We start from the raw sequence: 144,179 nt of genomic DNA, 5'->3' as shown, positions 1-144,179 counted from the left end.
CCCGCGCGCCACAACTACTGAAGCCCGTGCGCCTAGAGCCCGTGCTCCGCAGCAAGAGAAGCCACCACAATGAGAAGCCCGCACACCTCAACGAAGAGTAGCCCCCGCTCAGCACAACTAGAGAGAAAGCCAGCGCACAGCAACAAAGACCCAATGCGGCCAAAAATAAATAAATAAAAATTTAAAGATAAATACATAAATTTAAAAAAAATTTTTAAATAAATAATTCCTTTCCTCAGGCGCACTAGCCACATTTCAAGTGCTCAGTTGCCACCTGAGGCTAGTGACTGCCATATTGGATGGTACAGATACAGAGCATTTCCAGCGTCACAGAATGTTCTATTTTATAGCACTGCTCTGGACCAGGCTCTGGAATCCCCTGGTCCAAAGGCTACCAGCCCCAATCTCCCAATTTATCCCTCCCGCCTTGCCCCCCTGGTAATCATAAGTTTGTTTTCTACATCTGTAACTCCATTTCTGTTTTGTAAATAAGTCCTTTGTACCATTTTTTAGATTCCACATAAAAGCGGTATCATATGATATTTGTCTTTCTCTGTCTGACATACTTCACTCAGTATGGCAATCTCTAGGTCCACACTACTATACATAAAATAAGTAACTAATAAGAACCTACTGTATAGCACAGGGAACTCTACTCAATACTCTGTAATGGCGTATAGGGGAAAACAATCTAAAAAAGAGTAGATATAAGTATATGTATAGCTGATTCACTTTGCTGTGCACCTGAAACTAACACAACATTGTGAATCAAATATTCTGTAATAAAAATTAAAAAAAAAAAAAAAGGCCACCAGCCAACCTGGGCATGTGATGACGTCTTCCCTGGGTCTGGCCTCCCTAGAGCAGATGCCACCACCAGTGTGCACACCCCTAACTGCAAGGGTGGCTGACAAGGGACTGTGGATGGAGCTGGAACTTGTGAGCTGAAGAGTCACCTGCGTGCTCATGAAGGCTCTCAAGGTGCAGGAAGAGCTGAGGTCGGACGAGGGGGTGGGGGGAGACGTGAGGGCCAGACTGGCTCTCCCTGTGTGGCCACATTCCCACGCAGGATCCAAGGATGCCAGGAACTCTAACTTCAAAGCTGGCCTTCTGGGTCTGGTTGTTTATGAAGGAATACCTTTCCAGGTAGAAAGATAAAGCACATTTTATTTAACTGTTAAACTTTTAAAATCTTAACTTGAGAGGTAATTCCCATACTATACAAATCACCCATTGAAAGTGTAAAATTCAGTGGTTTTTAGTAGCTTCACAGACGTGTGCAGCCTTCACCACAATCATTTTTAGACATTTTCATTATCTCAAAAAGAAACTTTGTATCTTTTAGGTACCCACCCCCTCCCCCAACTGTTAAATGTTTAATATGTAGGCATATGGCAGGTGCCCTCCACTGGCCTGCAAACGTGAGGGGAGGTTATCTCTTTCTCACCTCTATGGTCAGCTCCCTGAGGACAGAGGCCAGATGTGATACCTGTGTGCCCCACCTCCGCACCATACCTGCCACAAAACAGGGCCAGAAATATTTGCTGTCTTCCTTGTTATTGTTACGATGCTTTTCTGTGGGCATGAGAGAAGTCCAGTGATCACAGGCAGGATGGAGAGGGGTCTGGAAATCATGTTATGTGAGGAACCAGGAGGGTGTTGAGCCTGGAGAAGCTGTGGGGATGGAGTGGGTAGAATAACTGCTCAAACCAACCATCACACAGAAGAGAGACTAGGAGCACTGGGTCAAAATTCCAGAAGCCACATTTCCAGCCAGCGGCGGGCTGAGCCACGGCGTGTGCAGGTGGAAAGGGAGTGAGCGCTCTGTCACAGAGCACATTCACGCAGGGCCTGGAAGACCACCTGCCTGAGGTGCCATAGTGCGGCCTCCTGCTTCAGATAAGTCAAGAGCGGGCCCAGAAGAGTTCTACGGTCTCTTCCGTTTCTGGGATGCTGGGCCTAGAACTATCACAGGGCGGAGGGATTTCTGAGAGACACAGAAGCCGGACCTGCAGATCTTTGCTGTTTTTGTTTTCAACTTCCCAGCAGCAGCAGGATTCAGGCTCCTTCTCTTCTGAATTTAGGTTCTAGTCCCTGTCCCACTGGCCTCCCTCCACCGGCTCCAGGGTTGCGACTGGGGCCTGGGGCTGAGCTTCCCTGTCAGGGCCCAGGGGTGTGTCCGCATGGGAAAGGTGACTGGGTTGGCACGCAGAGTTGAGAGTCTAGCAAGTGAGCTGAGACTAATAAACCCAAGAGACAACAGGTACAAACAGGTCTCAGGGAGGTTTCGGGAGCTGGGGCCCAGGCTGAAGAACTGAACAAAGCACCCTGTGTCGAGCTGGGCAGGAGACCACACTGTCCTGACCTGGGAGCAGGGACTTCGGCCCAAGACTGGGCTTGCACCTGTTGTGGTGGGGATGTGGGAGACCAGACTCCCTATATCTGGGCCGGGGGTTCACATATGGAGACTCCAGTGACCAAGAGAAAGAGTCACTAGTCACTGGCTCAACAGAGAAAAGGGAGGGCTTGGTTCCTCCAGATTTATCATGAGTTGATACAGGGTGGACTGAAGAGCACGGCCAAGGTCCTGTGCACCCCCAGACGGAGGCACAGCCCGGGGTCCCTGTGGGTGTGCGAGGAGGAAGGAGCTGCTCCCATGTATTAAATGCCGGGCACCGGGTCCAGCGTTTTCACCAGCTTGCACTTACCTGGTGCTTACTATGTGCCAGGTACTGTCAAGCACCACATGGGTCCTAACGACCCACAAAGAGAGGAAACTGAGTCACAGAGAGGGCAGTCACCTGTCAGAGGTCACACACCTTGCAAGGGTGGAGCCAGAATTCCAACCCAGGTGCTCTGGCTCTGGGGCTAGGTTTCACCCACTCTGCTGGCTGCTGCCCAAGTGCCTTTTTTCCATTCCCATGACAACCATGGGGAGAACTAACATGACCTCTATTTTCACAAACATAAAAGCTGAGGTGCAGAGCAGTTAAGTGGCTTGTCCTAAGTCATGCCGTGAATGAACCCCAGATCCAAGCTTCAACCTAGGCTCAAAAAGCCCACACTCTATCACCCCCACTGTCTCTGGGAGGAAACAAGGTGAGGGTTATATGGCTGGGTTTTTTTGGTTTTTTTTTTAAACCATAAAATTCAGACTCTGTTTTTAAAGAAATAAAGCAAAACAAAAAAAAACAAACAAAAAAACCCCTGTGATGATGGTAGTGTAATCAGGCTAGATAAATTGTCTGGGCCTCAAACAAATCAGTAGTGAACAAGTGAGGATTGTATTTAAATTTCTTCCACAGCATTGTTATTGTAACCTCAGGTGCCAGCCGCTTATTCTGATATTATGTACATTGCTCCAACTGCACAGGTGAGAGTAACAAGGGTTTTACAAAAACCCTTTGTGGGATTGACCCCTTTTCTTGCTCGAGAATAGGTTATACCAGGCCCTGAGTTAATTTTTTGCTTCTGCTGTCTTCTCACCAACCCCTGCCCACAGCCTGCTGTGTCTAGAGGCCCGGCAAAATTGTAAGGAAATTTAGTTCTCAGATTCAAAGGACCAGGTCTGGTTATGTTATCAGTGAGCTGTGTGAGGTCAACCTGGTGACTTAACCTCTCTGAGAATCATCTGGAAAATGCAAACATTGAACCTAGTGACCTTCAAGGTCTCTTCCCACTCCAGGGCTGATGCTCAGTGTTATTCATTCATTCAACTAGCTTGAGCCAGACACCATGCTACATACCGGAGAAATAAAGATTACTATAACCCATCACTGGCCCCAAGGAGTTCACAGCCTAGCGCTGTGATACAATTCTGTGTGGCAAGTGTCCTAAGAGAGGCAAGTTGGTACCATGATGACTGAAAGCATAGAGTTCTTGCTTGGGGGAACCAGAAAGTCTTCAAGGAGAAGGAAATCTTTGAGCTGAATGTTGCATGATAAGGAGGTGGGAAGAGACATTCCTGCCAGAGGGAACAGCATGTGCAAAGTCACACAGGTGACTAGCACGGCATAGCCAGTCCACTTCAAGCTGTTTGGTGTGGCTGGAACAGAGGTTGTGTACTTAACAGAAGGAGATGAGTCTTGAGAGATGGGCAGGGGCCACGTGATATAGGAATGGGGAACCACAGAAGTGTTTTAAGTGGAGGCATGACAGGTCTGATATGTATTGGGAAAGCTCATGCCAGTGGCAAGAAGGAGGGGTAGAGGAAAGCAAGTAAACCATTCTGGGCATAGAAAGATCGATCAGAATCCTTCCAACAACACAGAAACACAAGGGCCTGAACGTCAGCAGTGGCGGTGGGGATGGGAGAGAGGACAGAAACAGCCATTCTTCCAGTTGAAGGAGGAAAAAGGTACAGGGATAGACTGGATGTGAAACAAAGGGTCTAAGAGTCTCAATCTCCGACTTGGGTGTCTGGGTAGATTAGAAACACAGAGGAGGAACAGGCTTGGGGGAAAACAGAAGGAGATGACTTTGGGAAAGATAACTGTGTGTTGTTTATCTGAGTGGATGAGAATTCCCCCATTTTTAGAAAACGTGTATCATTTAAAACACCAACCCTTGGGACATCCCTGGTGGTCCAGTGGTTAAGAATGCGGCTTCCAAGGCAGGGGACATGGGCTCGATCCCTAGTGGGGGAAATAAGATCCCACATGCCATGGGGCAACTAAGCCTGCGTGCTCTGGAGCACGTGCGCCACAACTAGAGAGAAGCCCACACGCTGCAATGAAGATCCCGCGTGCTGCAACTAAGACCCAACACGACCAAATAAATAAATATTAACTGATTAATTAATTAAAAAAAAAAAAGCACTGTCCCTTAACATGCCGGCAAAAACACTCCCTTGGTGGGAATTCCCTGGCGGTCCAGTGGTTATGACTCAGCTCTTTCACTGCGAAGGGCATAGGTTCAATCCCTGGTTAGGGAACTAAGATCCCGAAAGATGTGCATCACGGCTAAGAAAAACATCCTCCCTTGGAAATGACTACCTTGTTCCTAAAATCCTACAGTAATGGAGGTACTGTTTTTGAAACATTTTCCCAGGTACCTTCCTTATGAGTGAGCAAAATTCTCTCACTGCACCACAGGGCTTATGGTCGTAGGCAAGGAGAAAGGTGGATACCGTCTAGAACAAAACCCAGAGGGCAGGGAAGAAGGAAGATACAACGAAAAGGAAGTGAAAAACAGAAGGAGGAAGTACAAAGCCTTCTGGCGCTTGGAGGGGAAGCAGGAGGGATGGGAGAGCAGAAGCCCGTGCTCTTCGACCCTCATCACACCTTGGTGCCGGCGTAGAGAACAGTAGAAAACCTCCACAGAGGTTGAGAACAGGCCAGAAACACACAAGATTTATGCCCCGCTCCTTCACTGGAGCCCTGGGGCAGTCACCCACGTCACATAGGGTGTGGCCCTATGTCCACCTAGGGCAGCTCCAGTGTAGCAGAGACGACTGCATGACATGTTTAGTCTGGGAGAGGGACTTTAGATGTCCCCTGCCCCCCGCCCTGCCTTACCCCAATCCCCCTGCTAGGGAATGCAGAGGAGCTTGAGAGTTGGGATCCTGTGGACCTGCCTTGGGAAATGGAAAACATGCAGAGACATCGAACAGGTGCAGGTTTGTATGCACAGAACCTGCAGAACTGAGACAGGACTCATGAGCCGGGTGAAGCAGCAGCCCCGCCAGCCAGGACCTCAACCATGGATGTCAGCAGACCTGGTGGGTGAAGGGCATCTCTGTAGAGGTCACTGAGGACCAGAGCACAACACAGGGTCCAGCACCCAGACCAGTCACCCTCTCCATCGTCCCAGAGTTACACACAGAGTGGGGACAGACGGGGGAGGGGCAGGAGGGGGTTACACCTGGAGAGCCGGTAATAGTCCAGGCAGGGACTGGACTGAATATTTATCCAAAATTGGCTGCACTAATTTAATAAAATGATTTTAAAATGGAAGAGGGGGTTTCCCTGGTGGCACAGTGGTTAAGAATCCGCCTGCCAATGCAGGGGACATGGATTCCAGCCCTGGCCCAGGAAGATCCCACATGCCGCGGAGCAACTAAGCCTGTGTGCCACAACTACTGAGCCTGCGCTCTAGAGCCCGCGAGCCACAACTACTGAGCCCACGTGCCACAACTACTGAAGCCCGTGTGCCTAGGGCCTGTGCTCCAGAACAAGAGAAGCCACCGCAATGAGAAGCCTGTGCACCGCAACAAAGAGTAGCCCCTGCTCGCCGCAACTAGAGAAAGCCCACACGCAACAACGAAGACCCAATGCAGCCAAAAATAAATAAATAAATAAGAAATTTTGAAAAAACCCAACACACATACCCTTTCTTTTTTTTTTAAATAGTGATCTTGGGGTCTTCGTATTTATTTATTTTATTTATTTTTGGCTGTGTTGGGTCTTCCTTTCTGTGCGAGGGCTTTCTCTAGTTGTGGCAAGTGGGGGCCACTTTTCATCGCGGTGCGCGGGCCTCTCACTATCACAGCCTCTCTTGTTGCGGAGCACAGGCTCCAGATGCGCAGGCTCAGTAGTTGTGGCTCACGGGCCTAGTTGCTCTGCGGCATGTGGGATCTTCCCAGACCAGGGCTCGCACCCGTGTCCCCTGCATTAGCAGGCAGATTCTCAACCACTGCGCCACCAAGGAAGCCCCACACATACCCTCTTTAAAAAATAAAATAAATAAATAAAGTGGAAGAGACTCGTTTTCCTTTAACTGGCAAGTTTAAATTCTCCCACCTAATATTAATGGGAATAAGAGTTTGTGAAGAAGCTTATATAAATAAGCTTGTATAAATAAAGAACCTAAATTGTTCTCTTTTTTAATGTGGCTGAGTTGTAGTATATAATTTTTGACACCTTCCCCAGCTTATTTTTAAGTCAGGTTTATGAGGCACAATTTATATACATACAGTTCTGTCAGAGGGAATGGATATTTAATGTCCTAATCCTGTTGGTTCTCTGGAACCTTTGCTTTTCTTTCCAAGGTCTTCCTCTTTGCCTGTTGGGTCACAGAAGTCCTCTTTTCTGATCCCTCCCCACCCACCATTTTTCTTTCCTCCTCACTGGCTGGCCCTGCCTGCCCTAGCAGCCTGGGTACCTGGGGAATCTACACACCCTGGCCTCACTCCCTTTGAGTTGCAAGCAGCCCCCTTCTCAAGCTTTCTCCTCTTCTTTTCATCCTCTGTCCTTTGTCACCTTGGTTTCTGTGACCAGGCCATCTCGTGATCTTTTTTGCCACAGACACAGCCCTGCTGCTCAGCAACCTCTGAGCATCATTTGGTTGATTGGTTTGGGGTTTGTTGACAGTTGGGGTTTTTCTCTCTCAGTGAGGAAGAAGCAAGAAACCTCAACACTGCAATTTCCTTCTCACCTCATAGCGATGGCAACAGATTCTGAGCCTCCAGGGCAGGGACGGTGTCTTTACATGCCCTGGTGAGTGTTGCCTTCACAGTGGTGAAAAAATAGGGAGGTGAAAAGGTAAGACAGGAGGAAACAGCATCTGTGCTTAGGCCCAGGGCTCAGTTTGCCTGACAAGGGAGGACCTCAGAGGTGTTTCTCTTCCTGCCTGTGTCAGACATTTGCAAGCTGACTGCACCTCAAAGGAGCTACACACACTTTCTTCCCCCTCTATGAGCCTTTGCAAAGTGTCATGGAATTGAATGTCTCCCAGGGTCTCAAGCAGGGAGGGAATTTGCTGTTGGGGGTGGGTGAGGGAAGTATATGGGAGAGTATGTGCCAGAAGAGAGTATGGCTGTGGGATGCTGGCTCTCTCCCTGCAGGACAACTCTTCCTTGATGTCACTGACACCTTGACCTGACTCAGGGGCCAGCCAGAGGGAGCCCAGGCTGCAGTCAAACTTTCTGATGAAACTGGTGTCATCAGGGGTGGGGACGCAGTGTCTGTGTTTATTCAATTCCCTTCATGGTCAAGTGACTTGGAATTCAGCTCTGTAGTCAGACTACCCAAGAGGCTTTGAGATGGGCAGAAGACCTAAATAGACATTTCTCCAAAGAAGAAATACAGATGGCCAATAGGCACATGAAAATATGCTCAACATTGCTAATTATTAGAGATATGCAAATCAAAACTATAATGAGATATCACCTCACACCAGTCAGAATAGCCATCGTCAAAAAGTCTACAAGTAACAAATGTGGGAGAGGGTGTGGAGAAAAAGGAACCCCCCTACCCTGTTGGTAGTAATATAAATTGGTGCAGCCACTATAGAAAATAGTATGGAGGTTCCTTAAAAAACTAAAAACAGAGTTACCGTGTGATCCAGCAATCCCATGCCTCGGCATATATCCAGAGAAAACTCTAATTCAAAAAGATACATGCACCCCAATGTTCATAGCAGCACTATTTACAATAGCCAAGACATGGAAGCAACTTAAATGTCCATCAACAGATGAATGGATAAAGAAGATGTGGTACATATATGCAATGGAATATTACTCAGCCATAAAAAAGAATGAAATGATGCCATATGCAGCAACATGGATGGACCTAGAGATTATCATACTAAGTGAAGTAAGTCAGACAGAGAAAGACAAATATCATATGATATCACTTATATGTGGAATCTAAAAAAAATGATACAAATGAACTTATTTACGAAACAGAAATAGATTCACAGACATAGAAAACAAACTTATGGTATCAAAGGGGAAAGAAGTGAGAGAGAGATAAATTAGGAGCTTGAGATTAACAGATATACACTACTATATATAAAATAGATAAGCAACAAGATCATACTGTATAGCACAGGGAACTATATTCAATTTTTTTTTTTAAAGATGTTGGGGGTAGGAGTTTATTCATTTATTTATTTTTGCTGTGTTGCATCTTCGTTTCTGTGTGAGGGCTTTCTCTAGTTGTGGCAAGTGGGGGCCACTCTTCATCGCAGTATGCGGACCTCTGACTATCGTGGCCTCTCTTGTTGCGGAGCACAGGCTCCAGACGTGCAGGCTCAGTAGTTGTGGCTCACAGGCCTAGTTGCTCCGCGGCATGTGGGATTCTCCCAGACCAGGGCTCGAACCGGTGTCCCCTGCATTAGCAGGCAGATTCTCAACCCCTGCGCCACCAGGGAAGCCCCCTATTCAATATTTTATAATAACCTATAATGGAAAAGAACCTGAAAAATAATATATACATAAAAGGGAATCACTTTGCTGTACACCTGAAACAAACACAACATTGTAAATCAACTACACTTCAATTAAAAAAGAAAAAAAGGGGACTTCCCTGGTGTTTCAGTGGTTAAGACTCCACATTCCCAATTCAGGGAGTCCGGGTTCGATCCCTGGTCAGGGAACTAGGTCTTGCATGCCGCAACCAAAAGATCCCACATGCCACAACTAAAAGATCCCACATGCCGCAACGAAGATCTTGCACGCGGTAAGGAAGATCTCACATGCCGCAACTAAGACCCAGCGCAGCCAAGTACATAAATAAATATTTTAAAAAAGAAAAGAAAAAAAGAGGATTTGAGGAAGTTACCTAATGTCCCAGTACCTCAGTTTCTCCATTTGTAAAATGCGGTGGTCACAGGAACTAACCCCCCTGGGCTGAAGCAGAACGAGAGAATCCATATGCACTTGACACATAAAATGGTAGCTGCTATGATCATTATTATTGTTATTTCCAATTAGGCACTAAGGATCCTGAAATCTCAGGATGAAGCTAAAAAGGAGAGAATCCCCAAGTCTCAGGGTAAAGAAACTTACTGACACTCTCAATAAAATCAAACTCAGATCCACTAAGGTGGGTGGTAGAGGCAAAATTCTCACGGGGGTGGAGAAGGGGTGCAGCTTTCCTTGCTCGTGGTGGGCCCCAGTGAGATCAGGGAGAAATCTCTGGGGGAAGGTGAATCTTGGGGGACAGCAACAAGAGAGCCAGCCACCCTTCCTATGCAGACAGTGTCCATGTCCCCGCTTGGAGGAAGCGGGTTTGATTTTATTGAGGAAGCCAACACGTTTCCTTCTGTCCAGTGTGGCCTCTGTGTTGTTCATATTATTGGTTTCCAGGATGTGAAAATGTCATCCTACGACAGAGCCTGGAAAAGAATGGGCTGAAGGCCTCCTTAGAGAGCTTTAGCCAACTACTGAAGAAAGTGGGTTTCACCTTCCCTTCAGACTTAAAAATCATATGCTGGTAAGAAAGCAGAAGTAACAGTTGAGGTAATAATGAAAGCAAACTTTTTTTAGCAATTGCGATATAAAGCTCACAACAATCCTATTAAGAGGGTATTATTATTCTTCCTATTTTACAAAACAGGAAACTGAGGCTTGATGAAATTAAATAGGCTGCTGTGGTTACAAAGACAGTAGATGGCTGACCATTGGATGTAAACTTGGGTCTGGTTTTGTGTTTTTTCTTCTTTTTTTTGTGCTTTAGTGAGATATAATTGACAAATAACACTGGAAATTTAAGGTGTTCAATGAATTATTTGATATTCATATATATCATGAAATAATTACCACAATAAGGTTAGTTAATGCATCCATCACCTCACATAGTTCCCGTCTGTGTGTGTGTGTGTGTGTGTGTGTGTGTGTGTGTGTGTGTTGAGAACATTTAAGATCTACTCTCTTGGGCTTCCCTGGTGGCACAGTGGTTGAGAGTCCGCCTGCCAATGCAGGGGACACGGGTTCGTGCCCCGGTCCGGGAAGATCCCACATGCCGCAGAGCGGCTAGGCCCGTGAGCCATGGCCACTGAGCCTGCGTGTCTGGAGCCTGTGCTCCGCAACGGGAGAGGCCACAACAGTGAGAGGCCCGCGTACCGCAAAAAAAAAAAAAAAAAAAAAAAAAAAATCTACTCTCTTGGCAAATTTCAAATACACAGTACAGTATTGTGAATTGTAGTCATGGTGTAGTAGATCCATGAACTTGAGTCTGTTTGAATCCATGAACTTGAGATCCATGAACTTGAGTCTGTTTGAATTCAGAGCCTGAGTTCCTGCCAGTATTCTGTCTCTTAGAGGGCTCTAGAACACACTTCAATCTAGTGAGAAAAGCATGTGTACGATCTACTTCCTTTCTAAACACCTTTGGGTATTTTTACTTTCTCAAAGTTCTGAGACATCTCTAGGCTCAGCCCCAAAGAACAAGTGGCTCATTTCTGCCCCCTAGAGGACACAGCCTACACCATAGAAAATAAAGGCAAGAAGGCAGTGGGTAAAAAGTGTGCTCAAAATCCAGACAGGTCCGGACCTGCAGGAAACATATCTAAAAAGAGCACCATTTCGTCCATGAAAAGTTGGTGATAATAGACTGGAAACTTTCTGGATCAGCAGTGAGAACAGTATATCAAGGGCAAGACCTGCCGTCAGATTGGAGTCATTTTTAACATGTGCCCCCAGATAATTCTTATTCTCACAAAAATGCATATGATTCATTCATCCTAAAAGGGGTTGAAGACCTCCCCCCATCCACAGTCCACTGTTACTTTAGCAGGTGGCAGACCTCAAGGGGCTCGAGGCTGGGTCCCTGTCATGGTCAATTACATCACCTCTCAGGCCCTGGGCTTCCTAATGTAGAAAGTGGCCCATCTTCTAAATGGTGTGGGAGCCAGGAGACCCAGGTTGTGCTTGCAGGAAGGGTGTGCTTTACTTAATCTTCCAGACCTGTTTCCCTCTGAGGAACAGGAGAGGGTGAATACTCATCAAGCTTCCTTCCTGATGCAAGACTCCTGAATCTCTTTCTGTCTCTGTTGAGAAGAAACCTCGGGTGACCTGCTTAGGAGGCTGGTCTCCACAGGGCGCAGACACCTCTTCCTGCTCACAACTCTTCCCAGAGAGGCTTGTGGTCTCCCTCCTCCCGAGGTTTAGAGCTTTGTGTGTCCTTGTTGTTTGAATTCACAGCCACACTGCAGGATCCTCCTTTTCACTGCCCTGTGGGGTATAAAGTTGGCTCTCTGTTCACACAAAGGCCCTGGAGAACATAAAGTTGGTTTGGAAAAGGAAAGTTCTCTAGAAACCTGGAAATAGAGCTTCTGAGATCCTGACCTCTGGAGTGAGACGGACCAGTCTTCATACCCTAGCTCTGCTACTCATTAGCTGTGTGATTTGGGGCAAGCTGCTTAGCCATTCTACCCTTGGTTTCCTCATCTGTAAAATGGGCATGAGAATAGTACCGATATCATTGGATTGTGGTGAAGATAAAAAGAGATGATGCCATGACAAGTGTTTGATTCATACCTGGTACGTGATAGGTGTTCTGGAATGTTCGCTGACTGCCACAACTGGGGAATGGCAAGGTAGTTCACAACTGGTACCCCACACAGAGATTTAGTATCCAAGCGACTCCTTCAGGGAGCTTGTCCTCTACAATGATCCGAAATGCCATGTGTCCCCTCACTCTTTTTTGGGGGGGGTGGCGGGCATGCCACATGGCTTGTGGGATCTTAGTTACCTGACCAGAGATCAAATCCGGGCCCCAGCAGTGAAAGCGCCGAGTCCTAACCACTGGATCAACAGGGAATTCCAACCCCCGCCCCGCCACCCTGTTTAAAAGTGTTCTAATGAAGCCAAATTCCCTTTCCCAAATTTCTCCAGGTGAGTCCCCAGTGGGTCCTTAGGCTCACAATGCCACTACCAAGTCACTGGTGGCTGTGGCCATCTGGGTTTGAGGCTTCAGGAAAAGAGATGCATGAGGGGTCCAGAGCAGACTGAGACCTCAAAGATGTCCTTCACAGGAGCCAGGTCAACAAGTGAGACGTAGGGGGGCTGAAGTGTGACCCTGCTTGACACTTGGTTGTTTATAGTTGGAAAATGAATAATTATTGCCTTTGCCCTTGTAATAAGCTATTGCTTTTGACTAAAATTAAACAAAAATAAAATCCACAAAATCCCAGGCACTGCGGGGCAGCAGCAAACAAGCATATAGAATTGGCCAGAAAGAATACTAAGGTCTCAAGAGCAAACTGCTTATTGACTGAAGAGAAAGGTCTTAGTAAGAACTGGCTTCAGCACAGACACAGCTTTTGAGTATGCGCCATCTCACTCCAACCCAAGTGAACTGCAGTAGCTGCTGGGACCCACGGGGCCCATTTAAGGGTGAGGGTGGGGTATAGAGGGCACCGGGCTGTGGTCTCACGATTCACAAAGGGCCCCCTACTCTGGCTTTGGATGTTATCTCTAGATGACAGGGTTGAGAGAAGTTGACGTTCGGGGTAAAACTCTAAATCCGAGTTCCTTCACTGCCTATAGAGCACTTCGTGTCATATATTTAAAATATGTCCTGGCATTATCTTGCAAAAGCATAATTACTTTTATTCTGTTTTTCTGCGGTAAAAGTATTAATCTGTCAAATGTAAACATTTAAAATATACTGCAGTTCTCAGCAACCTCTTGAAGGGGGCATTTCTTCACATTTTAATATACTAGGAACCTTTAAAAAAGCACATAACTGCAGGTCAGTCTTGACCTCTAAGAGGCCCTGGCCAGGGCCTGTTGAGAGCAAAGAATGGTTTTTCCCTTTTCCACATTGATTTTTCTCAGGATGTTTTTGCTTCTCGATAAGAAGGAATAACCTGGTAGAGGATCCGTCCCCCCTTCTCATTCAGAGGAAATCCATCTGCAAGAACAAACCCTGAAAATTTCCCTTGTTCATCCAAACTGAAGGGCCCCTGAGTATATTCACACGTGGAATGTCTGTCCCCCTCCTTACACCCACTCCATCAGGGTTTGAACTACAGACATAGCACATTTCTCTGGATTCGTGACAGCTCTAAACCATGACCCCACATGGCACCAACTGGTTTTCTCTCACCTCTTACGTAAACTTCCAAAGCCTGCAATAAAATACATCCAAAGTCTAACTGGAGTATTTGCCACCTGCCCCTGTCCCCCTGTGTTGAAGCTGATGTACTTGGCCTCGATATCGAGGATGTTTTTGTTCATCTGACACACCTAGGAAATCAGTTACAAGAAAAAAGGGTGGAAGCCTCCCTCTCCAACTTCCTCTCTTGAAGTTAATAAAAATGTCAGTGATGGACCATCTCCAACAAGAGTGCTGGCAGCCAATGCACACAGATAAACCATAGCCACACCCTTTTCTCACGCAGAGTGCCAACATCTCACCCCTTAGAGACCAACTTTTCTTAGGAACCACAGCCAGCAGGAAAGTCCAGAAAAGCTTACAGTTGATCCAGAGCCCCTTGAGTTTGTTTCAGGGATGAATTGTTCACTCAATACATATGTATATTGGGACTTCCCTGGCGGTGCAATGGTTAGGACTCCGCACTTCCCTTGCAGGGGGCATGGGTTCCCCTGGTTGGGGAACTAAGGTCCCTCAAGGTGTGGCCAAAATAAATAAATAAATAAATATGTTTATTTTAAGGCAGTATTTTTAAAAATTGGGATATAATTCACACAACATAAAAAGCATGAAATTCACCACTTTAAAGTTTACAATTCAATGTTTTTTAGTATATTTCCTGGACTGTGCAACTATCACCCTAATTCCAAAGGATTTCCATCATGACAAAAAGAAACCTCATGCGAAGTCTCTGCCCGTTACCTCCTCCCCGTCGCCCCTAGCAGCCATTAATCTACCTTCTGTCTTTATGGATTTGCCTATTCTGGACATTTCATACAAGTGAATTCATATAATATGTGGCCTTTTGTGTTTGGCTTATTTCACTTAGCATAATGTTTTCAAGGTTGTAACAGTACTTCATTGCTTTTAACGGTTGGATGATATTCCACGGTACGGATGGACCACGTTCTATTCATGTGTGCATGATGGACATTTGGGTATTTCCATGTTTGGGCTATTATGAATATCGCCTTTATGAACACTTGTATACAAGTTTCTGTGTGGACACGTGTTTTCAGTTCTCTTGGGTAAATACCTAGGAGTGGAACTGCTGCATCGTATGGCAACTCTGTGTTTAACTTTTTGAGGAACTGCCAGATTCTTTCCCCACTCAATGCGTATTAACCGAGCCCCACTACGCTCTGTGCCAGGAACCAACAGCACAGTGGTGGACCTGAAAGTCCTGGCCACTTGCCCTCATGGGACATGCAGCTCAGCAGGAGAAGGAGGCATTAAACAGATCATTAAAAAACAGAGTTTTTAGCACACTTGTACAAATGCTAAGAAGGGGAAGTTCAGGCTGCTATGAGACTGTAATGCAGGGAGGCCTGAACTGAGGATTGAATGAGGTCACAGGACAAGAACACCGACACTCTAGAAACAGCAAATCCAGAACCTGTGATACCAAAAAACCTCCCAATCAACTGAAAACTAAAATGAAGAAGTTCTTGTAATTCAGTGGGTTTCTGAAAATTCTCACCGTTTGGGGGCAGAGAAGCTCCATACAGGGGCTCCGGGAGTGTCTGAAATGACTTACAGGACTATTTAGTCATGAAGTGTGACAAGAGAACAGGTCATAAAGTTTGAGGAGGATGATTGAAGAGACTCTCACGCTGCCTTCCCTCATTGAGAGGGATTCAGGGCCACACCTCTTAAAGGTCAAGGACAATTTACTCCCTTCCTCAGCTGCCCCTGCCTTCCCGACTCAGACCTTTGGAGCTTTCCCTTCCCTGCAGCCCTTCTCAACAGCCACTTAAACAAAATCAATGCCCTATTGTTTCAAGTAGCCGTTAAAGTTCAGCCTCACAGGAAGATGGGAAGCTCTGAAAATGTCAGCAATTAATTCCCAGGGATGTGAAAGTTTAGTTTGGCCTCAGGAGGTTAAAGCCACCATATTTCAAGTGGCAGGATTTATAAAGTTTCATTCCTGTTGAATTAGTCTAAAATATTTGTACTTTGATCAAGGCACTGGGTTAGGTGCTCTGGGGAGATACAAAGAAACAGGGGCATCAGCCTCAGTCCTGTCCTTAAGAAAGTATCCAGTGAGAGAGAAGAGCCTAATGAAAGATGCATGGAGCACATGTGAGTCCCGTGAGTCTGACAGGTCCATAAGAGACAGAGTGGTGTTGGGGAGGACAAGAGGTCTCCTTGGGTTGGGTTGGGAACCCCAGGCTTCATGAAGGAAGTGAGACTGAGGATAAACAGGCTTTACATCGGCTTCCAGAAGGGAAGATGACTTTGCAACAGGGCACGTGAGAGGTGCAAAGGCCCAGGGGTAGGAATTTAAAAGATACACTAGGTATAACATAGGGGTTCCTGAATGATGCTTTGTTTGTTTTAAAAAAAAATGAGGGCACCTTGAAGTTTCTTGTTTTTATCAAATAGTCCCAGCAAGGCTTAAGGTTTCTCTTTCATCCCTAACCAAGGAGAGACCCAACTATTGGGGTGTAGTGATCAAAAAGAGAACACTGTTGGCCATTCAGTTCCTTTTTCCCTTGCTTCACTCCAAGTGTGGGAAACGTCCTACAAGCTTAGGGTCCCTTGATGCAGATGACAGTGGACATGTAGAAAAGGACTCTCTTCTGGCTGAACCTGGCTGGTGCTGGATCCCTGGAGGAGCAGAGTGGGGCCTCTACTGTGGTCTCTGGGATGGGTTGGGATCCTTCTACCCACCCACACTCACATACACACACACAGGGTAGTCTTACCTATCAGATGTGGCATGAGGCTTTTTGCCTTCCATCCTCCATTTTGTCACTGGTTGATTCATTTCTAACTCCCCAGACTTTCTCCACAGGAATCTTTGGAATTTCTCTGTCCCTTCCTTTATAGCACTGCTTCTCAATAGGGTTGCTCCTGCCCTCCAGGAGGAGTTTTAAAAAGGCATAGCGGCTGTTTTTGGTGGTCTCAGTGCTGGAGAGGGCACTATTGGCTTTTAGTAGGGAAAGATCAGGGAGGCCAGAAGTCCTCCTGCAATGTGCTGGAAAGTTCTACTGGAATTGTCTTATATCCCCCATGATGTCTGAGTGTTCCCTGACACATTCCTATAGGCAAAACAATCTATTTATAGTGCTTTGAGCCTTGAAACCTAACCCCACTCTACATATAGACACAATGTGATTTTTGCAAACTTTTATATGCCTAAATTTCCCACCACCCACCCCCCTGCCCCAGGAATACAACTACCATGTAAACAGAGGGAAAATTGCATTTTGCCTTGTGTAGAATTTTAGAGCATTTGTCATTTTGGAAAATCACACCACCCACAGCATCTCCACTCATGTTTTTTGAGTTTCCGTGGGACATACCTGTAGCAGTCTGTAACTGTGGTGCTCACATTCAAAGTGATGCTGTGTACAGGTGCAGGACACCTGACTTCTCCATTATAACTCTGAGTACAGCCACAACTGAGCATTTACATTTTGAAAGACATAATATTTTATTATAAATTGATTTCCTTTTCCCTTACATCACAGTTGGGCATTTGTTACATTGTATTTTCCAAAGATGCCAAACCAATGTATACCACATGCCACATACATATGCTTTTTAGAGCATGACATTGATATTACTCTATTGAGTTGGCAGCAGGGGGCATTCGGTGTTCCCTTCCCTTGTATTTGGCTAGACCTTTGTAACTGCTTTGACCAACAGAACGTGGTAGAAGTATGCTATGTGAGTTCTGGAACTAAGTGTAATGGTTAATTCTATGTGTCAGATTGGCTGGGCAACAGTGCCCAGATATTTGGTCAAACACTATTATGGATGTTTCTGTGAGGATTTTGGGGGGATGAGATTAACATTTAAGTCTGTAGACTTTGAGTAAAGCAGATTGCCCTCCATGGGTGGGCCTCATCCAATCAGTTGACGGCTTGAATAGAACAAAAGGCTGACCTCCTCCAAGCAAGGGGGAATTCTGCAGCAGAAGACTTTTAGCCTTGAACCGTGGCATTGGCTCTTCTCTGGGTCTCCAGTCTACTGGCCCATTTTGCAGATTTGGACTTGCAGGCTCCATAATCACATGAACCTATTCCTAAAAATAAATATATATATACAGTTGACCCTTGAACAATGCATGGATTAGCGGTGCTGATCCTCCACATAGTTGAAAATCTGCAGTTCCTCTGTATCCACGGTTCCACATCCAAGGATTCAATCAACTGAGGATGGTGTAGTACTGTAGTATTTACTCTTGAAAAAAAATCCTGGTATAAATCCTTGGACCCTTGCAGTTCAAACCCATGTTGTTCAGGGGTCAATTGTATATATATCTCTCCTACTGTTTTGTTTTGTTTTTTCTCTCAAGTACTCTGACTAACACACCAGGTCATAAAAGGCAATGCAGCCTTCACCTTGCTCTCCCTTTTTCTCTGGGTACCTGCCTTTGGAAAGGAGCCACCATGTTGTGAGGAAGCCCACCAATAGCCTCAGTGAGGTTCCCAGCTGGCAACCAGTGTCAATCATCAGACATGTGAGTGGAGGCGCCTTTGAATGACCCCAACCCCCATCCTTCATCAACATCTGCCATCTGAAGCCCCTGATATCATGGGGCAGAGAATAGTCATCCTCACTGTGTTTGGTCTGAATTCCTAACCATCAGAAATCTTGAGATAATAAATAAATATATTTGCTTCCAGGGAGATCAGCTTGGTGCTTTGTGACCGCCTGGAGGGGTGGGATAGGGAGGGTGGGAGGGAGACGCAAGAGGGAGGGGATATGGGAACATGTGTATATGTATAACTGATTCACTTTGTTATAAAGCAGAAACTAACACACCATTGTTAAGCAATTATACTCCAATAAAGATGTAAAAATATATATATATATGTTTGCTTCAAGACTTAGTTCAAAATTTTAATCTAAACAATTCAATACTTGAAAGACCAAGATGGATAGGGTCTCTAAAGAGGGTGAAGATTAAAATTGCAAGGAAGGCTTTGCTATCAAGTCTGTGAAAGCTGAGCACACCCTCCCTAATCGATGGACACCCCCACCCCCAGTGACTTCCTGAACAGGTGCTTTAAGCGATGAGGCAGAGTAGGGCCCAAACCACACCCTCCAATGTCCGGCTTAGAGAGAAGCCACTTCCCCTCCCAGCAGCTACACACCTGACCCTCAGGGTCTGGCCACCCACATGCACCTTCAATCCCCACCTGCCTACATTTAAGGGACACTGGCCGGATTACCTGGCTGCTTTCCAGAACTTCTGAAATGAGGAGATTTAGATGGGCCACCTCCGGATCCAGAGTCATGCCCTCTGGAGGCCGAGAGGAAATTCAATCAAGCCCCAGGCTGTTCAGGAAGAGATAGAAGCTCGCCCCAGCATGCTGCCGCAAGGAACAGGAAACCCTGATTGTGAAGCAAGGGCTCTGTGCCAGAGCTTTCCTTCAGACTGCAACACTTTAACTTGGGAAACTGAATTCAGGCCTAAGAAAATAATTCCAACTAGTGGCTGGTCCCAAAGACAACAATGCCTATGATGACGGTGACATGGTCTCAAAGCAGAGCAGCCAGGAGGGAACCCGGGAGAGTCCCAGCCACAAAGCTGGAAAGCCAGTGTTTACTGCAATGACAGTTCATCATCCCCTTGAAACATGTGCAGGCAATAAAGATAGCTAGAGGTTATGGAGGGCTTCCTAGTGCCAGGGATTAGGGTAAGCTCTTTTTTTTTTTTTTTGGCGATACGCGGGCCTCTCACTGTTGTGGCCTCTTCCGTTGAGGGGCACAGGTTCCGGACGTGCAGGCTCAGCGGCCATGGCTCACGGGCCCAGCCGCTCCGCGGCATGTGGGATCTTCCCGGACCGGGGCACGAACCCATGTCCCCTGCATCAGCAGGCGGACTCTCAACCACTGCGCCACCAGGGAAGACCCAGGGTAAGCTCTTTACCAACATTATCTCATCAAATTCTTAAAATATGCTCTAAAGTAAGTATAGTATTAGTTGCATCTTACAAATGAAGAAACTGAGACTTGGCCTGCGATGGAGGTCAGGTACGTTGGATTTTAAAACCCATCCTCCCACCCACTTTGCTGTTATCCTGCTTTCAGAGGCAGAGCGACTGTTCTCCACTTAATTACTTGAGTATGTGTTTCCCAAGTTCAAGGACACACTCCAACATAACCACAGTACAACCATGACAATCAGGAAATTGACACTGATTCAAGAATACCATCTAGGGCTTCCCTGGTGGCGCAGTGGTTGAGAGTCCGCCTGCCAATGCAGGGGACACGGGTTCGAGCCCTGGTCCGGGAAGATCCCACATGCCACAGAGCAGCAGGGTCCGTGAGCCACAGCTGTTGAGCCTGCGCTCTGGAGCCTGTGAGCCACAACTGCTGAAGCCTGCACGCCTGGAGCCTGGGCACCGCAGAGAGAGAGGCCACCCCAATGAGAGGCCCACGCACCCAACGAGGAGTGGTCCCCGCTCCCTGAAACTGGAGAGGGCCCACGCACAGCAATGAAGACCCAGCACAGCCAAGGACAGCTCTTCAAGCTTTCCATGTCTTTCACGACCTTGACATTTTTGAAGAGCACAGGCCAGTCTCATTAGGGCATGCCCCTCAATTTGGGTTTGTCTGATGCTTCCTCATGATTTATGTATTTGAGTCAGGAATACCACAAAAAGGATGCTGTACTCTTTTCAGAGCATTATATTAGGAGGTACATGACATCAGTTTCTCCTGTTACTGATAAACACACAGGGATTTTTACTAAGGACTTGGAGTCCTATATGAGAAGAAAGAGCCTGGAATTCTGCCCCACACAACAAATGCTTTAATTACTCTGACCAGTGGGCCAGCAGGGCAGAGACCAGACCTGGTCTCTAAGGGGAGCAGCAGAATTGCTGGGAAGCTATTAGGACAGAGCAGGTTGTGTTGGCCAGGACTCCACTCCTCCTAGGACAGGAACGTGAGTGGTTGGAAGGAATTCTCCAACAAGCCATTTGGAGAGGAGGGTAAGGCCCCACGAGGTATTCTCACACAGTTGGAAGGGCCAAGAGCTGGATGCTGGGTAAGAATAAGAATGAAGCTGATATAATAGGGGGAAGCAAAACAGGAAGCAAGGAAAAATGGGAGGGAGGAGAATAATGGGAGAAAACAGCATCATCCAAAGGGTTCAAAGTATTTGCTTCATGCACCTTCATGAGCATTTAAAAATATATATTTAGGAGAAAACCATAATTCAAAAAGATACATGCACTCCAATGTTCATAGCAGCACTATTTACAATAGCCAAGACACAGAAGCAGCCTGAATGTTCATTGACAGATGAATGGATAAAGAAGATGTGAGATATATATATACATCCACACACATATATATTTATAAAACAGGATACTACTCAGCCATAAAAAGGAATGAAATTATGCCATTTGCAGCAACATGGAGGGACTTAGAAATTATCATACTAAGTGAAGTAAGGCAGAGAAAGACAAATATCATATGATATTGCTTATATGTGGAATCTAAAAAAAAATTGATACCCACATGCTGCAGAGCAACTAAGCCTGTGTGCCACAACTACTGAGCCTGTGCTCTAGAGCCCGTGAGCCACAACTACTGAAGCTGGGCACCTACAGCCCGTGCTCCACAACAAAGAGAAGCCACCGCAATTAGAAGCCCGCGCACCACAAGGAAGAGTAGCACCCACTTGCCGCAACTAGAGAAAGCCCGCGCACAGCGACAAAGACCCAACACAGCCCTCCCCCCCCAAAAAAATGATACAAGTAAACGTACATACAAAACAGAAATAGACCCATAGACATAGAAAACGAACTTATGGTTACCAAAGGGGAAAGGGGTAGGGAGGGATAAATTAGGAGTTTGGGATTAACATATACACGCCACTGTATATAAAATAGACAACCAACAAGGACCTACTGTATAGCACAGGGAACTCTACTCACCATTTTGTAATAAACTGTAAGGGAAAAGGATCTGAAAAGAATATATATACATATATGAATGTATAACTGAGCCACTTTGCTGTACACCTGAAACTAATACAACGTTGTAAATCAACTATACTTCAATTTAAAAAATTAAAAATAAATAAATAAAAACATACATTTATTTTGATGTACTTCTTATTCACTAGACTTGGAGCCAAAAAACCTGTGTGAATCCAAGATCGTTGGGTCAGCTACTCAGTCTTGCTGTTTCTCAGTTGTCTCATCTGGAGAAAATACCTCCCAGCATTGCCCTGAGACCCTCCCTCATCACATATTCAGGCACTGTTGATGGTGCATCTGCTGTGTGATCCCACTGTTTCTTGGGCTGGGAATGCAGCAGAGAACAAAACACAAAAGAGGGCTTCCCTGGTGGCGCAGTGGTTGAGAGTCCGCCTGCTGATGCAGGGGACACGGGTTCATGCCCCGGTCCGGGAGGATCCCACATGCCGCGGAACGGCTGGGCCCGTGAGCCATGGCCGCTGAGCCTGCATGTCCGGAGCCTGTGCTCCGCAACGGGAGAAGCCACAACAGTGAGAGGCCCGCGTACCACAAAAACAAAAACAAAAAAACCAGAAAAGAATGCGTGCCTCCAAGAAGCTGACGTTCTCGGCGGCAGGCTTCCAGAGTGTTCTCTAAACTATCGAGCACTATGCACAGTTAAGGAATTCCTGCTCTTGAAGGTAATAGTGAGTGTGAGCTGTGTATTACAGAGTGGGAACTAAGTCACAGAGCATAGGTGAGCAATGATGGCCCTAAGCAGAGAAGGAGGTCACCTCCCAATTCTGTTCAGACTCTGTTACCTATGGAAGGAAATGTGCCCATCTGAAAACCTGACTTAGCTGATAAAAGCAGAAGAGCTCTGGAAGAATAGTCATGAAGCTTCCCTTGGAGAAGAATTACAGACAAACTTTTACTCAGCCACAGCTGCTGAGTCAGGAGCAAACTGGGCTTCTGTGTGATTTGGGAAGTCTGGAGATAGCAATCCTGTTGGGGGAACTTTCTGACTTTCTCTTAAATCCATGTCTTTCTTTTTTTTTGCGGTACACGGGCCTCTCACCGCTGTGGCCTCTCCCGTTGCAGAGCACAGGCTCCGGACGCGCAGGCTCAGCGGCCATGGATCACGGGCCCAGCCGCTCCGCGGCATGTGGGATCTTCCCGGACCGGGGCACGAACCCGCGTCCTCTGCATCGGCAGGCGGACTCTCAACCACTGTGCCACCAGGAAAGCCCCTCCATGCCTTTCTTAAATCTGGTTCCTCCTCACATCTTCCCAAGCCCACACGGGCGCTGGCACACACATAGACATTTCAGTCATCACACTTTCCAGTCGGATTACGATACTAAGCAGCTACCACCCTTTCCATTTTCTCACCTTTCTCTTGCACTTTACAGAGAGCCAATTTACATGCAAAAAAATGTTTTTAACAGAAGCACACAGAGCACTCACTTAAAACATTTATTTTTATTGTGGTAAAATATATTGGGTTGGCCAAAAAGTTCGTTGGGTTTTCCCTACCATCTTACGGAAAAATCCGAACGAACTTTTTGGCCAACCTAATACACAACACAGTATTTATCTTTTTAAACATTTGTGGGGCTTTTTTGGTTTTGCTTTTGTTTCTTTGTTGTTTTTTATTTGTTTGGCTGAGCCGGGTCTTAGTTGCCACACGTGAACTCTTAGTTGCAGTATGCGAACTCTCAGTTCCTGCATGTGAAATCTAGTTCCCTGACTAGGGATCAAACCCGGGCCCCCTGCATTGGGAGCATGGAGTCTTAGCCACTGGACCACCAGGGAAGTCCCTCTTTTAAAACGTTTGTAAGCATACAATTCAGTAGCATTAAATACATTCCCAAGGTTGTGTAACCATCATCACTATATATATCTAAAACTTTTTCTTTTTTTACTACGCGGGCCTCTCACTGTTGTGGCCTCTCCCGTTGCGGAGCACAGGCTCTGGACGTGCAGGCTCAGCGGCCATGGCTCACGGGCCCAGCCGCTCCGTGGCACGTGGGATCTTCCCGGACCAGGGCACGAACCCGTGTCCCCTGCATCGGCAGGCGGACTCTCAACCACTGCGCCACCAGGGAAGCCCCCTGGGATAGCTTTTGGAACGTTTTCTTTTTCTTGGAGCTGCTGCCCTTGCTGCCAGCTGCCTCTTCAGCAGCTGAGTGGTTCCTCCCTGGAAGAGAATGTCCTCTTTTTCTTGGAGACACTCTTGTTTCCTGACTCTTCAGGGTCGGTCGCTAACTGGTTCCTTTTGGGGGAAAGATTTCTTCCTCTTGGGAAGGCTTCCACTGCCAGCTGTCTCTTCAAGATCACTCCTGAGCAGCTCCTCCTTGAAAAAAGATTTCTTTTTCTTGGGTTTGGAGAAAGAGACAGATGGATGTTCCATCTCATCCTCCTGTGGAGCCTTCTGGGCTTTTACTTTGTCTTCTTTTTGTGTCTTCACTTGTCCCCTCACACTCCCCCTGGATACCACTACTGTTTTCTGAAGATGCCAGGGCCATGGCAGCCAGTCGTCCCTGCCTTCTTCAAGCATTTCTTCTCCTGACTATAGCTTCCTAGTCAGCAGCTGCTGCTCCCTCTGCCTGAACCATTGCCTCCTTCACGGTATCCAGTTTCTTTCGTGGACTCTCTCCAGTCTCATAGAAAGGCAGCTGCTCCTCCACTTGTTCTTGAAGCTCTTCCCCAAATACACTCGTGGGCACCAATTCATGAGGCAATACCGTATTTCTTTGCCAGGTATCAGGAGATGTGGCCTTTGTTCTCGGCAGCTGCTTGGCCAGTGAAGATAGAGTGGAAAATGAGACCATATTTTGGGGTGTTACCCTTTGTCTTCAAGGCTCCAGAAAGTAGGTCCCTTTGCTGGGCCCAGGGAGTCACTCAGACATCAGGACTGGCCATACCTACAACTTTTCATTGTCTCCAACAAAAACTCTATATCTATTAAACAATAAATCCCACTTCTTTCTTCCCCCCAGCCCCTGGTAGCCTCTACTCTACTTTCTGTCTATGAATTAGCCTGTCTTCGGTACCTCATATAAGTGGAATCATACAATATTTGCCCTTTTGTGTCTGGATTATTTTTTCTGGTGTAATGCCTTCGTCTCATCTGAGTTTTAGCATATATCAAAATTTCATTCCTTTTTATGGCTGAATCACATATATATATGTCAGTGTATATATATATATATATATATATATATGGTCACATTTTGTTTCTCCATTCATCTGTTGATGGATATTTTGGTTGCTTCCACTTTTTCGCCATTATGAATAATGCTGCTATGAACATGGGTGTGCAAATATCTGCTCGAACCTCTGCCTGCAGTTCTTTGGGATATATACCCAGAAGTGGCATGCTGTGGAGCACATCAAAAGGCCACTTCCTTTGCAGATGATTCCATGTCGCTGAGTGTGCAAGCTGCCTCTCCAAACTGAACACTTCATGTGGGCTTCACTATGTATATGAACCACATGGAAACTAATGCCATGACCTTCACTGCACCATGTTTCTTGTGGATTCAGACTTCTGGCTGGGCAGGTCCTTAAGGATTATCTAGGGCAACCCTCTCAACTTCCAGATGAGGAAAGTGAGACTCAGTGAGGTTAAGTGCCCTGTGGAAAGACACTGAGTGAGTAAATAGCAGAACCGAAATTCAAACCCATGTGTCCTGATGCCAGCCTAGCCCCTCCCTGGTGCCACACCGCCTCTCATTTCCATAAGTCTGCTTCCTTTTGCTTCAGCTGTGCAAAGTCTTTACTTATTTGGGAAATCATTATGTTCTCATTCTTTTTAAACTTCTCCAATAGTTATGCAGTTTCCAATTCTGAAGGCTAAAATTATTATGTGGTACCAGATGAGGTGGACATTAACTGTGTAACATGGGAGACATGCCACAAATCCCACTGCTAAGCATAAGCTTCTTTCTTATTTTTTAAAACTTTCCATTAGCTGGTTTCCCAAATAGAGAGTTGCTTCCTGGTTTCTGTGGTGATTTCTAAAATTTTGCTCAAACATTAATATCTGTATGAGACCGAACACAAATTCAAAAAACCAGAGGTTTGTGATGACCACAGCTATTACAGCTTGTGATGGACCCTGCGTCCGCCAAATACTTGCCCAGCTCTCCATCACAGCTGACCAGGGCCACCAATCAAAAGACTCCTGCCCCACCTGGGTTTCCATTTTGGTGTTAACATGAACGCAGCTGCTTGGCTTTATTCGTATTCATTGATTTTTTTCTGCTGACCATGTTTTATTTTATTTTATTTTTAAGGGCAGTTTTAGGTTCACAGCCAAATTGAAAGGATGGTACAGAGAGTTCCCATATACCTCCTGCCCCCACAAATGCATAGCCTCCCCCATTATCAACAGCTCTCCACCAGAGTGGTGTATTTGTTGCAAGTGATGAACCCACATTGACACAACATAATTACACAAAGTCCGTTGATGTTGCACATCCTATGGGTTTGGACAAATGTATAATAACATGTATCCATCATTATAGTATCATGCAGAGTATCTTCATGGATACTAAAGTATCTTCAGAGTATCATCAGAGTATCTTCATGGCCCTAAAAAATCCTCTGTGTGTTCATTGCTTTTTTTGTTTTGTTTTGGGGGTTTTTTTTGGACATATTTCATCCCTTCTCTAAACCACTCACCATCAGAGGCATTGCAACTTCCTCTCTTCCATCCATAAGTCACCTTAAAGCACACTAGTGGTTTCCAGGCCTTCCTCAGTGTTTTTCTAGATGTGTCTGATGAAAATGTACAGGCTTTCCTGGAAGAGGTCTGACTGATCTCTTCACTCAACTTTAATAATTCCACCAACCCTGTAGATGTGGTAGGGAGGGTGGTCGCAGACTCTAGAACGAGACTGCCCTGGGCCACATCCCAGCTCTTGCCTTTGTCCTCCAGCAAGTTACATAACTTCTTTGTATCTCATTTTTCTCATCTGAAAAATGGGGATGATAATAATATAACCTACCTCATTGGGTAACTATGAGAATTAATTGAGTTAATACATGTATTGGTTCTGGAAAAATGTCTGGTATACATTGTAAGTGTTAAACAAATTATTGACAAAACTCCTGACAACCCCAAGCCAGGCATTGCCAGGTTTGGGGGACATAAAGATGAATAAAACACAGATTCTGATTTCAAGAGGATTATTCAGAGGAGAACCCAAAAAAATACATACATAGAAAAATATCAATATCAACATTTCATATCCTTATCATGAACATTTTTTAAAATTTATTTATTTATTTTTATTTTTGGCTGCTTTGGGTTTTTGTTGCTGTGCGCAGGCTTTCTCTAGTTGCAGCGAACGGGGGCTACTATTCATTGCGGTGCACGGGCTTCTCATTGAGGTGGCTTCTCTTATTGCAGAGCACGGTCTCTAAGCGGGCTTCAGTAGTTGTGGCGCACGGGCTTAGTTGCTCTGCAGCATGTAGGATCTTCCTGGACCAGGGCTCGAACTCATGTCCCCTGCATTGGCAGGTGGATTCCTAACCACTGCACCACCAGGAAGTGCTATCATGAACATTTTTACACAAGGTAATACTATGTAATTTTTGTGTTCCATATGGAAATTTGTTGCTATAGCATTAGCTTTGAATATCACTGAATAAATACTTTTCATTTAGAATTTTTAAATGCCACCATCTTTTAATTCATCTGCACATTGAGCATCTACTATGTTCTAAGCACTGTATTAGGCACTTAGGATATAAATGTGATACAGACACAAACTGTTAACGTATCATTCTTCCCAGCCTTCCCTCTTCCTCCACTCTCTGGGCCCCACTCAAGAGACTTTGTGGCTGCCTACCTGGTTCCTGGGGCTTCAAGGTAAAGAGGAGAGCTGAGAATTGAGAGAAGTTGACTTAAGCTACATAGTTGAGGTGGCGAAGGGGAGACAGGAGAGATGTGAGGCTTTGAGTGAGTTTGGAAGAAGAGAGAGTTTGGTGTGATGAGTGATAACTATGGGGAAATAGATGAGTGAAGAGGAATTTTAGAACTTTTGCTGGGCACTAGGCAATGTAAGTCCTTCTTCCTTGCCTCTTCTAGAGACTTCAGTCAAGACTCCAGTTGCTTTTCAGTGCTTTTGGTTGTGAAACTGGTACTTCTTTTGAATATGATACTGTACTGAGACTGGCTGCACTAGCCAGCTTCTAAGAAGGCTCCCAGTGAGCCTTGTCTCCTGGTATTCATACTCTTGTGTCATTACCTCCCACATTGAATAGGGGTAAACTGTGTAACAGTAGGATATTGTAGAAAGCAAAGAGTGGACCATATGAGGTTATATCCTAAAAGACATTGTAGCTTCTACTTCACTCTGTGGATCACTTACCCTCAGGTAAGTCAGCTGCCATGTTGTGAGGATGCTCAAGCAGTCCTATGGGGAAGTCCATGTGGGCAAGAACCAGCTCCCACCCCCACCCCACCAAGAGCCCACCCCACCAAGACTTCCTAGAAGTGCATCCCCCAGCCACTGTCAAGAAGTGGAGCCTATAGCCTTGGCTGACAGCTTGCAGCAACCTCATGAGAGATCCCCAGGCCAGAACCACTCAGCTAAGCCACTCCCAAATTCTTGACCTGTGTGAGATAGTAAACATTTACTGTTATTTTTAAATTTCTAAGTTCTGGGGTAATTTGTTTTGCAGCAATAGATAACTAAAACACTGAGGGTGAGGTGACCCAGCTTTATTGAAGTTACGCAGGTATACCTGAGTTTCCCACCTCAGCCCATGAGTACAAAAGGGAACACAGCAAGAGGGATACTTGGATTTCGCTGCTCTCTTGCCTCTTCTGTCGAAGATCTGGACTTGCAGTTCTGTACATTAGCTGTTCCCCCCTCCCATAGGAAAATAAAGAGTATGTTTGTGAATTGGGAGAAGAGGGATAGTTCTCGCATGTGTTTAAGAACTTCCCTATGTGCTGTTTGGCTGTCTTTCACTGGGTACTGCTTATGGATGTTAAGATACCATGTCTCCTGCTAGGTACCACTATGTCACCAGGGGTCAGTGCCCCTGGCCAAGCACCAAAGTCTCCCACAGGGCATCATCCCTACTTTCCAAGTACTGCTTCTGAAGAACTCACTGGACCAAAGCTGGGAGATGCTCTGTGATGAAGTGGCAGGAAGATGATTCTCTCCTCTTCACTGTGCTGCCCTTGAGCTACAGTTTTACAGAGATTTTACTAAAATAATTCCATTTTTACTCCCAACCCTCTCTCTCCTTAGGCCTCAGACATGTGTCCATGGGTTGGGTGGGGACAGAATCAAGTGACTGCTGTTATCAGGACCCTCAGCCTCCTTTAGTGATTCAGACTTTGTTACTAGGCCAGGCTCAGCATGGCTACGGGTAGCTCTAGGCTGAGATCATGCCAGTTTGGCAATGCTAAGGAAGAAAAGAACTTCCCAGGAAAGGGCTCTAATTGGCTGGGCGGGGTCTCATGACCACCTTTTGGGCTGTAGTGAGGGGGAAGCCAGGGAGTTGTGACAGGCAGCTGCTATGGTCTGAATGTTTGTGTCTCTTCAAAATTCATATGTTCCCATCCTAACCCCCAAAGATGATGGTATTAGGAAGTGGGGCCTTTGGGAGGTGTTTAAGTCATGAATAAGGAGCCCTCATAAATGGGATTAGTGCCTTATAAAAGCTATCCCACAGAGATCCCTTGCCTGCTTCCACCACGTGAGGACACAGCAAGAAGGCATCAGATACGAACAAGGAAGAGGGCTCTCACCCAAACACGACCATGGTGGCACCCTGATCCTGGACTTCCAGCCTCCAGAAGTATGAGAAATAAATTTCTGTTGTTTATAATCCACCTAGTCTGTGGGTTTTGTGTGTGTGTGTGTGTGTGTGTGTGTGTGTGTGTTTTTACCAACCAGCACCATCTGATGATGGTGTTAATATTTTCTTTTCTTAACATCTTTATTGGAGTATAATTGCTTTACAATGGTGTATTAGTTTCTGCTGTATAACAAAGTGAATCAGCTATACATATACATATAGCAGCCCAAATGGACTAAAACAGCAGCTTCACCAGGAACACATGGAGTTTGCCGAAGCAAGGAGGCACACTCTTACCCTCAAAGCAGTGGTTCCGCTGCTGGAGGTCAGACCGGGATGCCTAGACAGGTCTGGAAACCAGAGGATGGCCAAAAGCTCTACTACCTCATGTAGCCTGACACAAAAATGTACTGTGGTCATATTACCCAGCCATGAAAAATAATGAAATAATGCCATTTGCAGCAACATGAATGGACCTAGGGATTATCATACTAAGTGAAGTAAGTCACACAGAAAAAGACAAATATCATATGATATCACTTATATGTGGAATCTAAAAAAATGATACAAATGAACTCATTTACAAAACAGAAACAGTGGTTAAGAATTGCCTGCCAATGCAGGGAACATGAGTTTGAGCCCTGGTCTAGGAAGATCCCACATGCCACAGAGCAACTAAGCCCATGCGCCACAACTACTGAGCCTGCGTACTAGAGCCCACGAGCCACAACTACTGAGCCCACGTGCCACAACTACTGAAGCCCGTGTGCCTAGAGCCAGTGCTCAGCATCAAGAGAAGCCACCACAATGAGAAGCCCGCCTGTGCACCACAACAAAGAGTAGACCCTGGGGCTTCCCTGGTGGCGCAGTGGTTGAGAGGCCGCCTGCCGATGTAGGGGACACGGGTTCGGGCCCCGGTCCGGGAAGATCCCACATGCCGCGGAGAGGCTAGGCCCGTGAGCCATGGCCGCTGAGCCTCTGCGTCTGGAGCCTGTGCTCCGTAACGGGACAGGCCACAAGTGAGAGGCCCGCGTACCACAAAAAAAAAAAAAAAAGAGTAGACCCCACTCGCTGCAAAATAGCGAAAGCCCGCGAACAGCAACGAAGACCCAACACAGCCAAAAATAAATAAATAAATAAATAATTTTTTAAAAAAACAAAAAAATAGAAATAGATTCACAGGCATGGAAAACAAACTTATGATTACCAAAGGGGAAAGTGTGGGGAGGCATAAATTAGGAGTTTGGGATTAACAGACACATACTACTATATATAAAATAGATAAACAACAAGGACCTACTGTATAGCACAGGGAACTATATTCAATATTTTGTAATAACCTGCAAGGGAAAAGAATCTGAGAAAGGATATATATATATAACTGAATCACTTAGCTGTATACCTGAAACTAATGCAACATTGTAATTCAACTATATTTCAATTTTTGTTTTTAAAAAGGCCTTCCCTATTTAAAAAACTGCACTGTGTTCATGTTAAATGATGCATTGAGGATAACCAGCCATATTCGGAAAGTGAAGATTTTATAGGACAAATGGTCTGGTTTCTTCAACAAATAAATGTGAAGAAGACAAGGGAGGGGTATAAGGGAAAACTGACAATGGATTAAAAGATACTTAAGAGACATAGTAACCAAATGCAGTGTGTGAACTTATTTAGATTATGATGTGGAAAATCCAACTGTAAAAAGCCTTTTTTTTTAAGATAACAGAGGAACTTTAAACACAGATTGGGTATTACGTGAAATTATGGAGTTATTAATTTTGTTAGATATGATAATTCTATTATAGATATGACTTTAATAAAGCTCTTATCTGTTAGAGGTTCACATTGAAGCATTTACAGATGAAATGATATGCTGACTAGTATTTGCTTTAAAATACTTTACCATAGGGTCAGCAAATTTATTCTGTGAAAGGCCAGATAGCAAATATTTTAAGCATGTGGCCCACATGATTTCTGTCACAACTACTCGCCCTTGCTGGTGTGATGCAAAAGCAGGTATAGACAATACAGAAACTAATGGGCATGGCTGTGTTCCAATAAAACTTTTTTTACAAAAAGAGGAGGCAAGTTGGATTTGGCCCATGGTTTTGGCCAATCCCAGCTCTAGTGCAAGGAAAAGAGAGGAACAGATAAATGAAAAAGATTAACAAAATGTTGATAATTGTTGAAGTTGGATGAGGGGTACCTGGTGGTTTATTACGCTATTTTCTCTATTTTTGAATATTTTGAATATTTCCATAATAAAAAATTCAATCACCCTGAAGAGATCTTTTTGGAAGGAAAGAGAAGTGTTTGCCTTTGACCTCTCTACTTATCTCCTCCACTTTATTTTTGCCTGTCTTCTTCTCAGATCTGTTTCACATGCCCATGCACACACACACTCCCACTCTGATATATTTTTTAATCAAAATGAACTTCTTAGACAGCCCTGTCCTGATGAGGAATGCAGTGGAATTCTATGGCAAATCCTCATGATGGGGTCTCATATTCTTTCCCAGGAGAATCACAGGCCGTTTCCTTTCAGAGCTTTTATACCCTTGTAAACATTTTTCCTAAAATGGAGATTCCAGGCCTCAGGGCCGAAGCACACCACCCTTAGGGAAGCATTGTTGTTTTCTTATTTCTCAGCAGGAAATAGGAATGTCCCGGGGAGGATTAGAAAATTACCAGACAGATCTGGTGAATGGCTGGGAACAGGGACTGGAGGGTGGAATCTGGTCAGAACATCTGGGAGTTCAAAGAAAGAAGTGTTCAGCTATTCCTCAGGCTCCATAATTATGAAACAGACAGAACACAGTGAAGCATGTTGTCAGAGGAAAGGAATTACATACATCTCATTTGTAACTGCTTTGAATGTGTAGGCTGAGCACATAACGTCATTTCAAATCAGGGGCTGGCGATCTACTGAGGAAAGAGGAGCCCTTGACCCTTCTGTTCCCAGATCCTTCAGCGGATGACAGGGGCACCTGCAAAAGCTGGTCCTATCTTCCACCTGCAGGAACAGAATGCTCTCCATCTGTCCTCCGTCAGCAGGAGCCGCTGAGCCTCTGCCCCTACCCAGAATGATTTCTCCCTTGATTTACCCAAGCCCCACCCTCCATCTGACTTGCAGCTCTTGTAGATGGGAAAAGGTCTTTCCTGACAGCACCAGCTCCTGGTGGCCTCTCCTAACGAGCTTCTCCAGCACATTCTGATGGTACCACCTATTACCACTTAATTGTATTGCTCTGTGTACCACGGAGGATAAGTAATGCTGGCTGCTGAACTGGATGAACCCCAAATTCTCAGTGACTTAACACAAAAAGTAATTTTCACTCACAATACAAAGTGGGTGTTCCTGACCAGGTAAGCTTTCACATGATCATTCAGAGTTCCCCAAGCCCTCTCTATTGTGTGGCTCCACCCTCTTCTGGTCCTTGGAGTCTTTGCTATTGACTTGGCAGATGAGGAAGGACAGCATAGGGAAGTTCCACTTACTTCTTTTGTACAGTATCATGTTTGTGAGATTCATCCACATTGCGGCTTGAAGCAGTAGTTCGTTCTCTTTTGTTGCTATATAATATTCCATTCATGAATATACCACAATTTATACATTCTACTGCTGATGGGCATTTGGATTGTTTTCAGTTTTGGACTATTATCAACAAGCTATTATGAATTGTCTTTTGGTGTACATAGTACATATCTATACATTTCTTTTTTATTATTTATTTATTTATTTGGCTGTGCCAGGTCTTAGTTGTGGCATGCAGGATCTTCACGGAAGCATGCAAAATCTTAGTTGCAGCATGCATGTGGGATCTAGTTCCCTGACCAGGGATCGAACCCAGGCCCCCAACATTGGGAGTGTGGAGTCTTAGCTACTGGACCACCAAGGAAGTCCCTCTCTATATGTTTCTGTTGGGTATATACCTAGCAGTAAATTTGCTGGGTCAGAAAGCATGCACACATTAAACTTTAGTAGATATTGCCAGTTTTCCAAAGTGGTTATACAAATTTACATGCCCATCAGCATTTCATGAGACTTCCAGCTGCTCCATATACCTGTCACCACTTGATACTACTGTCTTATCTTTCTCATTTAGCCATTCTGGTGTGAGTGCAGCGGTATCTCATTGTGGTTTTAATTTGCATTTTCCTAAAAACTAATGGTATTGAACACCTTTTAAAGGCTCATTGGCCACTTCAGTACTCTCTTTTGAGAATTTCCTGTTCAAGTCTTTGGTCAACTTTTCTTTTGGGTATTCTGTCTTTTTCTTTTTCTGGATATGAATTCTTTGTCAGTTATATGGATTGCAATTATATTCTCACACTCTGTGGCTTGCCTTTTCACTCCCTTCATGGTTTTTTTTTTAACATCTTTATTGGAGTATAATTGCTTTACAATGTTGTGTTAGTTTCTGCTGTATAACAAAGTGAATCAGCTATATGTATACATATATCCCCATATCCCCTCCCTCTTACGTCTCCCTCCCACCCTCCCTACCCCACCCTTCTAGGTGGTCACAAAGCATGGAGTTGATCTCCCTGTGCTATGCGGCTGCTTCCCACTAGCCATCTATTTTACATTTGGTAGTGTATATATGCCAGTGCCGCTCTCTCACTTCGTCCCAGCTTACCCTTCCCCCTCCCCGTGTCCTCAAGTCCATTCTCTACATCTGCGTCTTTATTCCTGTCCTGCCCCTAGTTTCATCAGAACCATTTTTTTTAAAATTTAGATTCCATATGTATGTATTAACATATGGTATTTGTTTTTTTCTTAATAAAAAAATGTAATGAAATATGGAGTACAGTCTTTTCTTTAATGGGAGGGACTTTTTGTGTCCTGTTAAAGAAATCATTGCCTATCCCAGGGTCACAAAAATATTCTTCCATGTTTCCTTTGTTATCTTTTGGAAACTTTATTGTTTTACTTTTCACATTTATGTCTATAATTTAGCTGTACTTTATTTCTGTGTTTGGTATGATGTAGGAGTCAAAGTTTTTCCCATTTGAATACCCAAGGGGTCAGCATCATTTACTGAAAAGACCATCATTCCCCTGCTGTATTACAGTGTATCTTTGTTGCAAATCAGTTGATTACACATGTGTGGGTCAATTTGGGGGACTCTATTTTAATATTTTAGTCCCTTTGTCTATCCTTTTACTGATACCACATAGTTTTATTTTTTATTTTTTTAATTTTTTAATTTAATTTTATTTATTTTCTTATACAGCAGGTTCTTACTAGTCATCGATTTTATACACATCAGTGTATACATGTCAATCCCAATCGCCCAATTCATCACACATAGTTTTAATTATGATGTGATAGTTTATGAATCAGTAATTTATATCCTCTAACTTTGTTCTTACTCTGTTCCTCACTCCCACTGTCCTAGCAGGTGTTTAGCTAAGAGTTTCCTACAGAAGGTCTTCTCACCTCTCATACTCCTACCCCCAAGACAGAGGGCTTTTCCCTTAGATGGCCTTCCTATTCTTCGTTTTGTTTTGCTTCAATATGTTTAAAAGGTGTTTCCCCCCCATGTGTTGCTGAATCACATCTGAGCTTTAATCAGTGGCTTAAATTAAAATTCTAAGGCCAGAAATAGGGGATGGAAGTGCTGAAGACAAAGTAGCCTCCAAAGACACCCACCTCCCCCCAAAAATCCTTGTAGGCTTTCTCCTCCTCTGCTGTGTCAACTGAAATTCTTCTGGGCACATTCTGGTCAGAATTCTTGGTGTGCATGTGTGTTGCGGAGTGTTTGTTTTGTTTTGTTTTTCAGGAAAACCAGGATGGTGGGGCAGGGTAACCTTGGAATAACAGAGAAGGTAGGACTAGGACACAATACTCCCATGATCCTTGTCTCACTTAGGGCTGGACCCAGCTGAAGGGAGCAAAGTGGCTTATCTAAGACACATGCTCTGACAAAAGTATTGGGCTAATAATGGGTTAATAAATATGTTACCACTTTTCTAGATTTCATAGAATTTTGGAACCAAATTAAGAATAGTAAGAGTGGGCCTCCCTGGTGGCGCAGTGGTTGAGAGTCCGCCTGCCGATGCAGGGGATACGGGTTCGTGCCCCGGTCTGGGAGGATCCCATATACCGCGGAGCGGCTGGGCCCGTGAGCCATGGCTGCTGAGCCTGTGCATCCGGAGCCTGTGCTCCGCAACGGGAGAGGCCACAACAGTGAGAGGCCCGCGTACCACAAAAAAAAAAAAAAAAAAAAAAAAAAGAATAGTAAGAGTCACCATTTATTGAGCATTTACTACATGCCAGGATTTTTTCATCCTTATAACAACCTTATGGGGTAGGGTAGATATTACTATTGAATTGAGGCTTTCCCCCATGTGCCATAGCCGGTTAAGGGTGAAGCGAGGGAAGAGGACAGTTCTGCCCATCTACTCCAATGCTATTTGATTGTTATCATTTCCATGGAGGTAACATAATCGCAGGGCAAATGGGATCTTTTCAGGAGGCAAGTATTGGAATTTACTTTAATACAGTCCTCTTAAAGGTTAAAAACAAGGTCTAACTAATTATCTCTATATTCTGGCCAGTTGAGTAATTCCTCCCTGGAGCCCCTCGAAAAGGCAGCCACAGGTCTTGGGTCCTGGGTGCCCCTGCTGAGGTGCCCAAGTTCCGGCACCAGTAAAGTTTGGGACTGAGTTCGAAGGGCAGGGCCCACTGACATTCTCAAATGGTCCAGCAGGTGGCAGTGTTTCCCTCACCAGCAGAGCCGACCGGGGTCTACTCTGAGAGCTCAGGAAGAGACCGGAAGACAAATTTGTACGGGCAGACCATACCACCCACCTGGATTTTTTTTTTTAATTTGTCTTTTTCTACATTTTACTTTTGAAACATTTTAGTAAAAATAAGCAAGGTAGGCTTTCGTGAAGATGGCAGAAGTAAGAGCAGGTGCCTCCTTTCTCATGTTACCAGATGCCCTTGGCTGTCTAAGCCCCTCACTGTGATGTTCCCAGTGGAGCTGTCCTGCTAGAAAGTATTGGAAGATTATTTCAAATCCTCAACTTCCTTCTCCTGTCCTGCCACCCCAGCTCCTACTGCCAGTTTGCTGCCCCACTTCCTTGAAAGCCAGCTCCCACAATTCAGCACTGTCCTTCTTAGCTGCGAGTCTCCTGGGAGAACCAAGCACACTTCCTGGGGGAGGCTGTGAGGGAGACCAAGCTGTCTGAGAAAAATCCTGGGACCCAAAGGAGTAACTAATGGCCACAGCTGTTGGCTGTAAGGAAGACCCGTCAGGACTGATGGAGACTTTGCCAGGTCCGTGCCTGCACGGCCCTCTGGCAGCTACTGGAAGTCCAACTACAAGCAACAGTGGGCAGTGTCTCCTCTCCTGCCCACAGCCTCCATATAAATATTTCTTTCTACCATCTGTCACACAGCCTGAAGTCTCAGTACTGGAGACATACTTTTGATTTTGACAATGGTCAGGTTTTCAAGAGCTTCCTATTAAAAATGTAAATGTAGCAGGGAGGGCATCAAACTGGGGTATAAATGCTATGGCAGTGGAGAGGGGCTGCCTCATGGGAATTGGTAATTGACAAGAGTGTAGATAAAGATGGCAAGAAACTCTGGTAATTTTCCTAATGACAATGTAGAACTTTTTTTTTTTTTTTTTTTTTTTTTTTTGCGGTACGCGGGCCTCTCACTGTTGTGGCCTCTCCCGTTGCGGAGCACAGGCTCCGGACGTGCAGGCTCAGCGGCCATGGCTCACGGGCCCAGCCGCTCCACGGCATGTGGGATCTTCCCAGACCGGGGCACGAACCCGTGTCCCCCACATCGGCAGGTGGACTCTCAACCACTGCGCCACCAGGGAAGCCCCTGTAGAACATTTTTATATGCAAAAGCTGAATTAATTTTAAAGTTAATTAGAAAGCTAAACAGCCCAAGAAATTTTGCTTTTAAATAACAGGCCACTTTAAATAATGCTTCAGAGGCCAAAGATTTTTTAAAAAAATCGTTGTACAAATTCTTATGTTAAACTATCTAAGCTTTGCTATAATACTGTCTTCAATATGTGATGGTTAAAGAATGAGGTTAAATGAAGGTGTAGTATTGCAGGGGAGCATTTTAAATCACAGAAGTAAAAAATTATAATATTTATAATTATGATGAGTTTAAGTTTATTTTTATGGGGAAGATTTTTCTTCCCTAAAATTGTTTCTGAAACAGCAAGTTGTTTCCATTATTAAAAGTTGAAGTTTTTAGGAAAGAAAGAAAGAAGGAATGAAGGAAAGAAAGAAAGAAAGAGAGAAAGGAGGGAGGGAGGGAGGGAGGAGGGAATAAAGAAAACCTCAGAGTTTTGGTTGGAGGGACAGGCATCAGCCAGGCAGAAGATGCTAGGAAATTTGGGGGGAAAACTTTTCATGTCTAGCCTTTACCTATTATCAGCTAACTGTTATCTAGATTGTTAAATGCCTACTGTATGCCATGTGGTATAATAGAAACTTTGTATACATCATTTTGTTTAGTACTGGACCATTTTATGGATAGGAAACTGAGGCTTCACAAAGTTAACTTGTCCAAGGTCACCACACTTATAAACACTAGCCAGGATTCAAACTATAATTCAAGCCCAAATTCAAGACCTTTCTGCCCTTCCTACCTGACCCCTCTGCAGTTATGCCAGCATAACCCAACATCACAGACCGTGGAGAAGTGACCAGTGACTAGAAATCTCCAAAAGTCCCCATAATATTTGTCTCAGGTTTTTATTGAAATGCAAGGACACCATTCTTATAATCCATTCCCCTGACTTCCTGAGTTGTCAAACGGTCCCCGTGAGAAATGCTATATTTGGAAGGATTGTATGTTTCTGTTCCTACAATCAGGACTAGTATTCTGACTTGGAGACTTCCACGCAATGCAATACATTATTCAAAAGGGTGATTTGGCCAGCCTCTGAGACACATAGTCATCACTAAGCTCTGATTCAGATTCCACGCACTTTTTTTGTTCTCAGCACATGCAACTTAGCACTCCTGGCAGCTCCCATCCCCCGACATACATATACAGGTTTGGGTGCCCACACACTTGCTGACAGGCACTTGGCTGTCCAGTGGCTCCAGGGAGGGTGGGAGACATTAACTCGTACATCTTCGAGTGATAACAAAGCGAATGTTGTTGTATGCAACAAAGAGGCAGTTTGTTTGGCTCTCAGGCATTGGTGATCAGCGCCAGTCCATGGTTCCATGTAATGGGAATGATACTTATGAATATATATTAAACTGGTATGTTTTTCTTTCCACTTAAATCATGATGTTCTGTGGCTCTCCACCCATTTAATCAACGGGTTTCCATGCTTCAGGGAAAGAGATGCCAGTGAAGATAACCAGGTCATTGCTCAGCTTTGGCTGCCAAATTCTTGTTTGTTTGTTTTTTAATCCCTTGCAAGGCAACATTGGTGAACAGTGGCTTCCAAAGTGGGGTGTGGCCAGGGTGCAGAAAGAATATTAGTGCTTACTTCTATTTTCATTTTTATCTTATCTCTTAAAATGTCTGTTTTTGGATGGATGCTTTATAAAGCATGTAATGTATTAATTAATACAGTATTAAATGTATATAATTCTAAGACATACACATATGACACACATATATCAAATATATATATATATATGTACATATTAGGGTTTTTTTTACTGCTATGGGGGGGAATGCATGATCAAAAAACTGAGGCCAGGACTTCCCTGGTGGCGCAGTGGTTAAGAATCCGCCTGCTTCGGGCTTCCCTGGTGGTGCAGTGGTTAAGAATCCTCCTGCCAATGCAGGGGACATGGGTTCCAGCCCTGGTCCAGGAAGATCCCACATGCCACGGAGAAACTAAGCCCGTGAGCCACAACTACTGAGCCTGCATGCCTATAGCCCATGCTCCACAACAAAAGCCACCGCAGTGAGAAGCTCGTGCACCGCAACGAAGAGTAGCCCCCGCTCCCCGCATCTAGAGAGAGCCCGCGTGCAGCAACAAAGACCCAACACAGCCAAAAATGAAAAAAAGTAAATAAGTAATTAAAAAAAGAATCCACCTGCCAATGCAGGGGACACAGGTTCGAGGTGTCTTCCTGGTTCTTCCTGGTCCAGGAAGATCCCACATGCCGTGGAGCAACTAAGCCCGTGAGCCACAATTACTGAGGCTATGCTCTAGAGCCCATGCTCTAGAGCCCGCATGCCACAACTACTGAGCCCATGCGCCACAACTACTGAAGCCCACGCGCCTAGAGCCTGTGCTCCGCAACAAGAAGCCACTGCAATGAGAAGCCCACGCACCGCAACAGAGTAGCCCTTGCTCGCCGCAACTAGAGAAAAGCCCGTGTGCAGCAACAAAGACCCAACACAGCCAATAGATTAATTGATTAATTAATTTTTTAAAAAACTGAGGCCACTGATTTTGAAAGACTTTGTTTTAGGAGATCATCTTTCCACTAAATTTTAAAAGCTGCCTTTAACTGTCAAAAGTAGTGGTTGGAGTTCTCTACATTGACTTTTACTACAAAATGTAAGAAAAGAATACTTAAGTACCAGCTCATCTAGGGGAAAAGTAGATAGCACCTTCAGTGTGGGAAAGTGGTAGTAAGAGGAGGAAGAAAGGCAAATAGGGTGTGTGTGGGGGCATGTCCCACTCCCCACTTGGGCCTGAAACCCTGTTGGGTAAATCTAGGAGGCTCCCAGGGCAATGGGGCTACCCCTCCTTTCTTCAGGCACCTTAGGAAAGGTCCACGTCCAACATGGGCCTCCCAGGCTGAAGATGGTGGTGAGGTGGGTGGGCTGCAAGGTGGTCCCACAGAGCCCTAAGCCTTACAGTGGGAATACAGAGGCAGCCAAGGGTCCCTATCCCCCAAGGGGGTTGAGTAAGGACCCAGGCTATTGGATTACAGAAAGTTGAGGGACGAGAGGCCACAAAATGTGAGAACCAAGTGAGTAGAGAAACTATAGACACAGGAGCCAAAAGAACCCAGTGAGACCAGCTTCACCTGAATGAGCACTTGGGAGGCACTGGATGTTCAGAAACCACACCCAACCACCCACTCTGCAGTGAAGACCAAGAAGGACATGGAGGACCGCTTCCAGACCCTCCACCCCCATGAGGCCATGTGCATCTCCCCTTCCACTCAGATGCTTCTACAGCCAAACACCATTTGTTATGGGTTGAATTGTCTACCCCCACCCATTCATACATTGAATTCCTAACCCCTAGTACCTCAGAATGTGACCTTATTTGGAAACAGGGTGGTTGCAGATATAATTAGTTAGGATGAGGTCATACTGGGGTAGAGTGAGCCACTAGCCCGTATGACTTGGATCCTTATAAACAGGGGACATTTGGAGACAGATGCACACAGGGAAAACACCACGTGAAGAGACACGGGGAAAACGTGGCCTTTTACTAGTCAAGGAGAGAGGCCTGGAACAGATCATTCCCTCCCAGCCTTTGAAAGGAACCAACTTTGCTGACACCTGACATGGTACTTCTAGCCTCCAGAACTGTGAGACAAGAAATTTCTGCTGTTTAAGCCACCCAGTCTGTGGTATTTTGTTAGAGCAGCACTAGCAAACTAATACCATCTTTGCTAAAGATGCAAGGTAGATGGGGAGAAATCTGAAAGACTAGACCTTAAATTCAAGAGGGGCTGGGAGAACCTGGAAGGGACTGTTCTAAACTAAAAGAATGTGAGTTCTCTTGAGTGACCTTTCATGGACCAGTGGAAGTCCTCTACCCGCAGCAGAGAAAACAGAGGCCTTCGAGGAAGATAAGCATAGTCACAGACATAGAAGCCTGGCCTTTTTTGCACGTCGGAGTATACTGAATATCAGCCCAACTAGTCTCAAGTCTCTGAGATTTCAGCCTACCCTGGTCTCTCTCTCCGTGTGACCAGAGCCCACCTCCCAGGTATTTTATGGTTTCCAAGCTGGTCACGTATGATATCATAGTCTTATAATAGGTCCCAGCCTCCTCACTCCTTGCTTTAGTCCAGGGAGCAGGCTCCCAAGCTGTGTGAGGGGCAGTGTCGTGCTGGAGCTGGTTTGTACCAGCTCACAAGAGCCGGCTGTTGAATTTTCAGGAATTTTGTGAGCCAGTCATTAAACATAGCCATTATTAAAAATTAAATTTAAAAACTTACAACCAAGTCGATTATATGTTTTCAAAAGTAATACTCAAAAATCCTCACTTCCTAATATGTTATTATATTTTACTATTATGTATGCTTCTGAGGTTACTTGTATCTATTACACCGCTAAGGACGTACTTTGAATGGCTACTGTGCATCTTTTTCCAACTCCATGTTCAGTGAAATCACATTGAAATCAACCATGGTGTGAGTGTTTACACCACAGAAATTGGCTACATATCAGTGTCCCCTCCCCACCCCCAGGAGAGCCAGTTGTTAGGCGTTTACCAGCACACACACCATTGCGTAGATGCTGACATGGGCCTCGGGCTCTTTGTTCTGATAAAGTAGTGCATCAACCGAGATACCTGAAGCAATAACTATTATCAGGTGTGCCCAGATCTACTTTGTGCTTTAAACTATCCGGGAGCAAGGAGAACAAATCCAGCCTTCCACAGTGCAACAGAGAGAGACACTCAAATAAGTGTGACCCCATTGAGACCACCCATGTGTTCCCAGATTTCGGGTGGGACACTAAACAAATAGCTACTGACCTCAATACCTGTTGAAGAACAGTGTTGAACCGGGAACCTCGGAGCTGGCTTCTATCCCTATCACTGTAAAATATCAGGACTAACTCTTCTAATCCTGCTTCCCTGAAGCAAGAGAACAAGGGAACTCAAAGGGCCCCAGATCTTCAGGACTGAATCACTGGACTCTGCAATCTTCTCTATAAACACCTCTCCTCCAGTAGCTAATACTGTATTTTAACTAGCCAGCGAGCTGAGTCCTTGGGGATTCAGCTCTCTTTGCATAGTAATAGGTGTAAAAATAGCAGGTGACCCCACTTCAGTGACTGGTGCCAGGCAAAAGTGTTTCTGGGACCACAGTACCATAGCCAGGCATGGGGGCTGACCTGGGCTTGTACTTAGCTCCTCTGCTTACAAACTGTGTGGCCTTGGGTAAGTGATGATCCTCTCAAGCCTCCATTTTCTTTTTCTTTTTTTAACATCTTTATTGGAGTATAATTGCTTTACAGTGTTGTGTTAGTTTCTGCTGTATAACAAAGTGAATCAGCTGTATGTATACATATATCCCTATATCTCCCCCCCCCTTACATCTCCCTCCCTCCCTCCCTATTCCACCCCTCTAGGTGGTCACAAAGCACCGAGCTGATCTCCCTGTGCTATGCAGCTGCTTCCCACTAGCTATCTATTTTACATTTGGTAGTGTGTATGTGTCCATGCTACTCTTTCACTTTGTCCCAGCTTACCCTTCCCCCTCCCCGTGTCCTCAAGTCCATGCTCTACGTCTGCGTCTTCATTCCTGTCCTGCTCCTAGGTTCATCAGAACCATTTTATTTTTCCTTTTTTTTAGATTCCATATATATGTGTTAGCATACGGTATTTGTTTTTCTCTTTCTGACTTACTTCACTCTGTATGACAGACTCTAGGTCCATCCACCTCACCACAAATAACTCAATTTCATTTCTTTTTATGGCTGAGTAACATTCCATTGTATATAGGTGCCACATCTTCTTTATCCATTCACCTGTAGATGGACACTTAGGTTGCTTCCATGTCCTGGCTATTGTAAATAGAGCTGCAATGAACATTGTGGTACATGTCTCTTTTTGAATTATGATTTTCTCAGGGTATATGCCCAGTAGTGGGATTGCTGGGTCGTATGGTAGTTCTATTTGTAGTTCTTTAAGGAACCTCCATACTGTGCTCCATAGTGGCTGTATCAATTTACATTCCCACCAACAGTGCAAGAGTGTTCCCTTTTCTCCACACCCTCTCCAGCATTTATTGTTTGTAGATTTTTTGATGATGGCCATTCTGAGGGGTGTAAGGTGATACCTCACTGTAGTTTTGATTTGCATTTTTCTAATGATTAGTGATGTTGAGCATCCTTTCATGTGTTTGTTGGCAATCTGTATATCTTCTTTGGAGAAATGTCTATTTAGGTCTTCTGCCCATTTTTGGACTGGGTTATTTGTTTTTTTGATATTGAGCTGCATGAGCTGCTTGTATATTTTGGAGATTAATCCCTTGTCAGTTGTTTTGTTTGCAAATATTTTCTCCCATTCTGAGGGTTGTCTTTTCGTCTTGCTTATGGTTTCCTTTGCTGCGCAAAAGTTGTTTGGGTTTTTTTTGGTTTTTTTTTTTTTGCAGTACGTGGGCCTCTCACCGCTGTGGCCTCTCCCGTTGCGGAGCATAGGCTCCGGACATGCAGGCTCAGCGGCCATGGCTCACAGGCCCAGCCGCTCTGTGGCATGTGGGATCTTCCCGGACCGGGGCACGAACCCGTGTCCCCCACATCGGCAGGTGGACTCTCAACCACTGCGCCACCAGGGAAGCCCTGTGCAAAAGCTTTTAAGTTTCATTTGTTCCCATTTGTTTATTTTTGCTTTTATTTCCATTTCTCTAGGAGGTGGGTCAAAAAGGATCTTGCTGTGATTTATGTCATAGAGTGTTCTGCCTATGTTTTCCTCTAAGAGTTTTAAAGTGTCTGGCCTTACATTTAGGTCTTTAATCCATTTTGAGTTAACTTTTGTGTATGGTTTTAGGGAGTGTTCTAATTTCATTCTTTTACATGTAGCTGTCCAGTTTTCCCAGCACCACTTGTTGAAGAGGCTGTCTTTTCTCCATTGTATATTCTTGCCTCCTTTATCAAAGGTAAGGTGACAATATGTGTGTGGGTTTATCTCTGGGCTTTCTATCCTGTTCCATTGATCTATATTTCTGTTTTTGTCCAAGCCTCCATTTTCTCATCTGTAAAACAGGGGAACAAGGGAGATGTCAGAATTTGAATGATCAAGAGATAGAGATTTAAGTATATATTTGTCAAAGTTACAATGTTAACTAATGCAATACGGGGGAAAATAGTAATTTAACTATAAAGACATGGGAGGAGTGTCATAGAAGTGGTGACATAATCTAAATCCTTGCTATGACAGCAGAACATCAGATGTCAAGCACATAATTTAGAGATCAAGAAGTAGCCCCCAGAGGCAGTAAAAACATAACAAGTAAAAGTACTTACCTTTAGGGTTTGGGATTCAAGATGGGGAGAGATGTAGCTGTAGCTTTTCATTGCCAGATTTGCCAAAGGTTTTGCTTTTTATTTATTTTTTTATTTTTATTTTTTGGCTGTGCTGGGTCTTCGTTGCTGCGCACGGGCTTTGTCAAGTTGTAGTGAGCAGGGGCTACTCTTTGTTGTGGCTCATGGCCCTCTCACTACAGTGGCTCCTCTTGTTGTGGAGCACGGGCTCTAGGCCTGCAGGCTTCCGTAGTTGTGGCACACGGGCTCAGTAGTTGTGGCACACAGGCTTAGTTGCTCTGCGGCATGTGGGATCCTCCCCTACCAGGGCTCGAACTCATGTCCCCTGCATTGGCAGGTGGATTTTTAACCACTGCACCACGTGGGAACTCCCGGTTTTGCTTTTTAATCCTGGTCATGTATTACCTTGATTTAATTTTTTAAAGAAGAAAATAACTATGCATTCTATTAGCTAGATTTATAATGTCTTGAAAAGTGAATTGATTTCATCTGTTCTTTTCTCTGGAGTTGAATTTATATGTCCTATGAGGACATTGGAAGTAGTTTACTTTTATAGCTCCTGAAACTAAGTTTCTGTAATGCCTTGAAGTCTGTTTTGTTTGTCTCTTGATTTATAATACATTGGCAAATCATTCCAAATAAAGTCTCTTTTCTTGCAAAAATATGCAAAGAAATATCACCGGATGACTCAGAGTTTGAAGTGGGTGCTTCCATCCCCAAAGCACTGAGCAGGGCAGCAGGCAGTCACGGTGGCCTGAGCAGCCTGTGGCCCTGCTCAGCTGAGTCTGCCCCCGACCTCTGAACAAAAACCTTGATCCCATTCTGCAAACCCACCTCCCACACCCATCCCCACCTCCAGGCCAAATTGGTAAATTTCGACCCATTAACCTCAAGTTCACAGGCCTGATGGGTCTATGGATAGGCTTCTGGGGACCCAAAAAACCCCAGGACTACATTTGCAACTGTGTGTTTTTCTAGAAAGAGTGTCCAGACAGTCTTCAGATTTTCAAAGTCTTCAGGACCCTGGAACTGAAAAGGTTTTGCTGTCTGTAAGTTTCTACTACTCCTGACGAAGCAAACTTCTGGGGTTTTTATAAACAGTAAAGATGGGGATTCTCTACCCTTCCATATGTTTCTAACATAGAGTGGTAGCTAAGAACTCCAACTCTGGACCAGAATGCCTAGGTTCGAAGCCTACCTTGACCACTTCCTAGCTGTGTGATCTCAGGCAAATTACTTAACCTCTCTGTGCCCCTGTTTTCTCAATTACAAAATGGGGCAAATAATAGTACCGACCTCATTGGCTTGTTGTGAGGTTAAATTCCAGCGGCATTTGGGGCCTGTAAGTCTCTTGTGACCCTCTTGAAGACAGAGGTCATATATGATTCATTTCTGTATCTCAAACACCTGTCATTGTGCCTGGCATACAGTAGTGCTCAATAAGAGAATGAATGGATCTTGAATTCAGGCTTTGCCTAATTTCTACCCCAATTACAACCTTCTAAAAAGCCTTCCTGCCTTGATCGGGTGATTCTTTTTTTTTTTTTGGTACGCGGGCCTCTCACTGTTGTGGCCTCTCCCGTTGCGGAGCACAGGCTCTGGATGCGCAGGCTTAGCGGCCATGGCTCACGGGCCCAGCCGCTCCGCGGCATGTGGGATCTTCCCGGGCTGGGGCACAAACCCGTGTCCCCTGCATCGGCAGGCAGACTCTCAACCACTGCGCCACCAGGGAAGCCCAATCGGGTGATTCTTAAACGCCCAATTCATCCATTCACTCATCATCCACTCAGTAAACAAATATTTATTTAGTGCTTACCTTGTGACAAGCACCGAGGATAAAGCAGTAAACAAAACAGCAAAGCCTCTTGAACTCATGGAGTTTATATGCTCTTTTCATTGATGAAACTTTTGTGGGGACCTCCCCCTGGCAGTGCTGTTCTGATGCCTCTTGCTGGGAAGATAGTGGTGAAGGGCACAGACAAGAACTTTTAGATTTACAATCCTGCTGAATAAATCCATGGCTATCAATAAAAGCTACTCCCACACTCAAACCAAAATACTCGCAGCTCCCAGGCAGGCTGACAGCCCCCGAGGCCCTGTCTCAGGCACAGGAGCCCTCCTGGCCTCCTCCTCTGGGCTCAGCGTTCCCATGCGCTGGGCTGCTTCTCCCCCTCCCTTTCCGCCTCCCTGGTCCTGACCCAGGGGAAAAGCCTGAGCAGGCTTGAGACACTCCTGTCCTGCCTGGGCTGTTGTTAGCGGGGGAGTCAGGGAGAGAAAGTACTGCCAGGGCATGCAGTGTGAGGCAGGAGAGGCTGACTCTGGGTTGGCAGCGACTGGGACACCCCAGGTCAAGTGCAGGGAGATACTGCAGAGGCTCTGAGACGGACCAGGGACCCGAGGTCACAGAGCTCACCACACACATCCTTCCAGGTATTTTCTCTCCAGGAACAAATTTTTGACTGTAAAATCCTTTGTAGCAGTGCAAGAGAGGAAAGATATAGTCTGTTACCTCAAATAAAATCTTGTTACTGGATTATGAAGGCTCCACACAGAACCCAGAGGCTGGGGCCAATCAGCCCTTGACTCTTTTTTCCAGTTGCCTCTGCCCACACCTACAAGACAAACAGAGCTGTCTGGCCACCTGATCTCCCATGACACAGCAGAGTCCCAGCACCGACCTTCACCTTCTTCCGCAGCATCTCTGGCGTCTCCCTGACCCTTTCATCTTCCACCCCACCTGGCCTGGGCACCCAGTGCTATTTCCCTCGGCCTTCCCCTCCCCCCACCCTCTGCCTAGCTTCTGTAATTAGCTACTGTTCCTTCAGTGACTATGCGTGCACTGGGTTCCTTGGGACTGGCATGGGGGAACTGCGATTTAGGAGCTGCTTCACCTTCGGGGGTCTGGGTTATCTCTTGATTTAATTGGTCTTCTCCTACTCAGTTAAAGCAGTTGAAGGAGAGAGTCTGCAAGAACTTCAAAGTAAAGGAGGAGGTCACAGCTGGGGTCCCTGGGAGTGCCGGGGTTCACCCTCACTTTTTTTTTTTTTTTTTTTTTTTTGCTGTACGTGGGCCTCTCACTGCTGTGGCCTCTCCCGTTGCGGAGCACAGGCTCCGAACGCGCAGGCTCAGCGGCCATGGCTCAAGGGCCCAGCCGCTCCGCGGCATGTGGGATCTTCCCGGATCGGGGCACGAACCTGCGTCCCCTGCATCGGCAGGCGGACTCTCAACCATTGCGCCACCAGGGAAGCCCCACCCTCACTTTTATGCAGAGTGGAGCGCCCTTAATTTCTTCCCTCCCTTTCCGCCCAGATAACTCTTCCTTGGTTTTTAAGATTCAGTTCCAACAGCTCCTCTTCTAGGTCACAGTCTCAGAGCCCTCCAGTCCACAGCGACCTCCAGTTGCTCTGAGTTTGTAGAGCTGTCACTGCATATGCAACAAATACAATCACTGTTGCTGTGTGTCTTCTCCTGGGTTGAGAAGTGGCCCTGTTGGTTATTGGCCATACGGGTCTCTGTGGAGAGTTCGTTTGATTGCAGAGTCTACGTTGGCAAACTCCTTGGGGACAGAAGCCATGCCGCTACCTCTGGAAACTGCTCTCGCCCCTTGGCGTCTTGATAGTAGTGGTAGGTACGGACTTCCTTGCTGATGGATGGCTGATTAAAGATGGAAACTTGCTTCGTCATTTGATTTCACTCCTGGTAAGACAGGAAGGTAGCTGGCCCTTTGGGGAGGAGCCCAGACCTTGATTATTCTTTGCATCATATACTGTTCCAGCAAAAAACTGAGGCTCAACAGGAATCCAAAGGAGTGGAAATTACAGGGAACGTGGTGCTTTTCTAGGCTCGTGTTCCAAAGTGATGATAAAACATCCAAGTACATTTCCATTCCTAGCTCAGAAACCACAACAGATGGGAGCAAGTGTGGGCAGTAATTAGAGGCCAAGGTGAGGGAACAGAGTCATCCATCGGGCCCTGGAAAACCTCATCAAAGGAAATCAACACAGAAAATAAAGCCTCCCTAGGTTTGTTTTGGAAGAAAGTTCAGGGTTTTATGTCCTGGCTCCTACAAGTACAAGAGACCTGGCACTGGCTTGGGCCATCCAAATATGAAACCTGGTGATTACGTGCTGTGGGCAGCACCAGCCTGGTTTCTCAATGCCACATCCATTTCCTGTGGTGGGTGTCAGGTCTACAAGACACCGTGGTGCCAAGTTTTCTCAGCTCCCTTCTCAGTGTGGGGAAGTTAGAACACAGCCAAAGAGCATGGTCTGGAAGCACACAGCGAGCCACTGTGAAGATGGGTTGAACAAGATGGGCCAGGTTTCAGCCAGAACGGCTAGTTCTTTTTTTTTTTCCTTATAAATTTATTTATTTATTTATTTTTGGCTGTGTTAGGTGCTCATTGCTGCGCAAGGGCTTTCTCTCATCGCGGAGAATGGGGGCTACTCTTCGTTGCGGTGCACGGGCTTCTCATTGCGGTGGCTTGTCTTTGTTGCAGAGCACGGGCTCCAGGCATGCGGGCTTCAGTAGTTGTGGCTCACGGGCTCTAGAGCACAGGCTCAGTAGTTGTGGCGCATGGGCTTAGTTGCTCTGTGGCATGTGGGATCTTCCCGGACCAGGGCTCTAACCCGTGTTCCCTGCATTGGCAGACAGATTCTTTACCACTGTGCCAACAGGGAAATTCCAGAACAGCTAGTTCTTTATGAACAGAAGCAAAGCCATGGAACACGTTCTGGTGGAAAAACCAGTCTGGGGGGAAATGGATCTCCTGGATGAAGAGGTACCAAAGGCAGGAAGAGAGTAAGGAAGCACCTTCTCTGATCTGGACTAGTGAATGGTTTGGCCAACTTCATTGTCTTTCCCAAAGACTGCGTGGAAGCATCCAGGGATTTTGTTTGTTTATTTGTTTTGTTTTGTTTTAATATTTATTTATTATTTATTTAGGCTGCACCAGGTCTTAGTTGAGGCATGTAGGGTCTTTAGTTTTGGCATGCAAACTTTTAATTGCGGCATGCATGCGGCATCTAGTTCCCCAACCAGGTATTGAACCCTGGCCCCCTGCATTGGGAGTGCAGAGTCTTACTCACTGGACCACCAGGGAAGTCCCTCCAGGGATTTTTGAATCCTGTGAGAGGTTTAGGGTCACAGTCCCTGCTCTCTCCCTTGGCCTTAGCATTGGCACACTCTGTTAAGAGATATGGCTCCTTTCCCTTTGTCCCACCAAATCAACTAAATAAAAATGACCTAATTTGGCAAAAATAGTCATTGGATACCTTCACATACAGGAGCTATGGGAGTGGGAGGTACCCAAGAAAAATAACTTGTGGTCCCCGCCATTTTGGAGCTCAAGGAAGGAGATGGCCACTGGGGATGCCAGCGCTGGGAGGGTCCCTCCAAAAAGGAGTCCTTTCCAATGTTATGCACCCCCATGGAGCAACACTCCAGGGTGTCTGTCCCCTTATGCCCATGTGACTGGGAGGCACAGCTCCTGGGGTGAGGACCACCCACAGAGCTTCTTTGAAGTCAGGGTCTCCAAAAGACCGGCCCAGAAGTCCTGTTAGCTCTGCCCTCTGAAGGTTCAAGGATAGGGCCTTGCCCATAGCGAGTGCTCAATGATCTCAGTAGGCGATGAGTGCAAATCTGCTTACCTCATGTAAACCCTCTACATTTTTTAGGAGGCACCCACTACTGATGTGTGTTCCTCAGCATTATGGGAGTTACATTCTTTCATGCTGTGGTTGGCATGCAGTTTACTGCCTTGGTGGAGAGAGATAGCCAGTGGGCAGGAGAACAGTGTGCTGCTGCCTCTTTTTTTACCCCACTATGGACATGTGCCACCAAACCTTTTTTCCCGGCTTTATTGAGATATAACTGCTTGAATTTTTTTTAAGATGCAAAAAATTTTTAACGGTTTAACTTAAAGAATAATTTAAACTATTACTTTAAGATTGCATTTGCTGGGACTTCCCTGGTGGTGCAGTGGTAAAGACTCCACACTCCCAATGCAGGGGGCACGGGTTTAATCCCTGGTGGGGAACTAAGATCCCACATGCCGCACAGTGCGGCCAAAAAAAAAAGAAAAAAAGATTGCATTTGGTAACATTTATATTAATATTTGTTTATGGGAGCAAATCTGGAAGAAAACCAGAAAATTATTCAAATAATTTTTAATCTCTTGTAACAGCATAGACTAGAGTTAGTCACTGCTTTCTCTTTTTTATATATTTATATATTTTTATTGAAGTACAGTTGATTTACAATGCTGTGGCTACTTTTCTATAAGGTATGAATGCTTCTAGAAGAATGCTTCCAGGATTCTTTCTCTGCCCCCTCTTTTATTTTTAAAATTGAGATCCTATCGGGGGTGTGTGTGTATATATGTGTGTGTGTGTGTGTGTGTGTATTTATATAATGACTTTTATTTAGTCACGTTGTAATTAATGGCAACACATATTTCTTCATACATTCCTAAAAACCACTACCACAAGCAAGATATAGAATATTTCCGGTACCCCAAAAAGTTCTCTGTGCCCTCTCTTGGTCATTCTCTCAATCCCCAGCTCCAGGCAACCACCGAGGGACTATCTCTCACCATAGATTAGATTTGGTTTTTTTAGTGTTTCATATAAATGGAAACACACGGTATGTATTCTTTCGTGTCTGGCTTCTTTCATTCAGCATAGTGTTTTTGAGGTTCATCCACATTGTTGCAGGTACAAGTAATTCATTCCTCTTGATTACTGAGTAGTATTCCATTGTATGGATACACTACAGTTTATCTATTCAACTCTTGATAGACATTTGGATTGTTTCCAGTTTGGGGCTATTATGAATAAAGCTGCTATGCACAGGTCTTTGTGTGGACATATGCTTCTTGAGTAGACATCCAGGATAGACTTGCTGGATCATAAGGTAGGTATATGTTTAAATTTGCATATTTTTCAAAAGTCAAAGTGTTTTCCTAAGCATTTGTGCCATTTTACAGTCCCACAAGTTGTGTACGAGTGTTCCAGTTCCTTCCCATCTTCACTAACACTTGGTATGGTCAGTATTTTTAATTCTAGTCATTCTATTGAGTGTGTTATTATATACAGTGTTTTTTATTTAACATTATATCATGAGTATTCCCCATGATATTAAATATTCTTTGGAAATACCATTTTGTGTAGATGCATTATATATCATTATATGGGTGAACCATACTTCAGATAAGTAATTCCCTATTGGTGAACATTTAGCTTATTTGTTGTCTTCTCCATAAATAATGCTGTTAAAACATCTTTGGCAGAGTAAGTGGTTATTTCCTTAGGATAAATTACTCAAGTAATTCTTTCTTATGGTAGAAAAATACAGAAGCAAAAAGAAAAAAATCATCCAAAATTTTACCACTGTGAGAAAACTATCTTCAACAATTTGGGGTATAGTTTTCCCACAACTAGCTAACCAGCTAGCCATCTACATTTTTTAGAGTCCATTTTTTTGTTCACTGCGCTACACTGCATCTCAAAATAAGGTCAATTTTCTTTAAAGCTATGTCCATTTTAAAAAATTAAAAAGGACCATAGTAGAGAATGAACTTTTTTAGGGCTCTTGATACATATTGCCAAGAGCTCATTTCTAGCATTTTGGTGCAAGGAAAAGGGATTCTAGCATTTCATCTATCCAATGGGCAGCTTTGGATGTTCCCAGTGGAAGGGGTCTGAACCTTAAGGATAATCCCCTACCTTTAGGGCAATCCCCTGCAAATCTCTGGGCAGACTCTAGAGACGTTATCTCTAAAAATCTCAAATGGAGCCTTAACCCTCTCCAGAAGAAGCAGAATGTACAAAACTAGGAAGCAAAAAACAAGCTTCTTTTTACAGGCACTCTTGTCCCCATAGAATATACATGCATAGTCTATGAAGCATTCTGATGGAATTCTCCCATTTCCGAACTTTGCAATGAATGTACTGCTCCAATATAAAATAAAAATTAAAAATTTTTTTAATTAAAAAAAAAAGATTAAACAAACAAAAAATGTATTGTTGGACACACCCTCTCTGAACCCAGGGAGGAATTTCCTAAATGGTGGGTGTGTACTAAAAGCAGAGAGAGGCTCTGAACTGGACTGTGGGAACAGGCCCTGACAGGCAAATGTCTCATAGCTCCCAGGCTGGTGAGCACCTGGGGAAGTCACAAGGGTAAAAACCACCACTCTCAAGAGGGGGAGAAGGGAAGAGAAAAACTCATTTATTTGTTTGTTTGTTTTCATCCAGAAGTTATAGTTATAGGAGTGTACACACAAGCAATCACTTCTTAGAAGCAACACTTAGAAAATGTGCCAATGTTGCCTTTGTACTTCCTGTGTGCCAGGCAATGGATTAGATGATTTATGTGCTTTGACCACTTTAATAGTCACAGTGACCCCATGAAACCGTTAGTATTTTTACCCTATTTTTTAAGACAAGGAAATAGAGGCTCAGAGAAGTTAAGTAACTTTCTTGAGGTCACACAGCTCATGTGTGTGACCTGAGACTCTCTGACCAGATCCATATTAGATGGACCCACATAGCCCCATAATCCCCAGTCCTTTCCCTCTCCCCCATACTTGGCAGCTCTCTGAACTGTGCCCCAGTAATACCGCCTCTGCTCTGTCCATCATATTCATACATGCATCTACAGCTGGTCACACTAGTGCTTGGGAAAGTATATACACCAAGATGTAAGAAATATGAGTGATTCTCCCAGGGCTCCCAGGTGAGGGACGCAGCATTGTATGATGCAAAGGGCACTGGCCTGGGGAGTAGAAGGGCTGAGTCCTATCTCGAGATCTGCCATAACAGCCTAAGGACCACAGGTAAGTGATTTAACCTCTCTGGGTCTCTGTCAGTTCCTCCAGCATCATTTCCCCATTTAATCACAAGGCCTCCCTCAGGGGTCCTTGTGGGGACTAGTTGAGACTATGTATTTCATTATGAAGGCTCTTGAGCCACTCAGCTGCCAGAGCAAACTGCTAGAATGGAATCCAAGGTCTGTCCACTTGCTGGTTGTGGAACTCTAAGTAATTTATCTAAATTGCTGTGCCTCAGTCTCTCCTCTGCAGAATGCACCTACCTCATAGGGTTACTGTAAGGTTCAAAGAGATAATTCCTGGGACAGAGTAAGTAGTAGATACATGTTATGATTACTATTCATAACATGTAATCTATACATCCCCATACTTGGGTTGGTTTTTCCTGTTGTGTAAGCCCCGTTCTGCCTGTCTCACCCACGATGATGGCATGAATTTCACACAGGCCTCTGATGCTCTTCAGAGATTTGCAACAGGGCAAGACATACTTGGTGTTATCTGAAAGTGTTTAAACCCAGAGCCAGGAAGACAGGTGACTACTGCCCCCTGAGGTGAGAGTTTCCCAGCTCTTGGTTCACTGCGCAGTGATTGTACCATGGGCAAGGTGTTCTCCCAGAAATACTCAACACTAGGATGGTGTCTGGAGTGCAGTTCCACTGCGTATGTGTTCCTTTGTGACCTGAAACCAGGGAAGAGCCAGGGCTGCAGGAAGAGTGGGAACAGGGGGGGAGGGTGCTGTACAGACATTACTCGTCTGCTCTTCATTTAAAGACTGAGGAGGGCATGGTATCCTTGCTCCTGTAGTTTAATAAAATTGCCCCAATGGCACATTGCCTGAAAACCTGCAAGTGAATCACACTAATTCAGACCAGGTGGACTTTGTAAAATGTCAGCATTTTCGACTATTTCATTCAATTCAAAATATTTTCTAATTTCCCTTGTGATCTCTTCTTTGACCCACTGGATATTTCCAGAAATCTTTCTTTTATTGATTTCTAGTTTAATTTCACTGTGGTTAGAAAACATACTTTGATTTCAAATCTTTTTTGTTTGCTAAGGTTTACTTTATGGTCCAGATTATAGTGGGGCATATTTCACGTGCACTTGAAGAGAATAGGTATCCACTGTTGGGTAGAATATCCTATAAAGGTCAATTAGGTGAACTTGGTTAATAGTTTTGTTTTGGTCTTCTCTATCTTCACTATTTTTCTGTCTGCTTTGTCTGCTTATTCTATCTTGCTACTGAGAGAAGAGTCTTGAAATCTCCACCTATAAGTATAGATTTCTCTATTTCTTCTATCAGTTTTTATTTTAGATGTGTTGAAGCTCTGTTATTGGGTACGACACATTTAGAATTGTTATGTCTTCTCAATAAAATTATTTCTTACCATTATGTAATGTACCTCCTTATCCCTGGCAATATTTCTTATTTTTGAATCTACCTTAGCATTCTTTTGATTTATCCTTCTCTATCCTTTTACTTTTAAACTATTTGCACCTTTATGTTTAAAGTGTGTTTCCTATAGGCAGCATGTAGTTGGATCTAGCTTTTTCATTCAATCTGATCATCTCTGCCTTTTACTAGGGGTGGCCTAGACTATTTATGTATCTAATTATTGCTATGTTGGATTTAAATCTACCATCTTGCTAATTGTTTTCCATTTGTCACATCTTGTCTTTGTTCCCTTTCTCTCTTTTTCTTCTTTTGAATTACTAGTTTTTAATTATTCCATTTTCCCTCCACTTAAACTATTTTATTTTATTTATTTTTATTTTTATTTTTTTCACTTAAACTATTTTAATTGAAAGTGTTCCCATACATACTGAAGCCTTTTAACATACAGATTCATTTAATGCATTGTCAACTAGAAGTCCTTTTTATTTTAATTGAAAGAACAGTGGACTTTGGAATCAGCCAAACCTGAGTTTGAAATCTGACACTGCTGCCAACTGGCCATCTGGCCTTTGTCACCTTAATCTCTATAGGATTCAATTTCCCCATTTGTAAAATGGGATGATCATTACTACTTTTCAGAGTACAAAGAGAATCAAATGAAAAAATTAATTACAGTATCTAGCATAGGCCTAGAACACAATAAATGCTTAATTAATGTTCTTTGCTTTCGTTTCATTTGTTTGTTTTCTCCACAGCTCTGTTTCTAAAAGAGGTTTGAGCACTATTAAGGAAGCAAACACCTGGCCTATTTACTACCACTCCTGTATTTCCTTTGAGCCCAGCGCAGACATTGCTAATCAATCACAGTGTTGTTTTAAATATATATAATAAAAGATTACATTATAAATAAATATAATCTTTCTTTCTTTTCCTTCTCTCCTTTTTTTAAAAGGCATAATCTTTCTCAACATTGTGCCAATCAATTGGAGATGGGCCAAAATATAAAACCTATCCACCACCAGAGGACTAGCACATCAACCCTACTTAAAATCTTTTCAATACATTCATAATTTTAATTGGGTTAAATCCCCTCTTCCTCTAACAACTTTTTATCTCTGTTTATTTATTAAGCCCTTTGCTAAGGTATATTGCAAAGGAAAACTTTAGTTAGTTCAGCTCCAGTGATTTCAAATGCTGAATCAATGAGGTTTTTACTTGGCATCTGTGAAACCAGACACCAGAGAAGAGAAGGGGGAGAAAGTAGAGTTGTTGGCCAGAGGTCAGGGGCAGGGCGGCAGGCCAGCTCATCAGACTCCTTTTAGAGCCTGACACAAGCATGTGATGAGGGCGTGGCGTCCCGTGATGGGCACCAACTATTTCTCCTGGGGCCTCGGGTGTCACTTAGCTACAGATGGACAAAGAACAATCTGTCATTTGCTTTGAAAAAAAGCCTTGACCTTGCACCACAGCAAAGCACCGCACAGTCCTCGTTCAGCTGCTTCTCCCCGCCCCAGCCCTGAAAATAAAGGCTTCCTGTCAATGTTGCCTGGGGCATTCGCCATTCCAGAGACTTGCTGGTGACCAGGGACAGACATGCAGCTTTGTCCCCCAGGATCCTGAGCCTGTTGGGTGGGGACCAGCGTGGTCAGTGGTGCCTTCTTTGTAACCGCAGGAGGGCCTGACTTATAACAGGGTTCGTTTCTTGTTATTGGGGAAAACATCAGCAGGAGAACAACCTCGTTGCCTGGAGGGAGATTAGGAGAGACCCCTGGAACCACCACTCAGCCTGACTCGGCAGGACACCTGTGTCCTCCTCCAAGCTTTCCTTCCTCTCTTCTTACCATTTCTCCTACTATTCCTGTCCTAGAAACCTCCGGAATGAAACCGAGCAGGACCCTGTGGGGGCTCCTGAGCACGGAAACCTTTCCATGTCCTCCATTTCTTGTTGGTAGGTCAAGGGATGCATATAACGAAATCTCTGAGCTCTTCTGCAGAACAAAACCCCCCAACAAATGGAAGATGCTAACTACTTGATGAAACCTTCTTAAAAGAAAATCAGGAGACCACCTGAGGCTAGATTAAGGGAGTACAGGCCCTTCACACACCCTGATCGTTATCAGCAACCCCGCCCTTGAACCATTGTTATAAAACTCCTCACCAAATTCCCCCAGGTTAGTACACACAGTTTTTTTGTTTTGTTTTGTTTTGTTTTTTTGTTTGTTTTTTTTACATCTTATTGGAGTATAATTGCTTTCCAATGGTGTGTTAGTTTCTGCTTTATAACAAAGTGAATCAGTTATACATATGTTCCCATATCTCTTCCCTCTTGCGTCTCCCTCCCTCCCACCCTCCCTATCCCACCCCTCTAGGTGGTCACAAAGCACCAAGCTGATCTCCCTGTGCTACGCAGCTGCTTCCCACTAGCTATCTATTTTACATTTGGTAGTGTATATATGTCCATGCCACTCTCTCACTTTGTCACCCTGAGAAAACCATAATTCAAAAAGAGTCATGTACCAAAATGTTCATTGCAGCTCTATTTACAATAGCCAGGAGATGGAAACAACCTAAGTGTCCATGATCGGATGAATGGATAAAGAAGATGTGGCACATATATACAATGGAATATTACTCAGCCATAAAAAGAAACGAAATTGAGCTATTTGTAATGAGGTGGATGGACCTAGAGTCTGTCATACAAAGTGAAGTAAGTCAGAAAGAGAAAGACAAATACTGTATGCTGGCACATATATATGGAATTTAAGAGGACACACAGTTTTTGAGGCATGAGCCCGCTGTGTCCCCCTTTGCCTGGCAAAGCAATAAAGTTATTCTTTTCTACTTCACCCAAAACTCTGTCTCCAATATTCAATTCGGCACCAGTGCACAGAGGCCAAGTTTTCGGCGTCAGTAACAGCAGGCAGGGGGTTTAAATTTCTTGAAGTTTCCCACATTACATGTAGAATGTTGTATGCTTTCACCAATTTGGACCACAGAGATAAACGGGGAAGAGTGCTTACATCTCATACACCCCTGTGATTGGGCGGATATGACCAGAACCCTTCCAAACGAGGATCCAGAAAGAGTGCTTTCTCTTCCGCTTATCACAGACAGGACATCTTGCTCTGGCATTTATTATTTTGCTGTTTAGAAGTTGTCTTGGTCCAAATGTGTAAGAATGGCAAAAAATACATACATAGATGTATACACACACATGCACATACACACCAGGATTCTTACTCTGAGTTGTTAGTGGTGCTTTTGAAATCTTTCTGCAAAGCAGAGGTACAACTTAAACCCATGGCCTTTTGAGTTCTTGTTGTCTCAAATACTGCTTCATGTTCATGTCCATCTCAAAATGTCACAGATTTATGCCAACATGACTTAGTCAAAGTAATAATGGTAATGTATAAAGACAATAATAATGGTAACAATAACAAAAATCCAGCCCCTGGACCCAATAGAAGCTATCACTCTCTAGACCTCCTTTCAGCTTCACCTGAGAAATTCTCTCTGCTCTCCTCTTTCTTCAAAGTTCACTTAAGTGTCTGGGCTTCTGTGAGCCTTTGGTGATTCCCAGGCAAAACTCATCATTCAGGCTCTATGCCTCCATGGCAATTTGCCCCTGAAATTTGTCTTCTGTCATGTGATATTAAAATGAACTATTTTTGCTTCTTCTTCTTGTAAGACTGTGAGGTCTTTAAAGGCAGAGAACAGGAGTCATTTGTTGTTCCAAGGGCCTAGCACACGTCCTCGATAATGCTTAGTTGAACTAAATGGAATTTATTTGAATTGAGTTAAACTGGCTCATTAACACAAATTTCAGACATGAATATATTCCAAGGTATATGATATGAAGATTATTTGATAATATCTCTGCAATATCAAAAGACCAAGGAGCAAATATTCTCATGAGCCATGTCCAGGTTTGCAATCCACCTGATCTCATATGCGTACTGTGTGCAAGGCAGTCTCAGCTGGGTGCACAAGATTTATAATTTTGTGTTATAAGAATGTGATAGGGACTTGCCTAGTAGCACAGTGGTTAAGAATCCACCTGCCAATGCAGGAGTCACGGGTTCGAGCCGTGGTGCGGTCTCGCACATGCCGTGGAGCAACTAAGCCTGTGCGTCACAATTACTGAGCCTGTGCTCTAGAGCCCGCGAGCCACAACTACTGAACCTACGTGCCACAACTACTGAAGCCCACGTGCCTAGAGCCTGTGCTCCACAACAAGATGAAGCCACCGCAATGAGAAGCCCACGCACCGCAATGAAGAGTAGCCCCCGCTCGCTGCAACTAGAGAAAGCCTGAGCGCAGCAACGAAGACCCAACACAGCCAAAAATAAATAAATAAATAAAATAAATTTTAAAAAAAAGAATGTGATAGAGTGAGGCAATTTTGAAATGATGGCTAAAATACTGTGTGAGATGTTTCGCGTAGATGCCATGTGTTGTTCACAAAGTTGTCTCAAATTAGAACTATAAATTTAACCATAAGTTTGAGACAGTCTAGGAAAAGATTCAAGGATCCCCTCCAGGAGTCCATTCTAGAAGTTTTACCATACTTAGTGATCAGCCAGTAATCACATCCTTTCGGGACTTGCCTACGTCATCTCATACTATCTTCCCCACAACCTTATGAGGCAGACAGTATTGACCTCCCACTTCTTAGATGGGCAAACTGAGACAGGTTGCGGGTAAATCAGGCTCATAGATATTAAGCAGCTGAGCTGGGATCTGAACCCAAGCAGTCTGGCTCCAGAGTCCGTGGTCTGTACATTTTAGGTATTATACACAGCTACTCAGTACACTAATCTACTTCAAGCACACATGTCCTCAGATCTAAGCTAATCCAAATTACTGCGTGTCTACCTCTTGATTTCCGGTTGTGTCTTTTGTAGAAAAGAGAAAAAGATATTCAGCACTCCATAATCACACCATGAATATTTGAAGACAGTTCTAAAGTTGTTTCTGAGTTTTCTTTCTGCAATTTAAATAATTCCAATTAGCTTAATTTTTCTCTCAGAGATTTTTCTCCCCCTATCTCATAAGTCACCCACATTTTTCAGGCACATTTTATTTTTTTAGATAGACTTCAAAATTATGAAGACCCAAACTGGATAGGAGTATTTTCCAGTTAAGGCCTGACCCTGGCCACATGCGGGAAAAGTATTCAGGAGTTTTGCTTATCTTTTCCTCATTAACATTCCAGTATCATGTTTTTTTGTTTGTATGTTTTCTCAATAGTTTCTCTATTGCTGACTAATTCTGTACTTGTGACATAGTTGTTAACTTTGAAAATCTCATATTTTTTTTCACTATAGCTCTTGTGAGCCATTTTTCATCTTGTATTTGTGGTATGGGTCATTTTTTAAAAGTGTGTCAAGGCCAATCTAAAAGGGTCACAGGGAGTTTAGTTCTCACTATTTGGGATGTTAGCAACTCCACCTAATTTGGTATCATCCACCAACACAAGATGCTTATTCTCAACTCTATCATGTGGGTCACTGAATAATGTATTTATATAAACCTCTTTTCCCATAAATATACTTTCCTAGCTTCCAGACTGCCTGGAAGTGCTGAACTGAATTACATTTTAATCCTTTCCAAGAACTGTAGTTGATTATCTGAGCTTTATGCCGACTTATGAAAAAAAAATCAAGATTCACTTTCAAATTTGAAGAAATACTGATGTTTGGCCACTGCTCAGTTCCTGGAAGACAACCAAAGTTGAACTTTTTCTAAATACAAGAGGGACAGCAATGTTCTTTGTAAGCAACAGCTTGGTCTGTATACATGGAACTTACTGAGAGGGCTCTGCCCCTCATCTTGTTTCTAGACTGCCATTCCTTTTAGTTGTTGCTAAACAGAGAAAAATTACAATCTGGTAGCAAGCCAGGGCAACTATAAACTTAAGGACTGGAAGTCTTTAAACACAAGTTTTTATATTGTTTATTTTATATGTTGTGTCCTGGAAAGGAGAAGACAGGCCTTCTTTTATAAAGGAAGTTTCATGGCTTTTTCTTTGCTTTCATGTTTGCAGGGGCAACTGATGCACTGCTCATGCCAATAAATCTCAGACCTGGAGAACCACCTGGAGAGTTTGGAAAATTCACATGGTCAGCCTCTCCCTAGACTTCCTGAATCTCCATCTTGTAGGTGTTTTTTTTTTTTCTTCCAGTTTTATTGAGATATAATTGACATACTGTACAATTACAGTATGTAATTGCACAGTACAAGTACAGTACAAGCACTGCACAAGTTTAAGGTGTACAGCATAATGATTTGACTAACATTCATCATGAAATCATTACCACGGTTTAGTGAACATCCATCATCTCATATAGATACAAAATTCAAGAAATAGAAAACAAATATTTTTTTTCCTTGTGATGAAAACACCTAGAATTTACTCTCAACAAATTTCACATATAACATAATACAGTAGTATATTATCACGTCGTACATGACATTCCTAGCACTTATGTATCTTATAACTGGAAGTTTGTAACTTCTGACCACCTTCACCCCATTCCCTCTCCGCCCACCCCCACCTATCCCCACATTCCGCCTTTGGCAACCACAAATCTGATCTCTTTTTCTATGGGTTTGTTTCTTTACTTTTGAAGAATAATTGACCTACAACACTACGTTACTTCCTGGAGTACAACATAGTGATTTGATATTTCTATACATTTCAAAATAATCACCATGATAAGTCTAGTTACCATCTGTCACCATACAAAGTCTCGGGTTCTCTGGTTGTAGGGCTCGAGGTCCTAGAGCTGATGTTGGCCTGCTGGCAGGTGGGGCTGGATCTCGACAGTTGGCTGCAGGGCCAGGGGGCCCGGGGTTAGTGCTGGCCCACTAGTGGATGGAACTGGGTCCCAGGATCTCTGGCTGCAGGGCCTTGGGAGTCCCAGAGCTGATGTTGGGCCGTTGGTGGGCAGGGCTGAGGCTTGGGGGCTCCTGGGGCTGGTGCCCTCCCCTGCCCCACTGATGGGTGAAGTTGCATCCCAGCACTAGTACCAGGCCATTGGTGGGCAGGGCTGGGTCCCAGGGTAGCCGGGGCCTTAGAGGAGCCTAGGGCAGCTGACCTGCTGTTGGGTGGGGCTGTGTCCCAGCCCAGCTAGCTGCTTGGCTAGGGGCATCCCAGGATTGATACTGGGCAAGTCTGGGTCCTGGGGCTCATAAGCTAGAGGGAGGCTTCTAAAATGGCACTTGCCACCACCAGTGTCCTTGTGATAGAATGAGCTCCCCAAAATGACTGCTGCCAGTGTCTTATGTCCCCAGGGTGAGTCCCAGTTATCTCCTGCCTCTCTGGGAGGCTCTCCAAGGTCAGCAGGTGGATATGACCCAGGTTCCTTTCAAATGACTATTTCTGCCTTGGGTTCCAGAGCGTGTGAGATTTTGGATGTGCCCTTTAAGAGTGGAGTCTCTTTACCACAGCCCTCTGGGTCTCCTAAAATTAAGCCCCACTGGTATTCAAAGCCAAACGTTCTGAGGGCTCGTCCTCCCAATGCAGGACCTCCTCCTGGCTGGAGAGCCCAGTGTGGGGTTTGGACCTCTCACTCCTTGGGGACAACCTCTGCAATTGTGGTCATCCTCCTGTTTGTGGGTCTCCTACCTGCAGGTGTGGGTCTTGACTATACTGTGACTCCACCCCTCCTACCCATCTCATTGTGGCTCCTTTATATTTTTAGTTGTAGAAGATGTCTCTGCTAGCCTTCAGGTTGTTCTCATTGATAGCTGCTCTATAAATAGCTGTCACTTTGGTGTGCCTGAGCGATGAGTTGAGCTCAGGGTCTTCCTACTCTGCTGTCTTGGCCACACCCTTGTAGGTGGTACTGAGATGTGGGGGAAGGATATCTCTATTTTTTAAAACCTCCCCAAATTGGTTAAATCATTTGTAGTTAAATCCCTGTAATGAAACACCAAGGAGCCATTTGAAAAGGGAATAAATCTACATGTGCTTATATGGAAAGGTCTCACATTAGCCACACAGAATGTGCAGTAAGTTCCCATTTGACACGAATTCATCCTGAATTTTTGATATTTATATATACTTACATACATAACATATATGTATACCGTGTACATTTAGATGCATCACCAGAGGCACCTGTCAATCAGAAAGAATGCCACCTGTAGTACCAGAGCACCTGTGCCCAGTGTAACACCTTGAGATGATGGATTGTAGGGAAGAGAGAGAGGGTCCCAAGGGAGGAACCAGGGAGCCTTGGGCCTCAGGGGTCTGGGAGCAGTGTTTATTTACCAACTGACATGGAAGTATTTCATCATTTTCACAACTGGGTGAGGCTTAGTCCTGCATTTACATTCATAAATCAATCCTGGAGGGATACCTAATACCTGAAACTAGCAGTCTATCAATCAACATTGGCTGATTTAAGAAGAAAGAGAATTTACTGGGAGTACATTGGGTAGAATCACCAGGAAGGCTTGGAAAACATACAAGAATTAAAGGAGAGTGGACAACAAGCTATAACCACAGACAAGACCACACTGCCGAACCAGTCCAGTAGCCCCCTGCTGCCACCACGCCTGATGACTGGAGGCTGCCACTGGCACCATTGCCACTTGCAGACTTTGGAATACACTTTGGAAGTGCTTAGCGCATCATCTTGTGACTGTTTAGACATCACCTTCCCCCTCACTGGACTGTGAGCCCCTTGAGCATAGGAACAGCATCTTATTAATCTCCCAGTTTCCAGACCCCACCCCAGTTCCTGGCACAGAGTGAGCAGAATGCTGAATGAAACAAATGAGCAAACAGAATTTAATTGCCAGATATTAGACTAATATAGGCAGAGAGAGTGACAGCTGTATCTGGCCGTGTCACTTTAGAACCTCAAAAACGAACAGGTACACACACTTTCTCACCCTCCATTTCTCCCTTATGGCTGGTCAGATGTGGTTTCTATAAAAACACACAGCTTGGGTTTCATGGTGGATTCATTCTGTATCTTTCTCTAAATTGAACATTCTTTTCAGCAGAGATTTGTATAAAACCATGGTGCCATGAAGTGATTATCTTAATTTCAAATGTGAGATCAAGATGAAGTGAATCTAGGGGCCAGCTGTACTTGCATCTGTTTTGAACTTTTGTTTTAATTGCCCACACACATTGAAAGAATATCCAACCACACCTCTGAGCCGTTCCTAAGCAAGCAACTAGAAATCAAACTTGTTTCATATCGACCAGGATTCCAGAGAGAAGAAGCAAAAATAAACTGTCTTAAGAGCTGCAGTGATTTCCATAGTAGCCACATAAAAGCCAGGAGTTGAGAACATATATCAGAATTCAGTCTCCACTGGACCTGCGAACACACTATGTAACTCTTCCAAGTTTCACCTGCTTTTTTCCAGGCCATGAGGAGTTGGAAGATGAAGGATAATAACATGCTAATAACAATCACAATACAAAAATAGTAGATGGTCTTTATTTATGATTATATACTAGCCACTCACAGAAAAAGACCTGGTACAATTAACTATAAAATGTATAAGCTCAGAGAAATGAAAACTTACGTTCACACAAAAACTTGTACGTGAATATTTATCCACATCACAGAATACAACTCAGCAATAAAAAGTAACAAACTATTTTTTTAAATTTATATTGGAATATAGCTGATTTACAACGTTGTGTTAGTTTCAGGTATACAGCAAAGTAATTCAGTTATACATACACATATATCTATTCTTTTTCAGATTTTTTTTCCATATAGGTTATTACAGTCTTGAGTAGAGTTCCTGTGCTGTACAGTAGGTCCTTGTGTTTTTTTGGGTTTTTTTGGCCATGCCGCACAGCATGCAGGATCTTAGCTCCCCGACCAGGGATAGAACCCATGCCCCCTGCAGTGGAAGTGCAGAGCCCTAACCACTGGACCACTAGGGAATTGCCCTCCTTGTTGATTATTTATTTTATATATAGTAGTGTATATATGTTAATCCCAACCTCCTAATTTATCCCTCCCCCCACCTTTCCCCTTTGGTAACCATAAATTTGTTTTCTAAGTCTGTGAGTCTGTTTCTGTTTTGTAAATAAGTTCATTTGTATCATTTTTTTATATTCCACATATAAGTGATATCATATGATATTTGTCTTTCTCTGTCTGACTTATTTCATTTAGTATGATCATCTCTAGGTCCATCCATGTTGCTGCAAATGGCATTATTTCTTTTTTTTTTTTTTTTTTTTTTTTTGCGGTACGCAGGCCTCTCACTGTTGTGGCCTCTCCCGTTTCAGAGCACAGGCTCCGGACGTGCAGGCTCAGCGGCCATGGCTCACGGGCCTAGCCGCTCCGCGGCATGTGGGATCTCCCCAGACGGGGGCACGAACCTGCATCCCCTGCATCGGCCGGCAGACTCTCAACCACTGCACCACCAGGGAAGCCCTCATTCTTTTTTATGACTGAGTAATGTTCCATTGTATATATGTACAACACCTTCTTTATCCATTCACCTGTCCATGTCTTGGCTACTGTAAATAGTGCTGCAAAGAACAAACTTTTTTTTTTTTTTTTTGCGGTATGTGGGCTTCTCACTGTTGTGGCCTCTCCCGTTGCGGAGCACAGGCTCCAGACGCGCAGGCTCAGCGGCCGTGGCTCAAGGGCCCAGCCACTCTGCAGCATGTGGGATCCTCCCAGACTGGGGCATGAACCCGTGTCCCCTGCATCGGCAGGCGGACTCTCAACCACTGCGCCACCAGGGAAGCCCCCAGAACAAACTATTGATACATGTAACATCCTGGATGAATTCCCAGAAAGTTATATTGAGTGAAAAAAAACCAATGCCAAAAAGTTAGGTACTGTATGATTACATGTATATAGCATTCTTGAAATGACAAAATTATAGAAATGGAGGAGAGATTAGTGGTTGCCAGGGGTTAAGGAGAGGGTGGGGACAAGAAAGAAGTGTGTGGCTATAAGTGTAACATGAGGGATCCTCATAGCAATGGAATGTTTTGTATCTTGACTGGATCAATATCAATATCCTGGTTGTGAAATTGTTCTGTAACTGTGCAAGATGTTACCATTGAGAAAACTGGGTAAAGGGTTCGCAGGATCCCTCTGTATTATATCTTACAACTTCATGTAAATCTGCCATTATTTCAAAATAAAAAAATTAATTTAAAAAAGAAACAAAAGAAAAGGTATAAGCAAAACAAAGTTGTGAAGATAGAAAATAAAAATCTGAGAGACCAAAGCTCTAAGTTCTTATGATTAAGCAGTAAATTTATTTCTGTGCTTCCTTGAAGCAAAAGATAAAGAGGAAACCAAGATAAGTCATATATTATTGTTCTGTGATGAAAGTAATCACAGAAAAGTTTTTCCCCTGGCAGTCAATTCTAGAAGACAAATGAACTTAAAATAGAACCCACAGGGCACAAAGTAAGATCTACAGAATTGAAGCCGACTCAGAGCTCAGGTGCTGTTAATTTTAATGCTTGATGATCCATGACTTGGTTAAGGGATCCTAGGGGGAAAAACCTGATACAACTTTCCCAGCTGGTCTTACACATAGGTGTAGTAGATGCTCACCCAAAAAGTGCGGCTTCAGGGAAACCAAAAAGACACTTTCCAGCCCAGCTATGTATTTCCTATGCAGTGTCTGAAAGTCCACCATTCAGAATGCACTACTTTGGCTAAGAATTTTTGCTATCTGTAATTCTTCTGAAAATTCAGAGACTGGGGCTTGCTAAAGTAATGCATACAGAAGGGGCCTCCGGGCATCTAAGATAATCAAAAGAACTTGGGGAAAGAGTGTCACACCCTCTGCTTTTCCTCCTGTGACTGCAGATGCCTTTTCCCATTAAGGGCAACCCCCAACCTGTGCTTCCCATCCCAGCCCTCAAGGTCTCAGCCCCTACAAATATCCCCTACCTCTACTAGATCATCTGTATCAGCATACAGACACGTTCTAGTATCTCCCATCTCTAAAAAGCCAAAATCCAAGACAACCCAACAATAAAACTATACCCCCTTGACCCTACATCTCCCTCTATATCCTGTCCCATTTCTTTCCTCCCCTTCACAGCAAACCTTGCATTGTCCACAGTCTTGGTCCACTTTCTCACCTGTCTTTCTCTACTCAGCCCATTTCAAGTGGTCTCCATACATCCACACCTCCATACCTCTGTACAGTTAACCTCCATGTCCCTAAATCTGATGGTCACCTCTCTGTTGTCATCTTACTAGTTCTCTCTGCAGCATTTCTACCCAGATTCTCACTCCCTACTTCATGTCACACTTTTTTCTCTGGTCTTCCACTTTTCCTCTTACCTCACTGGCTGGTTGCACATTCTGAAGTTGAGTTGTTGGAGCACATAAGGGGTTTCCTGCATGTTGCTTGTTCCTCCTCTGTCCCCTCTAAGCTGTAGAGTGACCTAAACTGATCCTTTGTCTTCTCTAGCTTCACTCTCCTTAGGTAATCTTATCCAGGCCCACAGCCAGTTACTTCCAAATCTGTATTTCCAGCTCTGGTCTCTCCCCAGAACTCCTGATCTCTATATCCTAAGGCCAAGTCATCTCTACAGGGATGACTAGTTGACATCTCAAATTGAACATTCCCAAATAGAACTCGAGATTTTATCCCTCAACCTGTTCCTCATCCAGTCTCCCCTGTGGAAACACCAAACACCCAATTGCTCAGGCTAAAAAGTTTAGAGGTTTCCTCACCTTCTCTTTTCTCATCCCCAACATCCAATCCATCAGCAAATCCTGTCAACTCTACCTTATCCAGAATCCATCCCTAGTCCAAGTCACCATCTTCCCTCTCCTGGGCCACCTCTGTAGCCTCTAACCGGCCTCCCAGCCTCCATTCTCCATCCCCCACTCCCAGCCCATTTTCCGCACCATGGCCAGAGCAATCCTTTCAACCTAAATTGGATCATATTACTCCTTTGCCTAAGATCCTCCATCTGATTCCCATCCCAATTAGATAAAATCCCAACATCTGGCCACAACCTACAGAGCACAGACTGTCTGATCCCTGCTAACTCCCTCTCAATCACCCTCTGCCAGAGGGGGCTGCAGCGGCGTCGAAGGGCACAGGCCATGTTTGCCTTGTCATGGGGATATCCTCCGGGCCTAGTGCAGCAGGTACACAATAAATGTTTGTGAAACAATGAAGCAGTGGTTTAGTAAGACAAACTGACAGTTCTAGACTGGTAACAACAGCTCTGTACCTCAGGGTCCTGGCTTGAAAAGCCAGCACTGTAACCACCCTTCTTCCTGGTTTGCTGTGAGACATAATGGAAAAAAATTTTCCAGCTCTAAAAATCCACCCAATTGTTCTTTAATGGGTACATGTTACAGTGTGCCGCGTGTGATGACATTTAGGGCTCCTCCTCGCTTTATTCTTCGTGTGCAGTGACACAAGACTCTTCAGTCTTCAAGCAAACGCTCCATTTGTGCTCTTTAGGTCTGCATCAGCCTGTGATTATCGGCCATGGTAAGGCATGTGTATGAAGGGAAAAAGCTGAGTGTGGAGGAGGAGATCATTACTCCCAAGTAAAGCAACAGCATCTGGGGAGGAAGCAGCACGTTCATCCAGAGTCAGTGGGCTCAGAGAAGTCACGTGAAAGAACACATGCCCCTGAAGGAGAAAGCGTGCTCTAAACCCACGGCCGGATCCACAAGAGGCCTGACTGCCCTGCTGCTGGCACAGTCTCAAGTTGATCCCCAGCTGTCCGAGCGTGTCACTGATTCTCTGCTTTTTGTTATTGTTTTCTTTTCCTGGAGGGTGTGTTTCGTTTGTTTGTTTAACATTCTCACACATGGTTTGGTCTGCACTTGGAGAAGAGGGTGTAAAAATCACCAGTCAACCTGCAATCACGTCCCATGGTTTATGGAGAGTTGATACCTACTCATTTTTTCTCATCTTCCTTTCCATTGCCTGCTTTTTTCTTTTTTTCCTTCTGTAAATGTTTAAATCTGTGCCTCTAAAAAAGGGTGAGGGAGTGTTACAAAACAACAATATCAAAACAAATTTACCAAAAATTCTCAATATCAAATATCCCGATTATGTCGTAGACATATGAATATATGTATACATTATATGTAGTATATATATCTTAAAATACTTGGCTTGTTCAAATCAGGATCCAAGCAAGGGCCACGCATTGCATTTGACTGATGTCTCTTTTTTAAACCTAAAGTTTCCCTTTCCCTCCTTTCTTCCCCCTTGTCATTTACTGAAGAATAGGGCATTGTTTCTATAGAGTTTCCTCCATTTTAAATTTTTCTGATGGAATCTCTGTAGTATTATTAAGCATATTCCTACTCCCCTGAACTTCCTATCAATCAAATGTTAGATTTAGAGGCTCAATCTGCTTTGGGTTTTGTTTTTTGGCAGGAACACTTCATAGGTGGTGGTGTATATTCCCATCCAGGCGCCCGAGGACTAGATGTCTCTCGTAATGTTAACTACTGCTGATAATCATTGCCTAGATCCGTTATTCCATTAAGGTTTTGCAAGATGGTAAGATTCTAACTCTATCATTCCTTCTACATTTCTGACCTGGAATATTTCTATACAGAGAAGTTTTCCCTCATCAACCATTTGGGTTGCCCTGAAATACACTTTGAAAAAAATCACTGCCTGCCAGGAAAAAGAGGCAAACTCAAATGTACCAGCTGTACTGCTTGGTAAGAGTGTTCATCAGAGCGTCGGTGCACAAGGAGTGTGGAGTGACCAGTGGAAACGAGATGTGAGCCCCTCCTCTCCGGGGTCCTCATTATTTCTGCACAGATGATTCTGAGCTGGCTCATTGCTGAGCCTGTGGTAGTCTCCACTTCACAATTTAGCCTTATCTGCATGCTCCCCCATGCTGTTACTGAGCTTTGTCCTGACTCTGTAGGTCAGCCCTGAGGACAGGAACCTTACCTTATGCTTGAATCCCTGATAGACCTCGCAAGGCACTGAGCCCTGCTTAGGCTATCAACAGATGACTGATGACCGTTTGTAAATCCAAGAAGATAAGTCATTTATTTTATCATTATCATAATCGTCCTCAAAAGCACTTCTGAAGTGTCTATCTGGTCACAGGGCTGTGTGGAATGACACAGTTCCACCCTTCAATAAGTTTTAAATAAGTGATCACCACCACAGATGGACATGAAGGAGCCAGATATCTGAACCAGCCCTAAATGAATACACAAAATACACAGATATATTCAGAAGGTAATATATTACTGCCAAATTGCCTTCCTGAAGGCTTATACCAGAGTATGCTCTCCCATCAGTGTATGAGAATGCCTATTTCCCCACCCACTTGCTGAGATTAAACATGATCACTTCTCGGAATCTTTGCCAATTATATAGTGAAAGTGGAATCATATGTTCTAATTTATACTTCCAGTCAGTAGTGAGAATGAATACCCCTTCATCCTGGCCATTTGTGTTTCTCCTTTCATGGTTAATTACCTATTCTTTTGCTCTAGGCGCTGTGGTCCCTTGTGCACTGCTGGATGGGGTGGATGCTAGATGTCACCACTCTGCAAGAAATCAGGGATGCTTTTGAAAAAATATCCATTGTAAAAATAAAAATAGAAAATACATGTTAGCAAAGAAATGTTTCAAGAAAAATCATGCATAATCCTACTTTTCGGAGAGAATTGCTTTTAATAATTTAGTTATTTCCTTCCAGACTTCCTACACATATAATGATATGTGTTTTTTACACACGTGGGATCTTACTATCTTCAGCTTTCCTGTAATGTGTTTTCCTCATAGGAACTTTTGCAATTTCTTCAAAGAATTGAGGCAGGAGGTAGACGGGTCCCCCCGACCAGAGTAAGCAGTTGGAGATTTGTTCCCTGTGGACTGATACTCCAATTGTCCCTAGCAGGACAACTGAGAGAGGAGGCTGCACCCTGCCCAGATAGAAGACAAGAGACCACGTATTTCTCATTCTCGAAGTCAAGGAAACCTTCCTGACTAGAAAGCTCCTTGGAGGTCAAAAAGGGAGGGGGTGGCACCCCATAGTAAGTGATGTCAACTACCCATAGGCCTCTTCGCTAGAATCCATCTTGGCTAAGAGATGCGCACGCACACATGGGAGGGTCCTGAGACATACCGAATACGGACTCTGAACCAGGCAAATCAAAATGATTGGCCAAAGGAAACCAGGAAGAAATGCCCCACAAAAGTGATTCAAACTACCACGAGGGCACAACTCTCTCTGAGTCCACCTGTGTGTCTATCCACACATACTGTACTCTTTTTTTTCTAACAAACACTCCACTTGTTTCACTACTTCCCATCTTTGTGGGAATTCTTTTCTGCAAAGCCGAAGGGCCAGGGACTTGTCAGTGACCATGGGTCTAGTGGCTAGGATTTGGCGTTCTCACTGCTGCGACCTGACCTCAATCTCTGGCCAGGAACTGAAACCCTGCTTCAAGCTGCTTCAGGCAGAGGCCATCCGAGATCAGAATGCCAAATCAATAAGAGAAAGACAAATATAGAGTCCATTAATAGAAAAATAAGCAAAGGATATGAATAGGTAATGATCAAGTACTTAAGTTCATATTGTTTTTCTCCCACCAGGCTGGAGGTGAGGTTGGTGGGTCAGGAGTGGCTAAGGCAGATGGAACTCCTATCATAAGTACCTAAAAAGTGTTTTTAACAAGTTTAACTGGGATCTGGAAAGCATTTTGAGATTCTGAGCTAAAAGATGGACAAATAAATTTCATCAACTAAGAACGAATACTCGGACGCCATCTGCCTTGATCTAGAATTTATGACAAGGTACTGTTATTTTTATTATCTGTGCTACTATAATATAGTTCCTTGAGTTGGGTGATGCATTTGCTTGAAGAAACTCAATGCATTTCACATTATATTATTTCTGTGATAAATCAGAAAAGGGGAAGCACAAATGACCTATATGAAGAGGTATGCATCCTTACTGTTAATAGAAAATATAAATTAGAATGAACATACAATTCCATTTTTCACTACCAGAGAATTGGCAAGGATTCAAAGGAATGGTAATGCCCAGGTGAGGGGTGAGCATTCTCATACACAGATGGAGGTAGCCTTGCTTTGGGGCTAGCCTTGGGCAGGAAATTCAGCAATCATAAGGTCTTGAGAAGGAGTGTGCTCTTTGATGCAGCAATATCATTCACAGGGTTTATCCTAAGGAAAAGAGCAGTGGTTTGAGAGACAAGGTACGTATACAAGAAAATAGGGGACTGGGCAAGGACACTGTGACATATTCATACCACAGAATACCACAGGGCAATTAAAATCACGTTTTAGATGGTACTGGCTGAGTTCACGATGTATTTCTCTCTGAAGGAGGGAAGCTGCTGACAAGGGTACACAGCACGACCTCATTTTGTTTGTACATAAATGCACACAGATGACTGAAAGGAGATTCCCCTAATTATTAACAATGAGTTATCCTGAGTGATGAGATCATGGGCATTTATTTTTTTCTTTGTGTTTTCTAAGGTTTCTTTTTACACTGAACAAGGATTACTTATGTAAATTAGGCAGATGATATCATTAAAAATTATTTCCAGAAGAAATACAGGTTGATATGGGGCAACCACCAATAGACTTAAGACTTTGATTCTAAATAGCTCCAGTGTTCTGACACTGGCCAGTTGATGGGGGACAAGTGTCCCCCGCAAAGGTCCTAGGTGTGGGTGGCCATTTTTGTGCCAGGTTTCAGTGTGACCTGAGCTCTTTGGCCCCAGCACATTCCCCTTTTGCTCTGCTTAGGCCTCTGGGTTAGACACAGGAGAAGTAAAGGAAATGAGAACAAATCATTCTGCATAAGGACAAGGGAGGCCAAGGTGCAAAGCAAGTGGTGCAGGACACCAAGCCCCTTAGCATGGCTCGCCTAGATCACCTTGGGCACCACCCCACAGAGAGAAACTCAGAGGCAGAGAACAACTTTATGAACCCGCTGCCAGACACAGACTGCTCTGGAGACGTCCTGCAAAAACAAGGGCACAGTTCACCCTGTGCTCTCAGTCCCCTGAAACTGATTGCTTTCTGCAAACTGAAACTTATTCAGAGGGAGGAGAGCTCAGTGGCAATGGGCTTGGAGGAGGCACATTTATTTTTCTTTCTTGGTATGAAAATTAGCTAGAGTTCCCTGGTGGCCTAGTGGTTAGGATTCCAGGCTTTCACTGCCGTGGCCCAGCTTCAGTCTTTGGTCAGAAAACTAAGATCCCACAAGCCATGCAGGGCAGCCAAAAAAAAAAAAAAAAAAAAAAAAGCTAGAGATCAAAATGCCATATGCCAAGTTCTAAGTGGGATGATTTGTATCTATGATGGAACTGAAGCTCAAAACAGAGGTAAAGATGGAAACACTGACATGGTTGGACAGGCTGAATCCTAGAAGAGGATGATGATTCAAATGTTATAGGACCCTGCAGCCCGAACAAAGGCGGAATAGAAAGGGTTTTGCAGCCCCTGGAAAAGGTTAAGAAATAAGATACCATCTTTCCCACATGAAGAAGTCCTCAATGCTCCCCTAGCCAACCCCACAGCCCAGCTCAACTGCACAAGGCCCCATCACCACACGATTTTCAGGTCTGAACCCTGTGAGAAACCCAGGAAGTATCCCCAGATACCCCCACTCCATCTCTGCCTATCCAGACCCCTCACATCTTCCAGAGCCGTCTCTATGCCCATCTCCCAATCCCTTGACCTGAGAGGCTCTCTCCTTTAAGCTCTACTGCAGAGTGTTTCTTGATTTCTGACTTCTAGCCTCCTTTTTGTGCATGTGTTTATCTTATTCTTCCGCTTCTGCGCAGAGGGCAACCTAAACAAAGACCATATGTGGTCCAGCTCTATGCCCACATATCAGGTGCGAGATAAGTATTTGCTGAATATTTTTTAAAATCAACTTTTTACTTTAGAACAGTTTTAAGGAAAAATTGCAAAGATATGATAGAGAATTCCTGTATCCCCACATCCAGTTTCTGATTGTTGGTACATTAAGGAACCCATATTGATACATTATTATTAACTATAGTCCATGCTTTATTAGGATTTCCTTAGTTTCTACATAATATCCTTTTTTTTTGTTTCAGGATCCTATCCAGGATACTAGATTAGATTTAGACATCATGTGGCAATTTCTCAGACTTTCCTTGTTTTGTTTTGTTTTTAATTGAGATATAATTCACATACCATAAAATTCACTCTCTTAAAGTGTACAATTCAGTGATAGTCTATTGACAAAGTTGTGTAACCATTAGCACTATCTAATTCCAGGACATTTTCATCACCCCAAAAAGAAATCTTGTTAGCAGTCACTCCCCATTCCCTCCTCCCCTTAGTGTCTGGCAACCATTAATCTACCTTGTCTTTATGGATTTCCCTATTCTGGACATTTCTATCATTGTAATCATAGAATATGTTGCCTTTTGTGTCTGGCTTCCTTCACTTAGCATGATGTTTTCAGGCTTCATTCACCTTGTAGCATGAATTAGTACGTCATTCCTTTTTATGGTTGTGTAATATTCCATTGCATGGATATACCACATTTTTGTTTATTCATCAATTGTTGGTTATTTGGTTTGTTCCACTTTTTTGGCTATTATGAATGATGCTTCTTTGAACATCTGTGTACAAGTTTTTGTGTAAACATATGTTTTCAATTCTCTTGGGTATATATCTAAGAATGGAATTGCTAAGTCATATGGTATATGCTTAACTTTTTGAGGAACTGACAAGCAGTTTTCTAAAGTGGATGCATCATTTTACATTCTCATCAGGAATGTTGTGAAGGTTCTGATTTCTCCACATTCTCATCAACACTTGTTCTTCTCTAACTTTTTGCTCATAGCCATCCTAGTGGGTGTGAAGTGGGATTTCACTGTGGGTTTGATTTGCATTTCCCTAATGACTAATAGCGTTGAGTGTTTTTTCATGTGCTTATTAGCCATTTGTATATCTTCTTTGGAGTAATGTCTATTCAAAGCTTTTGCCGATTTTTAAATTGGATTATTTAGTTTTTATTGTCAAACTGTAAGAGTTCATTATATATTCTGAATACAAGACCTTTATTACATATAGGATTTGCAAATATTTCCTCCCATTCTGTGAATTGTGTTTTCACTTTTTTCTTTATAACAGCTTTATTGATATGTAATTCACATGCCATAAATTCATCATTAAAGTGTACAGTTCCATTTTTTTTAGTATAGTCACAGAGTTGCTATACAATCACCACCCCATTTTCTTGATAGTTTTCTTTGAAGCACAGAGGTTATTAATTTTGATGAAGTCCAATCTATCAATTTTTTTCTTTGGTTGCTTATGTTTTTGGCATCATTCATATTTAAGAAACCATTGCCTAACCCAAGATCATGAAGGTTACACCTACATTTTAAGAGTTCTCTAGTTTTAGTCCTTACATTTAGGTTTATGGCCCATTTGAGTTAAAGCTTATATACAGTGTAAGGTAGGAATCCAACTTCATTCTTTTACATGGGAATATCCAGTTGTCCCAGCACTGTTCGTTGAGAAGACTATTCTTTCGCCATTGAATTGTCCTGGCACACTTGTCGAAAATCAGTTGGCCATAAATGTATGGGTTTATTTCTGGACTCAATTCTATTCCATTGATCTAAATGTCTATTCTTATACCAGTGCTAAACAGCCTTGATTTCTGTAGCTCTGTAGTAAGTATGAAATCAGAATGTGTTAGCCCTCCAACTGTTTTTCTCTCCAAGACTGTGTTGGCTATCTGACTATTACATTTTCATATTAACTGTAAGAAAATTAAAGTAAGAAACTTCAAACTGTCTTCTAAAGTGGCTGCATCATTTTGACTCTGCAATGAATAAGAGTTCCTGTTGTTCTGAATCCTCATCAGCATTTGGTATTGTCAGTTTAGCCATTCTAATAAGTGTGTAGTGGTATCTCATTGCTTTTTGTGTGTGTGTGTGTGTGTGTGTGTGTGTGGTATGCGGGCCTCTCACTGTTATGGCCTCTCCCGTTGCGGAGCACAGGCTCCGGACGCGCAGGCTCAGCGGCCGTGGCTCACGGGCTTAGCTGCTCTGCAGCATGTGGGATCTTCCCGGACCGGGGCACGAACCCGTGTCCCCTGCATCAGCAGGCTGACTCTCAACCACTGCGCTACCAGGGAAGCCCCTCATTGTCTTTTTAACTTCCATTCCCTAATGACAAATAACGTAGAGCATCTCTTCATATGTTTGTTTGTCCTGAGTATATGTTTTTTGATGAGGTGTCTGTTCATACCTTTTGCCCATTTTTTGACTGGAGTGTTTGTTTTCTTGTTGTTTTTAAGAGTTCTTTGTATATTTTCCAAGTCCTCTATCGGATACATGCTTTGTAAATATTTTCCCCCAGCCTGTAGCTTGTCCTTTTGTTCTCTTACTTGAATATTTTGAATTTAAAAACCCCTCTTGGTAAGCTTTAACAATGCACCTGCTTAAAAACCATTAAAGGGTACCCATTCAAGACTGCTGCTTTGTGAATTACAAAAAGGGACTCCACCTGGAAAGATCCAGAATGAGGTGAAGATATGCATTTGGATCTCATTCCCCATCCACTTCCTTCACTGGTGCCTTTGTGCAAGACAAAAACTGCACAATCACACTGGAACAACCCACATTGATCTTAAGTGTATCCATAATAGACTTATAGAACCCTCCATGATAGGGCTCTTGCTTATTCTCCAGCCACATCTCATCCTTCTACCCTTCCTCTCTACAGCCTCAAAAGCCTTATCTCAGCAACCTGAAGGAGCTTTGCGTCCAGCCTCAAGACTTTCATATGTTTCTTCTGCCAGTGTGGCGGGCTGACTTTTCAGATGACCCCCAGTGATCCTTACCTCCTAGTGTTCATGGCCTTGGTGGTCCTCTTCCCTTGTGAGTGGGCTAGACCTTGTGACTTGCTGCTAGTGAATAAAGTAGAGCAAAAGTGATGAAAAAAAAAGTGATGGAATATCACTTCCAACATTAGGTTGTAAGTGACTAACTTCTGTCTTGCTTGCACATTCTCTCTTCCTCTCTCACTTGTTCATGCTAATGAAGCCAACTGACATGTTGCAAGCTCCTTTTGGAGAGACTCGTGTGGCAAATAACTAAGAAAGGCCTTGGGCCAATAGCTTAAGAGGAGCTGAGGCCTCAGTCCAACAGCCTGCGAGGAACTCAGCCCTGCCAATAACCACCTGAGTCATACTGGAAGCAGATGAGGCCTCTCTTTTGCAACATTCATCATCATTGCAATTAGTTCATTATCTGAGTATTCATTTCCTATCTGTCTTCCCCAAGACTGTCAGTTCCAAGTCAGAGCTGGCTATATTTTTTCCATACTGAATTCCCAGGACCAAAAAAGGGCGCCTAACACAGAGTGGAGATATAGTAACTGTAGAATGAAAAAATGAATCAACAGTTGAAGGAATTAATAAATGAAGTACACTGAAGCCTCATAGGTCAGAAAGGAGGCAAGAAAAAAAAAAGCCCAGTGCCCTAGTAAAGACAGTTATAAAAGTCCCACAATTCCCAGGGTTTATTTTTTTAAATATCAGAAACAAACAAACCCAAAAATCAAAAATCAAACCATGTCAACATGTTCTAGATAAAAATTTGTTACGACAGTGTGTAACCAAATGCTCTATGTAAATAAAAAGTCCAAGAAGGGTTCGTTCATAGTCCAGGATTTCCCCCCCCTTTTTTTTCTCCCCCCTTCTTTTTTTTTTCCTTTTCTTTTTCTTTTTTCCCCCCTCAGGATTTTGATTTTTAAAAACTTTGCAGTTTTAACAGGAGTAACCAGAATTGACCTGGAACATAAAGGATGAGAGTGAAGACAGAGTGCCTGTTGAACAGAAGCTGCCCCACATGATCGACAGGCTGGAGCTGCTGTTCCTCTGCTCTTGATATTAAATCTGGGAAAAAGCATCCAGTTTCTTCTGTTAAATGAAATTTTAGCTAAATGCAGAAAGGAGGATTTTTGAAGTTTGGGGATAAACCTGTGGCCACAGAAAGGTAAATTCAGACCAGTTATTTTAGTTGGCGAAACTCCTATGGGAATTTTTGTTTTTGTTTTTTTGCGGTACGCGGGCCTCTCACCACTGTGGTCTCTCCCGTTGCGGAGCACAGGCTCCGGACACGCAGGCTCAGCGGCCATGGCTCACGGGCCCAGCCGCTCCGCGGCATGTGGGATCTTCCCAGACCGGGGCACGAACCCGTGTCCCCTGCATCGGCAGGCGGACTCTCAACCACTGTGCCACCAGGGAAGCCCCTTATAGGACTTTCTAAATGATGATACTATATAATCAGCAGCCAACGAAAGGGTTTCATCAGCGGGTCCTAAGCTTCACTGCCTACCAAATAATATCCAACTCACTCCCTGGTGGGGCATGTGGAGGCTCGGCTGACCTTTGCAGCCCGCTCTTCTTCTGCTCCCCCTCACACACCCATGGCTCTTGCCTTCCTCGGTCACAGGGCACACTTTTTCATCTCTGTGCCTTTGCACATGGTCTTCCTCTGACTGGCGGTCCCCCTTTAGTGCCACCAGTCCCTGCAACACCAGATTCAAATCTCAATGCTCCCGATTCCCCCAGAAGTGAGGGCTCTACTGATCTGTCTCAAAGGGCACTTGGATTTACCTCTTTAATGGCCTCTAGCACATTCAATGTTGTATCATTAGCAGGCATGTGTTTTACTGATCCTCTCTACTACTCAGACCAGAGGATATGGTCTCTGTCTTGATGACCTTTTTTCCTTACATTTCCCAGCACAAAGCTTTGAATGGAGGAGGGGTTTGAAACATATGTGTTGTTAAATGAATAAATGAAAAAAATGAATGAAACATATATGCTAAAAGGCTTTTAAATGAGTCAGATGTACTTTATATCCCAATGCCAATAATAATATAGCCATAGAAAGAGATTTTTTTTTTTTTTGCGGTACGGGGGCCTCTCACTGTTGTGGCCTCTCCCGTTGCGGAGCACAGGCTCCGGACGCGCAGGCTCAGCGGCCATGGCTCACGGGCCCAGCCGCTCTGCGGCATGTGGGATCTTCCCAGACCAGGGCATGAACCCGTGTCCCCTGCATCGGCAGGCGGACTCTCAACCACTGCGCCACCAGGGAAGCCCCAGAAAGAGATTTAATGTTAAAAATATTTAATTTGCCTTTTTATGAAATTTTGTTTTCAAATGTACCAATTACACTCTCTCATGAAACAAAAAGGAACTTAGAAGTGAATAAACAGAATGTTTCTTCACTAGTCCACTAGAACACTGACTAAATGTCCTAATACATTACTCTAAATGGTCATGTAAAAGCCAAGGAAGTAAATAAATAACAAAGCAAAGTATTAAATATAGGAAAATGAGCTTTTCAAAAGCTTTCTGGAATTCTTTAGTCTACTGTTGAACTTTTAACAAAATAATTTGAACAATTTTTAGAGTTTAATAATAAACACTAGTCCTGTATAAAGTGATTAAGTCAAAGTAGTTTACTTCAAATACAGGAACTAATTACAGAAATGGAATGTACAGTTAGGGAATGTTGTTTGAGAGGACAGCGTTCTCATGACTAAGTCCAGTGTATCCTGAATCCTCATGTTATTTCTTTCTATCATGGAAGACTGTCTCCCAGACTTCATGCTTTCATTTACTAAATGAATAAATGAAAATAAATAAATATTATTCATTTATTCATTTTTCATTTATTCATGTATCGAGGGGGATAAGGGTATGGGGGTTGAACTGACATCGAGGCTCCCCCAGGATGCCAACTCTGTGGAAAGAATTATTGGTATAGCTGAATATTTGCTGAGGCCAAAGACTAAGGTATTGGGTTGGCCAAAAAGTTTGTCTGGGTTTTTCTGTAACATCATATGGAAAAACCCGAACAAAATTTTTGGCCAACCCAGTATATGGCTGACTTGTGCGTGTGTATAAAGCTAAGACTGATACACACACACACACACACACACACATCTATATCTTAAATATGGGTTCAAAACCTCGACCCATAGCAAGATTTTGTACTGGTCCTTCCCTTATTTCCCAAAGATGATTCTTCTAACAGGAAAACCTCAGTCTTACAAAGTCTGCTACTCACTTCACCAAATTAGAACTATTTGAAGTCTAGCATAACTTTCTAGTTTTTTCTAGTCTAGATGGGTATACCAAGAGCTGATCTGGAAAGAAAACAGGTCGAGAGGAGCAGGGGATGGTAGGAAGACGGTGCTTCCACCTTTGTTCCGCTTTCTGGCAGAGGCACCATGTCTGAGCCCTTGCTTCTCCTGGGTCCCACCTAGGAAGCAACACTCAGTCTTCTCTCCTTGGGCCACTTACATTGGCATGTGCACAGAGTCCAGATTTTCCTTGTGCTCTTGCATCCGGACTGGGAATTTCATGCCTACTTGACGGTACTTTTTCTCAGAGATATTCTGAGCTTTTTCTCTGAGAGAGGGCAGCAGAGTAGACATGACTGGAGAGCGCATGTTAATGGCTTTTTTCATCGCTGGGCACTTTGCCATCATTCTCCTGGGGGTAGGGGTGACATTTAGGTCACATCATCTTGTTTTCTAGAAATGTCCTTGAGCTTGGGAGAGTCAAAAGGTCACACCTGAATTGTACAAAAGTCATGCGTTTCTTTTCCCCTCCTGACTCTTCATCCTCGCGCTTCCTTCGGGGAATGTTGAACATGTCGGAACGAAAGAGCCTCCCTATTTCTTCCTCAATCTCTGTGAAGTGTTGACGTCAGAAGACAATCCAGGCTACATACGTACAGAAAGTATAAAAGGACTATGACAGAAACAGATGAGAATCGGAACCCACAGTTACGACATGAAAAGCTCCCACCTGTCTATAGAACACTACTAAGTAGACGCAAACCCAGGTGCCCCGCTCTCTCCACATGCCTGAAGGGCTGCAGAAAATTATACATGTACTCACCTTTGCAGGAGGAAAATCAGACCAAAGATTTAAGAAGTGGCACACAGCTTATTAGTATCCTTTGTAGAAAGGATATTCATTAAAAATAGGTGCCTGACAAATGTCTATTCGTTGTTGCTATACTTCATGTTTCATATCAAAGAGCAGAGCCCCTAAACGTGACTCACCTCAAAGAATTTCCAGTCTTTTTGTGTATCTGATATTTTCCCCCTGAAATAGAACAAATCACAACTATAGGTTGGGAAGGGAAGTTCAATATTTCAGTGATCTAGGCAACCCCTTATCTTCAAAAGGTCTTTTGCAGATTATTACCTGTGGTCCCATACCTATTTAGTCACATAAATGCTATCAAAAGGGATTGATAATGAGTGCCAATGTCTTTTTCTTCAACTTCTTAGGTTACCCAGATCAAAACCTCTAGTGTTTGGTCAAAAGTTAATCAACATATCCTGTGATAAACCATAATGGAAAAGAACATGAAAAAGAATGTATATATATATATATATATGTATAACTGAATCAATTTGCTATACAGCAGAAATTAACACAACATTGTAAATCAACTATTAAAAAAACTAAAAAAAAACCCCACTAAAGTGGGGTTCATAAAAAAGCTAATCAATATAAATTCAGGATAAACAAGCCAACCCTCACTGTATTCTTCCAAATGTTTCTAGTAATGTGAGTGTTAGGGAGGTGAGGAGAGTGGAAAGGTGGTGAACAGGTAACACAAGGTGTTAGTAGGTATGGAAGTAAAGAGCTAGAGGCTAAGTCTAAAATAAAGAAAAAGAAAAAAAAATCTTAAACAATGGTTATGGCTATTGGGTACAGAAAGAATCAGAAACAAAACAGACACAGGTCTATCTATGCCATACAATCAACTGGCTGGGAAGAAAAGTGCGCTCTTCCTTCTGAACGAGGTATGTAGACCTAGCCTTGTCTCTTAAAGGTAGGCAAACGCCCAAGAGTCCTTGCAACACAAATTCATTGTTAAGGGTACTGGCATGGGCACACTTAGTAAACTTGGCCTCCCTCTCCATTCAGAACACAGGCCATCTAATTCTGATTGCCAGCCTTGGGAAAGCAGGCATGGCCAGGGTAGGACTTGAGAGTTGAATGATGGGGCTATGCACCTGCAGTCACTTGATCAGTCTTGGGGGCCAAGGCCAGACCCAGGGCACTCCAAGGTTGATCCTGGGTCTGCTTCTGCTTTTGCTTTGGGTTTCCTTGGAGTAACTGACTCCTAGGATTGGCCCTGGTATCAGGTTCTCCAGAACTGTCCCGACTCCCATGGTCTGGGGAAGTTGACCCAAACTCCTCAGGACCTCCAGCTTTTTCACAGAGACTTCATGGTCTGTTTGGGCCCAAACTAGCCCTCCATTTGGAGGAAACACTGAAGAGGTGGTTCAGCTTTTCCTGGGGTTAGTCCCTCCCCTCTGGCAGATGCTTCATTTCCTCACGTGCAAGTCTTCAACGAAGAATTAAGGCAACAGTAATTACAGTGAACATTTACTAAATATGGACTATGTGCCAAATACTATGCTAAGCCCTTTACATTTATGATCACATTTAGTTCTCACAAGATTGCATGATTATTCCCACTTTACAGGTGGGGAGACTGATGTTGAGACTGAAGTCCAAAGACATATATTTAATTAGGGACAGAGTCTGAACTAAAAATCAGGCCTGTCAGGTCTCCACATTTGTCCTTGTAACCCAGAATGCTAGGAAAATAAGCTTTTTCTTTAAAATATTTTAGAGATAAACCATTAAACAACAGAGCCCAGCAGAAACTTTTTAGGACAAGCCTCCTTCTGTGTCACCTAAAGTCTTTACCCAACAAGAGTGCTTCTGTGGTATTCCCGCCCTTCCACTGCCTCTGCCAGCTGAAACCAGAGACCATGCACACCTGTCAAGCGGAAACCAACCAAACTCTGGTTTTGGAATACTGAGTTGGACTGTGTCCTTGAGAGAAGGTTTAGAGCAGCATTTATGCTGGCACAACCCAAACCAGCACCACCTTAGCAAGGTTTTGAAATGACAGAGTGATTGACCAGGAAACACACACTTTCTCTCCTTTTCTTTTGTTTTTCTTTTTTTAAACATTAGAAGAGAAGGTACCATGAACCTCCTCTCCTTTCCCTCAAGTTGTCACAAAACTGGGACTTTCTGTCTTAAAGTCCAGAGCAAACTGATATAGCTCACAGTGCAGAAATTAAGAACAGAATGTAGTGAGTTTCTTCTGACCATTCTTTTTTTTTTTTTTTAATTTCTTTTGACCATTCTGATTTAGCTCTGCATGTAAAACTGAAATGAGTTCGGGAAATGGAGACAGAGAATGAGTACATTTGGGAATGAGCACATTTAAATCTTCCACTTCATCTCTTGCTGGTGAATCCTGAGTCATTTTCCTTTTTTAAAAAATTATTTTTAGGGCTTCCCTGGTGGCGCAGTGGTTGAAAATCCGCCTGCCGATGCAGGGGACACGGGTTCGTGCCCCGGTCTGGGAAGATCCCACATTCCGCAGAGCGGCTGGGCCCGTGAGCCATGGCCACTGGGCCTGCACGTCCGGAGCCTGTGCTCCACAATGGGAGAGGCCACAACAGTGAGAGGCCCGCATACCGCAAAAAATAAATAAATAAATATATTTTTGTATTTTAATTTTATACATATAAAATAACTATAAATATATTCTATAATTTTAATAAGTACATAATAATTATAAATTGGTTATAAATTTAGAAAGGTACTGAGTATAAATAACAAACTTAGGACCTCCAAATCCTCTACAAATTGAAACAGGGTTGATAACAGCGCAATCCAATAGAAATATAATGCAAGCCACAAATGTAACTTAAAACTTTCTAGGAGCCACAGTAAAAAGAAACAGGTGATATTAATTTTAATAATATATTGTACCCCAACCCCCCAAATATTATCATTTCAATATGTAATCAATATTTTAAATTATTAATGAGATATTTTATTCATTTTTAAACTTTTTGCATAGTGTATATTTTACACTTACAGCACATTTCAACGTGGACCAGCCACATTCCAAGTGCTCAATAGCCACACGTGGCAACTGGCTGCCGTGCTGGTCAACAAAGATGCTGTACATTTACCCGTGAAGGCGGAATCCAAAGGAAAGAGGGGAAAGCCAAGCTGTTGGTAAACCCAGAGACTGTCAGTGGCCTGTTATGTGCTTTCTTTTTTTTTTTTTGAGGACACATTCCACATTTTATTTACAATTTAAGACTAACGTTAATCTCAAAATCACATATCCATACATCTATTTCCTTTTTGTTGATTTCATTTAAATGTAAATGCATGGTTTGTCCAACAAAGACTGTAAACAACTCTTCACCGCGTCTGGCACATGGAACACCCAGGAACAGCTTGTAACGGAAATCCGTCCACCTCCCCACAACAATTTTATTATAAATACAGGTATCAAAACAATCCTGAACGTGTTTTTGATACTACTAGTAGTCAGCACCTATACCGCTTCAAAAATGAACGCATTTTGTGACAATATTCATTGTACCTGCTATTTTAGACAATTTCAACGGAAGCTCTTTCACTAAGCAAGAGCATGCCGTTCTGGGTTTTCCTTCTTGAGCTTTCTCTTCAGAAACACATCTGCTTGCACAGTCATCTGACACTTCTCGCTGTTCTTCCACCTGGAAACCTGAGCTCCACTCTGAGTACTCCAGGTTCATGCGTAAATGACGGCGCAGATGTCCAGGTCATGTTTACCAGCTGGAATTATCTTACTTAATGTGTGGGTATTTTGCATTGTGATATTTAATCAAGACATTAACATGAATAGAAGGTTGTTGATTTAAGACAAGTTTTAAATCCACTAAAATTAATTGTTGTATGTTTGTCCTTCTGGTGGCTGTGGAAGCTTCATATTTTCTTTGGACATCATTAGACGTCTTAGCTCTTGAAGTACAACTTTAATGCTGTATGAATTTTGCCATTTTGCTAACACTGGTATGCTCCGTGCATCCACCATTCCACTGGAATTATTTATTCCATTCATATTAATTTTGGTTACAAATCTAACTGATGGAGGTGCTTCTGGGTATTTAGGTCCACATTCTACTTTCAGGCTATATATTCTGTTTTCATAATTTGTCTGTGGAGACCGCCATCTTCTGCAGCCCGACGCACCAGCCCGACGCACCGACCGGACGCACGCGACGTCCGCGCTACCTCCGGGAGCGCCGCCGCCCGCCTATGTGCTTTCTTATTCTTTCTTGCTATATTAGACTCTTATCTCTAAACCAAAATGAGGAGAGCTTATATTTTTAGTCATTCCTGAAGGGGTGCAAAGCCTAGGGCCAGACCCATGGGGTTCTGGGCTGGAGAGAGAAAAAAACTGTGCTCCCACTTGCCCCCTGCTGCCTTAGGTGAAGTCAGGTTTTTTGTTTGTTTGTTTTTGTTTTTTTTGTGGTACGCGGGCCTCTCACTGTTGTGGCCTCTCTCGTTGCGGAGCACAGGCTCCGGACGCGCAGGCCCAGTGGCCATGGCTTATGGGCCCAGCCACTCCGCGGCATGTGGGATCTTCCCGAACCGGGGCACGAACCTGTGTCTGCTGCATCGGCAGGCGGACTCTCAACCATCTGCGCCACCAGGGAAGCCCCAAGTGAAGTCAGGTTTAAATGATGGTCAAGGCCTGCTCCGTACAAGGGAAGAGAAATTTCAAAGGAATGTGTTTGGGGGAGGGAAAAGAGGCCTTGGTGCAAGTGACTGGAGGTGGCAGGGGGAGGGCTTAGAGATGATTTAAACACCTGAGCTTCAAAGAAAAGCCTTTCTCCCCATCCTCATCCCCACAGCCAGCCTCTTTGGTCACCGGTCAGGTGACAGCTGCACTGACCACAGAGGAGGAGGGTATACCTCCTAGGTAGAGGTGGGGTTGGAGCCAGAATTGGCCATAACCAAAGATCAGATCTAATTCTATGGCTTGTGCCATGAGGAGGTTTTCTTATCTACCATGGAAAACACAGAGAGCTTTTACCGAACATGTTTATCAAAATTTTGCCACAGCTTTTGTAATATCAGGATTTCACAGATGCATTTAGAATAGAAAGGCATGGCCTCCTACTTCTCAAGAAACATGAAAGCACTAAATTAACAGCCCCCAAATTGCTGGTTCTACTGAAATCGTTCATTTATCTCCAGGGATAAGGTGATCTAGTCCAATATTGAGTATGCATACATTAGAGAGAAAAATTAGAAAATACACATGAAAATGTTCTCATGCAAATATCAGCTTGTTCACATTGGGAAGAAGTTAAATAATGATATGTTAAAATCAGGTAATCACTCACAACTGGCAAAAACATTGTCCTTATTTCTCCTAGATAAAAACAACCAAAAGAGCAATATAAACTTCATTCAAGGATACAATCAACACCCACGGCCAATTAACAACTTTTACTGGTAAGGACATGCTATAATCTGTTTTCCTCAATATCCTCTGTTCAGCAATTTGACCTGTATAAAATTTGTTATGTGAATGGTGGCTGGTGAGCTCCAAACTGATTCTTCTCCAAACTGCTATCCAACAAGCAGGAGGAAAGTAGGTGACATTGCCTACAATGGCAAAAAGACCAACATCTCCTGGAAATGAGCTAGTACTAAACTGAGGCAATCACTTACTTGCAAACATAAGTTCCTTTAAAAGTTTGTATAAAAAATATACTGTAGGGGCTTCCCTGGTGGCGCAGTGGTTGAGAGTCCGCCTGCCGATGCAGGGGACATGGGTTCGCGCCCCAGTCCGGGAAGATCCCACATGCCGCAGAGTGGCTGGGCCCTTGAGCCATGACCGCTGAGTCTGCGCGTCCAGAGCCTGTGCTCCGCAATGGGAGAAGCCACAGCAGTGAGAGGCCCGCGTACCGCAAAAAAAAAAAAAAAAAAAAAAAAAAATATATATATATATTGTAATAAAAAGGTACTGTTAAAAGTACAACTTGAGGTTCTATATCTAGGAAACTAAAAGATATGATAAAATCTCTAATTATGGGCTTCCCTGGTGGCATAGTGGTTGAGAATCCACCTGCCAATGCAGGGGACACGGGTTCGAGCCCTGGTCCAGGAAGATCCCACATGCCGTGGAGCAACTAAGCCTGTGCACCACAGCTACTGAGCCGGAGCTCTAGAGTCCATGAGCCACAACTACTGAGCCTGCCTGCTGCAACTACTGAAGCCCACGTGCCTAGATCCCGTGCTCCGCAAAGAGAAGCCATAGCAATGAGAAGCCCGCGCACCGCAACGAAGAGTAGCCCCCGCTCGCCACAACTAGAGAAAGCCCGTGCGCAGCAACGAAGACCCAACACGGCCAAAAATAAATAAAATCAATAAATTTATTTTTAAAAAATCTCTAATTATGATACATTTACAGTTTGTTTTTCATCCCCAAATTAGTTAGCAATGCCTATGTTCTTCTAAAAATTGAACAATATGGGCAATAAATTAAAAAGTTTTTTTAGAGTAGGTGTTTTTTTAACCTTGTTATGGACTGAATGGTTGTGTCTCCCCCTACCATCCTAATGCATGTGTTGAAGCCCTTAAACCCCCCAATGTGGTGGTGCTTAGAGGCAGGGCCTTTGGGAGATAATTGGGTTTAGATGAGGTCATGAAGGTGGGGCCCCATAATGGGATTTTTGTCCTTTTAAGAAGAGGAAGAGAGACTGGGGTTCTCTCTCTCCACCATGGGGGACACAGTAAGAAGGCAGCTATCTGCAAGCCAGGAAGAGGACCCTCACCAGAACCTGACAATGCTGGCATCCTGGTCTCAGACTTCCAGCTTTCAGAACTATGAGAAAATAAATTTCTGTCATTTAAGCCATCCAATCTGTGACAATTTGTTATGGTAGCCTGAGCTGACTGATACAAAACTTAAATTCTAGTTTTCTTAATTAGAAGTGACGCTTTAAAGACAGAAGAAATTAATGTTGAGAAAAGGTGATTTTTACAAGTGATTAAATAGGAAAATTTATAAAGCTGACTATAATTTTACTACAATACCTTTCTTTCTTTTTTTTTTTCTTTTTTGCGGTACGCGGGCCTCTCACTGTTGTGGCCTCTTCCGTTGTGGAGCACAGGCTCCGGACGCGCAGGCTCAGCGGCCATGGCTCACGGGCCTAGCCGCTCCACGGCATGTGGGATCTTCCCAGACCGGGGCACGAACCCGTGTCCCCTGCATCGGCAGGTGGACTCTCAACCACTGCGCCACCAGGGAAGCCCTACAATACCTTTCTTAAAAGTTTTGTCAAGAAGAGAAAACACCACTTCTTCCTAAATAAGGGGGTCTGTGGCAAGCTGAATCTCTACCAACAGCTCTAGGGACCCGGAAAGGCCTTCTGTATTTGGGCCACAGGAATGTTTTTTGATGCTTAACTCTCAATCCCCAATTTTAAATCTCTCTCTATTCCTTCTACTTCTACACCTCACAAGAAAGTTCTGACCAGGCCAAAGGGAAGCCCTCAAGCCAGTCACCCCCGCGAGGAGTCCCATGTCTGGCAGGAATGAGCCTGCTTTAGTGTCCCCGCTGCCCTCAGACATTGGCTGGAGACAGTCCATGGGAAGAGTGGCCTCAGCACAAACCTGGTGGTGGATTCAGAGTGCAGCAGCAGGGGCCGCTGGTCAATTACACCCTGCACTGTAGCAGATCTGAGTGGCACGTTTTCATGGCTGCTGCACTAGAAGACAGCACTAAACCTGTCAACTCCATAAAAGAACTGAACATAGCAGTGAAAACTCTCAAGAGCAGAAATGATGTAGTAGAATAAAGAATGAATGTTGCTGGAGATGTATTAAGAGGGCATTCCCGGGGCTTCCCTGGTGGCACAGTGGTTGAGAGTCTGCCTGCTGATTCAGGGGCCATGCGTTCGTGCCCCGGTCCGGAAAGATCCCACATGCCGTGGAGCGGCTGGGCCTGTGAGCCATGGCCGCTGAGACTGCGCATCCAGAGCCTGTGCTCCGCATTGGGAGAGGCCACAACAGTGAGAGACCTGCGTACCGCAAAAAAAAAAAAAAAAAAAAAAAAGGGGGCATTCCCAAATCATGGTAAACCACACAAAGTGAATCACAGAGATGGTAGACGTGGGAAGCAGACTGAGTATAGCTACAACTGTGGACAAGAGGGGTGCAAGAGAAGAGAAATGGCCAGCAATGCCAAAATATAACCAAAAAATAAAGACAATGAGCCTGAACTGAAAATACATTGATATAAACATTAATAAACATCAAGTCCCTATTTGAGAGAAATCTCCCATGCATTTTTGTTTTTAAACTTTATAGACCAATGTATGTCCTTATAAATAGCCAAGAAGAGTGGAGAGAACATATGCTTGCCCCTTAGACCCTGGAGAAGCCTGGAGAGAACCTATTCCAACTAAACAATGAAGTTATTAAACCAATACAATCTCTGTCCCACCTGGTATTTCTTTTTGTAGGTGGAAGGAAAACGTTTTAAGACTCTGAAAAAAGAAAAAATTTAACCACATGGAATTGTTATAAAGTTCACTACATGAAAGGGTAGAAATCCACACTCACATGAAAGACATTAAAATGCAGATAGAGTAAAATGTTTAGTAAGGGTTAATGGTAATGATAAAAAATAAAGTAAAATAAACTGGAAAAACCAGGTGAGAACAGCAAAGTATAATACAGAATTTCATTAAGCGTTTTAGATTCTCAAACTATAACAAAGCAGTGGGGACAAATCATACAACCTTAAGAGAGAATAGGAAAACAGTAAATATCATAGTCTAGGTCTCAAAAGATCCAACAACTTGTTTGATAATGCAAGGCACTTTTTTTTTTTTTTTTTTTTTTTGGCTGTGTTGGGTCTTCGTTGCTGCACATGGGCTTTCTCTAGTTTCAGCGAGTGGGGGCTACTCTTTGTTGTGGTGCATGGGCTTCTCATTGCGGTGGCTTCTCTTGTTGCAGAGCACGGGCTCTAGGCACACGGGCTTCAGAAGTTGTGGCAGGTGAGCTCAGTAGTTGTGGCTCGCAGGCTCTAGAGTGCAGGCTCAGTAGTTGTGCTGCATGGGCTTAGCTGCTCCGTGGCATGTGGGATCTTCCTGGACCAGGGATCGAACCCGTATCCCCTGTATTGGCAGGTGGATTCTTAACCACTGTGCCACCAGGGAAGTCCTCCATAATGCAAGGCACTTTTAAAATCGCCCATAGTCCCTTTACTCTAACAAATTATCTGTTTTTCCATTTATTTTCTTGTCCATAGTAACATCTATTCTTGAACAGGACTTTTAAAATTTAAACATATACATCATATTTAAATATGCATTCTCTTTGACCCAGGAATTCTACTGTAAAAAATTTACCTTTAGGACAAACTAGACAAGTACATCAAATATAGGTATAAGAAAGTTCATTGCAGTGTTATTCCTAATATTTAAAAAGGAAATATTCCAACTGTTCATCAATAAGTTAAATATATTTGGAATACCAGGAAGCCATTAAAGGTGATGTCGTAGAGTTATATTTACTACCATATTCCACAGATTAATAGCAATAACAATAATAACAACAAAAAGGAATAATAATAATAGCTAACTTTTACTGAATACATAGTATGTGCCAAGGATGGGTCTAAGTGTTTTATATGTCTTATATCATTTAATTTTCACAACTGGTCTATTAAGTAATATGTTATTGGTTATATTTTACAGGTGTAATGTTATAGAATAATAAATTCTATTTATTTATGTAAAATTGTGTGTCTGGGTGTGCATATAGAGATGTCTGAAAGGATAACAAATGAAATGTTGACAACAGATTTACCCTTTCCTTTTTATGTATTGATTAATTATTGTACATGACTATGCATTAATTTTATAAAAAGAAAGAGCAAAACTATTTTTGAACATATAGGGAAACAATGAGTTATTTTCTCGACATGATAAATAATTCATCACTTAAACTAAGGGTCAATACAATAAGTAAATAGCATGTGCTAGCTTATTCTCTTTTATTTATTTATTTATTTATTCTTTATTTATTTATTTTTTTTGCGGTACGCGGGCCTCTCACTGTTGTGGCCTCTCCCGCTGCGGAGCACAGGCTCCGGACGCACAGGCTCAGCAGCCATGGCTCACGGGCCTAGCCCCTCCGCGGCATGTGGGATCTTCCCGGACTGGGGCACGAACCCGTGTCCCCTGCATCGGCAGGCGGACTCCCAACCACTGCGCCACCAGGGAAGCCCGCTTATTCTCTTTTATAACAGAAAAAAAGTAAGGCTGACTTCAGTCACTTCTTTAATGGAATTAGATATAGGAAATGCTACTACTATAGCTAAGTAAAAATTTTAAATATGACTCTAGGAAAAAATGAAATTAAAAACTACCTTTTACAGATGATATGATTATATACCTAGAAAATCCAAGGAGATAAATTAAAATTTTACATAGGCAGGAAATGTGTTTAACTTATGTGTCATAGGTTATGACATAAACTGATAGAACCAAATTCATTCTTATATATTTTTGTCATCAAAAATATATTACCAAACATGCATCAACAGGGAAATAATCAGTTAATGATAATAAATCCATAATATCCATGGTTTAAGAACTATTCCATTTTTAAAAAAGAATATGGTAGATCTATGTGTACTAATCTTCAAAAATATCCAAGATTTATAAGTGAAAAAAGCACATTTCAGAATGACAACATAGCGTTATCCAATGTATTTAACAACAACAATGTAAGTGCATACGTATAATTGGATAGAAAACCAAGAGGACATACATCGAGCCAGAAGTAACAGTACTTACTTCTGGGGAGAGATTGATATTGAAGGATGGTGGAGGAAATAGGGAGACTTTAATTTTTAACTCTACAATACTAACTAACTATAAACTATATACATAACTATTTAAATTTTTTACCCTTAGGATATGTTCATGAAGTACTTATCCAATTAAAAACAAATAAATAAACCAAACTTCACACTGGTATTTAAAAAATTGATTATGTGAATACATAAGTGCTAATCTAATTTAGGACCACACAAATTTCTTTAACGATTACTATGTAAAACTTTAATGGACAAAATAAAGAACAATACGAATAAATGGAGAATACAACTTACAGCTCTTTGAGAGGATTCAATATAGCAAAGATGACACTATTTCCTAAGCTAAAGTATAGGTCTTAATACAATAAACAATAAAAGGTTGTTGGTAGATATTGCTTAGAACTTGATTAACAGTGAAATTGATCTCAAATAGGCAAGATCACCAAATACAAGGTTTCTGGAGGTAATAGGAGTGAGTACTTGTTTTCAGCTAAATCACCTCCTTTCCAGCCCAGCTCACTGCCTGCACTCCCTGAGGTCCACTGCTCCTCGCCTTTCCTGCTTTGGGTGCCCAATCTCTGTCTATACCTCTATTGCACCAGTCACTGCTCTCCTTACCTGATGACCCCTCCAATAGACTGTATGCTCCTTGAAAGGAGAGACCATTTTCCTTGTACCCTGGCACTTAGCACCACGATTACCACAGAGCAATAATGTTTGTTGAATAAAGCAAAGAAAAACATAAGCTATATAGTTCTGATGTTTAAAAGAGAAAAACTAATCCAAATAATTCAATAGGAATTCCCTAAAATGGGTTAAAATATTAGAAAAATTCAACATCTAATAAACAAGAAATGTTACAGTGGAAAAAATCACTAATAAATATTACAGGAAAGTTGGCTATTAGTAAAGAAAAAATATCTTAGATCCATAGCTCATCTGATCAGTTATAACAAACTTCAAATGGATCAAAGCTTTTTTTTTTTTTAATCCTATTTTTAAAAACTAAGAAAGAAAGGTGAGGAGTTTAGCCTGGAAATGAACAGAATGAGCCCAGGAATGCAAGAACTTGTATGACTATTGAATAGCATCAGAAACAAGGTGGAAATGTTCAAATAAATAAAAACTTAAAACATTTTCATAATGTGTAAAAATGTAAATATCAAAATGAAAGCAACAAACTAGAAAAAACAAGTAACCAATCCTTGCTACATGAAATATAAATTATACAAATTCCCAGTTTCCACTTGATAGATGGTTAAAACTAGAGGAGGAACAGGCAATAAATTATTTTACACAAAAAAAGAACACAAACTCTATAGTCATGAAAAATATTCAGTCAAATAAAATATCCTTAAGATTTTTATATACCTTTAAGCTATCAAAAATATTAAACTAATAAAAACAAGTATACTTATTGCTTATGGTGATAAAGAATGTTTTAACCTTTTTAAAGGACAATCTGGCAATATGTAACAAGAGCTATAAAATTGTTCATGCCTTCCAGATAAGTACGTTCTGGGTAATAAGTCATAAGTAAACAGCCCAAATGAACAAAGTTATTTATATAAAGATATTCAATGCAAAAACATTAGAAAGCAGAAAAACTGAAACCACACAAATGTACACAAGAGGAATGGTTAAGCAAACTGGTATATTATACAATAGAATGACTACAGTTTTTATTCAAAGTGTAGGTGAGATTATATAAGCAGATTAATAGAAGAAGGTACACAGAAAAAATGTGGAACACAAAAAAAGTATGTACAATACAAATATTTGTATTTTGAAAATGTGGGGGAATATGGAGAGAGAGAAATCATGTATTGGGTTCTTTTCCAATAACGTTTTTAAAAAATTTAAAAGGTCTGGCCATGTCCATGGCATGGATCTTGAGCCTGTTGTGAAACTACTACTTAAGAGAAGGTGATTTTGGGTTAAGGATTGGGGTTTTCTCTCCTGTGACCCCAAACTTTCCTGTGATAAGACACTTAAAAATTTTAATTACAGTAGTGTATGAACTGTTATCCTAAGGTAAAAATTACCTTCCCACAAACAGGGTCATCTTACAACTCCCACCTTATGCACTTATACCCACAACTGTTGCTGCAAAACAAGCAGCACAAGGGGAGGGGTCACACCCAATACCCGCTTCAACACTGGCCCATCACTCGGCCTCCTGCCCAAGGCAGCTAAGTGGCCCTTGTCTGACAGCAAGAAGCCTTCCTGGCAGAAAGCAAGATTTCATTGAACTGATATAACCTGAGAGAAATTTAAACCCAAATAGTAGAAGGTTGTTAAAACATCTGCCACACCTGAAACTAACACAATATTGTAAATCAACTTTAATTTGAAAAAAGAAAAAAAAATATCAGCCAAGATTCTGGGATTCTTCCTATACTCATTTGGCTCTCTCAAACAAGACGTCACATGTGTTTGGGACAGAGTCTCAGCTGAGCCCAGTGATTCTGTACAACACAAAAGGAACCTTTCTCAGGGGCACCAAAAGTCAAAGCTAAGGGTTGTAAGGATGTGGATCTACACACAAGTGAAGATCTAACAAAATCCTAAGTGGGGACTTACTTTCCGCAGCACATGTGATGCTTATCAGGCATTTCCAAGCCCAGGACGAGGACACAGTACTTCTGTGCCAAGTATTTCTGTGCTGCTTCTAACTTACTGATAACCAATTCCATCTCTTTTTTTCTCCACAAGGCCCCTGAAAAGAAAAACAATAATCTGGATTAATGTTGGCAAATGTCTATATTAATTAGTAAAAAGTCAGAAGTATAAACTATTTTGAAAGAAACCGAAGTGAGTCAACACATCTCACTTATCATTTCATTTATTTTATTTGAGTTGTGGCAGAGAAAGTTCCTCAAAGTCCTTTGATATTTATCATTGTAATCAGCCTCTCAAGTTTATGCTGAATATTCATTTTAATAGATTCTTTATAAATTGTATATGTATCCTCAATTTTATACACAGGAAGTCCTAATTTATATAGAACAGCTCAACTAACAAATTCCCTATACTAGTTTCTGTGGCAATTAGCAGCCAATTTTCCTGCTGTTTTGCTAAAACAGCCATGGAGACTCTTTCCCACCTTAGCTTCCCCTGGGTTTCTGGTGTTATTACTAAGTTCGGGGGCTCAATGTTTGAACTACTCAACGTTTGCCCACCTTCAGTTCTGTGTTTGCTAAGGAGGCATCTGTGGAATACCACTCTGGGAACTTTGGCATCAATTACAATCACCTTGCTTCCCTGTGAAAACACAGCCCCAGTTCCAATTGAATTGCAAATGTACTTTCTAAAGGCAACCTGTTTTTAGGTTACAGCATGTCTGAAGCCTAATTTTAGACATTTTTGCGGTACAGTACAGTAGGAAACATTGCCGACAATACATTCCAATGATTGCTATTGAAAAATGAAGTGTCACTAACTTTTTCCCTGCCTTTTTGTTTTCAGAAAGATAAAAGCCAAACGAAATGCACTCTAAACAAGACAACATACTGCCCCTTCTGATGTTAACCACTAGACTGACCGCGTGAGGATAAGCTGTGGGGAAAGGCGGTGGGTTTAAGGATAATATGGATGTTTCAAAGCACAAAACATTATCACTGTGGTGAGAAGGCCTGTGAGTAATTGGAATAAAATGAGTTTCTGGAATAGATAAGGCGGGTTTCAACTTTAAATGCTCAAATATCATATAAAACCAACACACACACCCACGAGCACCCCGGTGACCATCACTGTGCCTGCATCCCTGTTGCCTTCCCTCATCCTCACCCCTGCTTTGCCAGACCTGCCTATAGTTAATCTCTTCTTTTGCTGTTGAAAACAAAGCAAACCAAACAACAACGAAGAAATGCTTTGAAACGTTTCCGCCAATGGTCCTCAAGTTTTAATATATGTAAGAATTGCCTGGGGTATTTGCTAAAAGTGCAAATTCCCAAGGCCAACCCCTCTTCCAGATTTTGGTTCAGTAGGTCTGGGTAGAGCCTGGCATTTAAAATAAACCCAGGTATAACCCTTTGGAAAAATTTTTAGTAATAATTTCAAGTGCCATACAATTGGTCATAAACTTTGATCCAATAATCTCTCCTGGAAATTTATTCTTTGTAAAAAATCATCCAAAGTTAGGGGAGAAATCTAATGCATGAAGATATTCAATGCAATTATTATTTATCTATTTGACTATCAGAAAAACTGGAGACTCCCAAAATATATAAAATAGAGGGATAATAGGAGAAGTAATACAGGCTGTAGTAATAGAGCCAAGTACTATTTAAGGATTTGACATTAACCTAACATATGAGTCCCCCCATGGGACTGAAGCCAGGCACTAAAGTCTGTACCCTTAACCACTATACTACATTGCTTCTTAATAGGTAGGTCAATAAGTTATTGACATACAGCAGCTTGATGGAAAGTTATGCCACCATTGAAAATTATAATTACAAAGATTGTAATAACTTGAAGATACTTATGATATGTTTAAAACTGCATACATAATTGTACCTTTGTTCAGAAGCTGTAAGTCCTAATTACAAATGGATAAACTTGGGGACAGAGAGCCGAGTTGATTGGTAAGGGATGTGGGGACACCACACAGAGGTTTAGGCAGAGACTTTGGAGTTAGAGACCTGGGTTCTAGCCTCAGCTCCATCACTAACTTGGCATGTACACCAGCCAGCTATTTAACCTCTCTGAGCCTTAGCTTCATCATCCGTTAAATGGGGATAAGGTTTTTTCTTCTGGAATTAGGGCATTTAGTCATCTAAGACCATCAAAGTGTATCTTTAATATCCTTCTGTAACTCTTCCTGCTCTCCTCTCACAGGTTATAGGCTTTCCTTCCAAGGCCCAACCACTAGGCTAAGATAATATGCATTAACTCATCTAATCTGGACAATAACTGTAAAGTGAATGCTTCTATTATCCCTATGTTATACCTCACTATTTTGACAGAAATTAATTTTTTTCTTAAAGTTATTTATATCCAGATATCTCAATGTAATTTATATTTGTTTTTATTATAATAAATAAACCAACTGACTACTGGAAGCTTGAAAATGAAGTTGTTATGCTTTTTTTAGAATCACACCACAGAACCATTAATTTGTGTGTGTGTGTGTGTGGTATGCGGGCCTCTCACTGCTGTGGCCTTCTCCCGTTGCGGAGCACAGGCTCCGGATGCGCAGGCTCAGCGGCCATGGCTCACGGGCCCAGCCGCTCTGAGGCATGCGGGATCTTCCCGGACCGGGGCACGAACCCGTGTCCCCTGCATCGGCAGGCAGACTCTCAACCACTGCGCCACCAGGGAAGCCCAGAACCATAAATTTTAAGGCTTGGATTTTTCTTTGTCATTCTGTAACTGATTCCTCCCATGAAGGTCTACCATACATCACTGGGTTCTAATAATTTTTAGTATATTTTATTTTATTATTTTTTAATAACTTTAAAAAATTTATTTATGGCTGCGTTGGGTCTTCGTTGCTGTGTGCGGGCTTTCTCTAGTTGTGGTGAGCAGGGGCTACTCTTCGTTGCGCTGCACAGGCTTCTCATTGCGGTGGCTTCTTTTGTTGCGGAGCACGGGCTCTAGGTGTGTGGGCTTCAGTAGTTGTGGCATGCAGACTTAGCTGCCCCGCAGCATGTGGGATCTTCCCAGACCAGGGCTCAAACTCGTGTCCCCTGCATTGGCAGGCGGATTCTTAACCACTGCGCCACCAGGGAAGCCCTTTAGTATATTTTAAAAATAACTAAGAAACCTTTCTTCTGTTATCTATTTCTATAAATTAAGAAATGAAACAATGTCTTTGCTTTTTTAAAAAATTTTTATTGGAGTATAGTTGCCTTACAATATTGTGTTAGTTTCTATTGTTCAGCAAAGTGAATCAGCTATACATATACACATATCCCCTCTTTTTTGGATTTCCTTCCCATTTATGCCACCACAGAGCACTGAGTAGAGTTCCTGAGCTATACAGTAGGTTCTCATTAGTTATCTATTTTATACATAGTATCAAGAGTGTATGTATGTCAATCCCAATCTCCCAATTCATCCCGCCCCCCCCAACAATGTCTCTGCCTGATTAGCAATAACCCACAGAATTAGAAAAAAACATACAAAATATAAGCTAATATGCTATCAAAGTCTAATAATAGACTTTGAAATAGTAATACTCCTCAAACCTTCTGAGTCCACAGCTGGCTTGAGCCCATTTGCTTGCTACCACAGAAACACTTCATGTTCTCTGGCTGCTCTGCTGGATGTTGCATATTATAATGGCTTTACTGTACTAGTAGTGTTTGAATTATTTATTTGGTTCTATACAAAACTGCTATCCCAAGACATTTATCTATCCACAAAATTTTTCAAACTGCTTGTTTATATGCAAGGATTTTGCATTTTGAAAACATTCTACAACAACAAATTGATGACTCTATCCAGCATTCCTAACAGCAAAATCACTGGGTCGGTTCCACATATACTGGGGAGGGCAGCCTGGGCACTGGGAAAGTTCCATGGCCTGCAAACGTCACCAAGCCTGAGAGGCATTGTTCTGCTCTGGATTCTGAGTTCCCAGATTCTTGCCCTGGATAGCACCAAGCCACCTCCACCTAAAGTGATTAAATTCTTCACATGTAGCCTAAGAAGTCATTTTCTTCTATGATATGTAATATCATTTTGGTCATATCTGTTAATTTTTTTAATTCTTAGTTTTTTTCATTAGATGCTTACAAACCCTTTAGCAAGAACTTTGTAAGCATGACAAACATAGAAACAATATCTCTATCTGCACTGTCCAATATGGTAGCTGTGAGCCACATGTAGCTACCGAGCACTCACTGACTGTGGCTAGTCTGAATTGAAGTATATTGTATTTGTAAAATAGACACCATTTCAAACACTTACTACAAAAAAGTAAAGTATTTCATCAATAACTTCCTAGTATTGACTACAAGTTGCAATGATAATATTTTTGAGTCATTGGGTTAAATAAAATATCTTGTTAAAATTAATTTCACCTGTATCTTTTTACATTTTAAAAATATGGCATCAGAAAAGTTTAAATTACATATATGGCTCTCACATATTGGGCATACTCTTCTATTGGGCAGTGCTGGTCTATATTATTTGCAATATTTAGTTAACAGAATACCCATCTGAATTATTCAGTGAGCTTTAAAACTGGTGAACTCCTCCCTGTAAAATGTTTTAGCATACTCCGAGATTTTTAAATTTCCATCATCTCTTTACCCTAGACAAAAGTTAGTTTTAATACTGGCAGTGATAAAGCTTTAAAGTGCACTACAGGGAATTCCCTGGCAGTCCAGTGGTTAGGACTCGGTGCTTTCACTGCCAGGGCCTTGGGTTCGATCCCAGGTCGGGGAACTAACATCCCGGAAGCTGCGTGGCGTGGCCAAAAATAAATAAATCAATCAATAAAAATAAAGTACACTACAAAATTCTACTTACATCACACAGCTTTTGGGTTTCTTTTCCTGTGAGATTTTTTCCAAGTAATAATATAAATAGTACAACAATGCCATGAGGAAATTGTCAAGATTCTTATTCCTATGGGGAGATTAAAAGAAAACAATGATAACATATTTCAAACATAAAGCTTGTCATAAAAAAATCTATGGGCACACAAGAATAAGTAGAAACTCATGTTACCATACCCATCACACAACTAATTTACCATTTAAAATTCTATCTACTATAACTGTTGAAGATATAAGAAACCTGATTTTCGTAAACAAAATTTTTTGAGAGGTCACAACTGAATTATAGTTTTGCTTACCAATTAGTTTTCATTTTTAAAGTGTTTTTATAATACAGGTAATTTTTTGTTGTTGTTTAAAAAATGTACACAAATGTAACAAGTAAAAAGACTCTCCCCTCACTCCTTTGTCACCATCTTACTCCTTAGTGGTAGCCACTGTTAAGAGTTTGGCATGAATCCGTCCTGAACCTTCTAGAGCATAGGCAATCACATATAAGGTCCTCCCCCACCAGCACACATACATATGCATGAATATACACCTTACCTTTTTTTGGTAACAAATGGGATAATGCTGTATATACAAGTCTTTGCAACTTGCTTCTGTCACTTACCTGTGTAGCATGGACCTCTTTCCATGATACCATGTATAGACTTTCCTCATTTTTTTAAACAGGTGGATAAAGTATGCTATAGCTCATAATTTATTTAACTAATCCTCTACTGATGGATATTTAGGTTTTTAAAAAATATTATAGACATTGCTGCACTAATTATTCTTATAGCCACATCTTTGAGTAACTTCCTAGAAGTGAAATTGCTAGGACATAGAATATCTGCACATTAAAGTTTCGTAAGTTTTGCTCTCCAAAAAGACTGCATTGATTTACAATCCTATCTCATTTGTTTTAAAACTAGAAGGCTTTGTTTTCTTTCTAAATATTCTTACAAGATTTTTGCTGCTTCCTTTCTAGCCCCAAACGGAAATTCTTACTCTGGCATGCATTCCTTAACCATACCTTGAGAGCAGGATGAAGATGAGCATTGCAGACTTTTTTCTCACAGTATTAATAACTACCTGTCCTAGGTTGGGTTCTCCCAGAAACACACCATGAGACAGATTTGCGAGTAAGTAGTTTACTAGGAAGTGATCACAAGAAACATCAGTAGGGGAGTGGGGAGGTGAGATGGAAAGGGGGTGTTAACAAGTTCTTTATCACTGTGGACCAATGTAGTTCAGTACCATGCGGGACTCTAGGAGACAGAGTAGAAAACTTAGAGTTATCCTGACAGATGGAAGCTGGGATATTTATCTACCAACTCTCCCTCCAGCACATCACTGATTGGAGGCTGCTTCTCGGGCACTGACTTCCTAGTGCCCCAAGCTTGTCCTGTAGCCCTGCAGTCAGGCTGAGTGTGCTCCTGCCACAGAATAAAGCTTCAGGCAGAGAATCTCAGGTGTTTGCCGGCCTTTACTGAATGCTGAGGGAATCTGTGAGCGCTGCCTACAGCACAGGATACCCAACTCTCACTGAGCACTTACAAGTGCAGCTGCCATGAGAAGCACCTTCCACGTACAGCCACGTGGAGACACCATTACTTCCAATTTTGTATCCAAGGAAACTTAGGCTCGGGAAGATCAAAAAGCTCACCCAGAGTCACACACCTAGTACTTGTTGGGGCTGCCAAACATAACTAGTGGAGAAAACTGATCTTCCGTAAATGAGTATACCCTTTAACCAACATATACATAGTGCAGTCTCAATGGGACTCTGACAACGTGCTCACCATACTCCTTGCCCTGGACTTTATTTGGGGCTCCTGTGACTTCTGGCTTCCTCTCTTTGGTCTCAGTCTTTGAAACTGAATCCTGAGAGAATGGCTTGCAGAGAGCCAGCCCTTTCTCCAAAAATCAGATTTTTCATCATTTATCAGATGGGATGATTTCAAAATAAAGGATAAAAGATCTAAAATGTCTCACAAGCATTACATACCTCATAAATGTTGTAAAAGAACAGATATGCTGCATCTCAGTATCTTGTAGCAAAAGCAAAGCAACAACTGAAAGGAGAGAAGATGGACAATTGAAAGAGGGACAAAGAGCTGCCTGAGAGGTTGACACCAGGTAATACATGTAAGGATGATGAAGCCTTTACTCACATTTAGCATCGTGGAGTGTAACGTTGCCCTGCTGACTTCGTTTCTCTAAGCCTTTGGGTGACATACCGTCTCTTAAAGCAAACCTTTTATCTGTCAACCTGTTTTGGGGATATAACAGTCTCTAGTAGTACTTTGAAAGGTTTTAGTTGTATTTAATCTACCCTGAGGCACATGAGGTGTTTACTATAAAGTAAGGAGACCCTGAGTGTCATGTGTGGGTTTCATTTAATGTAGGATCATTTTGGAATACATTTTATTAAACATTATATTTACTATGCTAGGGGTAGGAGGAATGCACACTGCCTTACATAAAATGTAAATACCAATTTGATCCAAAATAGATCATTTAAATCATCTATTTTTGGCATAGCTATCATTTTCAGATTTTTTTTAAAGAAGCTGAAAATTTGCTAATAGCCAAATTATCACAGGGATACATTACTGGGATGATTGTAACTCCCACCATAATTGTGAAATAGTGCATGTTCCTTCCTTGATGGCTATTTGCATTTCAACCTAGGATGATGGGAATGATATTTTCTTAGAGTCTGTAGAGGCTTAAGCCATTCTGCTGAGAGGTGCTATCAGCAACACTGCCATGGTGCTAAGTTAAGCTACCTGTCTGAAGCTGGACCATCAATTTGAGCAAAGTGAACTGCTTTGCCTTTCTTTCCTCTTTCTTTGAGTTCTACTGCAGGTGTAAAACTGTAATAGAAATGAGAAAATTAGGAACTTAACCTTTTCCTGGGGGAAACTAATCAGAGCATGACCATAGCTCATGGAACCTGAGGACCAGCACATATTGTGAGTGTCCTGGAGAGAATCTGAGGCACAGCTGTACTTAATTCATGTATTTACATGTGGTACAATCATCTAGAAAAAGATTAAAAGGTCAGACTTTATATTCAGCCTTTACGTATCACTCGCCCCCTGAATACCACCATACACAAAACATTTCCATCTGAAAATGCTGCTGTAACTTCAGAAGAAACAGAAAGCTCGTGATCAGTTTGGAAAGATTTTTTGATTTACTGAGTACTTGTTATGTGCTTCTAAGCATGACCTCATTCAATCTTCACAGCAACTCTATTAGGAAAGTATTACTATTATTACAATTTTTACATATGAGAAAGATTGAACCTTAGAAAGATATTAAGTAACTGGACCAAGATCACTTAGCAAGTGCCAAAGCCAGGACCGGGCACAGGTTCTCTAGCCACAGAGCCATGTGTTTACCCACCAGGCAGTCCTGCCCCCCAAGCAGCCACCTCGTTATCACCGCTGTGGACTCTTCTAGAAGCTTGACTATCTCGAAGAAGGTTTCAGGACCCTTTACTTAACTCAGGGTTGCTTTGACTCTATAGTTTTTGTACAAGTATTACCAAGCAGTAATGGGCCTAACTAAAAATGGACCACAATTAAGCAACAAATAAATATGTACTGAGGCCATACTCTGTGTCAGGCATTGCTACAACATTGAAAATAAGTGGTGTCTGATTACAGTCAATGCACAGACTCTGAGGATTATCAGCCAATGCTTAATAGGAAAACAGAGAAAAGCGTTTTGAAGACTAGCAGGATGTGGTTCCTGCCTCATAGAGAATTCATTTTCTAGAATTGTGGTGTTTACCAAATACATCGGTTTGGTGACCACTGTGGATTATGACATTTATTTTTCTGCCTGAAACAATGCCATGTTGATAACACCACCCAGAAGCTTAATCTCTGCCCAGTTACATGTCTCTCTGTTAAGTTTAAGCATAGATATAGTAAGTAGAAGTACTTTTCCCCAGATTTTAGTCATTCCCTAATCATGCATATATACTCTTATCATCTCTTTGTCAACACAACAGTTTTGAAACAGCTTCCTTTAAAATTTTTCTGGGATTGGTTACCCAAAAAGTCATCATTTTAGAGAAATACCTCCCATGGGAATGATAAAGTTAACCAGTTTGGTACTTTCTTCTTCCAGGAGTTTTTGCCAACATCCTGGCAATATTCAGGTTGTATACTAGGTTAGAATCTAAAAGCATGTACACGATATCACCTCAAGGGAATTATTTTTTTGTATTCTTCTTTCTTTTCAGACCACTGGCACCAAGTTGGTTAGTGGATGTAGAATTTCTAAACTTTTCATTCTTTCTTGTCCTCTTCTTATCACTGGTCTCCAAGGATTGGGTATTTAGAGGGAGGGTGTGCTGAAATACTGAGGAGGTGGCAGGAAAAAAGAAATGAAAGGATACCAAATGGTGATGGTGGGTACCTCCAAAGAGAGATGGGACAGAGAGGAGGCGTAGTGATGAAGAGAGCTATCTTCCACAGCTGTATACTTCTGTATTATTTCAGGTTTTTTTTTTTAATAACAAGAATGTATTGATTTATTATCTGTGTTCCTAAAAAAAAAGTTGATAGAGGTATAGAGGAAGAAACAGCACGTTGTTGATACATTCTATTGACAGGACATTTAGATAGCCTTTAACAAAATCCTCAATTCCCCCAAACATTCAGACATTTTCTAAGAGCTCTTTGAAGTCCATTCTACTTGCTGGGAATCTAATGTGGGGCATTAATATAACCACCCTAAACAAGAACACAAAGTTGTTTTCAGTTTTCTCTTGGACCATCACAACATTCTGGCCACTTACAAGCCATTGGCTGTTAACTTTCCTAACAGGCTAAAGAAATCTCAGTCACCAGCCCTTCCCAGGGTTTCTCTTCTCTAGAAGATGGAGAATATAGATAGAAACACCCAATCAGTTAATGTCGAAATTGCTTCCCTCCTAACCTTGCCTCAGTCCCATCCCTATAATTCAACATTTTTTGCCCTATTAGTTAGTTTGCCTGAGTTGATTTGAGACAAGAGAGTCTTAAGATAAGGAAAGGATACATTTGGGATCTTATAGATCAGGTCTATGAACTAAGTCAAATGAACTTAGAATTATAAAATCATAAGATCATAGAATTTGGGGGTTAGAAGACATCTAAAAGATCATCTAGTACATGGCTATCATTTTACTGATGGAGAACTAAGGCTCAGAGCGGCTGACCATGTCTCAGTACTTGAAACTTGTGGCAGGTAGTGCCTGCTCTTAGCCAGTAGTCTGGCATTTACTGCGAAACCTCTAGTCCTTATTCTCTGACCTCTGGACACGTCTTCCCACACTTGCCTGAGTGGCTTTTCACTTGACTGAAGTCATTCTCCGGATCAGATGGTGAGATGGATTTCTCTTTGTGAGTGTCCTGCCATAGCTCTAAAAGCAACCTATGTTCACGTGCATTTGGAATCACTAAGAAGCGTCACTAGTAATAATTAAAAATTGTCCTTTGAACTGCACCTCTGATTGGCTCCCAAACCACAGTGTGACCTAGATCTGTACCTTCTTCCAGTCTCCATAGTCTCCCTCTCAATCGGGCAACCCATTTAGAATCACAGACCACACCGTGTTGATGTGCTTTCCTAATATCACAGCACAGTCACATCATTTCCCTTTGCCCTGAAATAAATGAGAAAAAGCAGTCATATTTTCTCCTAGAACCCATCACTAAAATGCAGAAGGCTGGACCACTCTTGGCTTCCACACCAGTTAGAGCTCTTCAGTGGTTACTAGAGTCTTTGTTTAGGCTATGTTGAAAACCAAGAGAAGTTCGAGGCTTCTGGAGGTGTAGTTTCCTTGGCTGTATGTCCTCAGGGGAGTCCACGACCTTGGCAAACACTCAGACAGGCGGCTGGTTCTCTCCCAGCTGGGAGTAGGGGGCACTTGCAACATGAATGGCTAAGACTACAGACACTGTGTCAGAGCCTTGTTGGTTGGCCCGTTACTTCCCCATTTAAAACCTTTCAATCCCCGCACCCCCCCACCCCGCATGCCCTCTGAATAAAGTTTAAATTCCTCAGCATGGTCTGTAAGACCTTTCACGATCTTGCCCTGGTTTAAAACTTCTACTTCCTCTCTTGACACTCGCCTGGAGCTCTACACCCAGCGTACTGACCACTTGCAGTCTCAGGTGTGTCTGGGCCTCTGCACCGTGCTGTTCCTTCTGCCTAGAACGCACTCTCCTCCTCCACTACCAGAGCTCCCTTTGCCTTGCCAACACCTCCTCCTCCTCAGGTCTCAATCAGCGCCTCCCCTGGGAAGCCCTCCATGTCTCCCCTGTCCACTGGCTTCAGGAAATGCCCCCATTTAGGTACTGGGTCAGGGCATTTGGGTGAATGCAGGTTTCCGGAGCCCCGGCCCAGCCCAGTGTGGCAGTGGAGGGAGCTGGAAAGGGAGCAGCAATCTCGGGGGAATGAGTCAGGGTCAGTAGCACTGTTAACAAAAGATTCTCCTCCCACTAGTAGCCTGGGAGGGTCTGGTTTACTTTCAGTAAGGAGAGCGGCATAGATATATCTTCCTGCACCTTCAAATTCCCAAGCTTTCCTGTCTCTATTACTTCCTTCCCACCATAATCAGCGGAAACTCTGCTTCTACCTTTTCCAAGCTAATCTGCACTCTTGATCCCATTCCCACTTTCTTTCTCTTCTCTTCCATCTCTTCTTTCTACCCAAACAAACTCAAAATTTTCCTACCTTTATAACAAAAGCAACAAAAGTCCCTTCCCTTAGTCCTGGATCCCCTAAAGGCTCCTATCGCTTTCCTTTTTCACTGGTAAACTTACTGATGAGAAACTAGCAAAAATAGAATACTCCTTATCTCAGATTCTTCTCCTCTAGCTACTGTAATCTGATTTCTACTCCACTGCCTTCCTGAAATGGCTTCTCACCTACGTCCCGAGCGACCCCTAAATCCAAAGGCTTCTTTTTGCCCCATCCTGAGCTCTCTTTAGCATCTGACATTGCTGACCACTCCCCACTCAAATTCCCTTTCTGGGCTTCCCTGGTGGCGCAGTGGTTGGGGGTCCACCTGCCGATGCAGGGGACGCGGGTTCGTGCCCCGGTCTGGGAGGATCCCACATGCCGCGGAGCGGCTGGGCCCGTGAGCCATGGCCGCTGGGCCTGCGCGTCCGGAGCCTGTGCTCCGCAACGGGAGAGGCCGCAGCAGTGAGAGGCCCGCGTGCCGCAAAAAAAAAAAAAAAAAAAAATTCCCTTTCTTATTTTGCCTTTGAAGGCCTTTGTGTGTCTCAGGGCTTTCCTCCTGACCCTTCTAATCATGCTTTCTCTTCAGTTAGCTCCTCTTTCTTTGCCTGCCTGCTATTCCTGAGGGCCACGTGAAGATACCTTTCAAAACCTTAAGACATGCACACCGATTAAGAGACATATCAAACCAACTGTAATGTATGGAAATTGTGTGGATCCTGACTGGAACAAACTTTTAAGATATTAGACAATAGGAGACATCTGGATACAAACTGCATATGTGACAATGTTAAGAAATTACCTTTTGTATTTTTAGGCCAGTAAATAGTAATTTAGTTATGTTTTTTAATAGAGTGCCTATTTTTGTGATGTATTACTGAAATACTTATAGATGAAATGATATGATATCTGGAATTTACTTCAAAATAATCAAGGGGTAGAGAAGATGAGGGTTCAGATGATACAAAGTTGACCCTAATTTGGTGACTGTTGATGCTATGCTATGGGTATGTGAGGGTTCATTATCCCATTCTCCCTACTTCTGTTTATTGAAATCTTCCAATATAAAAAGTTTAAAATGTTTATATTTAGTTAAAAATTTTAAAATAACACTATAAGAGAAAAAAAAAGCTGGCAACAAAGTCAGACGTACAATGATTTCAGGTACTGGAATTATCAGTCACAGAATGTAAAATAAATATAATCAGTATGTCAAACACAAAAAAGTAAAAATAAGGTGGTAAGCCTTAACACTGGTGCACCAGTGGTCTTTGGGGGCAGAAATGGGCAGAACCCCCCACTTTCTACTTTGTACATTTATATACTTGTTTTTCAACAAGTATGTGCAACTTTGTGATGAGGAAAAAAGATACGGAAATGGAGAATAGAGTAAGTTAAAAATGTATGTGTGTGTATACCTACATAAAAGAAGATTTGGAAAGCTATACAATAACTGTTAACATGTTAACAGTCATACTCTTTATGTGGGATTGTAAAGTTTTTTTGGTTGTTTTCACTTAATGGTATTTTCTGGTTTTTAAAAATAATATGATATTTTAAAACATTTCATAATTTTTAGAAGTAGGTATTGGTATTTCCTAGGCTTCTGGTCTCAGTCAGTTCACTTTCCACTGTAATTCTGCACCGGCCCCTCTCAGGAAAACCAAACCCCTGCTCACTGAATTCTTGACCTGGACATCTCACAGGCAGGTCCAGTCAGCCCGTGGAACGTGCAGATCCAGAGGGCTGACTGTACTATGTCATTTTATATAAGGGACTTGAGCATCTGCACATTTGGGGATCCGCAGAGGGCGGGGGTGTCTTAGAACCAATCCCCTGCGGATACCAAGGGCTGACTATATCTCAAATTCTGCACACTGAAAAAGTAACCTTGTTACCTTTCACCCCTCCATAAACATACCCGCTCTCCCACCTTCCTTGTCTCAATAGACAATGCTGTCACCCACTCAGTGACCCAGACGTTCTTGCCTCCTTCCTCCCTTTGTCTCACAGCCAATCTTACCAGCTACTTCCCCCTGCACACAAGGCCGGATTTATCTGAGTTGCCTCTAGCACGACTCTTTGACTGTTCTCCTGCAAGTCTCCACCTCCCCCTTACAGTAATGCATAATTGTCTTGTCTCCCCGAGTTCTAATCTTGCCCCTCCATGTTACTATGGGAGAGGGCTTTCTAGAGCACAGATGCAATCCCATGACACATGCTCATAAAGGTTTGTGGAGTGACACCAAACAGAACTGGTGTGAGAACAGTGACCGAACAAGCCTCTGCCTCTGCAGCTCCCATTCTTACCACTGTCTCCTCTCCACCTCCTCTGCCTCAGCCCTGTCTCATCACCAAGAATTGGGGTGACATAGTGTCTGCAGCACTGTCTCTGAAAAAAAAAGAGCATGTTCCAGCTCATGAGTCCTCTCTGACTTCAAACCTACATTTTAATGTGTGATGGGACATGCTTAGACTTTAAAAGGGAATCAGTATCTACATCTCCAACAAAGCCAAACATTAACTTTGGCCTAAAACATACAAAAGTCTGCTTTCCTTTTCCTTAGCATCACCCCTAGCAGCTGGACTCCCAAGGTAATCCTAATACTCAGGTTTGCCACACTGAGTTGCTTAAACACAAAGCAGCTCCACCATAAAAGGGTTGCCCCCATCTATTCTTCATGGTAGTCCTTTCCCCATCTTTAACTACACCCAATTTGTGTACTTGACACAGTCTGGTGTTTGGGGGGTTTTATTTTTACACTGTTTAAATTGAGGTATAGCTTCCATTTATGCAGTAAAGCACATAAATCTTAAGTGGACAGCTTGATGAATTTTTTTTTAACTTCTTTATTGGAGTACAATTGCTTTACAGTGGTGTGTTAGTTTCTGCTTTATAACAAAGTGAATCAGTCATACATATACATATGTTCCCATATCTCTTTCCTCTTGCGTCTCCCTCCCTCCCACCCTCCTTATCCCACCCCTCTAGGTGGTCACAAAGCACCAAGCTGATCTCCCTGTGCTATGCGGCTGCTTCCCACTAGCTATCTATTTTACGTTTGGTAGTGTATATATGTCCATGCCACTCTCTCACTTTGTCACAGCTTACCCTTCCCCCTCCCTTTGATGAATTTTCTACTATGTATACACCCATGTAACCACCACCCAAATCAATATATAGTCCATTTCCAGCACCTCAGAAGGTTCTCTTGTACTCTCCCCTGCCAGTTGATAACCCACAAAAAGTAACCACTATTCTGACCTCTATCAATACAGTTCTTTTCTTCTGTCTGTTACTGTAAACTTTTATATAGATAAAATCATACAGTATTTACATTTTTGTGTCTGGCCTTTTCCATTCAACATTATGTCACACAATCTACCTTTTAAATCATACCATCCCATGTGTATTCTCCAAAATCAAGTGGGTAATATACATGGGAAATCAATCAAGCCATTTTAAAGAATAATTTGGTAATGAACCAAAAGAAACTTTAGTTTATGAATATGAATGTTTTATGAATAATAAAGTCAGTGTGAAACTGATATCTGTAAATTCGTTAGTAGGATCATACAGGAAAAAGTGTCACTTGGGGTGGGTTATTATTAGATTAGCACTGAAAAATTAGTTTGAAAAATACTACAAAATAACTTCATTTATAAAGAAGATCAGTACATAAAAAGTATGGTGCAATTTTTATCATAAGAAGAGAGGATTGAGATGGCCTTTATATATATATGAAGAATGAGAAAAGAAAATATTGGCACTGAAAATTTACACCCACATTTTCTTGTGCTTTACCGTGTATATTTTGACTCCTGTGATTATACTGTCTGTCTAATCTCAGAACTATCTTGCTGTCTTTGTCACTATCTCACATTCACTAAGTATGATGTTTCAGGAGCTACTCTACTGAATCTTCTGTGACATATCTGAGAAGAAAAATGAAATCACTGCTGTGGAAATGACAGATTACTCAAATACTGAAATAAATATTCCATGAAATGTAAACTTTTGATTTTGACTTTAATATAATGGTTAGCCTTTAAATTATTCATGTTTAATTGCTATTAAATATTTAATTATATTTATAATGTAACTATAAATTACATCTGCACAGCCAACTCCTTTTCTGACCTCCAGCCCCATTTGACCAACAGCCTAAGAGATGTGTCCACGTCATAGCAACCTCAAACACATCACCAGTTTTGCCTCTTTTATTCTGTATATGGGGGAAGGGCAATCCCAGCCAACCAATCACCCAAGCCAGACACCTGGGAGCCAACCTAAGCACCTACTTCTCCCTCTCCCTTCACTTTCAGGCACTATATCGTATCAATCAATTCTATCCAAACATCCTGTCAATTTCATCTCTTGCATACTTCTTAGTCCTGCACCCTTCTCTCTCTGACTCTGTTTCTTACCTGGATAACTATTTATAATCCTCCTACAATTAGCCTTCTAATTGGCCCTGTGCCTCTAGTCTTCCTCTGCTTGAATCTAGTTGGTTGATTGTACTTGTTCAATAAACAATTGGTGAGTGCCTACTCTGTGAAGTTCTGCAGATGGCTCCAGGGACATGAAGATGACTAAGACAGTTCCTGCCATTGAGGGTTTGCGGTCTATCAGAGGGAGACAGTGTATAAAGTGGAAAGGACTTCGATAAACCTTGGTTCAAAATGTCAGTTCTGCTACTTACTGGCTGGATGACTCTATTTCAGTGGCTTAATCTCCCTCATCCTTGTTTCTTCATCTATGAAATGGAGATATTAGTGCTCACTTTCCATGGCTGTTTTAAGACTCAGAAAAATATGCAAATGTCTGCGATATAATAGGTGCACAGCAGATAGTGGCTAGTTTTGTTAGTTTAGTGATACACTTTTAATAGAGTCGGTATTTTCTCATATTAAATTAGAGAATTAAAATTAGTTTTTCTAACCTTATAATTTTACCTTGTAAAATTTACGGTCTACTGCATCAGGTATAATATATGGTCCCATTAATGTAAAACTCTATTTCTATAACTCAAAAAGGCAATTTTATAAAGTAGTTAAGAATATGGACTGTTAATCAAGTAGACCTAGATTTAAAACATCTTAATCACCTCTGAGCTGTGATTTGGCCAAGTCACTTAGTTTCCTTCAAACTTCTTAACGCTTTGACATCAGTTTCTTCATCTGTAAAAGTGGATTAACACGCAGCTGTTTCAAAGGGGTGGTAAACTGATTAGCACAGTGTCTGCTACATAGGAGCAGCTGATAAGTGTCATAAGACGGGGATAACAGGAAGGCTGCCAAAATGGTTATCTCTAGATGCTGCGATTGCAGCAGGTATTTATTTTATTCTTTATACTCTTCTGTACTGCTTGAATTTTTTTTATCCCAAACACACGTAATTTTCATAAAAGCTATAATAAAGTTTTGTTAACATTTACCTTCTGAACTCAAGAGTTCTGGTTTCATCTTTCCAGTATCACATCCCTAATCGTAATCCCAACTGCTGTAAAATGAAATGATTGCAGCAAAAATAAAGGTTCAATTTACAATCCGCATGTCACAATGAACTTTTAACAATAATTCTCACTAGTTGCTATTTAACTCTATTCAATAAAGATGTAGAGTCTTAAACTGTTGTTTTTTTTTTTTAACTTGAAGCCAGCATTTTATCTTTTTTGATTGTTTTTGGGTGTAGTTTCACTAGAAAGGAAGGGAGGGAGGAAAGTAGGGGAGAAAGGAAGGAAGGGAAAGAAGAGAGGAAGGCTAGGAGCCTGCGTCACCTCACCATAGCAATTTACTGATTAACTGGGACTCAGACCACAATAAACTGGTGCCCAAGGCAGCTCCCATCTTTCAGAGGAGTTAGACACCAACTGTAACCCTGACCCCACCCTTCGGAGGAAGTGGGCGAAGTACCAGGTTATCCTCCCCAAGCCGTGGTAGCTACCAGCCTCCAGCCTCTCCTCTCTGGGGATCCCACCCAGAGCAGGACTGCTTCCTCCGCAGGACGGCTATTTATTTCTCAGCCAACCAATTAGAGGTGGTGCGGTGGAACTTACCCATACCTAGGTATCTGTGGGGGGAGCCGGAATTCAATTCTGACCGTTTGCCGAACGCACCTCTATCGTCCGGTTTTTGTAGACAACTAAGCCCAGGTCTCCTCGAGTGAGGTTCGCCCCAGGCTAAGGCGGCGCCCCCGCCTGGGGAGGGCGGAGAGCAGGGCCTTGGCCGAGGGAATGGAGGGCGTCGCTGCACCGCCACCGAGCCCCCGTCGGGCGCCGCGGGCGGGAGGGAGTCGGCTTTCCACCCGCCGCGGGCTGGGGGTGGCCCAGGTGCACTTACATCCGGCTAGTCGGCCTGCGAGTCCAACCGCTGCCTCCTCGAATAAAACTCGGGCACACGATACGTGGTCTCCCGCTGGCCGCATTAGACCGACCGTCGCGGAGGCAACTGCCCGTGAGCGCCGAGAAACCCCGCCGACGCTGGGCGGGGGCGGGACCCTGCTTCCTCCGCGGCGGTGGCGGGTGGGCGTCACTGCCGCCCATGCTGACACCTTTGGCTTCTGTGGCTCCCTAGCGTCTCACAGCAAAGCTGCCCCGGGGTTCCTTCTTTAGAGGTCAGTTCTTCGTGCCTTCCCACCGAGAAGTCAACTACGTCACTGTTTTTTTGTTTTTAATTAGAATAACTTTTTTTTTGGAGTGGACAGAGCAAGCTCCTATTCCAACTCCCTGCTCCAAAAATCCACTTAGTATGTTATCCTCAGATAGAAGATGTATCAGATATTAAACTAATAAGAACAGATACTACACTTGATCTTAGCCAAAAGGTCTTCAGTTCCTTAGGGAAGCTTGCCCTTTGTTCCAAAGTTTAATAGGACTAAATGAAGTTCAAATCCAGGTTAGAAAAATAAAAACAAATAAAATAAAATATAAAACATACAGGTTGGGACTAGGTTAATATAGGGCGGGGCGTGACAGGAGGGGAGCAAGGGAGGAAATAAGGTTTTCAAAACTGGGTTCTGCTGCATAACTAGATGTGGAACCCATTTGAAGATATCCAGATGAGGGGTTTATGAGGCTCTTTAAGGAGTAATGTGTATAAAGCATCACCCTGAATAATTACTCAAAATTAGTGTCTCTCAAAGCAGAGAAACTTGCTTTGTATCAATGGGTTTTCAACTGATATTTCTGTATTTACACTTTTCAAATCATGTGTCTTGTAATTTCTTCTTGCAACTGAGTTGATATGCAGATTGTTTGGTATTTTTTTCCTTCCATCACTAATGTAAGCAATGCTAGATGACACTACATGACTGGGAATGCCTAATATATTCTGCTTTTGTTTTATCCCCACAGCTTAATTAGCGTTAAAGAGATGGTTAGTAAATAGTGATTGTATACTCACATAAACTTTAAAAACATAGCAATAGATATCCCACTGCTTCCCCTTCCCCCCACCCTCCCAGTCTCACTACTTGGTAACACAATCACTGGTCACAGGGGTATAAAATTGTAATCACCTAGATTCATGTTCCACTCACCTGAGTCCACTGCTGGTAGCTGTTCTGGTTGGCTTAGATATAAGGAAACCCACCTGTACGCTGGCAGTGCTGCTTTCAGGCTGTAGCCTTAGAGGCTGGCTTATTACAAGATGACTCACTTAAAAAGAATTTAGCAAAATATCCCAATCACCAAAAGCTTTTCTCCAAGCAGGGTATTTAACTTTGGGTGGGAAGAGGAGAAATAATGAGTTGAAGCTCCAAAAAGGACTGAGAGAGACCAAGGACTCTGGATGGTACCCATTCCCCACACTTCCAGGCAACTTCTTCAGTTATCTCAATGAGTGAAGAAATGCTAATAGAAAACCAAAGATCTTTTATACCTTACCATGTTTAACTTTAGGCTGTCTAAAATACAAAACTAAGAGAAAAATAAAAGCGTTGAGAACCCAGAACAATGACCTACAGAGAAGTTGCCTGACAAGTTACGTCACATGTGGTAGAGGGACATAATATTTAAAGGAAAGCCTCGATAAGTCTTAAGGAACCATCTTATATTTCTGTATCACTAGGCCCTAACAAAAGAGGGAATAAAAAATTGTTTTTATGGTTCTAAATCATTATTTATTTTAAAAGTGACCCACTCATTTCTTAGGTTAGATTTTTCACCAGTTAGGTTTTTTGTTAAATGGCATGAGAAACTCACAACCTAAAATGGAAATATAATTTTCTTTTAAAAAACCCCAAACAATTCATGATGCTATAAAGTAGGGATAAAGGTGACATCTAAATATTTAATAATTTCAAGTGTCCTGTGAGGGAAAGTTGTTTTTTTTTTTTGCCTAGTTAAGATATATTCCTCAAGGTCAAAGAACTGAGAGCATATGACATAGAACTAAGTTGCTGGTCTCAAATTTTAGGCCCAAGATATTAACCGGATATAATGCATGCTTATACTATGAAAAAGTCATAATGGACATATTTTCAAAGTGTTATAATTCTACTTTTAAAACAAACATGTAAGAAAACAGCAATGCCAGTATTTGAATTAGCAATTCCATTTTTGATTGCTTATTTCCCCCATCTTCAATTCACAAACATCCCGATCTATACTTAAAGGGGTGGAGGAAAAGAGTCTATGACTTCATTTGTTCTAAGGGAAAGACAGTTCAACAGTAAGTATTACTCTATTAAATTTTAGAAATACATATACCCTAAAATATTTCCATCCCAAGAGCTGTATCAAGAGTAAAAACTTGTATCTTTCTCTAAAGATCCATAATTTTTCTTCAAGGATTTAAATTCTGTATCTAATTTTAATGCTTAAGGATAGTTCTTCACAACAGTTTTCTCATACCTACTTACACATTATACAGAAGCAATTGAATATTCCTGTTGTTCCTTAACCTAAATATATGTATTCCCTTAGCAATTGTCTTGTGACATATGGATCTGAGATTCTTTAAAATTTCAATTCCAGTGTTCAAAAGCAAGGGAAATATACCCCACAATACAAATTTTATAAACTACATTCAACTTAAAGTAGATGAATACCTTATCATGGGCCCAGTATTTGAGCTTCATAAAAAGAAATCTTTTGATTTCATCTAGATAGCCAGGTTATATTCATGTCTAAAATTGTACATAGGATAAAGAAATTCTTAGCTCTCCTTGACATATTGAATAGGTGATACATTAAATATCCTATCATGCATGCTAAATTTAAAGATGTAAAGAGCACTAATATCTCCTAATACACAAGCCAAGCGCATGAATTTCCATTACACATATCAAATTAATATGATAAAAAATTTAGGGTAAGCTTGTTTTGAAATTTCATACATCTGAAATACTGTAAACAACCTGCTATGTCTTATTTTGACAGGTGTATAGATTCATTGCCTCAAAACAGCCATTTTGTTAATCATTCAGATAAGAAGAAATGAAGTCCCCATTCTGATAAATGTACTTTTTCAATCCCTTAGCCTTCTATATGTATTGCATTAGCTTTAGTCATGACCACTAATCCCTAGCATAACATTACTTTCAAGTTCAAGTGATGCTAATTATTCCTTAAACTGTAATTTAGCCTCATCCTAACTCAAGTACTTTTTCCATTATCATTTGACTACAGCTGATCTAAAATCTGCTAAGGAGTTCCCAGGAGTTATCGAGTTACCAGTTTCAACTGACCCCTGGAAACACTGAACGGCTACTTCAGTGGCTTTATCTTAGCAATATTCAGATCTAGGTAAATTTGAGAAGACAGAATTAAAAACACTCAAGGCTAGGACTTTTACAAATTACTTTTCAAAATAATAGAAAATGAAGTATCTACATAGATTGATGTTATTGTTACAGCAGGTTACCAGAGACCAGGCCAAAGAGACTACCATTGGTCATTTTTCTGATACTTTAAAAATTAATCTCTCCCAAAATGAGGTCTAAAATGAGTCATACTAATACCAAATTGCACTTACAGAAAGACTCCATTATACTTTATATACTTTGAAGTTAGAGCAAGGGATAAACACTTTCAATAAAGGACTAATAAAAGGTTAAGAATGAGTGTTATCTTGGTAAAAACTCATGTTAAACGTCACTCTAAGGCTACTAATCACCTCATTCTGTTAGTACCAAGGTAGTTTATCAAATATTTATACAATGCTATCTGCAGTCAATGAAACACCCTTAACGCCTCCTTGCTGAAAACTTTCCACTCTGGCATGAGCACTGAAAAACCCAAGTTATGTCCAGCTTTCAGAGTGTAAAGAGCAACTACCTTTTAAAAAATGTTTATTTTGAAGCAATTTCACAACTGCCTTTTTATCTCCCCACCCCACCCAAATGAGACCTGCTAAAAAAGAAAAAAAGTATACGTAAAAAGAGTCAGCTCTTCTGTGAGAGGATCATTACTAAAGCTCAATATTTTTAGGCTGTTTTGTTCTCTCATTTTTATATTATTTCAAAAGTTAATCTCTGCATGATATGGAAGTGTCCACTACTAAATTTAAAATTAGCTTCTATAAGTCACTGTTATCTTATGAGCAACATGAAGCAAATCTACATCACTTGGAAGAAGATATTAAAATGTCTGTATGGTGAAAACATTAGGTTAACTATGCATTTTCCAATCAGCTTTTACTGAATTTCTTCCACATTCTCCTTAAAGAGAATCAATCAGAACAAAGCAGATGTGTCATTCCACTAAAATATGAACCCCCCGCAAGGATGTGGATTTTAAAGTTTAAGCCCAGGATAGTGGATCTCAAAGGGTTGTAATATTCCTATCTGTAACAATCTCAAATTGGAAATACTGGAAAATGGACAAGTTGTATATTGATGAAATACAGGACTATCTTGCAGTTTGTCTTTTAAAAAAGAAATATATTCTAGTCATTTAAGGCAGGTATTGAAAAGGCATTATGATTATCAGAAGAAAAAACTATATTATCTTCCTCTAACCTGCAAGTAATTTAACTGCTGAAAACATATTCTTCTTGAATTTGCCATAAGCCCGGAAGTTGAGCTGTTTTACGAGAAAATTAAAGTTAACAAATTTGACTAAATTTGGAGTCAGTATTAAGTGGCTTTAACGTTTGCCTGCTGGATCTTGTTTCAGGCACCTGTATGTTGCAGAAAGCAACTTGTTTCATACTATGTTGGGCTATTATCAGAAGACAACACCTGCCCCAGCTTTTGTTTGGAGAAAGAATCTTTCTGTACTTAACCCTGGAACATACCTTGTATTCTGTTGGAATATTCAGGTGGATTTTCACTTGAATACTTAAGCCAAGCCTTAGGAGTTTGGGTATACTGTCAGACCCCAGTCTGGTTTCTGTATTAAAAGGGGGGAAAACGTTTACCCAGATCTTTTCCCCTTAAGTTGCTGGTAATTCAAAGCAGGAACCTCATCAGAAAATTAGGCAACACTGAGTTAGATAAATTTCATCTTATACTAATATCTTAAAGACCAACATGGGTAAAACAGTAAGAAGGGAAAATTGAAAACTCCAACACAATAATTTTTAGATCAATTTCAGCTTTACTTTTAAATTTGTATTTATGCATTTGTTTGCAAAAAGTATGCCTGTCCTTAACATTACTGCAATGTTCACTTTCCTCTTAAAGTAGTACATAAAAATAAACAATTCAAGCTTCTGTATATTTTATTGTTACCAAGCTTCCACAGAACACGTGTGCAAACTTCAGGTTTCCCATCTGAAAACCCCATGTACAAACTAAGCTAACCAAAAACGCTCAAGTCAGCAAATACGCAAAATGCATTAAAGAGAAACCTCAAATAATGTTTTTAAAAGCCAAACTTTAGAACTAACCTTTTATAATTAAACTAAGTTGTTGCACCTCTCCTTTCACATGCATACACCGGGCTAAACACTTCCAACAATAGATCTCATACTTGGCACAAGGACATTTCAAAGAAAAAACAAAAACAAAAGGAAAAAGAGAGAAAGGAAAAGAGGTTTACGCTGACTCGAGTCCAAGTTTAGTCCACTTCCTCGATGGTCGGTCCCCCGGAGGCTCCTGAACCACCGCTGCCGCCGCCGCCAGGGCCGCCTTGGTAAAGGTTGCTGATGATGGGGTTGCAAACTCTTTCGAGCTCTTTCTGCTTGTGCTCATACTCATCTTTTTCCGCCATCTGGTTTCGGTCAAGCCAGTTGATCACCTCCTGACACTTGTCGAGGATCTTGCTTCTGTCCTGTTCGCTAATCTTGCCCCTCAGTTTCTCGTCTTCCACCGTCTGCTTGATGTTGTAGGTATAGGACTCCACGGCGTTTTTGGCGGCCACTCGGTTGCGATTGGCCTCATCTTCCGACTTGTACCGCTCCGCCTCCTGCACCATCCGGTCAATGTCGTCCTTGCTCAGACGACCCTTGTCGTTGGTGATGGTGATTTTGTTTTCTTTACCGGTGCTCTTGTCGGCGGCGGTGACGTTGAGGATGCCATTGGCGTCGATGTCGAAGGTAACCTCAATCTGGGGGACCCCGCGGGGCGCCGGGGGTATCCCGGTCAGGTCGAACTTGCCCAGCAAGTTATTGTCCTTCGTCATGGCCCGTTCGCCCTCGTACACCTGCACCAGCACACTGCTCTGGTTGTCTGAGTAGGTGGTGAAGGTCTGCGTCTGCTTGGTGGGGATCGTGGTGTTCCTTTTGATGAGTGGAGTCATGACGCCGCCAGCCGTCTCAATGCCCAGCGACAACGGGGTCACGTCGAGTAGCAGCAGGTCCTGCACGTTCTCTGACTTGTCCCCGATGAGAATGGCCGCCTGCACCGCGGCTCCGTAGGCCACCGCCTCGTCAGGGTTGATGCTCTTGTTCAGCTCCTTGCCATTGAAGAAATCCTGCAGCAGCTTCTGGATCTTGGGGATGCGAGTGGAGCCGCCTACCAGCACGATCTCCTGGATCTGGCCCTTGTCCAGCTTGGCGTCGCGCAGCGCCTTCTCCACCGGTTCGAGGGTCCCGCGGAACAGGTCGGCGTTGAGCTCCTCGAAGCGGGCACGGGTGATGGACGTGTAGAAATCCACGCCCTCGTAGAGCGAGTCGATCTCGATGCTCGCCTGAGTGGACGAGCTCAGGGTGCGCTTGGCTCGCTCGCAGGCGGTGCGGAGTCGCCGCACGGCGCGCTTGTTGGGTGTAATGTCTTTCTTGTACTTGCGCTTGAACTCCTCCGCCAGGTGGCTCACCATGCGGTTATCGAAGTCCTCACCGCCCAGGTGGGTGTCGCCAGCCGTGGACTTCACCTCGAAGATGCCGTCCTCGATGGTCAGGATGGACACGTCGAAGGTGCCTCCGCCCAGGTCGAAGATAAGCACGTTCTTCTCGCCGCCCGCGGAGCCCTTCTTGTCCAGGCCGTAGGCGATGGCCGCCGCCGTGGGCTCGTTGATGATGCGCAGCACGTTGAGGCCCGTAATGGTGCCCGCGTCCTTGGTGGCCTGGCGCTGCGAGTCATTGAAATAGGCCGGGACGGTGATGACCGCGCTCTGCACCTTGCCCCCCAGGTAGGCTTCGGCGATCTCCTTCATCTTAGTGAGGACCATGGAGGAGATCTCCTCCGGGAAAAAGGTCTTGATCTCTCCCTTGTACTCCACCTGCACTTTGGGCTTCCCTCCCTCGCTCACCACCCGGAATGGCCAGTGCTTCATGTCCGACTGCACTGTGGCGTCCTCGAACTTCCGACCGATCAGCCTCTTGGCATCGAAGATGGTGTTGGTAGGGTTCATGGCCACCTGGTTCTTGGCGGCGTCCCCGATAAGGCGCTCGCTGTCGGTGAAGGCCACGTAGCTAGGGGTGGTGCGGTTGCCCTGGTCGTTGGCAATGATCTCCACCTTGCCATGTTGGAAGACCCCCACGCACGAGTAGGTGGTGCCCAGGTCGATGCCGATAGCCGGGCCGCGGGCAGACATCCTGACTGAGACAGGCAAGCGACGTTAGACGACAACACCTAGGGCAGAAAATCCGCGGCCTCAACTAACGGTCGCCTCGCACCAAACACTCTGAGCGCAACAACCGTCTCCCTCTCCCCTCGCTCCGCTCCCCACTCTTATAGTCGCCTCCCTGCCGCCTTCAGAGCCAATCCACTCTCGGGACCGCCAGCCACAGGCTTGCCTGAGCCGGAGTGACCCGCCTACGGCCCAACAGACTTCTAGTTGGGTGAGGGGCGGGACTACGGCCCGCGCGAGGACGCGAAGGGCGGACGTTATGCAAGTGAGGCCCCGCCCACGCGCCCCAGGCGGCCAGTTGCCTCCGAGGCTCACTAGCAACCTGCGGCTTGGGGGCTTTAGGCTCGCGTTCCACGCGTTTTCGCGATCTTCGCTTTTCCTAAGGCGGGATTCGTCGACGTCCGCTGGATTGGCAGGACACGCGGCCAATAAGCAGCGCGGACTCCCAAGTAGGGTGGGGAAGGAAGTGCTGGGGCGTGGCGCCAGGAGGAGGCGCGGAGGAGGAGCGCCGAGAGGGGAGCTGCCTTGTCCCCTCGTTCAGTTCTTAAGGCTCGAAATGCCGTCCAGTTCCTAGTGTGTCCACCAACCTAGCTCGTAGGGGCGGGGCAATTCATTCTGAGTTGGTGGCCAGGAGGAACTAGGGCCAGAGTAGGCATTTTTCTTCCGCCGGCGCGTGGGCGTTGGCTTGGCTTGGCCTGGGCGTGAGGGCGGCTCCTGCCCCGGGGGAGGAGCGGGGGTAGCGGGGGAGACAAAGAGAAATGACGCGGAAGTTCCGAGGCTGGGCCGTCGGCCTCCTGGAATTTAATTTTGCGTGCTTCGCAGCGTCTCAGTGGGTGTGAGCGCTGGATAAAAACTGCCTGGCGGGCGGGGACAGCAGGAGCCCGGGAGAGCGCCTGGAGAGTCCGACCGTTTATCCGCGCCGCGCGCGAGGCTGCCTGCAGAGTGGGGGATGGGAGTGATTGCAACTCGTCTTCCCAAAAGTGTTTGTAAACTTTCTCGACCTCGCTTTCCGTTTTCCCAGCTTGTCCTGCCACTGTAAGCTTCCTAGTTTCATCTCCCTGTTCTCTACACTGCTTTCCTTATTTTCCGTTTCAAGTGCTTTAAACGCCGCTTTGAGTTCTTCACGAGGAAGTCTATAATCAAAACCCACACTTTGAAGTACCATAAAATAACCCAGTCTCAACGCCTCTCACGATTTTCTCAACCCCAGGTTAAGCACGCACGATCATGTTTATGACTGAGTTATGTTTATGAATGAGCTCAACTGAGTGAGATTATTTTCTTTAGCCATGCTGAAGTTACACTAGAGGCGTAAACTCTCAGAGAAGGTAGATGAGAAGGAGCGCAACTTATTCTATAACGTTTAAGAGGACTATATGGGAGTAGGTCTGGAGGTATTGTCTGGCACCAAGTGATAGGTGGTAGAAGCAGGCTCCTATAAATGGGCTCCGGAAGGAGGACAGTAACAAAACAGCGATAACCCTTCACATTATGTGGGGAAGCTGGAGACAGTCATTCAGTTAGCTTTAAGAAGTCCCAGGATGTGAGGTAAAAAGACAAATGCAAAAATAATCTGTCTTTATGAGGTTGAGAGCCCAATAAATAGATAAAAATAATTCAAGAGAAGTGCTATAGGGAATACAGAGGCGGGGGCACATCCAGACAGGGTAAAGTATGTTCCTGAGGGCTTCCTGGAAGAGGTGACATGCCTGAGCCAGGTGCTGACCTTTGCCATTCTTTGCATGGGTTGTAGCATGGGCAAAGATGAGAGCGGCGTGTGCTGGCAGCAACTACAAGTTCAGTGCGGAAGATTAGTGTCACTACATGGGGAGGGATATGAACCAGAAACAGTCTCTTCAGGAGGACAAGATACATTTAAGAGCTTTATGTGCCGTGATCTTTTTCCTGAGGCTGTGGGAAGGGGAAAATCCTTTGAAGGAGGCTAATGTATAGTTAATATCAAAGTTGTTTGGGACAGTGCTGGAGAAAAGTTTTTGTCTGAGAGACACAAAAGTTATCTGTGACCAAAAAGTAATGTTGACAGAATCTAATTAAGTCAATCAATGGACATTTAAGTTTCTTTTATCTAGTTGTGTATGTAATTTCCAATTTTTAAAAACACACCTACTATTAATTTGTTAATCTCATTTCACAATTCACATCTCTTTTTCCACGAAAGAAGTTAAGGAAAAAATTTGAACCAGGAAAACTTTTTTTTTTTAATTAGGAAAAAAAAGATCAAACCAAAAAGTTTCTGTTGAAGTTGCCTTAAATTCTGAGTACAGATTTCTTGATTTTTTTCTTAGAAATTCTTGTCTTTTGTGTAGTTAAAAAAGGGAGCGGAGGGAATTAGTGGGCTGGAAAGCAATACAAATTCTTTGTAGAACTAATGATATGATGTGATTTAGGGACAGGGTCCCAACTACAACTGAAAGCAGAAGAGAATTGTGAGAAACACAATCTCTTCAGATCTCCTGTGTTCAGACAGTCCTCACACACTTACCTCAAGCAAAGCAAGTTAGCAAAAAAGCAGACATGCCAGTTCTTACACGCAAACACTAAAATTACAGCTTCAGAAGGGAGGGGTTCTTTTGTATAATAACTATGTCCTGCACAGTTATTGCAAACAAATCTTCCAATCTAACTACCACATTCATCTTTTTTTTTAACATTCATCTTTTTTTTAAATTTATTTTATTTATTTTTGGCTGCATCGGGTCTTCATTGCACTGCGCGGGCTTCTCATTGCAGTGGCTTGTCTTGTTGCGGAGCACGGGCTCTAGGTGCGTGGGCTTCAGTAGTTGTGGCACGTGGGCTCAGTAGTTGTGGCTCGCAGGCTCTAGAGCACAGGCTCCGTGTCCAGTAGCTGTGACACATGGGCTTAGTTGCTCCGTGGCATGTGGGATCTTCCCAGACCAGGGCTTGAACCCGTGTCTCCTGCATTGGCAGGCGGATTCTTAACCACTGCGCCACCAGGGAAGTCCCACATTCATCTTTAACACAGCTTTCTGAAACCAGAGTAGCAATTTTATCTGTATTTTCATTAGGTATATGTATTTTTTCTGCTCTAACTTTTCACCTAGTAAATTGATATTTCATACGTGTCATACTTTAAATAGCATCCTGAGCTTTTCCCCAAAAGACACAGTATTTGCATTTTTATTTCCTATGAAATAAACTTTTACAATCCTAGAACATTATCATATACTGACCATTCTTGGAGTTTTTATATTTTTCCTTATTTCTATGATTTTTTTAAAATGTTCTTTTCTATTTGATGATTGTGGCTCATAATTCATTAAACATGTAGCCCATTAAAAATGGTCAAATTAGCAAATTTATGATCCAGTGAAATTCATCAATTCCAGTAATGTTGCGGCAAAACAGGTAAACCCTACTGGTGGGAATGTAAATTAGTACAATCTTTCTGGAGGACAATGTGACAATATTTTTTCTTTACCTTAAGTATGATCATACCATTCATTTAGCATTACTCTGTGGGATTTATCCTAAGGAAATAATAGAACATGCAGGTATATTATTTATAACAATGATAAAAGAGAAATGGCTTTAATATCTGACAATAAGAAAATGATTTTTTGAGTTATAGTCATGGATTATTATGTAGCCCTAAAAATTGTTTACAAGATTTTTAATGACATGGGAAAATGTTCTTGGTATAATTAAGGGGAAAAATAAGATACAAGGCTTTTGTATATTCTTATCTTATATGTAAGATAATCATATATATGAAAATTGCATAAAAATGGTTATCTTTAGAGGGTAGGATTATCAGTAATTTTTCTAAATTTTCTTGTACTTTTACAATTGATTTTCAAAGCTTGACTATTAACATTCAACTGAAAGTTTGCTAATCCTACTATTTACATAGAAATTACTATTGATTTTCAACAGGTGTAATCTGACAGATTATAAATACTAGGGTGTTTCAAAATATTTTTAAAATCCAAGGACTGGGGCTTCCCTGGTGGCGCAGTGGTTGAGAGTCTGCCTGCCGATGCAGAGGACATGGGTTCGTGCCCCGGACCGGGAAGATCCCACATGCCGCGGAGCAGCTAGGCCCGTGAGCCATGGCTGCTGAGCCTGCGCGTCCAGAGCCTGTGCTCCACAACGGGAGAGGCCACAACAGTGAGAGGCCCACGTACCACAAAAAAAAAAAAAAAAATCCAAGGACTGAGATTTTATACAGTCTAAAAAAAACAAGAGCTTTAATATGTATCAAATTTTCTCTGATTAATCCCCCAAACCCAGAAGAGTACCTGGAAAACAGTAGTAATTTACTAGCTCAATGTTTATTAAAAGTGACCTGAGGCATATTATTTAACAAAAAAAAACTGGAAATAATAACTTGTTTTTTCCTGTATAAGAGGAAGGTTCTCTGCCTACCTCTTATATTTCTGAACTAAATAATACTGCAGAGACCAAAAGTTGAAACAAATTCACATCTGAAAATATTTGTACCTAGAGATACAAAGATGAATAAGATGAGGTCTAAAACTGTGTGCTTGGGTAGTCAGGCCTGCCCTAAGGAGACTAAGTGAGCAAGAATACATTTTTTTCCAGAATTACCAGGAAAAAAAATTACAGATTTTCTGGAACCCTCTCAATCCCTACCCAGGCACAAACTTCATAAAGGTTGTGGATTGTTTTGAAGAGGTAATGTTGGCCTGAAGAGAAGGTGGAGTCAGTAGCAGCCTATAATTTGAGGACCTATCAGCAAACTGGAGTTCAACTATTAGATTTAAGATCTTTATAAATACTACAATTTTATAATTCTTTGGATGTACCTTGTCCCAAAACATTTATCCAGTCACCTGTCACTCTAGGAAAAATTTCACCATCTGTTTCTTTGAGTCTTAAGAAACTCAGTCTTTAAAAGTTCTAATTGAACTGTAGATACACAGTAGCCTGGGGTAGGACACTACCATGCCTTGTATGGGAGGCTAAGTGTCCCAAACCTGGAAGAGAGGCTTTTCCAGAAAAGAAGTGAATCTGTGCAATAGCAGACAAACTGTACCTTCTTCAGTTTTGTAGAGTGCTAATCTCGAGGACAGACTCTTGTGGAGTAGTCTGAAATAATCTGAAAGAAGTGAAGCTGTTGTCTTACAAGTGGAGACTAAGATTCAACATGCCATTATTGCTAATGCTTATTAACTTCTGTGAAATTATGGCAATTATCTTTCAGGACTTACCTGAAATGAAGACAAAACTTATTGCTGATCACTTGCAAAAAGAAAAACAACTTCTTAAACTGAAAATGAACAAAATGAATTATATTGGTAAGGAAGTTATTTCTCTGAATAAATTATTTTGAGAAATGGATTAACCCTCTAAAAGAACTAAATACTATGTCAGTGGATTTTTATAAATAATTATCTATTTTTATATTATGAGGAAACCTAATTTGTTGCCGTTTGTGTTTGCTCTGAGATAGTACTTTTCTAGTCATTCTATATTGAAAGAAACCGGGATTTGGAAATAAGAATTTTAGTTAATCTTTGTGTACTTCATAAGCTGCTCAGAAATACCATAATTAGCTATATCAAATACTTCATTATTTTGGTATTATAGAATGAAAAGGATTGATAACTTTTCAGTCAAATAATTTTTTTAAAAGAGCCAGGTTGGAAAAGTACAGTATAAATAAAAGTAATATACAGACATTTTAACTTCTGGACATAGAGGAGGAAATTTTATTAGGTAAAGCAGTGGATTAAAAAATGTAACAGAAATTCTCTATGTAACCCAGTAACTCCATTTTATACTAATATACAGAAAATAATCACATTATGGAATGCATTTATATCACTTATAATTACTGTAATTCATTACATTTGTAGTTTAGTAGAGTCAGAATTTATGCCATATTTCTTTTGTAAATCTAATTCCACCAGTAAATCAAAAATTATCTGTTGAGTTTCTACTATATTGATCTGGCACCTTTAATTATTGATAGTATTCATCTTTACTGTTTACTATTTATTTGTTAGAAGTCTGCAGTTCTATATGCTTCTTCATGTTTCTAGAAGTCTAGCTATAGTTTGTTTTTGTTTTAGACTCTAACACTTCTTTAAGTTTATTTGTTATAGTTCTCTTAAAGCAGGTGAATTCATATGAATTTGAAGTCGTTAGTGGATTTCTTATCTCCCTTTTCACCCCTGTACCCATTATCACATTCTAATTAACTCTTTCTGATTTTTTGTTAGTCTAATTATTAGAATGAATAGTCATGTTATCTTACTTTATAGCTAGAGATGTTAAGTGACTTAAATTCTTCATCTGCTATTATATATACTCTAAGTTAGATCTCTTTGTGCAACTCCTTATTATAACATTTGAAAACATAGGCATAAAAACAAAATAAACATTTCTGAAAATATATAACATCTTGATATTGCAGAAGAAACAATAATAATAATAATGATGATGATATTGGGTTGGGTATGCAGTTAACCAAAACTACAAATATACTCACAATATGGAAATAATATGGCTATAAGATTCATATGGTTGAGAAATGTGTATCTATCTATCTATTTATCTTCAGGTTAAAATATCATCAAACATTTCATTTTCCCAGGAAAGGTTTTTTAAACATGTTAACCATTGTTTCATTCAATACTTAGTTGAATTTTATCTTGAAATTTTAAAGCTGAGAAGCATGGTATTTTATATTAATACCAAGAAAAATGTTTAACAGAAGCTTATTCTGCCTTTTTAGGTTACATTGCTAAGTTGAGAAGAAAATAATGTGTCTTAAGATACATTCTTCTTGGTTGTCTGTGATTTGTGAAAATATATCACTGTTGAAATAATACCACTTCTGATTTTCCTTCAAGTAACAGACTTAAAAGGGAGCCTCATTAATATTAATAATCAAGTTTGTGACGTATATACAGTGAAAAAAGAAGAAAGGCAAATGTTACATTACAGTAAGCAATAACTAGATTATCTTTTCTTGGTAAAATATTGGTCTTACACGTTTTTTTCTCTGTACCCACATCTTTTTTTTAAAAAGATTATTTTTGATGTGGACCATTTTTTTTTGAAGTCTTTATTGAATTTTGTAACAATATTGCTTCCATTTTTATGTCTTGGGTTTTTGGCCGTGAGGCATGTGGGATACTAACTCCCCAACCAGGGATCGAACCTGCACCCCCCTGCATTGGAGAGTAACGTCCAACCACTGGACCACCAGGGAAGTCCCCACATCTTTTTATTTATACTCTAAGCTACAGATTTTGGGGTGAAATTTTTGAAACTACATTTCATGATATGTAAACTGTAATTCCATTTAAGTTTAGAATTTTATGCATTTACACAGATATGTGATTACCTCACTTTATAATGTATTTATAGTAGCCTAGCAAGCCCTTTTAGGAGGGATTCTTGAAGATAATTAGTATATAGAGTTTTATTTTAGTGTAGCTTTAACCACTGATGTTGTATGAATATTCTAGTTACTTTTCTTTAGCTGATTTTTCACAAATAACAGGAGAGCCACCATGAATCGATTTTGTCACAACAAAGTGATTCCAAAGTAATCTTTACTGAGTTTTCTTGGATCCTTGCAACTGGAACTTTTGGGGTTGATGAGGTTTGTCAGAAGACAGAAAAGATGCTGTCACTTCAGATCTGATATTCCTGGGTCTGGACTTAAAGATTATCTGTTGAAGATTGATTCTTCCCCATGTCCTCTCCAAATTCAGATCTCACTTCTCCAGAGGTTTAGAAGGCCCTATTTGACCACTGCCACACAGAAAAAGACAAAACTCAAGAAAAATAATATTACAAGTTGACTGCTCTACAAGATACAACATAATTCTTAGGTCAGAATTTCATGACTTTTGGCACCAGGCCAGCACACTGTTAATAGAATAAAGAATGGGAACAAAAGCACAGATCCTAGAACTTAGATTTATTTAATTTATTCTCCAATGTAACTCACTGTACCCTTTAAATATAAGGTGTTCTTTTTACCAATATAATTTTTCAGCTATTGGGGCACCTTTTTTTTTTTTCTTATGTGAGCTAACCTAGAACGGGTAGGGCTCATAAATATGTAACAGAAAGATAGGAGGGCAGCCAGGCGGAGGAAAGTAGGGAGGAAGGAAGCAGTTAAAAAGGTTTTCTTAAAAAAAAAAAAAAGTGTTTTCTTTCAACTAAAATAATTTTACAATGAACTTGTTAATAGCAAATCTCTGAATGAAACATAGATCTAATAAGTTCGTGTTCTTTTTACTGAGTGCCTTCAGCCATCAAGCTAACATTGTTTTCTTCAATGTTAAGTGTTTTACACTCTGCAAATGAAAATAAAGTACACACACACACACACACACACACACACAAGAGGAAGAACTTTCCTTCAAATTCCTAAGCTGCCCCAGTGATTCTGGGTAGAATTATATTTTTCACAGCAATGATTTGCCCTAATTTTGTAAAAAAGAAATTGTCTCTTAAATATTTTTTTCCACATCAAGGAACACATAAGCATTTGAAAGAAACGATGATTTTCATAATCTGGATGTTTAAATTTCTGTCATCTAAAAATGAGCTCTGCTGATTCTGATTGGTATAAGTAACTGGTTGAAGTAGAATAAAAACAACATAGTAACTTTTAAAATAAAGCTTAACTGGGATTTCATAAGCTGTCTACCTATTCCTTTCTCAAATAGTTAAGTACAGAGTTATGCAAATTTTCTCAGATAAAATTATTAATATTCCTGACTCATGAAATCATGTCTTTTACATTTGTGTCATCCTTTGGCCCTAGAGTTTCCTGTGATCTTTACTTATTACAGTGGTGATTAGTACATTGATACATTTAATTCAGAGCCAAATACTGAATTGTAATCTTCACACCATCTTTTTCATCAGCAAATGAGTAAGATGATGAGTAAAATTATAAATGGCTTCCTGCCCACTAGTGATCTGTGGTGGATTCTGATAGAAAGGATGAACAATTCTGCCACTAATAATGGACCTCAATGATTTGGTTCTCCTAAAAATAGTAAGGGAGCAACTTATATGGATTTAACTTCTTAATGCTAAAGTCAACTAAGCACGTGCATGTAAGTATGTAAGTGGTATTAAATTGGTTCAAAATTAGCATGAATTTATAAGCTGCTATTGTCATTTAGTTAATATTTATATTTACCAATATTTAGAGACACAAACATTCTAAACCCTTGCAATTTTGCCTCTTACCAGCATATAAATTTATAAGTAGCTAAATTTCACCTGGTCTTATTATGAGGCTCTGCCCATATGTTACCAAGGAATAGGTCCTTGAGTTTGATAGAAGGCAATGAAAGTGGGCCACCTAAGTGATTATATAAATATTATCTATGGAATCTTCACCATTTATTCTTCTATTCTCACTTCAAAAAAAAAAACATTTGGCAGTTGGTAGAGAGATCATTAAAGTAGTAGACTTAACATAGTAATAGTAAAACCTATTGTATAGGTTTTAGAAATCAGGCAATAGATGCATGAAATTAAAATCAGATTAGATTGGGAGGGGCGTTGTTTCACTTAAACCATTAGGCTATTCATTGCTTAAAGGTTTGCTGCTAGGTTAGGGTGGATATACAACTGTTGTTTCCTGAACTTATCTTTCATTTCTTCTACAAGTAACATTGTTAAGTTTACACTAGAAATACATAGGTATTTTTGGTAAATTGAATTATAAATGGCTAGAATAACCAACTTTTATTTTTAGACAAACTTAGATTGCTCTATAAACTTTAAGCAATTACAATATGGTAATTAAGTATTTTGTTTTGTTTTTTAGCCAAACAAATGAAAAATTTCTTATCCACATCATCTGTTAAGGCAAAAAGAGGAAAACTGATTACTCTGGGGTCCTGATTTTTTGCGAGAAGATTTTCAAATGATTTGAGTTAGTCTACTTATCAGTCTCATAACCGATAAAAGGAAATGGTGACTGGTGGGAGAGATTTAAACATAAAGATCGGGAATAGGGAAAACAGAGGGGCAAAAAGTCACAGAGGTAGAAATATAGAAGTTGAACTCAAATTAGTTTTTAGTTGAGCACCTATCATGGGCCCAGAAAAATGGCTGATATACCACTTAGTGTTTTAAGTTTAAATAAAGGAAAATTAAAACATAAGAGTATTTAGTAATTATTTCTAAAAGATCATTCTGAACGATCTGCTCAAATACAAATGTTTTGTTTCTGACTGATGTATTTTCACATTATTCAACATGTTCATTAGGTACCCACTATTACCAGCTACCCTACTAAGCACAGATGACAGATGATGAACAAGGAGCACAGAGTCTCATAGGAGCTTTGTCACATGTGTTACTGAGCTGAAAAGGCCTTTCTTTGTACTTTTTGTTAGGTGGAATATGTAGCTTAGTGGTTAAGTAGGAATGTAGAAATCAAATAGGCCTAGTTTCAAATTCCAGCTCTAGTATTTAGTTTCTGTGTGATCTTAGGAAAAATACTCAGTGTCTCTGAACCTCAGTCCCCCATCTAGAAAATTAGAATACTTACCTCATAAGGCTGTGAGGATTAATTAAAATTAATCTGTAAAGCGTTTAGCAGAATACAAAGAGTGCTAATGAAATGGATGATGGGATTACTGAGAGCCCTCGGATGGGTGGTTCATAGGTTTCCAAATCTGGGCCACAGCTTCAAGTTCTTAACACCAAATCTAACTCTACTTGCTTCAGTTCCCTGGCATTCATCCTGTCACCCCATTTACTGCACCTCAGGTATCAGGAGATGGGAGACATTCCACAAGGATATGTTCCCACAGTGCCTATTGGTACCCTGGGATCTTAGGCATTATCAATGCTAGGGTGCCTTCAGAGCACAGGCTTGTATCACTGAGAAGCATGTTACAAAGGAGGTGGTGGTGGTGAGGAAAGATGACGAACTGATCAAAGTAGATTAATGGCAAAAAAAAAAAGAAATGTGTAACTCATAAAACCCATTTAGAATTAATATACCAAATTGCTTTATTCTCAACTATGCGTGCACATACACACTCAGGTTTTCTCTTCTGGTTGGTACTAATTTAGTGTTTTGTTAACAACAATGACAAGTTTTATGTTTAACTTAACTTTTAGACTGGTTCTTTGGGGAATTTTCCAGAGATCTATTAAATACAAAAGTTCCTTAACTAGTGATATAGAGGAACAGGTATTGTTTAATCAATGAGAAAGTTGCCAACCACCACCAGCCTCTCTTCCCACTTTTTTTAGAATATAAACTTTGGTATATTATCTCACGTATTTTTGCATATCCTTGGCATGTTCATAAAATTTGTTTCATTAGGCATTCTTTAGCTGTAATTGAATTAGTTTAGTCAAATTGTTTGAACCTATCAAATTACTTCCATTCTACTCACCTCACCTGGAAAACTTCAAATGTTTATTTTTTTATTCAATTTTTATACCTTGTTCATATTTTTGTTCTCAACTACAGTACTTAAATACGATTTTTTACTTAGTCTATTATTTTTCCTTTTAATTGGTGCTGACTACTCTAGAAAGCTCTGTCCTTATTTTTATTTTTATTTTTTTTGCGGTACGCGGGCCTCTCACTGCTGGGGCCTCTCCCGCTGCGGAGCACAGGCTCCGGACGCGCAGGCTCAGCAGCCATGGCTCATGGGCCTAGCCGCTCCACGGCATGTGGGATCTTCCCGGACTGGGGCACAAACCCGTGTCCCCGCATCGGCAGGCGGACTGTCAACCACTGCGCCACCAGGGAAGCCCTCTCCTTATTTTAATTCTTTATGTCTAGCCCCTGGAATCCTTATGTTCTTTTTCTAATTTTTGTTCATACTCAAATTTCATACATTAAAAATTAGCCATGTACCATTTTACTCACGTGAGTCATTTCTCTGAATATTTTTACTTTAAAAATATGGGAGAGATTAAGACAAATTTTTGAGTTGTAATCCACTACTGCTTTAGTTGTGCTTTATTAATCTCTCAGATTCTTAGTCCTGTTTACTAAAAAGTTATAAACATCTGAGCTGCACTGTAATTGGTGCCGAGCTTGTTAAGCACTGACTCCATTCCTCCAGGATTTCTGTTGGAGAAGAAAAGGCCCTTTAAGCAAGACTGTATCTGTGAGACAAAAAGAGAAACAAGATTCCACATACATCTATCTAGATTTCCCCTTCATTTTCAGATTTGGAGCCTAATCACATAAATTATAAAGGCAGGAGGAGGAGGCAACTTCCACAACCTTGATTCACTGCCTTCACAGCACTGGAGGGCAAGAAGCAATAGTAAATAGGTACAGCTCTGTAGCTCCACCGCGGGAGAGAGAGGAAAGAAGTGAGAGGAAACAGGGCTGGAAAGAGGTGTTGGATAGTTTTCATTCCCCCTAGTTTTAAAAAGGCAAGTAGTTTTTAAATGAACTCTTTGCCTTAATAAGGAAAATTGTACATTATATTCAAAGAAGCTTGTGCTGCTGTAGCTAGTTGCAAAACAAAAGGTGTGTGTGTCCTGTAACATGAAACTGGGAGAAAACACATCGTGAGGTATGGCTTTCTGAAACTATAACACCTCAGTTATGTAAAATTTGAGATTATGTTTAATGTTTATATATTTGCTTGCTAATTCTTGGCTGTTAGTATGTGTCTAAAACTAAACCTCCTTTCCTAATGGATTAAACAATCCTTTTTACAGAGTGGTAGTATTTAGAAAGACCCCTGTTCTTTAATGGTGGGAAAGCCATTGCAATAGAGGTTTTGAAGAGGGTCATGGAAAAAAGTGGTCCCAAAGAAAATGATGTCCGCTAAGATGCTATATAGTTTGGAAATTTGTTTTGAGTCGATATTCTCTCTTTACTCTCTGATGGTCTCTGGGTTAGTTACAGAACTCTTATCAGGTTCCTATCAGTAATGTATATACCATATTTCATTTTAAGTTGTATTTCAGATTTAATTACTTGATAAACTATTGTATCCAAGACGAAGATGAATCAATTTTCTTGCTTTTTCTACAATATGGCTTTTTAAAAAATTCCTGATTTCTCATTTATCTTTTTGTGTATTTCCCCCATCTCTACTTGGTCTAATATTGCATGGCTCCTGTACTATTTCAATTCTTACTTAACACCTCAACGTTTCCCCACAAATCTCTGAGCTCACACTCTTTCAACTAAACCTATGCTAGTCAATATGTCTCTCAATTCTCTTGGCAACTTGTTCTTTTATGTAAATTGTATACAAAAATATGACTTGCATATCTTAAAAATGTGATGTAAACAAAAAGAACAATACTGTTAAATTACCGTTCATAATCACAAAATTATACTTTTAAATATAGGAGTTATTTAAAATCCCTTTCATTATGAGAAGGGCATTACAATGCAAGTAATTCACATTAAAAGGCATTCTACTCAACAGATATGTTGATTGGTGGACCAGTTTTGCCAGTGTTTTAATTCACATGTAATTCGTGTAGACCCTGTGTCAGCAACAACTAACAGTAATACTACTTTATCTTAAAAATTATAAACTATTTCCATTTATATGTTCTGTGATTATTTTACGGTTCTCAAATTTTAGTCCTTTACAGAAAAAAAAAAAAAAAAAGCATGTTGATAAACTGCAATTTGCCATAACACATTCTCTCCAAATCTTAGTATAAAACACGAGACATGTTTTTTGCACACTCTACTTTGATAGAACAACCAGATTTGTAATTGATTTCTTTATTAGATTTGTCAATATACATGGCAGCTTTCTCAAATCTCAAAGTTCCAAAAGTATGTCATTTTAAAGGTGAAAAATCATTTTCCTTTAGATGTCATATTCCTAGAAAGCTATTAAAGTCTATTTATAAACAAAAATAATTCATAAACTAACACACTTTAGAAATCAGAATATTTTAAATTATTTTAAATGAATACAAGATATGCCTTTTTAATTAACTATCATAGTTAAATTTAATATCACAAAACAAAATGACTTGTCCCCACTAATTTCTCAAGTGGGGTAAAGTCATTGGGTTTTACACTTAATATAAGTTTTAAATGTGATTATTAAATGATAATATTTTATCAATTATAGGAAATATTCATTTATAGGAATTTCCTTAGGTTCATCAATCTTTTTAGGCCAAGTTTGAGCCCATGTCAACCTTCAAGGTTAGATTCGGTGCACCTAACCTGCCTATTAAGTTGTCAATTTAAGAATACGAATTTCGTTGATAAGACAGGGAATAAACAGTGGCTAAATCACTGTTCAACTTCCAAAAAAAAAAAAAAAAAAAAAAGCTATAGTGAATGGGATAGTTTCAAATAACTAATTATTTAAAACAAAAAAATTTTTTTTTTAATTTAAACAGGAATGGCCAATGATGCTGGATTTAAAATTTCACAGGGTAACTTTAGAAAAAAAAAAAAACATAAAAATAGTGAAGTCATCACCTTATTGATAAAAAACTAAACTTTAATAGTCACTGAAGGGGTAACAACCACTTGTAATCTATATTTAAAAGTAATTTTAATCATAGCTAAAACAAACTAAAAACAAAGAATTCTATTAAAAATAACAAAAATGATAAACATTTAATAACACCTAAAATGTAGATACTTAAGATCCTAAACAAAAATATTAAAGGTAAAGGGCCTTAAAATTTTTTTCAACAATTCATCTTATAAATTCATTTTCTAAATAGCTCATATCCTTTGCTTTGGTGTTTTGTCTCCTATCAGCTAAACATTATACAGTAGAAAATCACTTATGTTCTTTTCAAATGCTTGGCATTATAATGTGATCTCATATCTTTCCTCAAATTAAATTTTGCTCCACATATTCCACATGTATACAGGTGAACATCCATGTGCTGTTCCAACTGTTCATTATTTGGGAATATCTGAAAGCAGACCTGGCATATAGTCTCACCAGCAGATAAATGAGAAATCATATGCCGTACATGGTCATGTTTTCTGAAGTTGCCTTGATCACAAATGGAACAGACATACCTGGCCATGCCTTTGTGCATATCATTGTGGAGTCGTAACTGACGTTCCCTTAAAAACTGCTTTCCACATGTCTGACAAACAAACTGTTTTTCCTTGGTGTGAACAGTATAGTGTTCTCTTAAGTGACACCGCTGATAAAATCCTTTCCCACACAGATTACAAAAATGCTTTCGTCTGTGATCCCTTTCATTCTCTTCCATGATGGCACTCTTGAACATGTCTTGGTCTAGGCAGCTAGACATATGTTCAACCACTAGATTTTCGGTTTCAAAACGCTGGCCACAATTAGGACATCGAAAAGGACAGGCAGAATGTTTAAATAACTGCTTTTTTTGGATATTGTTTATCTGGAAATGATTGTCCCTAAAGTCATCCAACATTTCAACAAACATATCCCTGATTTCAGACTGTTCGTCAGGATTCTCTTCCATGTCCATCTTCTCCTCAGTACTTCCTAACCCGTTCATTGTCAGGTCTTGGGGCTCTCCACATCTCTGGGCATGTTCCTGAAGCTGTCTACCCTTCACAAGTATTTGTCCACATTTGCCACATGCACAGATATTTTCGATGTGTTTGGCTAAGTAATGAGATGACAGGTCCTCCTCAGTTATCGTGAGCCCACACAACTCACAGGATGCGTTTTCAGTATCCTCTTGTACTGGACTGCTGTTGTTAGGGGGCCTCATATTTTCTAAACCACCTCTTTCATCAGTGTTTATTGACATCCGAGGTTTTAGAGCTTTCCTCCCACTTTTTTTAATACTGACATCTTCTTCAACATAGTATCTATAAAATGGCTCTTCAGGTTCATCTTCTAATTCATCATTGTCAGTGGACTCATTACAGTCTTTATCAGTAACTTTAATAATGTTAAAGTCTTTCAGTTCATCTGTAGGGATATCTTCTGGTTCCATCTTGATAATGATTCTTTTCCTCTCAGCAGCTCTGCTTTTTTCTTCACTGGCTAGTTCAGACTCCACTGTGCTACTTTTTCTGCTTCCAGTGGTTGAAGTTGAGTCATCAGCAGCCTGGCTTGTGTCTCCTCTGTATTTGTCCGTCTGTGCAGAAAATGTTTTAGAAGAATCCTTTTCAACAAATTCAGCTTTGATATTACTGTCTTTTCCATCTCTAATATCCACTATTCTGTGGTAGGATCTTGTATTTTGGTATGAATGTCTGTTAGTACAGGTTAGCACATGCTCATCTAGTAATTTCTCACAGCTAAAGCCAAATCCACAACTATCACAGGTAAAACTCCGTCCAAAGCGTCGTGAGACACGTTCTTTCGGAGTAGATAATTTGGACACAGAACTCTTTTTACATACATCAAATAATGGTTCAGGAAAATTACCTAATTGCAAAGACTCTTCATCAGGCTCTCTAGTATGTGGTGTATTTACTGTTGAACTTGGCTCTGCACACCATCTATTGGCTTCACTGCCATTTCTAGCCACAGTGTCTTCATACATTCTTACCCCAAATATCATTTTGCTGTTCTGGTTGCTAGAAGCAGAAGATGAACATTTTGAACTAGAACAATCTGCATCCTGTATGTCTTCTAAACAGTCAGGAACATTGTACAGCTGTAGGTAGTTCATTGCCACTTTAAACTGCTCAAAACTGGAAGGAGCTGTCATAATTTTTCCTAAATACATAAACTGCAAAATGAGATCAAAACACTCAGCACTAATTTTCATGTTGCTGAGATTCAGCTGTGCAGTACTATGCTGATGATTCATGAAAAACATTCTAAAATAGGAGCTACAGGCAGCTAGAACTGCTTTGTGTGCTTGAAAGTAAATGTCATCAATTGCAATACAACAGTCACAGAGGAAACCCCATTCCCTTTGGTTGTTTAGCTGCTGAAGGACGTAGCTGCTGTGGCTGGGCTTTGCCATCTTCTATTAATTAGAGACCTATGTAAAATAAAAATATTAAAGTCAGACAAGATATCAGAAAAGCACTTAAAAAAAAAGAATAATTTTGATCATGACCTGTGACTTGTATCAATTTACTATTACAATCAAGGTAATACAATCTAGCTTTCCAGTCTAATGTAGCAAAGCGCAATAACATATACCTGAATCATTTTTAAAACTTGAAGGTGAAGATACCCAGTCATTTATTCAAGTATCTCGTTTTTATTTTAAGAAATACAAGCAAAGGTATCAAAAGCAAAAACCATACAGTTTTGGTTTCATTACGCCTTTAGGGGGAAAATGTATACTAAATTTGAAAGGAAAAAAGACACTAGTTTAAAAGTACTTGAAGGATACAAACAATGAAAGTTAAATAAAATAGCAATTTAAACTGAAAGTTAGTAATTCAGTCTCAGAGTATTAAAAACTTCTTAGATGATTGATATAAAGGAATCATTGCTCATCCTTAAGTGTGATATGGGTATTTTGGTTGTGTTAAAAGCATCCTTATCTTTTAGATACACAGACTGCTGTATTTATTGATGAAATATCTAAGATATGCTTGCAAATAATCCAGTGGGGTGGGTGTGGGGGCTATAGATGATACAAAACAGGGCACGTGTTGAGAACTATTGATGCTAGGAGGCAGATATAGTTCTATTTTTGCATGGTTGAAAATTTCCTTAGAAAAATTCTATTTACAAAAGCTTATTAGATTACATGGAAATGGCACCAAGCAAATAGGTTTGATCAATGCTCCTCTCTTTTCTTGATTATTGGAGAGGCAATAATTCTGTAGAGTCAGAGTATCTGTCTTATATTGCTTGGCTTGCACTTTACAGTATAAAGAAACAGTGGATCTATTTGGGAAGGAGATATCTATCTTTAGATTGTAAATTTTTCTTCACTTTTCAATCATTAAAGAAAGAATACAAAAGTAACACATGCTCATTGAAAAAAACTGAAACATAAAAGTACATAGAATAAAAACACACCTCTTTCCAGGGGCAACCTCTCCAATTGTATATCTTCAAATCTGTTTATGCTATACCTTACAGAGTCAACAGCTATTGAGTACCTACTACGTGCCAGGCACATAGTTTTGCTTTTGTTGTTGTTTTTGTTTGTTTTTTACCTAAATGGTATTCTACTGTATATACCTTTCTGCAACCAGTTTTCTTCACTTACCAACATATAAATATTTTTAATGTATGGAGCTGACAATGAATAAAAAAGAGAGGAGAGGAGAATATTAAAAGCACTGTAAGTCCTATTACATTACAAAGCTAAAATAAGATCAAATTTTAGCCTTAATTTTTAATCTGTATACATAATACTTCAGAATCTATCATCTACTCAAAAACAAGTTCTTACACAATTTGACTGAACATAAAAAGAACATTTAACCAGCTGTTCAGAGAAATAAAACGTTCATTCTTCAGTCCACAAACCCTTCATTCCCTACAGTAGAAATTAAAAGATTATCTAACTTTACTAACTTCCACTTGTTTTTTATAAACTGTTTGTCCCAGATCACATGTGGATGACATACCCCTTTCCCCGACTACCTAAGGCCACTCTGCCTCCTCCTTCCTGCCTGAAGACAGGGTAACAGAGTAGGCATGGGCACCTGGTGAAATGAAGGCGGCTTATAATGAGACCTGCTGCCTTCCTAAACTTGCAAAACAGTTTTGCAAGGCTTTGCAAGAAAAGGCCTCTAGGCCTTTTCTGTAAGCCAAATCAAGTATTTCAAGAAGGTACAATATTTCAGCCTTGTGTGACTCAGATATCTGTACTAGAATTGAAGAGTCATGTTCAGTATGTACCCATATACAAAATGCAATGTATGCGCAGATCTTTATCAATGTGTTATTTATAACTTGAAATGCCTCGCAATAAGGTAGTTATAAGTAAACCAAGGTAAATCTACTTCTTAAAATTCACCATCATGTAGCCTTTATGAAAATTATATTTATGAATGAAGGCTGCAGAAGAAAATAAGAAAAGTTTTCAGGATGGAAAGTCAAGTAAATAAACACAGGCTATGAAATTATGTAACAATTACAATTACATAAAACAAATCCAAACAACAAAACCTTATTAAGGGTTAAAACACACACACACAGAGAAAAATACTGACCCCAAGCCCATTTTATGTAGGATGAGATTTCTAGGTCTATAGACATTTTACAGGATTCAGAGAGACCTTTAATGAAAAAAGAGGTAGAGGGATAGATGTTATCTCAATTTTTTTTTCCTAGTAATAAGAGTTGTTCAAAAATGAAACGAACTCATCTAGAGGATAATGAGTGCCCCGTGTAGAAGCAGGGATGGAATATTGTTGAGGACAGTATGGTACAGTGAAAAGAACACAGGCTTTGGATCAGACAGGCCTGAGTTCCAACCTAGCTTTGCCACCTTAGGTAACTTGTTTGTCCTCACTGACTCCAAGTTTCCTGAACTGTCAAAGTGGGGATAATAATACCTCAAAAAAGTGGCATGGACATATATACACCACCAAATGTAAAACAGCTAGTGGGAAGCAGCTGCATAGCACAGCTGTACGGTGATCAGCTTGGTGCTTTGTGACCACCTAGAGGGGTGGGATAGGGAGGCTGAGAGGGAGACACAAGAGGGAAGAGATATGGGGATATGTGTACATGTATAGCTGATTCACTTTGTTATACAGCAGAAACTAACACACCATTGTAAAGCAATTATACTTCAGTAAAGATGTTAAGAAATAATAATACCTCAAAAAACATATCAAACATTAAGGTTCATAGGAGCAATGTGTAAACTGTATAGTGCTTGGCACATGATAATTAATGGAAGTAACAGTGGCAATTGTGACGGTGGTGATGCTTCCTTAAGCGTAGGAGGTAAGTTTGATGAGATAATCTTACAGTTTCCTTCCATATAAGAGTCCAGCAGTATGAAAGCCAATAGTTTACCTGTTAAAACTTTCAGGTTTTAAAAGCCCTGTGCTTGAAATAATGACAAGAAGAGCTTAAAAGTTCCAAGGACCCTTCTAATCTAAAGGAAAAGCAGTTTTATGGTCAGCAACCAAAATTAATGCAGCTACATAGAAGACTGATATGATAGACACATCTGTAGCTATAGTCATAATTCAATTAGTGAACATACATTCTGTATTAACATAAACAAGACACTAAAGCATATAAGAGCATCAACAGCATTTTAACACACATTTATTAATTCAACAAACATTTGTTGAGTATTTTGGCGTACCAGGCACTGTATAAAGTACTGAGAATCAGCAATAGCATAGGTATTCTATAATCTCAAGGATACCTCACTGAGGGGAATTTTAACTTGTTCTAGATGAGTGACTTCATTGAACGTGTACTCAGCAGAGTGCCTACTCTGTACATGAAGGCACTGTGCTGTCGTGGAGAGAACAGGGCTCTGGGTCAGACACACCCGGGTATGAATCCCACTGCCTCCACATCCCTCTGTATTTCTATCTTCGCCTCGTATGGCTGGAAGCTGAACAAGTATCTTTTTGTCAAAAATTAATGCTAACACTACAGCTCCTAGGCTGACCTAAAACTGTAGTTTCTCCAATGTTATTATGCAAATAAATGCCCAAGTTCTGAGTAAAGTGGATTTTAGGGAGAGTAACTTTTAATAGCAATCATTCACACATTAGTACCAACAACTCCGTTCTTGTTACACCTCATTCAGAAAAGCTTTAAGAAGGCTTAATAACAGCAAAACAAAAACAAATAACCAAAAAGGCGGGAGGTGGAATCATGGGTGAAGGATCTAAATTCCTGGGAGACTTTTAGCTTGTTACGTCTTGAGAATAATTTTTGCATTAAAATGTTTATATTTCACTCACTTTTATTAATTAAACAATAATTTCATTCAAATTCCAAAAGAGGTTTGTTCTCTTCAATTTTTAAAATATCCTTAATAATGCTACCCAAAAAACTTAGTGAACTTTGTTATAGTAAAGCTTGTTACCTGTTTTTAATAATTGCTTATATTTCAATTCTTGTTTTTATAATGACATTCTGTGATTGCTTTTGTTTGTGTTACTAGCTACATCACTGGTAGAACAAGTTTGTACAGCTAGAGGTTCTTCAAGGGCTGGGGTTGAGAGCAGAAACTTCAAACGTGATCCAAAGCCAAGGGTTCTCCTAAGGCTAGGATACCCAGTGTGGATGCAGTTCTCCAGAGGAATAAGGAGGTAGGTGATGCAAAAAAGTTTACACTGAATTTTAAAAATTTTAGTTTGAAAAAGTTTAACCAGCTAATCTCAAATTCAAAAACAGCTACCAAACACATTAAGAATATTCAGTAATTTAGATATTCATAGGCTTTTAGAGCTTAGAGATCTAATCTAGTCCAACATGCTTATTTCATAGAAGAAAGACAAAGATGTTGTGCTGTTAAACAATGTATCAAGGATTAACTGTGGTAAGTATTATAGGTACTAGGATTCCTGCCCACCCAGCTGGGTACTAACCACTGAACTGTGGTTACTACATGCTCCTTGGTATTATGCAGTGTACCCCATATGTAAAGAACAGTCAGCAAGGACTGGGCATGAGTCCTTATCATAGCATTTGTTAAGGCCCTTGCACAAGAAACTACGCCCTCTGAACTCTATCTGCAATGTGGTTATATCTGTATATGCACATCTAGTCTCACTCAGTAGACGTGTTCCCTAAATTATACTCTGTAAGCTGTTTCAGTAAATTTCTCACTGACACAGTAAGGTTTCAGAAATACTTTTCCTTCATTGCTAAGTCTCTTAAATGGAAAAAAAAGTTTTGCTGGACATTTCTTTTGCCCTAGCCTTAGAGAAATGATAATTTAAGGGTCTATAAATAAGCATATAAAGTGAATGAAGAAGCAACTTAAAGGAATTTTTGAGTGACTCCTTCCATAAGGCAAACAACCACCCTCTGTGTCCCAGACTTGCATTATCAAGGACATTCCCCTGAGAACGATTTGCATAGCCTCAGTGAGTCTACAGTTCAGCGTCCCAATCTCGGAACTACTAACAATTACCTCTGGGTCTCAAGGGACATTTAAGTACATACATTCATTTCCTCATACCTATTTCTATGTCTTATATGACTGAATGTATGTATATGGATTTAACTTGTGGGCTATAGACTAGCTTCTTAAGAAGCTTAAGTGTAGTGAAAGGATTCTCTCTTGTTTATAAATCAGAGAATCAGAATGTATTGAACACCTACAATGTTCCCAACATGGCATAAAGCATTGAGGTGGAGGGTGGAGAAGGATGGTATACAGTAGAGCTAATTACATATGAGGGATTACATTTTATACCAAGAAACGATTTGAGAAAAATTAAGTACTGAATTATATTGAATAAAGTTCAGTATGCATTTAGAAAAAGCAGGAATTGTACTAGAACAGTAGTGGGCTTTAGGAAGGATTTGAGTGAAGTCTTGATGAATGAGTAGAAGAAAGAAAAATAGAAAGCGGTGTGGGGAAGGCATTTCAGGTATCTGTATTGGTGTGTACGTAAAAAATTGGGGAGAGGTACACAGCAGCACAAACAAAAGCTTGGAAATGTAATGGGAGGGAAGGTAAATTTGTTTTACTGGCCTTAGTACCAATGTGCCAGGATCTAGTCTAAGCAGGTGTGTGTGTGTGTGTGTGTGTGTGTGTGTGTGTGTGTGTGATATCTGCTTAGACTAGAGCCTGGCATATCAACAGTAAGATATATATATATATATATGTATATATATAGTGTATTATATATAAAACATGTATGCATGTAAATATGTATATCATTTTATCATTTAATCCTCATAACAAACTCTACAAAGTACGTACTGTTTTAAGACCCATTTCCAGATAAGAAAACAGAACACAATGTTATTATATAACCTCCCTAAGGCCACAGAGGACTGACCGGGTGAGATTAGAACACAAGCAGTATGACTCTTGAGCCTGAGATCATAGCCTTAACGACTTTGCCACCTATAAAAATAAGGTCAACTTGGCAAAATTCTTTCCTAGAATTCCATTTTCCAGGGTATACAGTGTTCCAATCTCTAAATTTAAACTTAAGAAAATTCTTCAGGTTTTCTCCTTGAGATTTCCAGTAAGAACTGGCTGTACAGGCTCCCAAAGATAAAAGGTTTTAATTCCAGGCACTGAAATTGGACAGACATGATCAAGTTTAGAAAATTTTATTCACTTTTTAGAACAAGCATCCTGGCTGATTATTAGACTGCAAATTCAGTACCTAGTACAGGAAGTTCTGAAATTGTAACTGGGTTATGTTCCAAAACTTTATTTTTAAGTTAGTTATTTGGAACTTGAAACACATATTCCCATAGAAACAAAGCTATAAATGGTGGCTCCATTCTGTGCTCACACCCTAAAGTCTTTAAAAACCCAAATGTAGCTGTGTGTTCATTTGTCCTAACTGTGCTGTAGTAGTACTTGCATCTCTAGGACTAACGGAGGGACTGTACAGCAATGCCTACTACACTCAACTCTCCAGGATGGGGACGAGGCTAAATGGCCTTTGTGTTCCCCGTGCCTAGCACACTGCCCATGGAATTGGCACTTAATGCATGCTTGTTAAAGTGTTAAAAAAGAGCCCAGGGAGCAGACACCGATAGATGTGAATACCAGCTCTACTACTTATTCAGCTACAAATTTTCTTCACCTCTCTAAGCCTGCTTTCTTCATGTATTAAATAGAGATAATCATACTTCTCACAGAACTCTTGTATAAACTAGAGATGACAAATGTTTGTCTTTTCAATCCAAGAGTAACAGGATTTCTCTTAAACATTAATGTCATCATTGTGAACAAAGTTCACAGAATTTTACCAAGTGATGATCAAGTTCAACCCGCTACTTCATAGATGAGAAAACAAATGGAGGCCCTGAGAGGTTAAGTCACGTCCTCAAAGTCACGTCTTGTTTTCGTGGCTGACAGGATGGGGCCTTGGTCTCCTCAATCCTGGCCTAGGGCTCTTCCTTCTGTTCTAACAGCTGCCCCCATATACAGCAACACCTAGCTGTCTGCTTGCTTCTCTGCATCAATTATGTCTTCCTGAAAAATAGGAGCTGTTCAAATTTGCAAGGGTTGTTTGCACCTGCACAAAATGGCCTGAGGCCATTGGAGACTGTATGCTCTTGGAGACTGTAGTTTGTTGGATGGTTAGTATTTTTCTGTCTCCCTACTTGTCAGGCCAACAGCTGTCACTTGTAAAAGGTGTGCTGATCTCCTGCTGCCCGCCATTTCCATCTGTTATGGGTTATGAAAT

General features: G+C 41.9%; 4 protein-coding genes across 4 annotated transcripts; all 4 read right to left on the bottom strand.

The window, feature by feature from the left end:
• Positions 1 to 79,504: 79,504 nt before the first annotated feature.
• Positions 79,505 to 112,558, bottom strand: PPP1R36 (protein phosphatase 1 regulatory subunit 36; the record flags this gene model as incomplete). Its single annotated transcript, XM_079699179.1, is given in 17 exon segments — positions 79,505 to 79,647; positions 79,709 to 79,770; positions 80,334 to 80,525; positions 80,608 to 80,741; positions 80,745 to 80,786; positions 81,104 to 81,146; positions 94,354 to 94,475; positions 94,477 to 94,489; positions 99,253 to 99,351; positions 101,275 to 101,341; positions 101,441 to 101,538; positions 102,059 to 102,145; positions 111,452 to 111,489; positions 111,493 to 111,516; positions 112,356 to 112,361; positions 112,365 to 112,430; positions 112,478 to 112,558. Coding segments are annotated over 17 exon segments (1,317 nt in total).
• LOC307050842 (ubiquitin-conjugating enzyme E2 variant 2-like) lies at positions 84,745 to 85,917 on the bottom strand (the record flags this gene model as incomplete). The annotated part of the gene is made up of 2 exons (XM_079701079.1): positions 84,745 to 85,080; positions 85,822 to 85,917. 2 exons carry the CDS (start codon positions 85,915 to 85,917, stop codon positions 84,808 to 84,810), a joined length of 369 nt encoding a protein of 122 aa, XP_079557205.1. The 3' UTR covers positions 84,745 to 84,807.
• A 4,978-nt stretch (positions 112,559 to 117,536) lies between the features above and the next one.
• HSPA2 (heat shock protein family A (Hsp70) member 2) lies at positions 117,537 to 119,935 on the bottom strand (the record flags this gene model as incomplete). Its single annotated transcript, XM_079701238.1, has 1 exon — positions 117,537 to 119,935. The coding sequence occupies one exon, from the start codon at positions 119,933 to 119,935 to the stop codon at positions 118,019 to 118,021; it is 1,917 nt and encodes a 638-aa protein (XP_079557364.1). The 3' UTR covers positions 117,537 to 118,018.
• A 7,769-nt stretch (positions 119,936 to 127,704) lies between these two features.
• ZBTB1 (zinc finger and BTB domain containing 1) lies at positions 127,705 to 136,867 on the bottom strand (the record flags this gene model as incomplete). Its single annotated transcript, XM_079699558.1, has 2 exons — positions 127,705 to 127,741; positions 134,970 to 136,867. 2 exons carry the CDS (start codon positions 136,865 to 136,867, stop codon positions 127,705 to 127,707), a joined length of 1,935 nt encoding a protein of 644 aa, XP_079555684.1.
• Between the last annotated feature and the right edge of the window lie 7,312 nt (positions 136,868 to 144,179).

The sequence above is a fragment of the Hyperoodon ampullatus genome (assembly GCF_949752795.1).
Source record: "Hyperoodon ampullatus genome assembly, chromosome: 3".
Taxonomy (NCBI): domain Eukaryota; kingdom Metazoa; phylum Chordata; class Mammalia; order Artiodactyla; family Ziphiidae; genus Hyperoodon; species Hyperoodon ampullatus.
This window is presented reverse-complemented; position numbering and strand designations above follow the sequence as displayed.